Source organism: Scardinius erythrophthalmus (genome assembly GCF_964197995.2).
Source record: "Scardinius erythrophthalmus genome assembly, chromosome: 3".
In the NCBI taxonomy this organism is placed as follows: Eukaryota; Metazoa; Chordata; class Actinopteri; order Cypriniformes; family Leuciscidae; genus Scardinius; species Scardinius erythrophthalmus.
In genome coordinates this window covers 52,682,386-52,826,564 of record NC_138223.1, presented here as the reverse complement: position 1 = coordinate 52,826,564, position 144,179 = coordinate 52,682,386, and the positions used below count along the sequence as shown (strand labels likewise).

The 144,179-nt window shown below is 39.1% G+C and overlaps 3 protein-coding genes and 1 long non-coding RNA gene across 8 annotated transcripts; all 4 read right to left on the bottom strand.

Annotated features, from left to right (window-relative positions):
• Window positions 1-42,689: 42,689 nt before the first annotated feature.
• Window positions 42,690-49,902, bottom strand: LOC308688687 (CMRF35-like molecule 5). Of its 3 annotated transcripts, XM_081361927.1 has the most exons (6): window positions 48,770-49,902; window positions 48,331-48,651; window positions 47,696-48,022; window positions 47,112-47,312; window positions 44,139-44,662; window positions 42,696-43,870 (listed from the first exon to the last, which is right to left on the bottom strand). In XM_081361927.1, exons 1-4 carry the CDS (start codon window positions 48,807-48,809, stop codon window positions 47,200-47,202), a joined length of 801 nt encoding a protein of 266 aa, XP_081218053.1. In that variant the 5' UTR covers window positions 48,810-49,902; the 3' UTR covers window positions 42,696-43,870; window positions 44,139-44,662; window positions 47,112-47,199. The 3 variants fall into 3 exon arrangements, with proteins under 3 accessions (XP_081218055.1, XP_081218053.1, XP_081218054.1); XM_081361929.1 differs by lacking the exon at window positions 47,112-47,312 and having other exon boundaries at window positions 42,690-43,870; XM_081361928.1 differs by lacking the exons at window positions 42,696-43,870; window positions 44,139-44,662 and having other exon boundaries at window positions 46,417-47,312.
• Window positions 49,903-51,644: 1,742 nt separating this feature from the next.
• LOC308688682 (polymeric immunoglobulin receptor-like) lies at window positions 51,645-56,040 on the bottom strand. 2 transcript variants are annotated; one of them, XM_081361918.1, is made up of 8 exons: window positions 55,914-56,040; window positions 55,413-55,748; window positions 54,751-55,059; window positions 54,328-54,654; window positions 53,625-53,819; window positions 52,738-52,833; window positions 52,461-52,504; window positions 51,645-52,362 (listed from the first exon to the last, which is right to left on the bottom strand). In XM_081361918.1, exons 1-8 carry the CDS (start codon window positions 55,951-55,953, stop codon window positions 52,000-52,002), a joined length of 1,710 nt encoding a protein of 569 aa, XP_081218044.1. In that variant the 5' UTR covers window positions 55,954-56,040; the 3' UTR covers window positions 51,645-51,999. The 2 variants fall into 2 exon arrangements, with proteins under 2 accessions (XP_081218044.1, XP_081218045.1); XM_081361919.1 differs by lacking the exon at window positions 54,751-55,059.
• Window positions 56,041-60,304: 4,264 nt separating this feature from the next.
• On the bottom strand, window positions 60,305-143,519 carry LOC308688686 (polymeric immunoglobulin receptor-like). Of its 2 annotated transcripts, none has more exons than XM_081361926.1 (5): window positions 143,248-143,519; window positions 92,938-93,258; window positions 92,394-92,708; window positions 91,971-92,297; window positions 60,305-60,700 (listed from the first exon to the last, which is right to left on the bottom strand). In XM_081361926.1, the coding sequence occupies exons 1-5, from the start codon at window positions 143,285-143,287 to the stop codon at window positions 60,666-60,668; spliced, it is 1,038 nt and encodes a 345-aa protein (XP_081218052.1). In that variant the 5' UTR covers window positions 143,288-143,519; the 3' UTR covers window positions 60,305-60,665. The 2 variants fall into 2 exon arrangements, with proteins under 2 accessions (XP_081218052.1, XP_081218051.1); XM_081361925.1 differs by lacking the exon at window positions 143,248-143,519 and adding an exon at window positions 93,405-93,531.
• Window positions 76,955-78,523, bottom strand: LOC308687708. The gene is made up of 3 exons (XR_014029784.1): window positions 78,430-78,523; window positions 77,275-77,318; window positions 76,955-76,967 (listed from the first exon to the last, which is right to left on the bottom strand). It is a non-coding gene; the product is annotated as an uncharacterized lncRNA (long non-coding RNA).
• Window positions 143,520-144,179: the final 660 nt, after the last annotated feature.

The following is a 144,179-nucleotide window of genomic DNA, read 5'->3' as shown; positions in this document are numbered from 1 at the left end:
ACCATAGGGTTCTTTACTCAACTCCAAAGAACCTTTTATGCTAAAAAGGTTCTATAATGACAAGAAAGAACCCTTTTGGCACAAATCCCACATAGCAACATTGTTTCAGGCCAGAACCGGCCCACATCTGGCACTTGTGGAATGCGGATCTGGCCCACATGCAGCAGAGAATGATGGCCCTTGGGTGGGCCGCTCCTGTTTGCCAGATCTGGGCCACAAGCAGGCCATAGCAATGCCACATGTCAGCCAAGAGCAAAGAAATATACCAGAACTGGACCTTATCTGAGCCACAACATCTGTGTATATTAAATATGGGGCCCTATCTTGCACCCAGCGCAATTGACTTTGTACACCGACGCATGTATCATTCCTATTTTGTATCCGCGCAAAGCGCGTTTTTCCCTCCACAGAAGCACGTCGCTAAACTAGGGAATGAACTTGCGCTCCCTGGGCGGTTCAGCGCAAAAAAGGAGGCGTGTTCCAGCGCAAACGTTCCTTCATGCTATTTTGCAGGTTTAGAAAACAATTGCGCCACTGACCAGAAAAAAATGGTTTAAAGTCAGTGGCGCGTTGCGCATGTTATTCATTTACTATTTTAAGGGCGCATGCTTGGCCATAATCAATGTAGCGTGTGCACAACACGCATACACTTTGATTCTCTCATCTACACAGAAGCAGCAGTTTTCATTTTTGCAAATTATAGGCTACATTATTACGATAGATAGATAGATAGATAGATAGATAGATAGATAGATAGATATACAATTTATTATAAAAGCATACATCTAGCTTACACATTTACCCAAATTATCATACGCCTTTTTAACCGAAGTTAATTTGGGTGGGTTTCTCCATCCCCAACGTCCCTGACGAGATCGTTGCTCTCCTCGGCTGTGAACCGCTCCTCGCGTGCGTCTGGCAAATCCGCCGTTATAATAGGAATCCGCTTTAGAACAAGCGCGCCTGCTCTTAAAGGGAATGTGAGATGTCGCTCTGATTGGTTTATTTCACGTTACGCCCAAACCACACCTATGAATAATGAAGCTACTTCAGACCAACCCATTTTAGATTTGCGCCTGGCGCAAGAGTCATTTATCCCGCCGGAAAAATAGCAACAGCGCCAAGACCCGCCCACAAAGTTACTTGCGCTTTGCGCTTTGACACTTGCGTTTCAGATCGTTAAAATAGGGCCCATGGAGTCATCTCATCCTTAACAAGCCTGTAAACAAGCAGAATCACTGAAAGAAAGAAGAGAACAGAAAAAGAGACGAGCAGAAACACAAGAACTACAACTGACTTCAGACATAGTCTTAGATGAAATCAACTGAAGAGAAAAGAAGACATTAAATCTGTGAAGATCTCAGCAGAGGAGGATTAAACAACTCCACAAACAGCATTACCAGCTTCACTTATTACTAACCAGACTGACTTTATTTCTGTCAGACGTCTACAGAAGTTTTATTGAGAATTAACAGAGGTTTAACTCTAATGTGTTTCATTTAAAGTCACCATAACAGTGATTAGTGTTTCCATTAGCTGGGCTCGTGACTCTTATTATGTTTTTTGTTTTTTTTTAGCCGCTGTGATAGTGTGTTTGTCAAACATATTTACAGCAGCAAAGAAAGCTAAAGTGAAATGAGATCAGGTGATTACATTCCAGAAAAAAGGAATCGCCAGTGCAGCACAGATGTCTTCTTATTAATTAATTTATTTAAGGTGCATAACAATGACTAACGTTTCGATATAAAGTTACATCTTCATCAGAGTCCTTGGAGAGAATGGGCAGTGAAGTCCTTAATAAGGATCATCAACAGGTGTGATTGTGCAGTGGGCGTTGTGCCACCCAGAAAATACACCCATCTAAACCAAGGTGCCACACTCACAAATCACTCATTAAAGGGCAATTGCCCACACACAGGTCAAAAAAGATTAAAAACAATGTAAGTAACAAGCATAAAATGTCCACAATACAATGGGAATAAAAGTATATTCATCTTACATACTGTATTTTAATATGCTTAAGTGTTTAGAGAAAGCATGTTAAGCTAAATTCTTCATGTAGACCTAGAGGTTCTAGAGTGTTAAGTGTATGTAGGGTTAGGGCTAGGGTTAATTTTTTTTTTTGCTTTGATTTGTCCTGCCCTGGTTGCACCGGATTGTTGTGGATTGCAGAAGCGCAGAGAATCTTCTCTTTCATTTAAATGTCAATGTATTGTTTTATTATTGTTGCATTGTTACAGTACCGTTTGTCTCTGAAACAACCTAGTAATGCCTCGTAGTGTTTTTGCGTAGCGCGTCTGTGTTGCACATCATCACGCATCACACACATGACCTGCTTCGGCCAATTGTGAGCCTACGTGGTGACGTGCAACACAGACGCGCTACGCAAAAACACTACGAGGCCCAGAGAGAAGGAATTGAATAGTGGAATAAAGTCGGTATTTTTGTTTGTTTTTGCGCACAAAAAGTATTCTCATCGCTTGATATACTTAAGATTGAGCCACTGGAGTCACTTGGACTATTTTAACGATGTTTTTAATAACTATTCTGGGTCGGCGAGTTTCGGTCACACTGGAAGCCTATGGAAGAGTCAGAATTCTGTCAGATTTCATCAAAAATATCTTAATTTGTGTTCCGAAGATGAACGAAAGACTTACATGGTTGGAATAACATGAGGGTGAGTAATTACTGACAGAATTTTCATTTTTGGGTGAACTAACCCTTTAAGTCATTTCATACAATAAGATGTCCCTACATGTATTGAATAGTGTTTTATTTGATATACAGTTTCATTTATTTCCTGTAAAAATAAATTACAATATAAAACTTGTATGAAGTTGTTTTGTAAGGGACAGTTTTTGGTAATAATTTCAGGGGAGGACAGAGATGAGCCACCACCAGTAGTAGAGGAAGAAATTGAGATTGAGGCAGAGGAAAGTCAGAATCAAGAAGACAGAGAAGATTATGAGCATGAGGCAGATGTAGAACCAGTACTTGGTGATGATCCTTTTACAAATATCACAAAAAAGTGTGATATTCAGTGGCGTCGTCACACCCGCTTTAACCCAGTAGAAACGATGTGGGAAAGTCCCACCACTGACCCCCCTGAGCCACTAACACCATACGGCTACTTCAAGCAGTACGTTCCAAGTCAGATGTTTGTGGGAGTTCTTGGTCTTCCAAGGGTGAGAATGTAGTGGTCTTCCAGTATCAATATTTGAATTTTTAAGGAAACCATGTCTCAAGATCGTTTTTTTTTTCAACTCTGCTCCAACCTGCATGTTGTGAACAACCATGAGAGGCCTCCTGGAGACACTGATGTTTTCTTCAAGGTCAGACCAATCTATGAGTCCATAAGGAAACGCTGTCTGCAGCTAAAACTGGAGGAAGATCTCTGTATTGATGAGCAGATTGTGCCTTTCAGAGGAAAACTCTCTGTGCTCCAGTATATCAAAGGGAAACCTACACCATGGGGAGTGAAGATGTATTTCCTCTGTGGCAAAAGTGGGCTTGCTTATGATTTCCTCATCTATCAAGGTGCCATGACAGAGCTTTCTGAGAAAAGCAAAAATGTTCTTGCGCATGGAGCTTCTGTTGTCTTCCACCTGTGCCAGAGAATCTAGGCTCCCAACCACAAGCTCTTTTTTTGACTACTACTTCACTACCTACAATGTCCTTGAAGTTCTTGCACAAAAGAAAATCCATGCTGCTGGAACAGCAAGGCTTTGCCGCTTTGCAAATCCGCCACTGAAGACAGACAAGGAAATGTCTAAGAAAACATGGGGAAACCACGATGAAGTTATAAGTAGGGATGGAAAAGTTGTTCTAGTGAAGTGGTTTGATAACCGTTCTGTTATGCTGGCCTCCATCTTTGTTGGTGTTGGAGATGAAGACGAAGTTGAGAGGTGGGATAAGAAAGAGAGGCAGTCTGTGAAGGTCAAGCATCCAGAGGTTGTGAAGAAATACAACAAGGGCATGGGAGGGGTGGGCCTTTACAAGATTGATATCAAGAAAATCATGGATCTCCTTGAATTCAAAATGAATGTGGCCGAAGTGCTTGTGCGTTCTGGGAAGCCACAGGGTTAAAAAAAACGAGGGAGGCCAAGCAATTCTAACGCAGCCAGTACCTCTCAGACTCCATATAATGAAGCTGGACAAAAGAGAGGGGCAAGGGAATGGCGGCCAGTTCTTGAAGTCCAAAAAGATATGGTGGACCACCTGGCAAATTATGATGCAAAAAAAAGAAGTAAAAAGATGCAAATTGGAAGGCTGTTCTGGGAAAACACACGTCTTCTGTGATAAGTGCAAGGTGCACTATACTGCTTTGTGTCACAGATAAATTGTTTCAAAGATGCACACAGGAAATGACTCTAACGTGACTTGATTGATTCCTAGGTTAATTTTGTTATGAATAAACAAATGTGCAATCTGTAAAACAAAAACCTCAAAATTAAGGTTGAAATGTTATATTGTTCAAGTTTTTGACCTTGAGAAGAAGCTTAAAGTATAGACCAACAATTTGTATGTTTATTATTGTATTTCATAATGGTACATTTTTGTGAAGTACCCCTGTTTTGACCTGACGTCCATTGAAATGGACAAAAAATAAATAAAATACAATTAGAGAGTATTGAAATTTGTAATATTTGTATTTGGTCTCATTTATAGAAGCCTCATGAGCTGGGAAAATGTACTTTTATATTTTTCAGAAACTTGAAACATAATTCAGGTCTGAAGGGGATATTCTTGGTTTCCATGGTAACACAGACATCCTGGCTGAGTCCCAATTCGCATACTATCCGTCCTAAATAGTATGCGAAACTAGAATTAGTACGTCCCAAATCGTAGCATGTTGAAAAGAGTATTCCAAAGATACCCGGATGGTCTACTATTTCCGGTTAGAATTCGAAGTGCAGATCAATGCACACTCTAACGGCTAATATTGCCCACAACCCATTGCGTGCGGGAGGGAGGAGCTTTGCGGTGATGATGGTGATGTAAACCTGGCAGTCGGATGCAGCAACGGAGATGCGCCCTCAGTTTTTAAGTGTAAGAATTCAAATGTTTAACCCTAATTAAAGTTATATTTTATTGTCTCGTAATATTAATGGGTTTATGTTGTGCCAAAAAAGTACCGTGTTTATCTTGTAGGGTCCGATGAAGATACCGAGCGCCTCATTGCAGGCTACAAAACAATAAATAAAAAGGCTCTAGTACAGTGTCATGCAAGTGTCTTTTTTTATGTATTTCTTTTTATGTTTGTGTCTGACTTATTTGTAGTAATACTGTGGCTGTACATATGTTAACTTTATCAGTCCAACCAAAGAAACATGGTTACTACACTTTTACTATAGTAAAAGCATGGTTCATTTTCATCGGGGTATTTTTAAGTATTATACATAAGTATAAGATTAAGTATAAAATACGTTAAACAATAGTTACACTATAAACTTTAAATATTTTAACTCAGAAAATAAGTAGCGCTAGCTTTCCTTACACACATTTGCACATGAACGTCAGAACCAGCCGCCTCACAAACGACCTGCGTTTGGTTGATCTACAACGACGCCCTGCTTCACTCCTCAATTTGGTAAACACATTGTAAATGTATTGTGGAAAAAAAGATGGGAATAGTAAATAAAATTATATTGCATATATAAGAATGAATGAAATGTTAAATGTTTTGTTAACAGTCGCGGTGTGCGTAACTAGGCAACCACGTTCAAGTTCACGTTGCATGACGTCATCGAAGTATCCCAGAACGTGCATACTTTTTTGCTACACACTCAAAATTATGTACTTTTTCATCACAAAAAAAGTACATACTTTTAGGTTGTAGTATAAGTAGGCGAATTGGGACTCAGCACCTGTGCTGAAACAATAAGAGGATATTTCACTTCCTGTTATCCCAGCAGGACTCACACACACTCTCCCGCACACACTCACATAAACTCTCACACGCACACACACTCTCACACACACTCTCACTCTCACACGCACACACACACACACTCACTCACTCACTCTCAAATGCACACACACGCACACATACGCACACGCACATACACACACACACACACACACACACACACACACACACACACTCTCACTCACACACACACACTCTCACTCACACACACACACACACACACACACTGTATATATAGTCTCTATTAGCAAAGGATGCTATAGAACAGGTGTACTCATCCGAAAGAGAATCTGGGTTTACAGCTGTTACTTCATTGTTACGAAAAAGGATGGGGGGTTGCGTCCTATATTAGACCTTCGTCAGTTTAATCGTACAGTCAAGAGGCTCAAGTTCAAAATACTGACATTGAAGCAGATTGTGCCTCAAATCAGATCTGAGGACTGGTTTGTCACAATAGATCTACACAGCAAAATCCCCAGTGTTAAATTAACACTCCTCAGTGTACATATGTGTCCACACTAGGGCTGGGCGATTTAAATTGCGATATTGTTATGCGCATCTCATCAGTAAAGCCGGTTCCTTGATTAGTAGTAAATCACCATCACCTGCTTTCAGATGGAGCGGCATTTACTACGAAGAGCCGTAGTTAACTGACAAGCTGAGAGAACCGGCTTTACTGACGAGATGCACATAACAATATCGTGATTTAAATCGCCCAGCCCTACTACAAAGAGCCATAGTTAACTGACAAGCTGAGCCATATCGCATTAATTACCGCTGGCGATACGTCCGCGATATTAATGCGATATGGCTCAGCTTGTCAGTTAACAACGGCTCTTTGTAGTAAATGCCGCTCCATCTGAAAGCAGGTGATGGTGATTTACTACTAATCAAGGAACCGGCTTTACTGATGAGATGCGTATAACAATCTCACGATATATATCGCCCAGCCCTACATTATACCTTTAAATGAGCTGTAAATGAGACCCTTGCAGTGGTGGCTCAGGACCAAAAGTTTTCTCCGATGGGGAACCCACTTCGTACGATCAAGTTCACGTAGCGGTATCTCGGAAATCAGTAAAAATCTAAAAACCTCCAGACCTGATATTTTATTGATGCACCATCTGAACATTTGCATTTTTTAAACATGCAGTATAAATACATGCATATAACAAGAATAGTTCTTATTTTACTTTTAAAATGTAACTTGTAAATGTAAAATGTTGTGAAATTTTTAAGGTCTTACTGAAAAGTTTTGTATTCAGCTTCAAAATGGTCAATTCATCTTGTCTTTTATTATTACACGGGTCCCTGGAATACTTGATGTGATTGGTCAAATGTGACATTCAGTGGTAAAAAAATTCTGAATAACAACCGTTGTCTGATAACAACAGGGAATTTTTTTTTTGTCCGCCGTTCATATGTCCTACATACTTTAGCTGTGCTCCTCTTCCTCCTCCCACAAATGCCATGCACAAATGAGCTAATAATCAACTCATATCTGTAGGAAGCGTGTTTTTGAAAGTGATTTCCCCGTGTTTTCTCTGGTGGGCTGCAGTATCGCTCCGAACAGGAAATTGAAAACCCTCAGTGGATCTCGAGTGGTGGATTACATGACGCTTTGAGCGGGGAGGGGAATATCTGTCGCTCCTCTCCACCCATTTATACTATTCCAGTCTGGCCTCCAGTCTGTGTTTCGGTTAGTCACTCATGAGCTGCTTCTGTTGGAACTGTTTTCTTTCCAGGAAATCTTGGTTCCTGACCCAGGGTCCTGTGTTATGAGTTCAATGTCATCGAGTCACTCTCACAACAGATGCTTCACTTACAGGCTGAGATGCGATAATGGAAGTCCGCTCAGCTCTGGGTCTGTGGAGGAATCATCATCTTTCATGGCACATAAATTGCCTGGAGATGATGGCAGTCTTCATGGCACTGTAGCACTTCCTCTCAGACCTCTTACTTAAAAACTATGCACTTACTTTACATCCACTATGCAGACTGGCATACCAGATCCTCCTGTGGTCCCCAGGGAAGATACTCTCCCTGAGGCCAGTGCACATCCCAGGGTACCAAAACATAGGAGCAGACATATTGTCGAGGCTGCGTCTGTATGCATTTCCCCCAGTTGATCTGCTCCCTGCACTGTAAAACCTGATGAGTTAGTTCAACTCAAACCATTTGAGGAAACCGATTGCCTTAAATCATTTAAGTTTATTAACTCAAACCATTTAAGCATAAAAAATATTTGATTTGTGTCCAAGTTACTCAATAACTTATTGTTAAGATAACTTGGGTAAATAAAGTTAATAGTACTAAGTCCATTCAATTAATATAACTCAAATCTATGAAGTACACTGTAAACCCTAATAAGTTGACAGAACTCAAAACATTTAAGGAAATCAATTGCAATCAAAGTTTAAGTAAGCAGAACTAGCAGATTTTTATTTTGTACTTAAACAGTTCAAGTTAAGAACAATTAAAATGTATGAGTACATTAATTTATACAATTAACTTAAAACTTTCATGTAATCTCAATGTGAATACTTTTATTAGTATAAACTTAGTTAGCTTTTAAAAGCTAATCTGCTAACATATTAATTTGCTAACATATTAATTTGCTAACATATTAGCAATAATATGTTATACAGAATCACTTGCTGTATGAGCGCAACAATTTAAAGGGATTATTTGCTCTCAAATCAAATTCCTACCATAACAAATATGCATCAGAGACACACAGTTAAAGCAACCAGAGAAAAACTCAAGTTAAAAACTAAAAGGTCAAGAGCCCAACTAAAGCAAACACTGATCTCCATCATGGTGACATCAAACTTTATTCTTTTCAATAAAACTTCAACTTCTAAACCGCTGTTAATTCTCAATAAGAATGTTAGTATGAAAGAAATAAAGTCTGGATTGTAATAAGTGAAGATGCTGAGATCCTGAGAGATCTGGTAGTGTTTAATGTTCTGTTGGGGTTTAAAGTGTTTCTGTATGGTGTGTTTCATGTGTCACCGTCGTATTGAAGAGTAGAGCCTGAACTTCAGTCCACACTGAAAAAAATGTGGAGTGACATTTACTTAAAAAAAGCTAGGCAACTTTTTCCACACAGAAAGTGCTTGTAATCTTTACTCGGGCTATTTCAATTAGTAATTAATTGTAAAAGTAATTAAATTGAACAAATTATAATTGAGTAATAATTAATCAAATTAATTCCTTAAAAGTTAACCGTTTAAAATGAGTAAAATTTACTAAATATCTTTTATTGCCAACATTGAAGACACCTGGTGTTAACAAGCAGAATCACCACATGAGGATCACCACCAATCCACTGCAGTCAAAGTTCATGTCACAGCTGGACCATTTCTCAAACAAGCTGATGCAGATCTTAAAGAGCAAAGGAGGAGTGAAGGGGCAGAGGATTAAGGAAGTCCTGTCTATCACAGATTCGGTTAGTCGAAATGCATCTAACATCCCTTTGCGTGTATTGAGGTGGTTATTGTAAGGTTTTATTGTCCATAGTTGCTTATTTAAACACTTTATAAATGGCCTACTAGTATAGTGCTTTTATCCAAATATTATGTTTTTTTTATTTGGTTCATCCACTCACACAACAATGTAAAACATGCAAGAAAACTACCAACTTGCTTGTTGGGGGCATTTAGGGGTTAGACATCCTGTTTAGACTGAAATTACCCTCTGATCTTAATTAAACAACCTGCTCCTTCCCTGTGTCACCATAACAACCACATTTGGCTAAATTGTGTCTCATTTTTTTCACCCCTGCTTCAGCGTGACAACATCAACACCAGGAGGGAGTGTATCCTGAGATGCCTCATCATCTACCTCAATGAAGATCCAGACACCTTCTTCAAAGAATATCTGGTAAACTTCTCCCATGACACACTATTTATATTGATAGAGCCCTACAGAGTTGTTCTTATGTACTGGTGTAGACAAGTGATCGTACATGTTTTTGAGTTTAGGGGGGAGTGTGAGTGTGTGAGCTTGGAGTGAGGAGGTTGTTTAGAGTTCTGTTGGCCTGGGGGATGAAGTTGTGCTGTTAATAATGGACATGCTTTTCTAGATGTATTTTTGTGTCTGTCGCCATCACCTGTGGAGCCCTGCATCACTTTATGTCCCCTTATTTCTCTGTCCATCTTTATTAAACACTTGCTGTGTTTTCTGTGTTTGTGGTGTTCAGGCACCGGCGACCGAGGATGCAGAAAGGGACCTAGCAACCACAGTCATGGGGATTTATGTGATCCGAAGTGATGGGGATCAGGAGCCTGAGGATGTTGGAGTTGTGATTGAAGGCATCAAAGTCCTGAGCAACTTGGGCAGTGTCATCATGGGTTTTGTAATGCTTTTTGGGCTCATTTATGCCCTTGATCTGAGTTTTCCAGACAACCTCAAATACACCTTCGAGTTTTTCCAGAAGGTCATAATGAATTTGGATGGGCACAAGCTGAATGCAAAGATACAACAGTTGAAAATCAAGCTGTTTGCATAAGAGGACAAAACCATTGATGAGGGGGTTTAAGACTGAGATTACTTGGGCTTGGACAAGTGTTTAAACCCAGAATATTTGCCCATTTTAACTCTCCATCATAATTTCTTGACTCTACCTCCTCCGTACCATTCCTCTCTACTTATTTGACTTCATGACTGTCGAGAGGTATTAAAATTGATCTAAAAACAGCTCAATGCGCTGTATTTTTTCCTTGGATTGTTAGTGGTCAAATTACAACAGCTGAAAATCAAGCTGTTTGCATAAGAGGACAAAACCATGTGACAATCTCCTTTGATGGAGGGTTTAAGACTGAGATTACTTGGGATTGGACAAGTATTTACACCCAGAAAGTTTGCCCATTTCACCTCTCCATCATAATTTCTTGACTCTACCTCAGTGCCACTTATACGTATTTGACTTCATGACTCGAGATGGATTGAAATTGATCTAAAAACAGCTCAACGTGCTGTATTTATATATATATATTTTTTATGTTGCAAGTGACATTTACGTTAAGTTATATTAAAATGTCTTCCTTGCTGTTTATAATCGCTCAGGGGTGCGTTTCCCGAAAGCATCGTTGGCCAACTATGGTCGCAAGTTCCGTCGTAACCAATAGAGTTCAATGGACATTGCGATGAACTTGCGACCATAGTTGGCCAACGATGCTTTCGGGAAACGCACCCCAGAATGTTTTGCGATTATTTTCTATTTATTTTGCTAGTCTTAACTGTGGTCCACAATACTTGTTTTTGTTACCACTTACAACAACACACCAACGACCAAGGCTATTTTTACTGTAAATGTACAGTAGTGTGGAATTTGCCATAGCATATTGTTTTTTTCTTTCCCTTTATGTAAATGATAGTTCAAGGCAAGCAACTACATATAGAGTTTTTGCAGTGCATTCTATCCAGCTATAGTATCTTTATTGTTGATGTTTGGGATAGCTCGGCATTCATTGTTTACCAGTATACTGTTCATTCAATATACTTGTGTTTTATCTAGTAAAAAAAGTTAATGTCTTGATATTTTTATTGAAATATGCTCTCCAGACATGTATTAGGATGCATGCAAATCTGCTTGGAACAATATTTTCTCACTTTTTTTTTTTTTTTGCAGAAAAAGTGTACTTTTCACATGTAAATCCTTAAAAGGGGAATGTATTCCTACCTCATTAGAATTTCCAGAATTTATGAATATGAACACTTCTAAAGTTTTCTGCTGGACACAAGATGTCTCCTACTGCACCCCCGTGTTCAGTGTATGTGCACTTTACAGCTTCAAGTTTCTACATCACATTAATATTAATTGAATGTTGGATCAGACTTGAATTCCAAATTAGTTGTGATATCACAAATCATGCAAGTAGGCATGCCCGTTAAAACTGGATTTTCACTGAGTTTGGAGAAAATTCCCACTTTCAGCTGATGTGTGAAAACAGCATTTCATGTCTCCAACTCTGCACATACATGTTTGATTTTCACTGTGTAGAATAATGTAGAATATATGGCACTTCAGTGATCCCCATGGGGGAAGTTCACACATTATCGCAGCTCTGTTTCATTCTATTTTACATCATTCAGCACGAAACTTAAACATCCAACAGGAAGAAAAACATTTTTGAGTGGAGGGGCTCTAAGTAAATGAAGTTTAAATGTAAATGTATTTCAATAAAATAAAAATAACATGCACCAGGTTTGATAGATGATAATAATTCCCTTTCCAATAATTATGTAAGTTTGAGTTGCACAAATGTAAATCAATTTCATTTAGTTAATGTAGTTATTTTATTTCAGCTGTATTTTGTAAAAGTTAGTTAGGCTAACTCAATTACATACTGTTGTAAGTATTTCATAAAAATAAGTTAGCCTCCCTCGTTTATATTCTTTTGCATCTATTTAATACAAATGAGTTAGGTTAACCCAGAGGGTTAACTGATTTACATTCTGTTGAATGGATGTACTCAGTTTGAGTTGGGACTACATATATTTATTGGATGGAAATCCTGCCCACAACTTAATTGAGTTCATCCAATGAATCATTTTTTTGAGTCTACTGCTTGTAGCACCACGCTGACCTAGTGTCTCTCCTCGAAGGCTCTCGCTTGGAGATTCCGGTCAGGAGGGATCCGTCCAGAATGTGGAACCTGTGGGTTTGGCCTCTGAGGGGGCTCAACTCATAGATGCTGGTCTCTCAACTGAGGTTGTAGAGACCATAACTGACTCCAAAAGCTCCTTCCACTAGGAAACTATATGCCCTGAAGTGGAAGGTCTTCACTTCTTGGTGTAGTGGGCGACATTGGGATCCAGTTAACTGCCCAGTTGGTCCAGTACTTGAGTTTCTGCAAGATCGCTTTTCAGCAGGGCTATCACCCCTCACCCTACAGTATACATGGCGGTCATATCGGCTTACCACACCCCTGGGGACCCTCAGATAACTGGTTACCTTCATGGTACACTGAGGCTGAGGCCTGCAACTCGAACCAGGGTTCCTGCCTGAGACCTGGCTATAGTCTTAGAGGGCTTGTCTGTGGCTCCCTTTTAGCCCCTTGATACGGTTTCATCAAAGTTTCTGACTTACAAGACTATCTTCCTTCTGGCTATTTCTTCTCTAAAAAGAGTTGGAGACCTTCAGGCCCTTTTGGTTTCTCCCATCTGCCTTGAGTTTGAACCTGGGATGGTCAAGGCGCATTTATCTATCCTAAACCGGGCTATGTCCCTAAAGTGACGAATAACGTGCCACGGCCTATCGTGTTGCAAGCCTTCTGTCCTCCTCCCTTCATAAATCAGGACCAGGAAAAGCTGAACCTCCTCTGTCCAGTGCCTATGTCCACAGAGCTGCCCTGTGGAGAAAATCGGATCAGCTGTTTGTCTGTTATGGATCACCTAAGAAAGGCCTTCCTGCTTCTAAACAGACAGTCAGCAAGTGGATAGTCGAGGCTATCTCTCTTGTCTATGAGGTATTTAGCCAGCCTTCACCTTTGGCTGTCAGAGCTCGTTCTACTAGGAGTATGGCGGCCTCTAAAGCCTTAATTTCGAGTGTTTCTCTTCAAGAGGTTTGTGACGCGGCGGGCTGGTCGTCCCCGCTCACATTTGTGAGGTTTTACAGCCTGGACCTGGATGCTGCCCCAGGCTCTCAGGTGCTTATGTCTTAGTTGCCACAGTTTCACATGACAGGCACTAGAAGATACGGAGTTTGGGTATTGTCGTTCCGAAAAGGGAATGTTACAGGTTACAACTGTAACCCTAGTTCCCTGAGAAGGGGATGAGACGCTGTGTCGCCCTGCCATACTTCCTTCATCCCTGTGATCGACATGCTTCGGCTACTTCTAAGCTAATGCCGGTCAGACCGGATGTGTTTTTATCCTTTCCTGGTCGTGACGTCACCCGCCCGTGACGTTCACTCTCGCCATTGGACTAGTTGACATACACACTTCAGACGCAATCACGCAGGGGCGTTCCCAAAGCATCATCGACGCAGCATCTCGTTCTCTTCTCAGGGGACTAGGGTTACAGTCATAACCTGAGATGTTTTTGCCGTCGTAGAAGGAATACGAACTAACCTCATGTTGAAACATAAGTTGCTATATATTAAGAATTTTTTTATATTGTTTTTCGGAACAGCATCAAGATTGCGAGTGTCATTTTCTGCAGTAATCCTTAAATTAATAATCTTATCTAGTTTGATCTTCTTTTCTTTTTTCTCTCTCTAGCAATCTCTAAGTGTAATGGTCTTTCATATCTGTTATGCTGTTATTCTGATTTATTGAATGTCAGAAAAGTGTGGAATTTTACAACTAGAGACTTTTTTTTCTGTCTTTTATTGGAAACATCAATAATATGGATACTAATGGTTAAAAACATTAATATCTAAGATTCATACATAATAAAAAAGCAAAAAGTAAAAACACTTTATTTATTTTAATATAATACACTTTTACATAAATTCATTAACCATTTACTTTCATTATCGCACATCCATCTATAAAATGATCGCCTGATTACGTCAGTCACACGTCATCATGACACTCCTGTCAATCATTCAGGGCTCCTCCCACAAAGAGATGCATAAAGGCTGTAATATTTACTGTGTCCAAAACACTACATCCTCTTCTTGTTAGTCTGAATAAGAAAGAAAGTGAAAACATTAATAATGAAATATTTAAATATTTAAATAAAAGCATCAACAACATTTGTCATAAGGAAAGGCTAGATTGGGTTTTGTCTCTATCTAGTGGGTATTTTTACTTACTGGAAGATTTTCATACAGAGGCGAGTCCAGTTCGGGTTTACAATCATCAAGTTGAGCAGCCTTTATGAATGAAGACAAAGTAAAAACAGGAGTGTGTTATTAAAATTCCCATATTCTTAGTCAATATAGATATGTTCACACTGACATTGAGCATTTCATTCCTTTTGGCTAAAGGTGAAGAGAGTTTAGTCTTCTGTAGGAAACGCTTACCGTTACATTCCCATACACAGGATCACTCAATTCAACATCATAAGCGTTGCGTCTGTCATGATCAGGTCTGGAATGATTCATCTTTGCCAATAAAGAAAAAAAAAAAAACAGAATAAAGAGAAAATAAATAATGTCTATAAACAACTCACTAGAAAAAGTCACTGCTACATTCAGACTTTCAATCATTTAGATACCAAATCATTTCCCTGATCAGTAAACTTCTGATAATTATTCTCACCTGAGATTCCTGTGTGTCATTTCTCTTTTTCATCCTCCTGGTTCCCCTTTAAAGACAGTAATTTGACACAATTACAACCAATCAGATTCAGAAGTTATTTGATGTTTAATACACAGATATGATTTGAACTAAAGGTTCAAACTATGTTTCTATAGGATGTGGCACTGCCACTTTGAATGTGATGAAATCTGGTCTATCTTCAGGATTTACTGCAGTAATGAGCTTCAGATTTCATTATTCAATAACTAACTGTCAGTGTGGAAAGTAAGAATGGGAAATTCTGCCTTGGCTCACGTTCATCGCGACCAGAGACAAACCTACATTAAGTGTGTGGGTCCCAGGGAAAATTAGTTAATAAAGATTTTTTAAACATAAACATAAAGTGCTTATTTTTTTAATTAACAAAATGTCAATATTCATCCTTATAGTAGAAGATTCAATACAATCTTCATATGTATAACGGACTGTCACCATAAAAACTGCGCTTTGTGTGGTGGTGACAGGAACTGTAACGGTCATTAGCTGGAATGCCCTTGAGAGCCACCAGAGGGCACTCCACATCAGACTATCATGATTCACTCACAACCAGTGGTTAAGGTGGGATTTTGCAGGGGAACCCTCAAATTTTGTGTAGGTGCAACAGGGGAAAATGACTCACCGTGGGACTACATATTGAGTATCGTGGTATAGCAATACTTTTTGGGACAAGAGTGTCACCAAGTATCACACCACAATATGTAACACAACCTTGTTTTACACAATGTAAATTTAAACATAAAAATGGGAAGTCCAAAACAGACTCAAATGTGAGGTAGTTAGGGGGGTTCGGGGGCATGCTCCCCCTCGAAAATTTGGCTTTCTCTGACCTACATATGTGCACTTTAGGGCTTTTGAAGGCCAAAAAAATGATAAGAAATGTATCAATTTAAAACCTTGTCAATACCTGCTCATTTTCATCTTTCTTTTTCTCTCAGACTCCTTATCCTGCCCTATTTCTTCCCCTCCTAAAGCTGAACTTTGACTGATAGTCTTTTCATTTCCGTCTGTGTCAGTGAAGAAAGTAAACAAAGGCTCAACTGATATTTATATGTTTTATGAATCATTTTCTGAGGCAAGTTAATTTACTCAAGGCTACCAAAGCTGTAGCCTAAGTCAGTATTGCCAATAGGAACCTTCTACAAGCTTTGGAAGTTGAAAACGTCTGTTTTTAAATGTTAAAAGTAATTTTAAATAAGACAAATTATAGTCGACATTTAACGCAGTTGGTGGAATTGGCAGACGTTCCCTTAGGCATCGTGCGCTGTGGAAACGCGTCAAAGCATTCTCAGGTATAAATATAATATAATAATAAATAATAAAATATATTACAAAACAAATGTCCGGCGAATATCGAACCTCAACCACTGTGAGTGCATTTCACGCATTAGTAATCGCTGGCGTTCAGCGGGGAGGAGAGGCGTGAACCGGTGTAGATGCAGTAAATCAGACAGGAGAACCGTGACTGAGAACATAACTTCGGGAAGCGTGTTTGTGAATGCAGGGCCAGGGGGTGATATTCATTCAGGGGGGTTTGATTTGATGAATGATGATTATTATTGAATTTGATGAGAATGATTTGATTTGAATCTATTTATTTATTCATTTATCTGACGTGCCGGAACGCAGTTCCGGACCGTTCCGGCCCACTTGATGAGTCACTGCCTGGACTCATCATCCCTGATTGCATCCACCTGTGTCTCATTATTTGGTTTAGCTCACCCCATATAAGCCTGATTCCTCCTATCACTCACTGCAAAGTTTTATATGTTGTTGTGCTGCATTTCTGAGCATTCTCCCTGATTTCATTGTCTCTTGGTTCTTGGAGTTTTGCCTGTTTCTCGGATTCCCTTTTTGCTGCTGACCCTTGTTTGTTTGTTTGGACTGCCTTCCTGTGCTTGACCATTTGCTTGTGTTTGATTACGATTCTGGATAACCCGTTAAATAAACTGCATTTGGATCCTCAACCTTGTCTCGGAGCAGTTCGTAATAGTGGTGGGCAGATTGAGGCTTTGTGAAACAATGAAACAGTTGAAGCAAATGTGCCATATTGTGTCGAGGCTTCGAAACAATCCGACACCCGTCTCAACAGTGACACCTAGTGGTCACTTGCAGGTGTTGATCTGAAACAACCTTGACAACGAGCAAGGTTTTTTTATTATTATTGTATTTTTCTATTATGTGAAGCTTGTAGATTGTAGGCTCCTCACTGTGCATAATGTTATTTTGGTCATGGAAAATGAATATTAATAAAATAAATCAAGCCACAATGTCTCACTTTTGTATAGATTTTTTATTCAAAAATATTAATTTCTCTGCTGTGGAAGAACTTAGCCTAGCCAGTTGGCTACATCAGTGCTGAAAATCTGCTGCTACGTTACGTTTTGTTCACGGATTTTCGTCATAGCCGGCTGCCTTTCCACAGGGGACCAAGGATTATTGGACCTGTGGTTAGCTCAAGTTAACAGGCGGATGGCTGGCGTGTTACACTGTTGCCGGTTTAACACTGTTTGATCCTTCTTCCTGTCATTGTTGTGAATCAGTGTTTGAGTGTGGAGTGTGTTTGATGGACTGGCACCACTTTAATTGTTTTTAGTTTATAGTCTTTCATAGGTTACGTGTTTTTGTCTTTATTTCTTTCTTTGAACTCTTGTATGGAGGCCTTTTCCTGCTGCTGATATCCAAGAGGATTGGTCTAATTTTGATTTTCTTTTGTTTGACCTTTTTTGTGATTTGTCCACAAAAAATTTGGGAATCGTTGAGGTATTTTTTCACTTCCACTGTGGCATCAGCTGTAGCATTGTGTATCATCTGGGTTTCACAGATACGATCATCAAAAAGTTCCCATAAACTGTCCTGTGTTTCTACTGATGTTGATGATGATGGTGGGAATGATGTTGACATTTGTGGCTCTGAATGAAAATGAAAACAGCAATTAGTAACAAATCCTAAACTGACGGCATATATGAAGCATGCAGCATATATGGCCTTCTGGCGTATTTCACTGAGGACTGGGATTTGATCTAGGGCCTTTTTCACAATCAAATTTAAATTATAAGCAAAACATGGGACATGGCGAAGGTGGAGTAGCTGGGCACTTAGGATCATGTTGGATGCATTGTCAGTCACCATGCACTGAACTTTGGAGGTTATTCCCCACTCAGCCATTAGCAAAGCTTTAGCCTCCATGAGATGCTGGGCTGTGTGGGTTTGGTAAAACCTCCTTACAACCAGTACAACAGTTGCCATTTTTGCCTCTGGAGTTTGTAATACAAGTTACGCCAAGATATCCGTTCATATTAATGGAGGACCACATGTCAGCCGTAAGGCTAACAAATTCGGCCTTTTGTAGGTCCTCCATTGTCTTCTCCTTGGTTTTGTTGTTCCTTTCGCTGACCATTGTTTTCAAGCACCTTCCGGGATGGGAGGACATAGCTTGGATCAAGCTTGTTCACAAAGGCCCTGAAACCCTCATCCTCCACGATGGTGAAGGGCTGCAGATCCTTCACCACCATGTTTAGAAGAGCCATCCAATTCCCTCTGTCTGCCTTTTAAAAGAGAAGATAAAACATACTTTCAGAAAAAAATACAGCTTCAAATAGTGCACAGCTATTAAAAGTAGCCTACTGGTTCATTATTTCGAAACCTTCCTAAACAAAGTTATGTTATGAACGTTTATGCTCAGTGTGCAGAGAAAGACAAAATGGAATGTAGAACTACAACAATTAGGAAAACCAAAATGATGTCTTTACTGGCTGTAGATTGGGTACTCATATGTAGACCTATAAAATGTAAATTCACAAAATATTATATTATATTGACAACATATTATATTATATTCACATTGAAGCTGTTTTTAACATGATTGGCAGTTGAGGTTGGGACGTTAGGTTGTAGGGCTTAGGTTGACACAGGCCTATGGACTTTCTAAACAGTGTTATCTATCTATCTATCTGTCTATCTATCTATCTATCTATCTATCTATTAATCTATCTGTCTATATATATTTCTATCTTTGCTTCTATTAATGTGTCACTATATGTATACTCTGTCTCTAGCCTATCAGTCAATGTGTACATTTAAATGTATGCCTAAATATAACTAAACAAATCGCATTATAAATGTCACTATATCACAAAAACCCACGAGGTCAAAATGCGTTGACTTCACTTTTATACAGATGTGCGATTGTGTGGTCTGTTCCCGACCCTGTCAATCAAACGCTGATTCGGCAGACCATGCCACCTGTCGAAACACTTGTGAAACACTCCGAAGCTTCAATTAGCCGTAGTCACGTGACATGGTGTGTTTTGAATCACGCTTTGGATCAGTGTTTCGAAAAATCTGCGCTTCGGGATCTCGACATAGCTTCGGAACGTCAGTTTTGCGTCAGCACTCCCTAAAAAGTATGCCTTGATAATGATGATGATGATGTTTGTTGCAAGAAGTTTGATACAGTTTATTTGTATGTATTTAAGAAGGACTCTTTATCGGTGACTTTAACACTGCATATGCAAACTAAATATGGATTTAAAGTCCAGAGGGATGTAAGCTTGGGACTTTTGGCTTACTTATGACTGTTCCTGATTTGGGGAAAAGTATGATGCTTGAGAACTGTTATCGTTTGAAGTAAATTAATCTTAAATGGTTGGATTATTCATCTACTAAAGGACTGCTTCAACTTTGGACATTGTTTGATGAACTATACCATCAGATAAGACTTACACAGATTAATTTTCACTTTATTGAATTGTGCAACCTAATAACCAATTCCTGTGAAGTACCTATACGGTAGATTGTTTTGTTTATTGTAGGTGCTTTTTCTTTTTCTTGTAATTGCTTTTTGGGTGTTGACAATTATTTTTGTTTGCATAAGGATATAAAAAAGAATATAGTGTTTATTCATTTGGGGAGTATTTTTCCTTCTTGAACAGCTATTAGACAAACTGAATCCCCCATTATTGCGTTGTATAACTTTATTTATAACTTTAACAAATAATCCCCCATTATTTGTTTGTACCTTTGAGAATATTTTATATTCTTAACACAGCAACGACACTGGTCACCAGTTTTTTTTTTTTTTTTTCAAATAGTTCCAAGTCTCCTTTTTTAGGAATTAAAGATTGAACTGCTCTATATCTTTATGTCCCTTATCTTTGATCGAGCAAATTCTTGATCTTATAAGCGCTAATTTTACGTTTTCTTGTAAAAAAACACCCAAGTTCTTCTTATTTCTTATTTAATCTTTCATTATTCACAGTTCCCTTATTGTTTAACGTGTATTTTTCCAGAAATGCAATGTCTCTTTGTAAACTGTTAACTGTTTTCATCAATGCAGTATTATGTGAAGTATAGTTTTGACAAAATTTTTATTATTAGCTTTACCTACATCCCACCATTGACCAAGACTTTCAAAAGTGTCTCCACTAAGTTTCCACTAATCCCCAAAAAAACAAACCATCTTGTAAAAAATATCTTGTAATAATTTGACATTGAAATGCCAAACATACACAGTATCATCAATTTTCTGAATGACTGATCTCAATTCCATAAAAAAAAAAACACATGCTCATGTCCATTATTAGGAGCATATACATTAATTAAAACAAATGTTATTCCTTCAGACTTTAGTTAACAGTGCTCTTCCTTTTACAGTTTCATCTACTGATAGAATATTTACATTAAAATCTTTGGGAAAAAGAATAGCTACCCCAGCACTTGTATTTGTTCCATGGCTCAGAACATATTTCCCTTCCCACCACATACCATAATCATTATTTGTATGTGTTTCTTGCAAAAATACTATATCAACTTATTTAACAAACTCTGAAATCATGGCTAATTTATTCCTATCTCTGCCCCCATTTATATTTAAGGAACCCAGTTTTAAAAGTGCAATAGAAAGATGGAAATAGAGAAAAAACAATTTAAACAAATAAAGATACAGGGAATAAAGTATGAAATTCACATTGTGCATTTGAGCATTCTAGTTTTGCAAAGCTCTTGTTTCTTTCCTCATGCTCTTGAGCCACATTCACCATTTTACCTCCGTTATTTAGATTTTTGTCTACACTTTCACGTGACTCATGTTTCGGAGTGATGGTCTCTTCTTCAGCCTGAGGCTGGAGTATTGGTAGAGAATGGTAGTATTATTAACCAGTTACACCACTAGGCCCAGCGGCTCCTCATTAGCCTGGGCTCTATGTGGGCATGTCAACTTTTTGTGCCCAAGATCTCCACACTCAAAACACTTCATACTACCTTTACTGGCATAAAGCATGTATGATTTTCCTTCACAACTCTGAAAGACACATCTAACTTCGGCACATTCAGAAACATAAACACTTGTCTCCTAAAAGACATCACATGTTTCAGTGCTTCATTTTTACATCCTAATTGGATTATTTTAAAATGCAGAAGCACATTTACCATCCTGAGCTAATACACACTCAATATCCTCATTTCCAATAAATGGGGGGACATCCGACTTTTGTCATTGGTGTAACAAACGGTAAAACAGTAACAAACACTTAGCACAATCCCGTTGCGTATTGGGCGGTTTACTAGCTTCTCCTCTTTAACAAAAACGCCTCGGTTACGACTGTAACCTCGGTTCCCTGAAGAGGGAACGAGCGTTGCGTCGAGAATGACGCTATGGGGAACGCTTTGCGTGATGACGTCTTGAAGCACATGTAAAATCAGTCCAATGGTGTGGCGGAACGTCAGAGGCGGGTGACGTCACGTACCAGGAAGCTATAAAAGCCGGCCCGAAACAGAAAACGAAAGCTTCGTAAAAGTCTGAAGTCGAGCTGACAGGCATGAAGGAGATATGGCAAGGCGACGCAACGCTCGTTCCCTCTTCAGGGAACCGAGGTTACAGTCGTAACCGAGGCGTTCCCTTTCAAGGGAACTCCCGTTGCGTCGAGAATGACGCTATGGGGAACGTCTATACCAACGCCTCCATAGCTACGAATGTCTGTCCTGTGTGTAATCTAATAGAGCAGCACTAGGATGACAAAACATGAGACCCTGGAGCAGAGTCTAGATCCAGAGAGTAAAACCTGACGAAAGTGTGCGGTGAGGACCAGCCACAGACGTCCTGTAAAGAAACTCCTGAAATAAGGGCCTTAGAGGCCGCCATACTCCTCGTCGAGTGCGACCGGACAGCCAAAGGAGAAGGCTGCCCAGCCGCCTCATAAGCAAGTGAGATAGCCTCGACCACCCACTTGCTCATCCTTTGCTTAGACACTGGACCTCCTTTGTTAGGGGACCCAAAGCACACAAATAATTGATCACTTTTACGCCACAGGGCAGCTCTGTGGACATATGCGTCTAACGCCCGCACAGGGCAAAGCAAATTATTAGCCTCCTGGTCAGCATTTTGAAAGGGAGGAGGACAGAAGGCCTGCAGAACAACAGGTCTGACCACATTAGTGGGGACCTTGGGGATATAACCCGGTCTTGGATGAAGAAACGCTTTAACCATACCCGGAGCAAACTCTAAGCATGACGGAGCAACTGACAATGCTTGAAGATCCCCTATTCTCTTGAGAGAAGAAATAGCAAGGAGAAAAAGAGCTTTCAGAGTTAAAAACTTCTCAGGAACCTCCTCAATGGGCTCAAAGGGGGCCAGGGACAAGCCTTGTAATGCAATGGACAGGTCCCATGGCGGAACCCTAGAGCGAACTGCAGGCCTCAGCCTCCAAGTGCCACGAAGGAAACGAGATATCAAAGGGTCTTTCCCCACAGACATTCCACCCAAAGGAATGTGGTAAGCACCTATGGCCGCCACATAAACCTTTAAAGTGGACGGGGTCAGACCTGCCGTGAACCGGTCTTGCAGGAACTCCAGCACTGTACCAATTGGGCAGTTAACTGGGTCCAACCGACGGTCACTACACCAAGAAGTGAAGACTCTCCACTTCAGGGCATAAAGTTTCCTCGTGGAGGGAGCTCTGGACTGTAGAATGGTCTCAACAACCTCAGTTGAGAGACCTGACTCTATGAGCTGGGCCCCCTCAGAGGCCAAGCCCACAGGTTCCACAGTTCTGGGCGGGGGTGATATACATCCCACCATTGACCAAGACTTTCAAAAGTGTCTCCACTAAGTTTCCACTAATCCCCAAAAAAACAAACCATCTTGTAAAAAATATCTTGTAATAATTTGACATTGAAATGCCAAACATACACAGTATCATCAATTTTCTGAATGACTGATCTCAATTCCATAAAAAAAAAAACACATGCTCATGTCCATTATTAGGAGCATATACATTAATTAAAACAAATGTTATTCCTTCAGACTTTAGTTAACAGTGCTCTTCCTTTTACAGTTTCATCTACTGATAGAATATTTACATTAAAATCTTTGGGAAAAAGAATAGCTACCCCAGCACTTGTATTTGTTCCATGGCTCAGAACATATTTCCCTTCCCACCACATACCATAATCATTATTTGTATGTGTTTCTTGCAAAAATACTATATCAACTTATTTAACAAACTCTGAAATCATGGCTAATTTATTCCTATCTCTGCCCCCATTTATATTTAAGGAACCCAGTTTTAAAAGTGCAATAGAAAGATGGAAATAGAGAAAAAACAATTTAAACAAATAAAGATACAGGGAATAAAGTATGAAATTCACATTGTGCATTTGAGCATTCTAGTTTTGCAAAGCTCTTGTTTCTTTCCTCATGCTCTTGAGCCACATTCACCATTTTACCTCCGTTATTTAGATTTTTGTCTACACTTTCACGTGACTCATGTTTCGGAGTGATGGTCTCTTCTTCAGCCTGAGGCTGGAGTATTGGTAGAGAATGGTAGTATTATTAACCAGTTACACCACTAGGCCCAGCGGCTCCTCATTAGCCTGGGCTCTATGTGGGCATGTCAACTTTTTGTGCCCAAGATCTCCACACTCAAAACACTTCATACTACCTTTACTGGCATAAAGCATGTATGATTTTCCTTCACAACTCTGAAAGACACATCTAACTTCGGCACATTCAGAAACATAAACACTTGTCTCCTAAAAGACATCACATGTTTCAGTGCTTCATTTTTACATCCTAATTGGATTATTTTAAAATGCAGAAGCACATTTACCATCCTGAGCTAATACACACTCAATATCCTCATTTCCAATAAATGGGGGGACATCCGACTTTTGTCATTGGTGTAACAAACGGTAAAACAGTAACAAACACTTAGCACAATCCCGTTGCGTATTGGGCGGTTTACTAGCTTCTCCTCTTTAACAAAAACGCCTCGGTTACGACTGTAACCTCGGTTCCCTGAAGAGGGAACGAGCGTTGCGTCGAGAATGACGCTATGGGGAACGCTTTGCGTGATGACGTCTTGAAGCACATGTAAAATCAGTCCAATGGTGTGGCGGAACGTCAGAGGCGGGTGACGTCACGTACCAGGAAGCTATAAAAGCCGGCCCGAAACAGAAAACGAAAGCTTCGTAAAAGTCTGAAGTCGAGCTGACAGGCATGAAGGAGATATGGCAAGGCGACGCAACGCTCGTTCCCTCTTCAGGGAACCGAGGTTACAGTCGTAACCGAGGCGTTCCCTTTCAAGGGAACTCCCGTTGCGTCGAGAATGACGCTATGGGGAACGTCTATACCAACGCCTCCATAGCTACGAATGTCTGTCCTGTGTGTAATCTAATAGAGCAGCACTAGGATGACAAAACATGAGACCCTGGAGCAGAGTCTAGATCCAGAGAGTAAAACCTGACGAAAGTGTGCGGTGAGGACCAGCCTGCCGCATCACAGACGTCCTGTAAAGAAACTCCTGAAATAAGGGCCTTAGAGGCCGCCATACTCCTCGTCGAGTGCGACCGGACAGCCAAAGGAGAAGGCTGCCCAGCCGCCTCATAAGCAAGTGAGATAGCCTCGACCACCCACTTGCTCATCCTTTGCTTAGACACTGGACCTCCTTTGTTAGGGGACCCAAAGCACACAAATAATTGATCACTTTTACGCCACAGGGCAGCTCTGTGGACATATGCGTCTAACGCCCGCACAGGGCAAAGCAAATTATTAGCCTCCTGGTCAGCATTTTGAAAGGGAGGAGGACAGAAGGCCTGCAGAACAACAGGTCTGACCACATTAGTGGGGACCTTGGGGATATAACCCGGTCTTGGATGAAGAAACGCTTTAACCATACCCGGAGCAAACTCTAAGCATGACGGAGCAACTGACAATGCTTGAAGATCCCCTATTCTCTTGAGAGAAGAAATAGCAAGGAGAAAAAGAGCTTTCAGAGTTAAAAACTTCTCAGGAACCTCCTCAATGGGCTCAAAGGGGGCCAGGGACAAGCCTTGTAATGCAATGGACAGGTCCCATGGCGGAACCCTAGAGCGAACTGCAGGCCTCAGCCTCCAAGTGCCACGAAGGAAACGAGATATCAAAGGGTCTTTCCCCACAGACATTCCACCCAAAGGAATGTGGTAAGCACCTATGGCCGCCACATAAACCTTTAAAGTGGACGGGGTCAGACCTGCCGTGAACCGGTCTTGCAGGAACTCCAGCACTGTACCAATTGGGCAGTTAACTGGGTCCAACCGACGGTCACTACACCAAGAAGTGAAGACTCTCCACTTCAGGGCATAAAGTTTCCTCGTGGAGGGAGCTCTGGACTGTAGAATGGTCTCAACAACCTCAGTTGAGAGACCTGACTCTATGAGCTGGGCCCCCTCAGAGGCCAAGCCCACAGGTTCCACAGTTCTGGGCGGGGGTGATATATTGAGCCCCCTGCCTGGGACAGAAGGTCTCTCCTGACGGGTAACTCCAGAGGATGCCCGTCGAGGAGGGAGACCAGATCGGGAAACCATACTCTGCCCGGCCAGCGCGGGGCTATCAGAAGTAGGCGAACCCGGTCCCTGCGAACTCTCTCCAGAACTCCCGGGAGCAGAGCCACTGGGGGAAAGGCGTACAGACGTAGCCTCGGCCACGTCTGAACCATAGCATCCAGTCCCAGAGGAGCTGGATGCGTGAGGGAGAACCAAAGTGGACAGTGAGAAGTCTCTCGAGACGCAAACAGATCCACTTGTGCTTGGCCGAACTCCCTCCATATCAGCTCCACCACCTCGGGGTGGAGCCTCCATTCCCCGGGCCTCGGCCCCTGCCTCGACAGAGTGTCTGCCCCTAAATTCTGGACCCCGGGGATGTAAGCTGCCCTGAGTGACAGTAACTTCCCCTGGGACCACAAGAGGATATGGCGTGCCAAGTTGGATAACGGGCGCGAGCTCAAACCCCCTTGGTGGTTGATATAGGCGACTACCGACGTGTTGTCCGTATGTACTAGCACATGGTGTCCCCTGAGATCTGTGATAAAGCTCCTCAGAGCCCGGAAGACAGCTAACATCTCTAGGCGATTGATATGCCAGGAACGATGATGGTCTTCCCACAGACCTTGAGCTGAGCGACCCTCCAGGATCGCTCCCCAACCCGTGAGGGAAGCATCCGTCGTTAGCAGTTTGCGACGACAAGAAGCTCCCAACACTGGGCCCTGGGACAGGAACCAAGGTTTCTTCCACATAACCAGGGCACGTAAGCATCGCCGCGTGACCCTGATTGTGCGAAATGGGTTGCCCCTCGGGGAAAACCCCCTGGTCCTGAGCCACCACTGCAGGGGCCTCATGTGTAGCAGTCCAAAAGGTATCACGTTGGACGCTGCTGCCATGAGACCCAACAGTCTCTGGAACTGTTTGACAGTGAGTAGCTGGCCTAGCTTTACACTTTTCACAGCTGCAAGGATGGACTCTATACGTGGCGGTGACAGGCGCGCCTGCATCGACACTGAATCCCAAACTACGCCTAAAAAAGTGGTCCTCTGGAGTGGAGAAAGCACACTCTTCTTGGCGTTCAGCCGTAACCCCAACTCTTTCATGTGGGCGAGAACAACATCTCGATGTTGAACCGCCAACTGATGCGACTGAGCTAAAATCAACCAATCGTCGATGTAGTTCATGATGCGAATACCTTGGAGGCGCAGCGGTGCCAGAGCTGCATCCATGCATTTGGTGAAAGTGCGGGGTGATAAAGCTAGGCCGAATGGAAGAACACGATATTGGTATGCTTTGCCCCCGAAAGCAAACCTCAGGAACTTCCAATGACACGGACGGATGGAAATATGGAAATATGCGTCCTTGAGGTCTATCGTGACAAACCAGTCCTCGGACCTGATCTGTGGCACGATCTGTCTCAATGTTAACATTTTGAACTTGAGCTGCATGACTGACTCGTTCAGAACTCGAAGATCTAAAATGGGACGCAATCCCCCGTCCTTTTTCGGAACTATGAAATACCGGCTGTAAAATCCGGTTTCCCTGTTGGAGGGAGGTACATATTCTATGGCCCCTTTCTCTAACAGAGTGTTTACTTCCTGTTCCATAACCAGAACCTGCTCGGGGCCCACCACTGTGGGCAGGACCCCCATAAACCGAGGTGGGCGTTTTTTGAATTGTATCTGATACCCTCTTTCCACGGTCTGCAGGACCCAACGAGAAACATTCGACAGTAGCTTCCACGCTGTCAAAGATTCTACTAGAGGTACCAGCCTCTCGAGACTGGTTTCTGGATTTCGTTGTTGTTGAGTAGTCAATTCGTCGCCCTGTAACGGCGCACCGGCAGGGAACGACCGAACAGACTGCTCTAACACCCTCCTCGGAGGGGGCGGGCATCCCGAGGCCACTACGTTTCCGGGTGGTCCTTGAGATATGTGCTCGCCGGAGACCGCTGCGCCCTGTAACACCGGAGGCGGCAGGGTTGGCAGAACGGTCCCCTGAGGGTACCGAAGAGAGACGGGCACCGTAAAAAGAGGTGTTAACCGCTCTGCTTCGGGGGGGACTACCCTCATATGTCCTGAGCCCTCGGACATCAGGATTTCTTCCCAGCAGCCTTCTTGGCGGTAATAACGGTCCGCAGATCCGCTCTACCCCTCGAAGACTGCTGGGTTTGAGCGCGCCCTCCGTGTCCCCGAGATTTTTGTGGGGGAGCACGGGAGGACACACTCTGCTTTTGAGTGGCACGATGATCAGCGCTCTTTTTAGAGGAGTGAGGCTGCTCCCGCTCAGCAGCCTCAATGAAAGAACGGCGGGGGAGAAGTTTCTGGAGTGCAGCAGCCTGTTTTGAAGCTTCTTGCGATTTAGCTACCGCACTGTTCACTGCATCTCCAAATAGCCCAACAGTAGAAACCGGCGCATCTAAAAGAACATGTTTTTCTCTATCTTTGATGTCACTCAGATTGAGCCACAGATGCCTCTCAGTGGCCACCAGGGCTGCCATAGACCGCCCGACTGATTTAGCGGTCTCCTTGGTGGCCCTGAGAGACAAATCTGTGGCTCTACGCAGTTCGGCTACTGTGTCAGGACCAATACCCCCGCCCTCCTCTAAATCACCCAGTAATTCTGCCTGATAAGCCTGCATAAGGGACATCGTATGCAGACACGCTGCAGCTTGACCAGCGGCTGCATACGATTTATGAATCAGGGAAGATGTAAACTTTACTGGTTTAGTGGGGAGTGTAGGAGTCTTCAAGGAAGATGCCGTTGCTGGAGAGAGATAGTTCGCCAACGTCTCCTCCACCTTCGGCATCTCCCCATAACCATGCTCTTTATATTTATAGATGGAAGAGTAATGGGATGTTTGTGGTGTGTAAACTCTGTATGACATTGGTTTTCCCCACGATCTCGACACCTCGGTGTGGAGATCGGGGAAAAACGGAAGACTCCTGCGCTGAGGCTGTGCACGAGATGGCAGGAAGCGTTCGTCGAGTTTGCTTTTCGAACGAACGTCCTGCCTATCCTCTGGCCACTCAATAGACAGTCTGTCAACTGCTCTAGTAACTACATCAAGCAGCTCTTCAAATGCATGAGACTGAGGTGGCGAATCCTCAGACTCAGCTTCAATACTGACAACATCCAACTCCTCAGAGCTGGATAGTTGTAGTACTGGTGCCTCTATCGGGGGGGAAGAAACCGCAGCGCGTGCTTCCACACCCTGATGAGAGGCACTGGATCTGTCAGTAAGAGGCTGAGATAAGGCAGAGCCCGTCTCAACATCCACTGACAGATCCATTTGCGAACCCCAGGTCTGAGATCGCCGCCGAGCCTCAGCCGCGGCGGGACCCGAGCCCTGGGGAACGTGGTCGGGATTGAACCGAGCCAAACGGGATCGGAGCGTCCGCAATGGAAGCGCACAGCAATGCACACAGTCACCACCCTCGAGTGCTGACTGGGCATGCTCCTCTCCCAAACAAACAACACAAAGAGTGTGTGTGTCACCTCCCGTTAAATAACGCGGGCAGGGATGGACACACACTCTAAACTGCTGCTTGCTCGCCATACTGAATAATATATATATATATATAGACAGACAACACCAAATAAACGGACAGATTCAACACAGAGCGCAACTGAAGACTCAGAAAGCTTTCGTTTTCTGTTTCGGGCCGGCTTTTATAGCTTCCTGGTACGTGACGTCACCCGCCTCTGACGTTCCGCCACACCATTGGACTGATTTTACATGTGCTTCAAGACGTCATCACGCAAAGCGTTCCCCATAGCGTCATTCTCGACGCAACGGGAGTTCCCTTGAAAGGGAACCCCTACCGCTTTATTTATCCTGGAGGCCGAAGAAACATTGTCATGTCCAACCACCGACAACTGACACACCTGAGCAGGAACACATCGCGTGACGCTGCCAAACAGGTGCTCTCCACCCGTCAGAAGCGACTCTGAGACATGCGACATGCCGACTCTTCGGCGAACACCTCCAATACGTGGTTTTAAATGTCCAAATTAAATAACGAAAGAGAATATAAAGACTTTCAAACACCTCTCTGTGAACACACTCACACACACCAAAAATGCTCCCAGCATGCACAGAGAGAGAGAGAGAGAGAGAGAGAGAGAGAGAGAGAGAGAGACTTCATGTACTCCTTAAACAATAACAAAAACATTCGTTAAACAAAAACTACACCATAGTGGCGGATATCCATCATCAACTCGATTGTGGTGGAATGGGCGGAGTGGGATGCATTGATGGAGCCGGAGGAATAAAGACCCCCAGCGGAGCAATAGGCGGTGCAGTCCAGGACAGAGCCGGAGAGATGCAAGACCAAGGCGGAGTCAGAGGGCTGGAAGACCAGGGGGAGCCACTGGACCGGAGGGACAAGGGACAAGGACAAGGCAGAGTTTTAAAGATGAGGGACCCCGTGTGAAGCTGGAGGGATGAAGGTGCCAAGAAACTGGACAAAACCAATAAAGGTGGTGGAGCTAAGGAACTGGGGGAACCAGTGAAGGAAGAGAGCATGGGAACCGGATGGGTCCAGCAAAGCAGGAAACTTAATGCCAAAGCCAAGGTTCAAACACTCAAGATGAGCTGATTTATATCCTCTGCTGTGTCTCGTCAAGCACTGAGATGATTGACAGCAGCGTATTCACTGTAATCCTGATTATTCCTGAAACTGACACTGTCAGGACAGTCAGATTTCTTGTGGAAATTCACCACTGCATAATTCAGATCCTCAGCAGATGTGATGCAGCGCTGAGAGTCACCAGTGCCTTTCTCAACTGTAGCGGAGGAATCAGAGGGGCTTGTGGGTAATTGGACAGTGGCATAAACAGTATTGTAAGAATCAGAGGGGCTTGTGGGTAATTGGGCAGTGGCATAAACAGTACTGTAATAATCACAGGGGCTTGTGGGTAATTGTTTGTGAGTGTCTTTAATCTCCTCATAATCGCAACCAGTGTGAGAAACCTGAGGAGAGACAGAAATTATATACAGAAATAAATATTATCAGGATTGAAGGCATTTGAATTCATTGAGATTATGAATAAAAAATTAACATCTTATTTTATACAGTAACTGGACTCACCACTTCATGTTTTCCTGGTCCAGTCTGAGACGACGAAGCACCACCTGCCAAAAACAATTATTCCTAAATTCAATATTTTGCATTTCAACACTGATATCTTGTGTACATTTTTTTTCCATACATCATCAAATATCTGTATTTTGCTCACATCTTGTTGTAGCCAATAGGTGGCGACATAATCAAAGTGGGAAAAAGATCAACAAATCTGTGTTTTAAACACAGAGTTTCTGAATCTGAATGAGTTTTACCTTGAGACTGATACTTCTTACAGAGAAACAGGAATAAGAGTCCAGCGATGATCAGAACCAGAACCAGAGGAACGATCAGAGAAGAGCCTGAAAACACAGGAGAAATAATCTGAGAATCTGATCATCTGAGCTAAATATCAGATCATGGGCGAAGCTCGACGTTTGGAGTAGGATTAGCCAGACCGTGATACTGGATTCACAGGTTTAACATTGTACATTCACACGACCCATTAGTTAGTTGAATGTACCAGCTAGTTTGCCCTAAATACATTTTTTTTGGACCCTATAGGCTGTAACACAACATTTAAAAACACACCTGTGAACGGTGAAGTTTCGACTGATGAGGAAGAAGAAGAAGCAGATGATGATGATGGTGGTGGTGATGGAGGTGGTGATGATGATGATGAAGATGTTGTAGTTGATGATAACGGTGATGATGTTTCAGGAACTTATATACAGTATATAAAACAATAAAACAATTAATTTCTAAAGGATGTTTTTCTCACACACAGAACTTGACATCTCTTTTCTCATGATACGTGTTACTGATGTCATTCACACACTCATTACCCAGAATTCATGCAAAGCTGCACTTTTACCTTCATAAACTACAAACATAAACACATGTATACAAACACATGTACTTTGTTTGTATACTTCCTCTTTTTAACTGTTTGTGGTTTTGCTTTGTTGAACAGAACAAACATCCAAATTAAAAATAATCCTGTGGTTAAACCTGCTTAAACAGAATCAGCTGCAAACATGACACATGACACACAGTGATCTGCATCCGTACCTGTAAAACACAAACCAAGATATTATTGTGTAAAGAATGAAGTCAGTAATGATACTTTTTCTTCATTTAATCACAAACACATTTTTAATGAGTTTCACATGTGAACGTCAGTAATTACAGTCAGTGTTGAGTATCGTGATGTTGTGGAGATCATCATGAGTTTGAGGGTCTCAGTTACTCACCTGTTAAAACCTCCAGATTCACTTCAGTGGAGGGATCTATTTCTCTAGTTATATCAACTCCACAGTAGTATGTCCCAGAATCCCGTTCTCTCAGATCTCTGATGGTCACAGTGAAGACTGATGAACTTGTGTCGTCATACAGAGAGAATCTATCCTTCTGAACCCATTTATCTTTCTCATTAGTCCTGATTCGATCTCTGCACATTGACCCCTGTCTTTTACAAAAATACTTTTTATTGTCTATATATCCTTTATCATATTTGCATTTGATCGTGACTCCGCCTCCTGAATATCCTGTCAAACTCATGGAGCTCACGACACCTACAACAAACCAGCATTAAAACACTTTAATTTACACAGAAATGAACTTTCTTCAACAGTCAATAGAACAACATGAACTGAAGTTAAAGACTCTCCTCATCAATTCTGTGCTGTTTTTCATGATTTACTCTGAGTTCAGATTCTTACCAGGAATCATCAGCAGAGTGAAAGTCCAGATGATCTTCATTCTTCTCTCTTATTAAATGATCTTCTCTGTTGTTAGTAGATTCAGTTCTTCTGAAGCTCTCGATGTGTGTTCAGAAGAGTTTTGAGTGTTTCTTTCCTGGTTACATGTTTAACATGAAGAGCTGAATGTGACAGAGACGCCCACTTCCCCTGAGAGAGAGAGAGAGAGAGAGAGAGAGAGAGAGAGAGAGAGAGAGACTGACAGAGAGAGAGAGAGAGAGAGAGAGAGAGAGAGAGAGAGAGAGATTTTGATTTTTAAACACCTTTAATTACAATAAGCAAACCTTCAATAATCAACATTTAAAACAAATATCAAACAATAAAAAACTAATTTTGTTTTAAATAAGAAAAAATAATTCATCATTAACAATTTCGCACAATATCCCTTTATAACACCAAATTATTTCAAACTTTGTAAGATCATCCATTGCTTTATAATAATTAAAATCTATTAGTATTCTAGATTTGACAGAATTACCAAACACAGCTTCTAAACTATTACATACACCTTGATCAACTTTCTCCTTTCTTGTAATGTAAATCGACATCTTCGCCTGGCCCAAAATAAAATTAAACACCTGACATTGATACTTCCGGCTCTGGGAATATTTGAAACCACAAATAAATGTCTTCATTGAAAAACACTCATTAAAACATTTAAAAATGTTGCTTAAAACAAAAAATAATGGTTTCAACCTTAAACACTGCATAAATGCATGAAATACAGTTTCCCTTTGCAAACAGAAAGGACAATTCTGAACAACATCAGGATTAATTACCGAAACAAATGCGTTCACAGCAATAGCCCCATATAACAATCTCCATTGCAAGTCCCCAATTCTCTTGGGCAATGGTGACTTATACAATACTCTCCACTCCGGCTTTTCATCCTCTTCTAACTGAAGTACATTACGCCATGGCGTGTCAATTCTTTTATCCAAAGCCTTCTTATTAAACACTTTGACACAGATCTTATAACACTCCTTGCCAGATGAACAATCTATGCCCATTACAATCAAATCTTTGACTTTTAAAAAAATGCTCTCACAATCACCCATCACGGGAGTTAGATACACATTGGGAAATGGATCACTACAATCCGGGTTAATAATCCCCAAAGAATAGTCTGTTAACAATTTCAACTCGTTTTCATTAAGGGCTGACCTCCATTTGTCTAGTACTCTAGCAACCAAACGGGTAGACCTCACCCCCAGCTGTCCAGTCATTGACTTCACATCTTTAAAATCCGCTCCTGCTATCCGTTGTGCATGTCCAATAGTTAAAATTCCAGAGTTGATAAGATTCTCCTCTGTCACAGAGTAACCCAGTTCATTGGACAGATCCAAGCGTGAGCCAAAAATTAATGGCTCTTGCAGCAACCAGTACAAGGAATTTACCGTCCTTCTCTTTGGTACTTCAAACAAAGACCAAACTTTAAAAAGATTCCGATAAAAAACAGGAAACTTGGACAGTTTTAGCTTTTGAGGATCCATCCAAAATAAGGCTTTATCCAACCCCAGTCCTTCAAACTCTCTAAGTAAAGAGAAAGCTACAATCCTCCAGTTTGCATTTGAGTCCTTTAAAAGTCTTTGTATGAATTGAATTCGGAAAGCTGCTATTCGACTTTGTAAATGTACTAGTCCATGACCTCCTTCATCCTTAGGAAGGTACAGCACATGTTTCGGCACCCAATGTAGCTTATCCCAGAAAAAGTCTATTAGGATTGACTGGATCTTGCTTAAAAAGTCCGCTGGGGGGTCTACACAAATCAGACGATGCCAGAGAGCGGAGGCAACCAAATTGTTAATTATCAGTATTCGCCCCTTATAAGACATTTTTGGGAGTAAAAACCTCCACTTATTTAAGCGCCCTTTTACTTTTTCAATAACATCTTCAAAGTTTTTCTTAACAAAGTTCTCATTTCCCAAAAACACTCCCAAATATTTAAAACCATCCCTGGTCCATTTCAGACCAGCTGGAAGAATGGGCTCACCACGTAACCAACTCCCAACACTTATGGCTTCACTTTTTTGCCAATTCACTTTTGCAGAAGAAACACTTTTAAACTCTTCCAGTAATCGTAACATCATGTTCACATCATTTTGATCTTTAATTAAAACCACCACATCATCAGCGTAAGCTGATAATTTAACAGTATGGGTGGAATTTGGCATAACCATACCTGACATCTCTGCTCTTAACTTGTTCAAAAGAGGTTCTAAGGCTAATGTATAAAGCATTCCGGATAGTGCACAGCCTTGTCTAACCCCTCTTAAAACCTTAAAAGGAGAGCATAAGTCACCATTTAATTTCAACATACTCTCAACGTCACAATACAAAGTTTTAATCATCAATATAAAACTAGGACTAAAACCGAAAGCTTCAAAAACACTCCACAAGTAATTGTGCTCGACTCTATCAAAAGCTTTTTCCTGGTCGACTGAAATTAAACCAAAATCTGAAAAAGTCTTGCCATTATCCAAAATATCTCTTATAAAAGAAATGTTATCAAAAATTTTTCTACCAGGCACACAATATGTCTGATCAGAATGAATAATTTGATCTAAAACTTCTCCTAATCTATTCGCCAAGACTTTCGAAAGTATTTTATAGTCGTTGCACAACAAACTCACAGGCCTCCAATTCTTAATCTCACTTAAATCTCCCTTTTTCGGGAGCAACGTAATGATTGCTCTACGGCAGCTTTTTGGCAGCTCCATATCCATTAAACTCTGATTAAAAACTTCTAGTAGATCTGGACCTACCTCTGCCCAGAAGACTTTATAAAAATCTACTGAAATGCCATCAATCCCGGGCGTCTTTCCGTTTTCCATACTTTTAAGAGCTCTCTCCAATTCTTCCATTGACAGTGCTTTGTTAATTCCGGTATTAGCCTCTTCAGATACTTGTGGCATATTTTCAAAAAAAACATTATTCAGGCCTTGTATACCCAACAATTCACTCTTATATAAATCCTCATAAAATTGAACAGCTCTATTCCGAATCTCTAAAGGATTGCGCAAAAGGACCCCCGTTTCTGAGCGCAGAGCATGAATAAATCTATTCTGCCCATTTTTCCTCTCCATGTTAAAAAAGAATTTTGAAGGTGCATCCATAGATTCAATACTCTGAAAACGTGATCTAATTATTGCACCCTGTGTAGATAAATCTAACAATTCAGTCAAAGAAGCTTTCTTTTTTTTTAAAGACTCTAAATGGGTTCCATTTTTTGTCAACTCAAAGAGTTCTTGGAGTTTAACTAAATCTTCTTCTAACTTTTTTATGGACCCAAATCTATCTCGTGTGACGTTGAGAGTATATTGTTGACAGAGTTGTTTAATCTGAGCTTTTACAAACTCCCACCATTGTTGTAAGGTTTGAAAAGAAGACTTCATGGATTTTGCATTAACCCAAAAAAACTTAAAGGGGTCATATAATGGTACATGCACTTTTACAAGTTGATTGCACTGAAATGTCTGTTGGCAGTGCCTGTACACAACCATCCTATCATGATAAAAATCCATCCAGTGGTTTTGTTTTAATCTCCTTATATGTTTGACCATCTCTGAAATCAAGCCGTTCGATATTGTGACGTCATAAGATCGTACGCCCCTCCCGCTATTGTGATTGACAGCCGTGTTTCAACACAAGACCCGCCCTGAGCGAGCTGTGACAGCTGTCGTCTGTAGTCCGCCATTGTTGATATGCTGGAGTAAAATGGCGTCTAAGCGATTGTGGTGTTCTGTTCTTAGATGTAATAAGGAACACAGCAGTCATTTGAATGTTCCTAAATCTGAGCCATTGAAGATGCAGTGGCTGAGTTTTGTTTTTGAAGCGATATGCCCAAAGGATTGACGCGGGGATTCCCTCACGGGGATTCCCCACGATCGTCTGTGCTTTCATGTTTGCGCGAATCATTTCACACCAGACAGCTTCACAAACGAGAAAAAACGGATCGGTACCAACGTGTTCCTGCTGAACCTCCAGAAGATGTGAGTGTAATGTTTTATTAACCTTTATATTAGTATTTATATTAATCTTTGCGAAATTTGCAAACCTTGCTGCAGGCTTCAGGATGAATGCATCTAAGGTTTACACTCAGGGTACATTACGGCATGTTTTCTATGTAAGACGTTCTCAATATAATTCATAATCCCACGTTTATAACGAATAACACGTGGTTATTGTGTTAGATACGGTCAGAGAATGTCTAATACGGTGTACCCACAGAACAGAGGGGCGGGGTGAGCAAAGCTCATTATCATTTAAAGCTGTATGCACTGAAACGGCGTGCTGAAAACAGAGCTGTTTTTGACCAGGTAAAATTAGTGTTTTCTTACAATACTAATGAGAATTTTTAATTAAAGTATAATACAAACTTTTAATTTAGACCCTAAAGAATCATATTAGCTTGTACAAAAATGGCATTATATGACCCCTTTAAAAACATCAATAAAATGTTTATCACATAACAATGTATTATTAAAATGCCAATAGGCACTTTTCGGCTTTACACACAAACATCTCACAATTTACCAAGCTGTGATCAGAAAATCCAACTGGACATATTGAACAATCTTTAAAAAAATTCAATTGATGCTTGAAACCATAAAATCGATCTAATCTTGCCAATGATAACTTATTTTCATATGCATGTACCCAAGTATATTGTCTTTGTGTATAATGAAAATTTCTCCAGATATCAATGATATCATGAGACTTCATTAACTGAACTAACCTCCTACGAGACTGCATGTGTGGCTCAACATGATTCCTATCTAAAACATTTTCAGTACAATTAAAATCTCCCCCCAATAATAACAAACTCTCTGGATCACAATCACTTAAAGTTTTGCACAGAGTGTTTAAGAACAACATTCTTTCAATTGCAGCGTTTGGAACATAAACACAAATGAATACAAAAGAAAAATTGTTTTCATAAAAAACTTTGACTTTTAAAAGTCTACCTTTAATTATTTCATCAACTTTATAAGATTCAGGTATAAAACTTTTCGAAAACAAAATAGCAACCCCACCGCTCAACGAGGTAGAATGACTTAGGACTGATAGCCCATCAAACTCCATCACCCAATCTGAAACATTTGATAAATCACTATGTGTTTCTTGCGTGAATAAAACATCAATCTTCTTCTGTGTCATTAACTCAAACAACTGTGTTCTTTTCCTACTTTCTCTTGCTCCATTAACATTTAAGGAAGCAAAATTTACTACTCCCATAAATAGGAAAAGAAGCACCTCCCACCTTAACCAAGAAAATAAACACGAAGAACAACAACCCTTAACCATTTTGACTGTTTTCACTGAGTTCTGATTGAGCATTTAGTCTGGCAAGTATCTTTTTTAACCGATAACCTTCTTGGTCGGTGAAACAACTCTCACTCCTGAAAGTTTTCGCCTTCTCAATAAATTGCAATATATCTGGAAAAAACTCTTCAATTTTAACTTTCCTTGCATTTTTTGTCACTTTTAAAAACTGTTTGATGTCGTCTACAGTATATACTCGACTAGAAAATCCACTCTGAGGTAAACTATCTGCAATACTGCATTCAGAGACCTCACTGTCACTTTCTGTATCAGTATGGCTCACCTCCCGAACATCAAGTCCTTTAATCGGTTTATTCGCATAGCGTTCCTTTAATTTCCTTTTTTGCGGTGTTTTAAAAGAATAATCCTCTAATTCACACACAGAACCTTCAATATTATCTACATTCATCGCGTTCTGTTCATTAGATTCAACCGCACTATTGTCATCATCTTCCGACTCAGTCGTTTGACTTCGAGCTGTTGTTGCCTGACTACTCTCGAGATTTTCATTCTCTTTGTCTTTAGAGACCGCTAATTTTGCACTTTCAACTGGTTTGACTGTTGTCGTCTCCTTTGTATTTTTTCCCGCATCTATTAAAGCAACGGGTACACATGCTACACTTGTTCCCGGCCTTTCCGCATCTAATACAACGGGCACACAAACTGCACTTGTTCCCGGCCTTTCCGCATCTAATGCAACGGGTACACAAGCTGCACTTGTTCCCGGCCTTTCCGCATCTATAGTTACGTTCTGCAATTCTCTAGAAATTACACTCGTAGCTGTTGTACCATCAATTGTCTCAGCACTTTTATCATTTGTTTTATCCACTTTCCTAGGGCAATCACGAACAAGATGTCCATTTTCTCCACACCCAAAACATTTCATTGTGTTCGTTGTGGCGAAAATCACATAATTAAAATCTTCATGATGAAAATTTAGAGTTAAGTCCAATTCTTCAACATTATCTTTTAGAACCATATAGACATACCGTCTAAACGACACCACATGTTTTAATAGAGAAGACTTTCCCCCAATCGGAATCATCTTTATTGTTGACACCATTTTACCATATCTTGAAAGCATCTCTACCAAAACCTCATTCTTAATAAAGGGTGGCACGTTAGATAACGTTACCCTTTTCGAAGGTGTAGAAAGAGGAAGTACCTGCGCAAAAATGCCACGAATATCAACACCAGTCTCCACCAGTTGATTCGCCAATTCAATTGTCCTAACGAAAACAACAACAGCACCATTCATCCGCGATGCTGACAATATATTCTCATAACCAATTAAAGTACCTATAGCCAAACTACATTCTTCAACACCAAAAACTGAATCAATTTTAACCGCATGCCGTCTCGTTAGAAACCCGAGATTCTGCACACCTGGATTCGCCATGCTCCCAGTACAAACACTGGGAGCATAAAGCCCCGCGAATTACCCACTTCACCAACACTCACGAGGTCAACAAAGTCACCAACCAAGCAAAACAAACATACACACAAAAAAAAGAAAAGAAAAAAAGATAGAAAAGAAAGAAAAAAAGATCACTCGTACCTCACACGCTCAAACACCCCGCGCTCACCGCTCCTCACACTCACTCAATCCGCACATGCGCACAGACAACGAGAGAGAGAGAGAGAGAGAGAGAGAGAGAGAGAGAGATAATAATAAAGAGGGAAGATATCACTAAACAATTATTTAACCATACAAATATATATTTCATATTTATGTTACTTTTTCATCTCTATTTTTTGTGTTTATTTAAAATGAGACAAATCTGATATTATTTTAATCTTATATCTGTTATATAACAGTTGATATGTTTCTTTAATGCTTCGCTAACCAGCAGAAGACACTAGCCGGGTTTAAATCCTAGTTGTGCAGGCGGGGCATGTTGTCACACTCCGTTACTATGAGCCCCTATTAGAACTATTCTATTCTATTCTATTATCAATTCTATTGATAAACCACAAGAAAAAGGTGAATAATGACTGAGAGTCAATGTTCATAAATTATTAATTATTCTTACACAGCAAAAACTCCAGTGTTAAATTAACACTCCTGGGAGTGTATATGAGTCCACACTCAAGAGTGTAAAGTGTTAAAATATGAGTGTTAAATTAACACTTAAGAGTGTTAAAGTTAATGAGATAATTAAGTGATTAATTTAGTGATGCTTGAGCATTATTGAAGACACCTGATGTTAACAAGCAGAATCACTGAAGGAGAAAATCTCAAATTGTAAGTTACCATTATGGTGATGGGTGTTTGCTTTAGTTGGGCTCTTGACCCTTATATGTTTACTTTAGATTTGGCTTGTCTGCTGTTATTGATTTATAACAGTCAGATGAACAAAGAGACAATGTGATCTGATGGCGTTGGTTATGTTTTGACATAATCATGTTGTGATCTGAAAAATGAAACTTATTGAGATAGTTTGGTTTATCTTGTTATCAGCAGCTCTGTGATTCTACAGCATATGATTATCAGTATTTTTCATATAATCCAAAATATTTAATAAACATTGTTCTGATCAAAAGACTTTCAAATGAACTTATTTAGAAACACAGACATCAATAATCAGCCTGTGAATCTCAACAATGGTGACAATAATAAAGCATGTTGCAGTGGCTGCCACCAATCACAACTCATTAATGGCTCCCATCATGCATTGCGGTATGAATAAATTATGATCTGAATTGTCTATGTAATTTACTTTTCCTAATTGAATATTCTGCTCGTCACCATTGTTGAGATGCATAGACTGAATCTTGACGTCTGTGTGTGCCTAAAAGATAGATTTTTTTTGTTTGTTTTTTCAAAACAACTTTTAAGAAAGCCTTTGTATTATATCTAAAATTCTGGATATTTATGCAGAATCACAGTTATTCTGTGATCAACAACATAAATCTAAGTCAGAAATAAGGATCTTAAATGAGTTCAGTGATCAAGTTCAAATGATGATTGTCGTAATATAACCAACACCATCAGATCACATAGTCTCTTTGTTCATTTGACTGTTATAAATCAATAACAGCAGACAAGCAAAGTTTAAAGTAAACATCTAAGGATCAAGACCCCAACTAAAGCAAACACTGATCACCATAATGGTAACTTACAATTTGAGATTTTCTCCTTCAGTGATTCTGCTTGTTAACATCAGGTGTCTTCAATAATGATCAATCATCACTCAATTAATCACTTAATCATCTCATTACCTTTAACACTCTTGAGTGTTAATTTAACACTCATATTTTAACACTTTACACTCTTGAGTCTGGACTCATATACACTCCCAGGAGTGTTAATTTAACACTGGAGTTTTTGCTGTGTATGTTTTGAACTATGTTGTATAGATGTGTTTTCCAGTGTGATCGTTATTATAAAATAAAATAGTTTATTTTTAATTATTAAAAAAAAAACATTATTTTATATGAAAAAGTTAATAATTGTATTTTATGTAGAAAATATTTTTGTTTGTCTTGGATAATCTTTTGATTAGGTCAGATAACATTTTAAGCTGTCATATGGTGGTGTGACAACATGCCCCTCACATGTTACAATGTACCCCACCTATGGGGCATGTTGTCACATTTCACTTCCATTCACTGAGTGTAAATCAAGAAAAAAAGTATACACTGAATTAATGAAACAAAACCACATAATTGTACTAGACACGTGTGAAGAAGCACAGCACCCAGTCCATCCTAGAGGCGTCTGTAGAGATCTTAGTTGGCCTTTGTGATCAAACGAAACAAAATCAAGGACAGGTTCAGTGGTAAGGATCTCCTTTAACCTCTTCCATTCTTGATCATGGACAGAAGCCCACACAAACTCTTTGTAGTTTTATAACAACTTTCTCACATGTGTAGTACATTTCACCCAGCACCACAAATGAAGCACCAACACCAGGCTCTTCAGGCGACCACGTCTGCAGTTTATTAAAGACGAGAAGAGAGAAAAGTGAACCTCTGCCCCCATTAGCACTGTATCTGCAAACACTCCAAGTACACAGCTCAACTGCATGATATTTTTGACCATAATCCACCCTTTTAATTATATTTGAGAGCAATATAACCAAAGAAACATGCAGTTTAAAATGGCGAGCGGACACAAAAGTAAAATAGAAATAGATGTAATTTAATCCTAAATGGAAGTCGATGAAAACATTAGTATTAAATGTACAATCTTTGCTTCTCTCAGAATCTGCCAGAACCAATGAGACGCATCAAATTTACTCATTTGTGATAGTAATCTCTTCTCGGGTGGGTATCTGTTCTCTTCTGATGTTATTGTTAAAGTCTGTATAAAGCACAGAAAAATGTGTTATTAACTTAACCCCAGCCAAAAAACGGCAAGTAAATAAAATAAGTTATCAAAATCTTGCAAAAGTAAGCAGTATATTCTGTTCGTCAACATTTCCACAAACTTCAACGACCCAGGTGGTTTAATAGCATCCATGGCGTTCTTCTAACCCCACTCCTGGTACCATGTAATATTCAATATGGCGACCAATTAAACACTGCTGATTGATTGATACAGCATACATTAATGTATTGTCAATTATCCTTTAACTGTGCGCTTCATTACATATAATGTTTTATTTAATTTAACATGTTGTCATTTAGTAAGAGATTTAAAGAAAGGCTGAAAGTGTGATTAAGTTCTCAATAAAAAGAGCTCAGATGAGTTTTACTGAGAACATCACATTTCAGTGAACTTTAAAAATCATAGTACTTATTAGCTAGATTAATATTAGCAATCATGGTTAACATAAACTGATAATTTGAGTACAGTATAAATTCACAGTATTCACAAGTATTATACAAGATATTTTTCAGAACCAACATGTTTATGTTTTATTGCATCAGTGGGGAGTCAGTTTTGTGAAATAAACATTATTAGAGCATAAGCTAAAAGCTTTCCATAATCCATGAATATCACATTTTCAAACAATATCACAACCCTCATCTGGTTTTTTTTTTTATTTTATTTTTTTTAAAGTTATCAGGCCGTTAAAATGAGAACTGAGACAAAAACAGTAGTTTCTGTATTTGCTAAAGTTTCCCCCCTTCTTGTACTGGGATAGACAAAGCGGCTGATCGAATCTAGTGTTGTCCTGACCAGAAAAAGGTCACCAACCTCCTTTGAATGCTTTAAATTAGTCCTGTAGGTGGCAGCAGTTCACACAGTTCATGTCAAAGAGCAGAAGTAGTAGTAGTAGCCCTAAAAATACAATGCATTAAAGTGCAAGCACAGGTATTGCAATGCATATTTGTTGAAGTGTTGCAATTCAACAAGCGTTTATTGCTTCAAAGACATTTGTCATTAATTTTCTTCCATAATATAAAAGGTTAAAAATAAATATTAGATTCAAGCTCAAAAGGTGCCATCTAGTGGTCACAGTGAAGGCAATCTGTCGATGACATCATTTCTGAATGCGTGACTTTCATACGGCCAATAGAAACATCAGATTACCAATTAGGAGCAAAACCAAAACCTCAGGAATGAAGATAACAGAGGAGCCTGAAGATACAAGAGAAAGAGGATTTTTAATGTTCATTGTGAGATTCATACATGGAAATCTGAAGAGGTTGTAGTACAGTAATACTCATCTGTTATTGGTGTATCACGTGAAGTCAATGTGATTTCTGTGATCATTTGAGGTTTCTCTGATACTGATGATGATGATGATGATGATGATGATGATGGATATGGCGTGTTCAGCTCAGTTGTCTCTGTAATGACAGTAATGTTTTCACAGTATCAGAGATGCCAGTAAATGAACTTCTCATGCAGAACATTCACTTCTGTTTTTGCACATTAAAATAAACCCGTGATAGCGTGTGTAAACTTTCACACATTCATGTTTGCTGACTCAGTCACCCAGATACAGCAGCATAAACAGATAACTTCAGTTTTTTTTTTACTTTAAAACAATCATGATGTTTAAATAACATGATCTATATAAACCAATAACAGTATTTATAAATGATCAGTTCTGACCCGTAACATTGATCAGGACTCGTGTGATGAAGATCTTGTGTCCTTGATCAGACTGAACTCCACACCAGTATTCTGAATCTTCTTCAGTCACATGACTGATGCTTCCCGTCAGGAGCTGCTGTTCTCTGTCATCATACAGCCGGATCTTTCCCTCATCCCTCCATCTTCTGCTCTCCTTCACAGACGTCTCTTTAGCACAGAGATCAGCTCCAGATCTCCAGCACAGAAACTTCACATCACGAATGTGGGATTGTGGGTATTTGCAGCTGATGTTATACGACACTAAAATATTTTAAAGTGACTTTCTAATACTTGTATAATATTTCACGATGTTAGTTAAACTTCTGGTCATTATTTAATCCAAGTTTTAGTTCTACTGATGTGATTGTTGGATCAGGACTTGAAAGTCCAGATGATCTTTTTTTGTTGTTAGATTCAGTTCTTCTGAAGATCTCGATGACTTTTGAGTTTTCCTGGAAGCATCTTTAAATTAAACTGCTAAATGTGACACATGACCAGCTCCTCTGAAAGAGAGAGAGATGGAGATAGAGAGATATTAATAATGAGGGAAGTGAAACTAGTACTTTAAACATGGTTAATGAACTCACAGGACTCACAGACAACAGACTTGTGCAGATAAATGTCATTATAAAAAAAGTGTTATTTTACAGATTTTTTTCACAGAAAGAAAAAATATTATATATAGAAATAATAGAAACTATTATTTCTTATTTTCATTTTTATTAATTTTACATTTGTTTTCCAGAATCCTTATGTTTACTGTTTTTAACTGACTTAAGAGTTTTATGAAGTGTTTGTTCGTTGCATCACATTCATTTTAAAAATACTTATGAAAGCAGCAAAAAGCAGCCGTTCCCATGGTAACTGCATAAATACAGAGATGACTAATTCATTTTGCACATTTTTAAAATGTCACTCACCTTTAGCTGTGTGCTGATCCATCGACTCTATATTTATTGTGTTTATAGACGTATTGATTCATTTATTTTAATTCTCTTTTTTTTCCCCCAATGTGATCTTTAATAGCTTTCCCCGGTGTTACATAAAGTGCCTTTGACTAAGTTAATTTATTTTTTACACCGCATTACTTAGACTGAAAAGAGAAAACAAGCATGGCTTGCAGCACTTAAGTACAAAAACCTCCCATTACAGGTATACGTGCACCCTTATTTTGAGGACAAAACCCCCCAAACTTCATGCGATCGGGAGCTGTTTGTAGGATATTAGTGCCCATCTGTATTCAGTGTAACTTCATGGAATCTACGCACTCATGAACTTTGACAGGCGATGATCTGACAAAAGACGGCCATTGTGACACTGTAAAGTGATGGGACTATGGAGACATGTGCTTTTTAAAACCATTTTCATAGATTTAACGTTACATGCTGCTCAGAAAATACGTTCATTTGACTAGAAACACCGGAGACCGGAAATGTAAAGGATAATTCAACTACGAGTCGGGTGAGTCTTCCTCGTTCAGAAAAAAGATAGTGAATAAATTGATTATTTGGTCAGTCTGACCGAGCTCCACATAAGAACGAATGGTGTGATTTTGGAGCGGGACTATCTGTTTGTCAGATCAATGAAATTGTAAGGATGAAAATCCTTGCAAAATCTTGTTTCAACCCCCTCCAAGAGCCATTTGGAATTTGTAAAGGCACAGAAGTGCTGATAGTGATCAAGGCCTGTAGGCCTTAATGTTTATGAAGTGTCACACTTTTAGTGCGGTGGGGGACGTGGTTGTTTTCTGATTGGTCAGTTTGACTGTCTCACATTTGTGTTTCAGTAATATGGTCAAGGAAAGGATAAAAGAAGATTGCAACAGTTGCTCGATCTCTACTTTTCACTGGCTCTTCTTTGCTCTGCTGGGCTTTCTTTTCTTGGGGCCTGCTCTTCGGCTCTCTTCTCTTTCTCTCTTCTAAAGCCATTTTCTCTCTCTCTCTCTCTCTCTCTCTCTCTCTCTCAGGTTACATTCTACATATATGCTGAGTACAATTAATGGTATAATTTATCATCATCTAATACATCTATTTTGTAAATATTTTAAGTGTAACCATACAACATATATTGTCATTAAATCCTTTCAACTACAAATGATGTGCTTACTTGTTTTGATTTGGTATTAACATTAATGTATTACCTATTGCAATACAATATTGTCCAAGGACGGCAGCCAATGGTGCGGTTGAAGGGCATTCTGTCTCATCAGTGTGGCAAAGTAACTGTCATAATACAGAAGGAGACAACACAGGTGAGTAGCGTGACACAGATGTTTATTTGCAGGAACCAGAAGCACAAGCAGCGGAGAGTCACTGGTCATGGGACTTCGGGTCAACTGGGAAAAGAGCAAACTTTCCCCTGTGCAGAGGATCTTTTTTTTCTCTGTATGGAGCTGGACTCGGTCAACCAGAAAGCACGCCTCACAGAGGAACGTATTCAGTGTTGAACTGCTTGAATTCATTCAAGGCCAGGACATAGGCCGTGCTGATATTGTTTCAGAGGCTCCTGGAAATTACATATGTTGTACTGCCCTAACTGTGTGAGATGCAAACCTCGCATGCCAATGTTCATTGGCTCGTTTAGTTACATTCGAAGTTGACTGGTCTCTCGAAGCGATTCCCAATTCGTCGGTCTGTTCTGACGTAACGTCTCCGTTCCCTCCTTCAGGAAACGAGGGATACATACATAACTGAGACGTTTTTCCAGTCTTACAAAAGGATAGTCAGCAGTGTTTGAAACTTGTTTGAAAACAGTCTTTTGTGATTGTGTTTGATGACGTTATTAAGGGTTGTTAAAAGTCTGATTGTTTTATTTGTATAATGCTTTTCACATTAAATACTGTTTCAAAGTAGTTTTACTGAAAATCACATTACTGTCTTAAATCCACAAGTGAGCAACTTCGGCAAGCAAAAAAAAAAAAAAAAAAAAAAAACATAAAATGTTTTAAAGAACATCTGTTTACACAGTCTGTGTCTCACTTGTAGCTCAGTGTTCATCCTGGACCCTGTTTACTGCACATCTGTCTGTCCTTTTAAATGAGTCATTTTATACACATTCTCTGCTGTGGAGATTCAACTGATGAGACGGAGGAGGATGAGGATGATGAGAATGATGAGGATGATGGTGGCGATGATGGTGATGTTGCTTCTGGAACTTTTGTATATAAAAAATTAAACAATGAATTTCTAAATGATGCTTTTTCACACACAGAACTTGACATCATTTTCTAATGGTGAGGATACATGTTTACTGATATCACACATTCACTACCCAGAATTCATGTTTGCTGACACAGACAATTAGAAAAATTGCAAGCTGTTAGTTTGAGTTTCCAGAACTGAATCCTGTCGTTTCACACTGAATAATACAGTATATCAGAGTGACTGATGAGCACTGTTAAACTGTAGTTTAAAAAAATATAGTAATACATGTCCAATCTAACACACTAATGCTGCAATGCCAAACACTGTAGTAATACAAAATTAATTATTTCTTAATTGCATTATGATTAATATCACTGAGAAAATCATCCGTACCTGTAATGCTGATCTGGACTCGTGTGATGAAGATCTTGTGTCCTTGATCAGACTGAACTCCACACCAGTATTCTGAATCTTCTTCAGTCACATGACTGATGCTTCCCGTCAGGAGCTGCTGTTCTCTGTCATCATACAGCCGGATCTTTCCCTCATCCCTCCATCTTCTGCTCTCCTTCACAGACGTCTCTTTAGCACAGAGATCAGCTCCAGATCTCCAGCACAGAAACTTCACATCACGAATGTGGGATTGTGGGTATTTGCAGCTGATGTTCACAGATCCTCCTGCAGAAGCTGATAGACTGATGCTCTTCACACAACAATCCTCTGTTTAAGATCCAGATAAAGTGCAGCAATGTTTCAATCACCAGATATATTCATGGATTCTGTCAAATAATGCATAAATGACTGAAAGCATTAGTTGTGACACAGTAGTTGTCATATTTATTCAATGACAAACACAAACTTTAGTGAGACATAAACACACTAGGAGATAAAGAAAGTCAGTGTATTTGCCCTAGTTACTGATTATCTGGCATCCTTTAGGGGTCAAATCCAAACCACAGTATTTATATCAGTATCAGTATCGTGATATTGAGGAGATCATCATAGGTTTGAGGGTCTCAGTTACTCACCTGTTAAAACCTTCAAATTAACTTCAGTGTAGGAATCTATTTTTGCATATATATCAACTGCACAGTAGTACTTCCCAGAATCCCCTTCTCTCAGATCTCTGATGGTCACAGTGAAGACTGATGAACTTGTGTCGTCATACAGAGAGAATCTTCCAACATCAAACCATTTATCTTTAATATCAGTCTTGATTTGGTCTGTGCATTCTGACCATTCACCTTTACAAAAATACTTTTTATTGTCTGTATATCCTTTATCATATGTGCATGTGATCGTTACTCCTCCTCCTGAATATCCTGTCACACTCATGGAGCTCACGACACCTACAACAAACCAGCATTAAATACAAAACGAATACATTCATAAGACAGAACAGAAATGAACTTTCAAACATCTCAATAAATCTATTTTTCATGATTTACTCTGAGTTCTGATTCTTACCAGGAATCATCAGCAGAGTGAAAGTCCAGATGATCTTCATTCTTCTCTCTTATTAAATGATCTTCTCTGTTGTTAGTAAATTCAGTTCTTCTGAAGCTCTCAATGTGTGTTCAGAAGAGTTTTGAGTGTTTCTTTCCTGGTTACATGTTTAACATGAAGAGCTGAATGTGTCATGTGAATGTGTGTGTGTGTGTGTGTGTGTGTGTGGGGGGGGTGGGGGGGGGGGTGGGGGGCAGAGAGAGAGAGAGAGAAACCGGGAAGTGAAACTAATGCTTCACACATGGTTAATGAACACACAGAGGCAGAACACTGTCACTAGGTCGTGGCAGCACATCACCCCAATCCTCACTCAGCTTCACTGCATCATATTCAGTTTAAATATACTGATAGTGAAAGTAGATGAAAAATAGATAAAGGCCAGTAAAATTCCCCAAACAATCCCATGGCGTCCAAGTAAACACAGCTGATTGAGTGACACAGCATATATTAATTAATTGTCAATTATCCTTCATTTATCATTTTTATATTTAATTTAATTTGTTGTCATTTACTAAGAAATTTAAAGAAAGGCTGAAAGTGTGATTAAGTCCTCCATAAAAATAAAGCTCAGCTGAGTTTTACTGAGAACGTCTTGGTTACGAATATAACCCTCGTTCCCTGAGTAGGGAACGGAGACGTTACGTCGTGACGACGAATGGGGTTTCGCTTAGAAAGCCTCTCACCTTCGAGAATACAAAACGAGCCAATGGCAAGAAAATGCCATGGGTCTGCGGAATTTGCATGGCGTAACTCCGCCCCACCTCATGGGTATATAAGGAAGTACGCTGGCAACATGCAGATATGTTTTTGCTTCAGAGCCAAGTGTTTCACTTCACTGCACAAGCCATCCTGAGATCATCGACTTATCTCTACTCTTTGAGACGAGTTTTCCTCTCACAAAAGAGCTAGCGCGTGGCACGTTTTTCTAAAGATGTCTCGCCCGTGCACTCAACTGGTTTCGGATTCTGATGGGCACAATCGCTGTCTTGCATGTTTGGGCATTTCCATGTTTGGGCATTTTGGGCAAGGACGTTTCCTCCTCGGCCCACACCCCCCTCTCCAGCGTTGCACAGTTCTTTGGAGCTTGGCTTCCCACCCTGTCCCGCTGGACGAAACTAGTCACATTGTCACATTGTCACCTGTCACATTGCTAAACTAGTGTTAGGAGTTATCACATTTCAGTGAACTTAAAAAATCATAGTACTAATTAGCTAGATTAATATTAGTAGTCGTGGTTAACATATACTAATAGTATGAATATAGTATAACATACACAGAAAATATACACCTTTTAATAAATAAAATGAACATAAAAGAATAATTGATTGAATAAACCCATCAACTTCATGTGCTTTGATACAAACATAAATTAATTAATGTCATGATGTCAGAATTCAATAAAAAAAGTATACAGGAATACTTCACAAGTATATTCACAAGTATTATACAAGATCTTTTTCAGAACCAAAATGCTCATGTTTTATTACATCAGTGGGGAGTCAATTTTCTGAAATAAACATTATTAGAGCAAAAGCTAAAGTTATGCTTTTTTGTGCATTTCAGCTTTCGATAATCCATGAATATCACATTTGCAAACAATTTCACAACCAATTTATCAGGCCGTTAAAATGAGAGCCGACACTAAAACAGTAGTTGCTGTATTAATTACGATCAAGAAACACCGGCACTACAACCAAAACTAACGTCAACAGAGATGTAAGTGGAAAGAATATCAGATATTACCGTCTGCCACCACAGCCACAAAACAATTAAAAAGGAAAACAGCAAAGCAACATAATTCCCTGCATTCCCAGTTCAACTGCAAGCTTTATAAAGCAACATGTAGATGACAGCTTAATTTAATATCCGTTTTAATGAAATCAATAGTTGTATTTTAAAGTCACCACGATGGTGGTTAGCATTTGCTTTAGTTGGACTCTTGACCCTTGACTCTTTAATGTAAACTTTTCTTTGGTTGCTATACTTGTGTGTTTCTAAAGCACAATTGTTGTAGTTAAGAAAGCCATGAGATCAGATGATGTTGGTTGTTTATTGATGATGTCATTATGTAATTACGTCATTATGTAATTTCCTTAATCCCTGATATTATGCAGTATCTAATGCTTTGATTATATAGGACTTGTGTTTTTAATATTGTTTTATTCATAACAGAAGTCATTTGATTTTATAGTATATCTAGCAGTGTTGTTTATCAAATACCTATTATTTAAAATAGGTTTTAAAAAAAATACTTGGTGCACAAAAACTTGAATCTATGGCATTACTTAGACAAACACAGACATCAAGAAACAGCATATGAATCTCAACAATGGTGACAATCAAACAAAGTATCCAGAAAATCCAGCTGCATAATGCATACGTCACGTTGTACAGTATGTTTAGACGGAGGTGCCAGAACTGAATTGATAGAATGCACTGTAGAATTACAGCACATATATACATATATATATATATATATATATATATATATATATATATATATATATATATATATATATACATACATACATACATACATACATACATATATATATATATATATATATATATATATATATATATATATACCTTGAATTATCCAGCCAAAATAGGTATTTTTTCAGAATATGTTGGTCACGTTGCTCTTTTAACCTTTTTATTTTCCGTTTTTTGTACTCCACTATTGAACTTTCTTTCGGACATCAGTGATGTAAATTAAAATTATTGTGATGATTTGATCAGCAGCTGATTGAACAGATTGACCCAAATTTCACATCTATTTAATCTGAGAGTCACTGGTGGCTTTCTCAACTGTAGTGTAAACGCAGTTAGAAGAAACAGAGGGGCTTGTGGGTAATTGGGCAGTGTGTAATGCTTTAACCAGAGGGGCTGGATAGCTTGCCTGAATGGTAGTAGCCAAGTGTAAGACTAGACTCACGTATCTGATATTCCACAGTGTTTATTTATTATCAGCGTCGTCGATCCCACGCACACATGGGCAGTTTGCAAAACACTCCACTAACAACTGCGTTACTGAATACAAATAAAACCGGGTAAGAGCAACATACATATAAAACAGGCTTTACACGCACACATGTGATGTTCACAGCTCGCGCTCCTCATCCCGACTGTCCACTCATCAGTGAGGGAGTAACAGAGTGTGTTCCGCCTTAAAGGAACAGTACCTAATTCTACCTGTTACAAGTGGCATAAACAGTGTTAGATGAATCAGAGGGGTTTGTGGGTAATTGAGCAGTGGCATAAACAGTGTTAGATGAATCAGAGGGGTTTGTGGGTAATTGAGCAGTGGCATAAACAGTGTTAGAGGAATCAGAGGGGTTTGTGGGTAATTGGGCAGAGGCATAAAAAGTGTCAGAAGAATCAGAGGGGTTTGTGGGTAATTGAGCAGTGGCATAAACAGTGTTAGAAGAATCAGAGGGGTTTGTGGGTAATTGGGCAGTGGCATAAAAAGTGTCAGAAGAATCAGAGGGGTTTGTGGGTAATTGTTTGTGAGTGTCTTTAATCTCCTCATAATCACAACCAGTGTGAGAAACCTGAGGAGAGACAGAGAAAATGTTTACAGCTCTGAAGATTGCAAGGATGGAAGGCATTAGACATTTAGTTAAACATTTTATACAGTAACTGGACTCACAACTTCATGTTTCCCTGGTCCAGTCTGAGACGACGAATCACCACCTGCCAAAAATAAGTGTCCTAAATTAATGACATTAGTGTATATCACATTTCAACAACTGTGCCTTGAATAAATATTTTCACACATCATCAAATATCTCTTTTACTCATGTCTCGTTGCAGCCTGTAGGTGGCGACGGAAAGTGGGAAAACAGATCAATAAATCTATGAATCTGTTTTAATCTCAGTATAAATACAGAGTTTCTGCTTCTACATAAGTGAAGAATGAGTTTTACCTTGAGACTGATACTTCTTACAGAGAAACAGTAATAAGAGTCCAGCGATGATCAGAACCAGAAGAACCAGAACCAGAGGAACGATCAGAGAAGAGCCTGAAAACACAGGAGAAATCATCTGAGAATATGATCAATATCAGATCAGATAATTGACGTTTGGAGTAGGATTGACCAGATCATGATACTGGATTTCAGGGATGCCACGTCTGTGTTACAAAAAAAGCCCAATGACCAGTCAGAAATAGCCCAGAAAGTATCCCAATGACCATATCCCAAAAATCAAAACACAAAATATACAATTCCCATACCTAAAGCACATGTTTTACAGTCAGTCTTATTGAGCTGAAAACCATATCGTAGTGATTATAAACACATCTCAAAGGCTCCCTACCAGTGGCCCTCCTTCACAAAACTTAAAAAGGGACCTAGTATGCAAAATTTACTTTTATAAGGTGTTGAACACAGATGTGTGTCCACAGTGTGTGTAAACAACCATCGTGAAAATCCACTCACTCATTTTTTTAATAATCCCCATAAATCATAAACAGTCTCTCCAGACAAGCAATTCCAGATTTCCCCCTACTCTTACAAGAGTCTCTATAGACTCACATCTGAGCCTCTGAGGACACCGTGGTTTGCTGTTTCCTTGATAGGCTACAAAGCACCAAAATGCAGATTCAACTCAGTATGCTAACTAGAATAATTGGGTTATTATTATTATTATTATTATTATTATTTACATATTAACTATTTAAAATGTATTAAATGTAATATTATTGTTTATTTTAGAGTTGAAAAAAAACTTATTTGTATGTTTAATAATATATTTCAGCCTCCTCACAAGCTTCACCCACTGATCACATGTTTGTATTTCAGCACAAGATCACCTGCTGATGTGTTTAGAGACGCCAGTGATGTAGAAGTTCTGGAAACACCTGTGAACGGTGAAGCTTTGACTGATGAGGAGGAAGAAGCAGATGATGATGATGATGATGATGATGATAATGATGGACGTGGTGAAGTTGGTGATGATGTTGATGATGGTGATGAAGATGGTGTTGTTTTTTCTGGAAAATTTGTATCTAAAACAATAAAACAATGCATTTCTAAAGGATGTTTTTTTCACACACAGAACTTGACATCTCTTTTCTCATGATACGTGTTACTGATGTCATTCACACACTCATTACCCAGAATTCATGTTTGCTGACACAGACACAGAATCGTGAGCTGTTAGTTTGAGTTTCCAGAACTGAAGCCTGTGGTTTCACACTGAATAATACAGTATAGCAGAGTGACTGATGAGCACTGTTAAAATGGAGTTAACTATAGTAAAAGTGTGGTAAAAGGACGCAGTTTCTCATTGTTCAGAACAGAATCATTGTTTTACACAAAGCTGCACTTTTACCTTCATAAACTACACACATATAAACTGTAGTTTGTTTGTATACTTCCTCTTTTTAACTGTTTGTGGTTTTGCTTTGTTGAACAGAAAGAACACCCAAATTAAAAATAATCCTGTGGTTAAACCTGCTTAAACAGAATCAGCTGCAAACATGACACACAACACACAGTGATCTGCATCTGTACCTGTAACATTGATCAGGACTCGTGTGATGAAGATCTTGTGTCCTTGATCAGACTGAACTCCACACCAGTATTCTGAATCTTCTTCAGTCACATGACTGATGCTTCCCGTCAGGAGCTGCTGTTCTCTGTCATCATACAGCCGGATCTTTCCCTCATCCCTCCATCTTCTGCTCTCCTTCACAGACGTCTCTTTAGCACAGAGATCAGCTCCAGATCTCCAGCACAGAAACTTCACATCACGAATGTGGGATTGTGGGTATTTGCAGCTGATGTTCACAGATCCTCCTGCAGAAGCTGATAGACTGATGCTCTTCACACAACAATCCTCTGTTTAAGATCCAGATAAAGTGCAGCAATGTTACAATCACCAGATATATTCATGGATTCTGTCAAATAATGCATAAATGACTGAAAGCAGCTCACCCTTCTTAATGTCCAGATTAAACTCAGAGAAGAAACTGTAATCTTCAGAAACTTTGACTATAATCTTATATTCTCCAGAGTCGTTCTCATTCAGATCTCTGATAAACAGAAGTAAGAGTCCTGCAGATCTGTCATTATAAACGGAGAATCGTCTGTCATGTTTCCATTCTGCTCTACTGTTTATTACAGTAAAACACTGATCTGCAGTTTTACAGACATCTATCACAGGATTTGTGTGTTTCATCTCATATTTGAAATGTATAATGACGTTTCCTCCTGAATATCCTCTCACACTACTGATTTTTTTACCTGTTAAAGTCAAACCCAGATAGTTTTTCATTTTGTTCTCAATATAAACACATTTTTGCTCACTTTGCTGCAACATTTATCAATGCCGGTCAAGATTATGAGTGTAAATCTTACATTGGGAGACAAAGAGGTTGTTAATGGTGTTTGTACCCAGACAGAAACAGTGTCAGCCCAGATCCGGCCCACAACTGGGCTGTGTATAATCCACACATACCAAATGCTGGCCGGATCTGGGCCGACACTACAGTATGTTACTGTCTGGCTAATGAGTTTCACGTGTGAACAGCAGTCAATACAATCAGTATCGTGATGTTGTGGAGATCATCATGAGTTTGAGGGTCTCAGTTACTCACCTGTTAAAACCTCCAGATTCACTTCAGTGTAGGAATCTTTAAATGCATATCTATCAACTCCACAGTAGTACGTGTCTGAATCCTCTTCTCTCAGATCTCTGATGGTCACAGTGAAGACTGATGAACTTCTGTCGTCATACAGAGAGAATCTATCCTTCTGAACCCATTTATTTTTAATATCAGTCTTGATGAGGTCAGAACACCATCCATTCTGTAGTACATCTTGATTTTTTCTACAAAAATACTTTGCATTGTCTGTATATCCTTCATCATATCTGCATGTGATCGTGACTCCTCCTCCTGAATATCCTGTCACACTCATGGAGCTCACGACACCTACAACAAACCAGCATCTTCATTCAACACTTTAATACACACTGAAGTGAGATTCATTTTAAAGTGTTTTAAAGGAAATGTCACCATATTAGTTAAAGATTAAGACTTTTATTCATTATTGAATCTCTGTTCTTCTGTGATGTGAACTTGAGTTCAGATTCTTACCAGGAATCATCAGCAGAGTGAAAGTCCAGATGATCTTCATTCTTCTCTCTTATTAAATGATCTTCTCTGTTGTTAGTAGATTCAGTTCTTCTGAAGCTCTCGATGTGAGTTCAGAAGAGTTTTGAGTGTTTCTTTCCTGGTTACATGTTTAACATGAAGAGCTGAATGTGACAGAGACGCCCACTTCCCCTGAGAGAGAGAGAGAGAGAGAGAGAGAGAGAGAGAGACAGAGATTGAGAGAGATAGAGAGAGAGAGAGAGAGAGAGAGAGAGAGAGAGAGAGAGAGACACAGAGAGAGAGAGAGAGAGAGAGAGAGAGGGGGAGGGAGGGAGGGAGGGAGGGAGGAGGGGGGGGGGAGGGAGGGAGAGAGAGAGAAATTTTTTTTTTTGAATTTTGAAAGACGACTTTATTACAATTATTCACATGAACCATTTTTTCAACAAATCAACATTTGCAATTTTGCATTTACCTTTTATAGCACAAAGAACTACAAAAAAAAAAAAAAAAAACTTTCTACATTAGCAGAAGAGAAAAAAAATATTTTCCCATCAATAACAGAGCACAGAGCCTCATTCTTACACCATTTCATTTCAAATGTGATAACGTCATCCATGGAACTATAAAAACGAATATCAATGAGTATTCTGGATTTAACTGTGACTAAAAACAGAATATTAAAATCTTGATCTGCACCCATTTCTATCTTGTTTTTTCTACTTGTAGCAGGATGCAGCTGTCTGGCTCATACTTCCCTAATGCCGAGTTCAGACTGCACGATTTTAGCCCCGATTTTGGCTCGCCGACAGGTTTTGAGAAATCGCCGACAAAAGCCCGAAATCACAGGCTAATCGGTGCTCGTTCACGCGAGTGACAATCACGCAGTGTGAATGAGCAAAGACGCAATCTGAGAGAATCGCCAACGAGTCGCTGACGAGTCACCCATGAGACATTTGGCATGCTAAATATCTGGACCTGTTGGCGATTCAAAATCCTGCTGTGTGAAAAGTGTTCTGACTGAAAACTACATCGGCGATGACCGACAGCCAATGAGAGAGCAAGATACAGAGCAGCGGGGAGTTATAGGCCACAATATCAGTATTTTAATAGATATATTTACAATTATATCAAACAGAAACAAAGCACAAACATTTGCTTGACCAGCAGCAACAGCAGCACATTGCAACATTATTTATTTACCCCAAACTCTCTTTGCAGAACACACAGTCCTTGCTCCCCTCGTCTTCCCAGACATTTCCTCATGCATAATATTTTTTTCTTTTTCTCCTTTTCGCTGCAAATCAGTGCACAGACAATTTGGATTGCAATCTTCTTGCAGGCTATCATTTTTAATAACAATTTCAGTCTCGCGCGAGAACTGCGGTCTTACGCACGCTGGATTTTGCGCTATTTCCTTATCACTTCTCGCGTGTTTGGTTGCGAAACGTAGTTTGCGGACCAGACAGAAGTTGTCTGCGATTCTTTCTTTTGTAAAGTCATGCAGTGTGAAACCTCCTGTCGCCGATGCATCGTGGAGTGTGAACACACCAGCAACTGAATGTTACCCCAGATAGTCACGCAGTGTGAAAAGAACAGTGACCCGACTACTTTGAAAATCGTGCAGTCTGAACTCGGCTTTAGTGACACTTAATTTGCTGTGCTGTGAGTGGTTCTGGGCAGTTAACGCTGGGCCAATCGCGAGGGCTAAACCAACCAGGACTTTTCTTTTGACAAGTGATGTCACCGGTACGTGACTTGTTGTCTTGTTTCCCTGCCCAGTGTCCTGACGTCTGCCTTGGTTATCTGTTTTACTGTAGCGCCGCAGGTATGATTAGCTTCATTTCTCTTTCCACTCATTGACTTCATAACGTGGGCTTATAGGGAATGTTTCGTGCTATAGAATCCCCGGTGCGGCAGCAGCTCTTTCACCAGCTGAGTGTGCGCCCCGCTATCAGTGATCAGAGCTCAGGGCCTGTGACGCAACGCTGTTAATCAGAGGTATGTTGCTATACTGAGTAATAGTTGAATGGTTAACGTGGGATATATTTGTAAATGGACATCCTGTGCATTTTAGGGAGTGCTATTTAACCGGGGGTGCGGCCGCCAGTTGGCTACATCGACGCTGAACATCTGCTGCTTTGCTTATGCTTTTCACGTTACGTGTTTATGGATTTTCGTTGTGCATGGCTGCCTTTCCACACGCGACCAAGAATGATCCTTCTTCCTGTCTTTGTTGTGAATCAGTGTTTGAGGGTAGAGTGTGTTTGATGGACTGACAACACTTTAATTGTTTTGTTTTGTGTATTTATTTCTTTGAACTCTTGTATGGAGGCCTTTTCTTGCTGATGATACGCAAGAGGATTGGCCTAATTGTGATTTTTCTTTTGTTTGACCTTTTTATGTGATTTGTCCATGTTTAACTGTTTATTTTGATTTATTGTGTGATTGTGAGTCTCTGTTCATAGTGCTAACCCCAGTACCACCTTGGGCTTTAGAACGGGTGGCTTATTAAACATTGTTTATTGTAATTTTTGTGTGTATAACTTTGTTTAACTTCCACGTATCTGTCCTTTGTCCAGGTGCGGAGAACTGCCAGTGGGAGCAGTGCCCTCTGTGGTGGCGGGTCCCTTGGTGTGCTGTGGCTGCGTGTTCACCAAGTGTGGTCCTTTCTCTTGCGGTGTGTGTGTGAAATTTGACACGTGTGATTGGGGTGTTTTTCATGGATCCTCCTCTCTCGTGTGTGTGCATTGCGAATAGAGTATAGTGAGTGAAGTGAATAGTGTGTGTGTGTGTGTGTGTTCATTGAGTTTAAAAGTGAAATTTTTTTTTTTTTTTTTTGTACTGGACCACTGTCTCTGGCTATCCATCAACGAACTTGAGTGCCTTGGTTGAACAAAATAGTGAATTCTTTGGGTGAAAGTCCCATCGTGGCGTAGTCTGCAAACTGCCTGGGCCTAAGCCCTGTAATGTGTATTCTTTCTGCCACATACTCGTATAGATTGCCAGCTTTGCTTGACCTATAAGAAAATGTAAACACTGACAAATAAACCTATTTCTTCTAACATATTTAAAACCAATCATAAATATGTCTATAGAAAAAGATTCATTAAAACTATTAAATAATATAATAAACTAAACAACCTTTTCAGTCTAAAACAATCCATATAAGGAAGCCATAAGCCAGTGAAGAGACTCAAAATGTCCTTCTCTTTGCACTTTGAACATGTTCCTCACTTTAAAAACATTCCGATTAAAAAATAGGCAATCCATTGAGGTTCAGTTTTGACAAGTCCATAAAGGAAAGATTTCTGTCCATTTTCAAATTTCCAAGATTTTGTAGTATTTTACACGCAGCTACTTTCCATCTTGAAATTATTGAACCATTAAGAAGTCTTTGCAACAACTGTAAATGAAAAGCTGCTGCTTTACTTTCAAGATGTGCCAATCCTTGTCCTCCTTCTTCTTTGGGTAAAAATAATGCACTCTGAGGAACCCAATGTAACTTGTCCCAGAAAAAATCGACTAAAATCGCTCGAATCTCTGCTAAGAGACGCAAAGGAGGATCAATGCAGGTTCAATTATGCCATAAAGAGGAAGCTACTAAGTTATTTATAACTAAAGTTCGACCTCTATATGACATATTTGGGATTAACCACTTCCATTTTTCGAGTCGACCTTTAACTTTTTCAAGAGTTCCTTCCCAATGTTTTTGCACAGTTGCTTCATCTCCTAAATATATATACTGTATATATATTTAAAGCCTCCTTTCTTCCATACTTAACCAGGAGGAAGGGACAAAGAACCATTTTTCCAATCTACTATTAGCAGTGCTTCACTTTTTTCCAAATTAATTTTAGCAGAGAGCAGTTTTTTAAATCGTCAAGTACACTCATTAAAAGCTGTACATCACTCTGTTGACTAACAAACACTAAAATATCATCAGCATATGCAGAGAGACTTTTTCTGAAATTAGGCAAATTAAAACCTTGTACATTTTTTCTCAATTGTTGTAACAGAGGTTCTATTGCTAGCGAATACAGCATCCCAGAGAGCGGGCATTCCTGCCTCACTCCTCTAAAAACTTTAAAAGGAGTGGATAAGCCACTATTAATTTTGAGTATGCTCTCGACATCACTGTACAAAACATTTATTTTATCTATAAAACTTGTATTAAAACCAAAAGCTTTTAACGTTTCCCATGAGTATGTGTGTCCAACTCTGAAGAGCCGCTATCAACATGCGGGAGACTCCCGGAACTTCCGGGAGACTTGGGATGTCTGGAATGTTTTTATGGCCAACCATCTCTCATTCACCCAGAAGCCTCTGTACAAGCTTTCTAGGAAAGCAGGCAGCAGACAAATACTAAATCAAATAAACAAAGAAATATCTCATTTAAAAAATTACAAATTTAGGAATAAAATCTCCTCTTGATCGACTACACACAACACTTCCTTACTTTACTCAGTCTGGAAACAGAGAAAACAATATAAAAGTTGTTAAGGCGTAGGCGTTTTAATTTTTACATCGCTTTTCACAGTAAATATTGTTTCAAAGCAGTTTTACAGAAAATCATGTGCTAATGTGTTAAGAGTTCAATCCACAAGTGAGCAACTGCAGCAAGCAGGAAAAAAGAGGAAAAATATAATCTTCATAAAATGTTTAAAGAACATCTGTTCACACAGTCTGTGTCTTATTGAGTTCTCAGTGTTCATCCTGGACCCTGTTTACTGCACATCTGTCTGTCCTTTAAAATAATCATTTTATACACATTCTCTGCTGTGGAGATTCAACTGATGAGACGGAGGAGGAGGAGGAGGAGGAGGAGGATGAGGATGAGGATGGTGGTGATGTTGTTTCTAAAACATCTGTATATAAAACAATAAAACAATGAATTTCTAAAGGATGTTTTTTTTTTTTTTTTTTTTCACACACAGAACTCATCTCTTTTCTCATGATACGTGTTACTGATGTCATTCACACACTCATTACCCAGAATTCATGTTTGCTGACACACAGACACAGAATCGTGAGCTGTTAGTTTGAGTTTCCAGAACTGAAACCTGTGGTTTCACACTGAATAATACAGTATATCAGAGTGACTGATGAGCACTGTTAAACTGCATTAACTATAGTAAAAGTGTGGTAAAAGGACGCAGTTTCTCATTGTTCAGAACAGAATCATTGTTTTACACAAAGCTGCACTTTTACCTTCATAAACTACACACATATAAACTGTAGTTTGTTTGTATACTTCCTCTTTTTAACTGTTTGTGGTTTTTCTTTGTTGAACAGAAAGAACATCTAACATTAATAATAAACCTGTGGTTAAACCTGCTTAAACAGAATCAGCTGCAAACATGACACACAACACACAGTGATCTGCATCTGTACCTGTAACATTGATCAGGACTCGTGTGATGAAGATCTTGTGTCCTTGATCAGACTGAACTCCACACCAGTATTCTGAATCTTCTTCAGTCACATGACTGATGCTTCCCGTCAGGAGCTGCTGTTCTCTGTCATCATACAGCCGGATCTTTCCCTCATCCCTCCATCTTCTGCTCTCCTTCACAGACGTCTCATTAGCACAGAGATCAGCTCCAGATCTCCAGCACAGAAACTTCACATCATGAATGTGGGATTGTGGGTATTTGCAGCTGATGTTCACAGATCCTCCTGCAGAAGCTGATAGACTGATGCTCTTCACACAACAATCCTCTGTTTAAGATCCAGATAAAGTGCAGCAATGTTACAATCACCAGATATATTCATGGATTCTGTCAAATAATGCATAAATGACTGAAAGCAGCTCACCCTTCTTAATGTCCAGATTAAACTCAGAGAAGAAACTGTAATCTTCAGAAACTTTGACTATAATCTTATATTCTCCAGAGTCGTTCTCATTCAGATCTCTGATAAACAGAAGTAAGAGTCCTGCAGATCTGTCATCATGAACGGAGAATCGTCTGTCATGTTTCCATTCTGCTGTTCTGTTAGTGTTTATTACAGTAAAACACTGATCTGCAGTTTTACAGACGCTTTTTAAATGATTTGTGTGTTTCATCCCATATTTGTAGTTTATAATGACGTTTCCTCCTGAATATCCTCTCACTGTCCTGATTTGATGACCTGTTGAACACAGTAGTGTTCATTTTTATTCAAAGATAAACACAAACATTAGCGAGACATACACACACACACTAGGGGACAAAAAAGGCAGTGTATTTAACCTAGTTACTGATTATCTGCCATATTTTAGGGATTAAATCAGTATTAGTATTAAATCACAGTATTTATATCAGTATTAGTATCGTGATGTTGTGGAGATCATCATGAGTTTGAGGGTCTCAGTTACTCACCTGTTAAAACCTCCAGATTCACTTCAGTGTATAAATCTTTTCCAACCCTTTCAGTTCCACAGTAGTTCTTCCCAGAATCCTCTTCTCTCAGATCTCTGATGGTCACAGTGAAGACTGCTGAACTTGTGTCGTCATACAGAGAGAATCTTCCAGATTGAACCCATTTATCTTTAATATCAGTCTTGATTCTGTCTGTGCACTCTGACCATTCACCTTTACAAAAATACTTTATATAATCTGAATATCCTTCATCATATGTGCATTTGATCGTGACTCCGCCTCCTGAATATAGTCTGTGGAGAGAAACTGCGTTTTTTTGACATAGGTCAGCATGATATCAGAGCGAGTCGGACCACACTCGGACACATTTCTAACCGGCATGCATCTCGCGGTGATCAAGAATAGAGTTTAAATTAGCCTATACTATCAATGAAGTGGAGTCTACGTTTTTTATTATGATAAACATGACACAATATCACATCGCTACTACATGAAACAAGCGTTTACTGTTATAAAAAAAACAGATTTGAGAGCATTAGTGGAACTGAAGATGTGAGAATAAACACGAAACACACTTGATCGTTGTCATGCGGTGAATCCGGCCAATCATGGATCAGTTGTGTCGTCATCAGTGTCGCTCTGGAGAAACTGCCCTGGCCGAGTCCTCCGGCTGCTCTCGAATCGCTCTCGCGTGCTTTGATGGCATACGTCACTGACACAGTAACGTGGATTTGGCGCTGTCTCAAGTCAGACACACTTCTAACCGGCATGCACTGCTTCAAGTCAGCCGGCGATCGGTCTGTGCTGCGCTGTATGTAGTCAAACAAGGTGAATGGTGAAACTTTTAATTGTGTTGATATAATCTCTCTATATTTGAGAAAATATTTTGCAATCGAGTCACACACAGACCTCAAAATTCAGCATGCAAAACACAACAATGGTAACAATTATTATTAGTATTTTTAGTAACAGTAATCTTGTGTAAGTGCACTATATTATCTAAGCATTTGTTAGTAAAACATACTATTCCTATTTCACTTCACTTGTTTTTTAAAGGCAATCGGTTTGCATGCTTTTTTTTTTTATTATTAAGACTAGATCTTACAGTGTATGAATCACCTGACAGAACTCTTTAAACAGGGACTAAAACTGACTTTTTGCCACACCTGTCTATGGCCGGTGACTTAAGAAAATGTAACGGCCATAAATATATATTTGTTCTGGCCATGAAACTGTTTTTGCAAAAACAGGAATAAATGACATTAAAAATGTAGATACCAGTGAAATTTAACAATTCTCTATTCCAATGTCAATACCACAGCTAAAACTACAAGCCTAATATACATTTCAAACATTATGAAAGACAAGTAAACAGTCAGTAATAAAATAGAAGAACAAATAATCAAATTACAAGCAAAAGCACAAATAAATACAATAACAGATACAAATGAATTAAACAGTGCTTTACAGGTTATTCAGGTAGATCTATCAGTAGTTTTCAGGTACAGAAATTTAATTAAGGAAGCAAATGTAAAATAACACTGCATAGTCTTCACTATATAAATTAAACATCCTTATAATCCTTACTAAAGTTACAGAAGTTATTCAGTCAAGAGCAGGGCGTGATTTCCTCGTTGTCCTGTTGTTTGATTATCATTAAAAACACAGACAGCAGCAGCAATATTAGGCCGCTGTCACTTTAAGAGTGAATGATCTAATATACTGATACTGACACAAGTGAATGTAAACAGTTGAAAAAAGTATAAGACATAATTGTGTGTGAATTTGTCCACTCAAGTGCAAGAAAGAGGAAACACGTGAAGAGCTCAGTTTAGTATTCGCGCGCTGTCTGAGGCGTGCTGCGGGTGTGTGCGCATTCACACATCGTGCGAGTAACAAAATGAGCTCACTTTCGCTTCATCTTGAATATTATGAAGGCTTTAACTTTCGTAATGATGCAACTGTCCCGAGCATCGTTCACGTTTGTTCACGTTCATGCATGGGTTTAACTCCTAAAACTGTTATCGGCCAACTAGCAACTTGCATTTGGCACTTGGCGAGTGTTAATTTTAGGCCCTGTCTTTAGATTCTATTTAAAGGTGCAGTGTGTGATTTAGCGGCATCTAGTGGTGAGGTTGGTATTACAACCAACAGAAGTTACTGTGGCCGCCAGGAAAATATGTTGTTGTCTGAGACAGCAGAGAGTGGCCAGTTAAATAATGAGTTTTCTTTACAAAGATAAATTAAGAAATTATGTTTACTTTATTATTCATTAAAACAATATATTATTGGGAATATTATTGTTACTTGTTCATCATTGTGTCAGTGTTTTATTCGCTGACTTTAGCTATAGCTTCTTTACACAAAACATGTTTGTCCGTTTAGGGCCACTGTAGAAACATGTCGATGTAAGCGGACCCGCGGTGTGTGTAGATAGACAAGGCTCATTCTAAGGTAATAAAAACATAACGGTTCATTATGTAAGGTCTATACACCACTGAAAACAAAGTTATGTATATGATATTGCATTTCTGTCAACAGATCCTTCGAAATATTACACAATGCACCTTTAAAACTGAAAACTGTTAAACTGTAGCGTGAACCATTTTAGAAGAATCAGAGGGGTTTGTGGGTAATTGTGGAGTAGCATAAACAGTGTCACAAGAATCAGAGGGGTTTGTGGGTAATTGTGGAGTAGCATAAACAGTGTTACAAGAATCAGAGGGGTTTGTGGGTAATTGTGGAGTAGCATAAACAGTGTTACAAGAATCAGAGGGGTTTGTGGGTAATTGTGGAGTTGCATAAACCGTTTTAGAAGAATCAGAGGGGTTTGTGGGTAATTGTGGTGTAGCATAAACATGGTTACAAGAATCAGAGGGGTTTGTGGGTAACTTATTATTGCACTCTTTATGCCACTCCACAGAGGGGTTTATGGGTAATTTAGCAGTGGCATAAACAGATTTAGAAGAATCAGAGGGTATCATGGGTAACTGGGTGGTTGTGCAGTCAATGTGAAGTCTGGTGTCTTTAATCTCCTCATACAGCGGTTGAGGAACCTGAGAACAGAAAGACAAATTATTTACAGCTTTTGATGAAGGTCATTCATTCAAACACACTCTTATGACTTTACACACCGCTTCACTGTTTTCTGTTCCAGGTTCAGATATTTTAGAGACTGAATCAGGGGCTGTAAAACAATGACAATAATAATATTGATATAAATATATTGATTCTAAATATATCAGACTTGCATTGACTAGTTGTGACCAGCAGGGGGAAGCAACATCTTTCTATTCACTCATTCCACAGACAACAATGTTACTGACTGGCAAACAACTATAAACATTATTCTGACAAATAAATGACTATGATAAACTTCTAAACTTCTGAAAACATTGTTGGCTGGTTTACCTCGAGTCTGATGCTTCTTGTAGAGAGTCACTATACATAACATGAATCCAATGATCAGCAGAAGCAGAATCACAGTCACGCCGATGATCACGCCCCATAAATTTTCCTTTTTATAAATGGAAAATCTTGATAAACTTTTTATAAACCTCAAGCTTATTGAGAACTACATGAGGCAAACATCCCGCCTATATCATACTACACCTTCAGCTATAAATATCATACAACACAACCAGGGATTATATAAATACTTACAGTATGTCTCTAGAACAGACACTCAACACACGCTTTTCCATTTCTTTAAGACACTTTAGCTCATTGTTCTTGTTTAGGGGAAAAGTTTAGCCGTGCAGGGGTGCCCAATCCTGCTCCTGTCGATCGACTGTCCTGCACAGTTCATCTCCAACCCTAATCAAACACACCTGAAGCAACCAACTAATGTCTTTAGGGTCACTTGAAAATTAAAGGCAGGTGTGTTTGGTTAGGGTTGGAGATGAACTGTGCAGGACAGTCGATTGGCCAGATATAATGCTCGTCTCTTCTGTTTTTGCTGTAAATTGCCTAATTATGATAATAATAGTCATTTAAATTAAAAAAAAATATCTAAATAATATGTTTTTATATATATATATATATATATATATATATATGATCCGAATAACTAGTAACTAGCTACTTGAGTAGTTTTTTCACTGGATACTTTTTTACTCTTACTCAAGTAACCTTTAAAATTATTACTTTTAATTAGAGTAAATATTTCTATAAGTAGGGGAGAGCCAGGACGATTGAAACACTGAGATTTCCTTGAAAACCACTCACGTCATGTATGTCAAATTTCGTTGGCACGTAGAGCACGCAATGCCTACCATACCCGCGAAAACATTTCTTCTTTACGTTTAGCTGTTTTGGAGTTAAAGCCGCAAAGCTGGTTTTGAGTGCGGTAAGTATACTATTAATTATTTTTTTGTTTTAACATAATGTCTGTATTATAGTAAACTTGTACACTGTATTTATCAAGAGAGTTATTTGAAGAGTTATATCTGTTTTACTGCTTTTTATATTTGTACTGTTCACTATAATCTTCTTCTTGTGTTTTTTTAGGTAGACAATTTTAAGATCTGTCCAGGGACAACGGATGAAAAATAGCCTTTTGGCTAATTCTCTTGCATTTGCAGCAATGCTAATTAATGTACACTGTCCTATGCTGTTCCTAGACTTGTGTTTCTTTTTAAGCAAATTCATTTTCAATTACGCAACACACGTTATCTCTTTAATAATCATCAATTGTCCAATCTTCAATCTTCAACAAATTTCATTTCGTCTTCTGGTTGACCAGGCTATTCAACTAGCAAACACTCAATATGACTCAAGGAAGAAATGTAAGAAAATAATTGTAAATGGTTGTCTATCTTCGTTTTGAAAGATTACAATTAGAAAGATTACAAAATGAGCATCGGCTTATCACCTATTGTTTATTGGGCGACATAACAAATGTCGATGATTGACAGGTTAAATTAAATTTAACCTTTAAATTGTTGGAAAGGCGGAGCTTAGCGCACCTGTCAATCATCGTCCTGAGGCAAAATGAAGCTAGAGAGAGACTCGCACGGGACCGGGAGAAATAACCTTATTTTGTGTGCTAAAGTGTGCGTCTATTACTGATTCTGAGTATCCTTTTTGATCAGCAGACAATCCTTATTAATCATAGTATTTAATTTCGAGGCAATTTGGTATTTGTCCGCGGTTATGGAGGTAGTCTGAGTGAACAGTGTGATAACTACAAAAAGAAATGAATAATTGAAAATTAGCTCATTATGAATAATAGGTGCTAGTAGACATATTGTAATGTTGACCTGATTGACACTCCTGGATGCAGGCTTATCATGCAGGTGTTGGAGAACAGCAAGAGAGCAGATGAGGACAAACAAGCTCTCATTATGATCCATGCAAGAGCACCAAATGGCCTTGACTGAATCTGGAACCCTTCCAAAGAAGGGGGCGGAAATAGCATAAGAAGTCCTATACAGTTTGTATATGCCTCTTATTCAGTCACAAAATAAGACTGTAAAACAAGATAGACTGTAATAGCAAGAAACGTCCGCTCTGCATCCACCAGCACTGAGACCTTAGCTGGGGTCAGTTAAACCTTTTGGGAAATCCTGGTAAATATTATTACTTTATTATTTGAATGATTTATAAAAAATGAATAAAATAAAAAACGTAGAACTAAAAGGACTATTATGAAGTGGGTGTTTGAGATTGTAAACACGAATGTACTTATGATAAAATCTGATAATTTTGTGTCATCTATAATGCCAAGTATATATGTTTTTTACTGACTGATAAATACATGTTGATTTAAGAAAACGAAATGTAGTATTGTAAATGAATAAATAATATTCTAATTGAATTATGTGAAAATGTATTATACTATAGTGACAAACAAATCTGGGGTTAGAAAAGATTATACCTTTTAGATTTAACTATAAGGAGATGTTTAGGGTGAGAACTCCTGATAAGACGATTTAATTATTGGGTTAATTTTTGAGGATTTAAAATGTGTGTGATGCCACCAAATACTGATGTAACAAAGTGTGAACCTTATAATAAAGATGTTAAGATCATTTATAGTAAGAAATGACTGAAAATAATGTTGTTGTTTTTGCTTTTGAAATATTTTTAAATCTTTAAGAATGAAAGAATTCATTGGCTTCAGTGGACTTTGAATGTATATAATATATTAAGTAAAATAAAATATATGCTATGCTAATTGAAGAAGAAAGTCTTGTGACCGTAGGGCATGTTAAAAGATGTAGAAAACTTGTAAATTTAATTTAAAATATAAAAGGTTTAAAGATGGACATTGTTAACTTGAGAGATTGTTTACAAACTTTACAATGGGAACCTTATGTATAACAAGGAATAATTTGATTTATATAATTTATGTTTGAACATATATAGTGTTCTCAGAAATTAAGGGAAACATTAGAAGGATTACTCTGGATACAAAGGTTTAATTACTGGATTGTTCTGATTATAGTAAATGTATGAAATGTAACCATAATTAACCAGATAAATAATTGTAGGATGTGATATGTTTATGCAACAATTACTAAAAGGGTTTTGTTATATTTGATGGTACAATTATGATATCTGAGAATCTGTTAATGCTTAAGAAATGATTACTGGATTTAGTGTAAGATATTTGAATGAGAAAATGAGTTGCATGACAATATTTGACCCAGAGGTTTGGAACGGGACGTTTACAAGCAATAATAAAAAAGAAACCTTGTGCACTGTTTGAATATTGAAAAAATTTCAAGACTGGTACAAACCAAGGGGGATGTTTAAACTAGTAGTTTGGGCAAGAAAACCCATCATACCCCAGAGATACTAACTTTGTGCCCTAAAGACCCTAGGAGATGTCAGCGGCTCACATTTCCATGTTTCACCTGGAAGCGCATCCCCTGGCTGGGCTTCTGCATACCTTGTCTGATGCTGAGCCGGGGGAGGAGCCGCGCCTCTAAGGGGAGACCGGGTGCTTGAAGTACTGGATTCTTTTTGAGATCCAAATTGGCCTAATACATGATAAACAAGCAGAGCACAAAGTTTTGCCCCTTGAAAAATAAATAATTTTAATACAATTACAAAAGAAATATAATTGATTATTTCTGTTATGGGAACCAGAAAACAAAACTGGGTGAAATATTGCATGAACTGTAACAAACCAATCTATTTAAGAATTATGAACAAATGTCCATGTTATTGGTAAAGTTTGATGAAGTGAACAAAGTTCATGCTACAGTTATGAGAAGGGAGGATAAAGAGTCAGGATAATTGCATGAAGGGGGTGTTGTATAATATCAAGAAAATGCAATTACCTGCCTCCTTGTTTATTATAAATGCCTTTATTGTTACACATATTTAGCCAATGTATTGGATATAATGCATTGCATTCAATGTTGTTATTTATTCTGTTTGTAAAAGATGGCTTATATTGTTTTGGCATAGATGTACAGTAATTGGTTATGTATGTATATGAGACTGTGCCAACCCATGTTAAGAGGAGCAGAAAAGTGCGATTATGTGTGTGCGCTAGAGGACTCCTAGAACTGTAAATGAACTCAGCCATCTTAGTTGAGTTTACTGGAGTTCAAGGACATGAAGAGGTGGACCGCTTGCACCTGCCTGGAGAAGGATCTGGGAAACTTTGGAGGAGTGTCAACCAATGATGCTGGAAGACTTTTAATGAGAACATACCACAGAGGAGTCTTCTGACCAAATTGTAAGTACCTTTTGAATGCTTACGGTTTAGGTCAGATTTGACTTTCTTTACCTTACCTGAGAATAATAAATAAATAGGTAAAAGGTGTTAAGAGTAAAGTACACACCGTAAAACAGACTCAAGAAGAGTATGTGCCAGTTTTGAGTCAGGACGTTCAGATTTCAATCCTGCCACTTCTTTCAAACCGCAGAAACGCTTACTGAAGTGTCCTGTCATCACTACTAGTGTCCTGTCTACTGAAGGAGACTGAAGTGTCCTGTCATCACTACTAGTGTCCTGTCTACTGAAGGAGACTGAAGTGTCCTGTCATCACTATTAGTGTCCTGTCTACTGAAGGAGACTGAAGTGTCCTGTCATCACTACTCCAAAAAACTGTTTTCTACTGAAACATTGACTTATAGAACGGACTCACCTTTCCCAAGTCCATTATGAACAAATGTTTATCCAACCCGAGCCCACCTGCGTTCTTCAAGATGAATCTTGCAGTATGAGCCCAAGTCAAGTCTTTGTGATATAAAAGTCTTTGTGCTGCTTGTATCCTGTAAGAAATCAACCGACTTCTCACATCCACCAGCCCTTGACCTCCTTCATGGACAGGTAAAGAGCTGCAGCATGGATCCAGTGTGCCCCACTCCAGTTCACGAATAAAGGCTCCATAACAGTCTTCTTATACCACAATGTTGAGGCCGCCAAATTGTGGTAATAGCCAGGTCTATTTAGACAATCGGGCTATCACTTTATCCAGCAATCCCTCCCAGTTTCTCATCTGAAAATGTTCATTTCCTAAAAAAAAACCCTAATGTTTTTATCCTCTTTCTACCCCAAAGTAAACCACATGGTAGTTTTGGAGGTCCTACCTCTTCCCACTTACCAATAATATATCCCTCACTTTTCCCCCAGTTCACTTAGTCTGAGGAGGAAGCTTTTTCATATTTTCCAATAATTTCCGTTAAAACTTTCAGATCATCTGGACCTTTTATAAACACAGTGACATCATCAGCATACACTTACAAGGATGCTTTAAAAGTACTTTGTAAATCTGGAATTGAAATACCAGTTAATTATTTCCATAATCTGCACAAAAATGGTTATATTACTAAACAACTGTCCAGAAAGTGGACAGCCTTGTCTGATCATCATAGGTGCACTCAGTTCTCCTCCAGCTTTAACAAATACATTAGAATACAACAATTGTATATAAGATACTGTATACAATTACAACAAACCCAAATTATTTTAATACATTAAAAAGATATTTATGAACAACTTGATTAAAAGCTTTTTCTTGGTCAAGAGAAAGAACCCCTACATTAAGACTATTACTTTGATTAAAATCAATCACATTACACAATACAAATAAATTATCCATAATTGATCTATCAGGTATACACTGGCCTCTATGAACTAATACTGTAACAGACAAGTCTGTTGCGAAGTCTTTTATCTGCAGTCTTTCTTCCACACCACTAGGGGTGCTATGGTGCCTAAATGCTCTCTTAAGTAAAGGCTGGTTTGTAGAGGAAGTGAGTAGAACAGCAGCAGTAGAAAGCATGGCTTAACTGCATTTTTTACCACGTCTTGGTTGGAAAATGTTCCATTTCAATCTTAACTTAAAGTAAGGATTTGTTTTCTTTCCTGTTATTTAAAAGTATGCCTTGATAATGATGATGTTTGTTGCTAATAAGTTTGATACAGTTTATTTGTATGTATTTTAGAAGTACTCTTTATCGGTGACTTTAACACTGCATATGCAAACTAAATATGGATTTAAAGTCCAGAGGGATGAAAGCTTGGCTTACTTATGACTGTTCCTGATTTGGAAGAGTCTGATGCATGAGAACTGTTTTCGTTTGGAGTGAATTCATTGCAAATGGTTGGATTATTCATCTACTAAAGGACTGCTTCACCTTTGGACATTGTTTGATGAACTATACCATCAGATAAGAATTACACACATTAATTTTCACTTTATTGAATTGTGCAACCTAATGACCAATTCCTGTAAAGCACCTATAAATTAGATTGTTTTGTTTATTGTAGTTGCTTTTTCTTTTTCTTGTTTTTGGGTGTTGACCATTTTTTTTGTTTGCATAAGGATATAAAAAAGAATATAGTGTTTATTAATTTGGGGAGTATTTTTCCTTCTTGAACAGCTATTAGACAAACTGAATCCCCCATTATTGCGTTGTATAACTTTGTTTTGCATTAAAAATACGAGAGAGTCATAATACATGTAAATATTTTTTAAGTCTGTTTGCTTGTGCCTTTGAGAATATTTTATATTCTTAACACAGCAACGACACTGGTCTCCAGTTTTTTAATAGTCCCAAGTCTCCTTTTTTAGGAATTAAAGATTGAACTGCTCTATATCTTTATGTCCCTTATCTTTGATCAAGCAAATTCTTGATCTTATAAGTGCTCCTTTACGTTTTCTTGTAAAAAACACCCAAGTTCTTCTTATTTCTTATTTAACCTTTCATTATTCACAGTTCCCTTATTGTTTAACATGTATTTTTCCAGAATTGCAATGTCTCTTTGTAAACTGTTAACTGTTGTTTTCATCAATGCAGTCGTATGTGAAGTATAGTTTTGACAAAAAATTATATTATTAGCTTTACCTACAACACATCATTGACCAATATTTTCAAAAGTGTCTTTCTTAAGTTTCCACTAATCCCCCCAAAAAACTTAAACTTTTCATAGAAACTAATATATTTTAATAATTTGACATTAAAATGCCAAACATACACAGTATCATCAAATTTCTGAATGACTGATTCCATAAAAAACCCACACGCTTATGCCCATTATTAGGAGCATATACATTATTTAAAACAAATGTTATTCCTTCAGACTTTAGTTAACAGTGCTCTTCCTTTTACAGTTTCATCTACTGATAGAATATTAACATTAAAATCTTTGGAAAAAAGAATAGCTACCCCAGCACTTGTATTTGTTCCCTGGCTCAGAGCATATTTCTCTTTTGTATTTAAGGAACCCAGTTTTAAAAGTTCTATAGAAAGATGGAAATAGTAAAAACTTTTTATGCCCAAGATCTCCACACTCAAAACCTATACTGGCATAAAGCATGTATGATTTTCCTTCACAACTCTGAAAGATGCATCTAACTTCTGCACATTCAGAAACATAAACATTTGTCTCCTAAAAGACATCACATGTTTCAGTGCTTCATTTTTACATCCTAATTGGATTATTTTAAATTGCACAAGCACATTTACCATACTGAGCTAATGCACGCTCAATATCCTCATTTCCAATAAATGGGGACACATTCGACTTTTGTGGTTGGTGTAACAAACGGTGAAACAGTAACAAACACATATCACAATCCCGTTGCGTATCGGGCGGTTTACCTCTTTAACAAAAACCCCAACCACTTTATTCATCCTGGAGGCCGAAGTAATGTCATGTCCAACCTCTTCTCCGACTGCCGACAACTGACACACCCTGAGCAGGAACACATCGCGTGACGCAGAGAGAGAGAGAGAGAGAGAGAGAGAGAGAGAGAGAGAGAGAGAGAGAGAGATCAAAACTAGATGTGAATGTACTCCTTAAACAATAACAAAAACACTCGTTAAACAAAAACTACACCATAGTGGCGGATATCCATCATCAACTCGATGGAGGTGGAATGGGCGGAGTGGGATGCATTGATTGAGCCGGAGGAATAAAGACCCCCAGCGGAGCAATAGGCGATGCAGTCCAGGACAGAGCCGGAGAGATGCAAGACCAAGGCCGAGTCGGTCACCGTGATTTTGCCAAGTAAGATGTGTTCCTGGATCAACAAATTTTGTTGGTCCTGGATCAACATTTAATCAACCAATCACAAGCCTCTGATGTCATCAGTGTGTGCCGACCAAATCCAGTCGGTCCATTTTGAACCTTCCCTCCTCTCTTGCCTCGGGCTGACTGACAAAAGGTAAGTTATTTTGTCTGTCTTCTTTCTTTGACCCTCTCTGCAACTAAAAATCTGACTTTGTAAATGTATTTATTCACAAAAAAATCCTGAAATAGAACACTTAACCCTCTGAGGTCGGCAAACGCGCCGGCGCGTTTTGCTGGATTTTCTCCACATTGTAGCACTATAAACTTAAATTACTCCGTCATTTATGGTCATACAGAAAAAAGAAATATAAAAAAAGAATCTGTGATATTTCTACTTTTGTATGTGTCCACTTACAATCAAATCAAAACATTGTGCTTTTGTAAAATAAAGAATATAAACAGGGTGTGCGTTCTGCCTCTCCGTCGCGGTGAACTTTTTTTTCTTGAGCACGTCTATAAACTGAAACAAAACTCAGCGAATACTTGTCACACATTTATGAGCCATACACCTTTATAAACATTTAAGTGTGTACTTTTAAATGATCGGGTTCAAAACGAAAACAAATATTTTCTGTTTAAGTAATTTTTATAAAACCAACAAGATGTCCAGCTTCTCAAACGCTTGCTCATTACAGTTAATTTGGCCACGCCCACTCGCGCAAAAGATATTCACATGCAAATCTCCACATGGAACGCGAACGCGCTCGTTACCTCAACAACAAAACACCAAAACACTTCACTTCACTTTTCGTCGAGTTTGAAAGACGCGCCTGAGCTTACATTGGATTTAGGCTACCTCAGAAGAAGAACGCAATTTGAAGACAAGAAAGATTTAAGGTAAGAAATTCTTACATGTTTGTTATTGTTGCATAAATGTCACGTTGCAGTTGAACTGTTGCTAGATATATGGGGAATATTATAATATTTAGACCCGTGTTTACTGTTAGGCCTACTGTGTTTGTGGATATCTGGTCAAACGTAGATATGTATATGGTAACCATAATGTTTTATATTTGGGCGCGATCGCGTTTGAATGTATCAGATTTTGCAGCGCGATCGCGTTTGAATGTATCATTTGAAAATTTGAAAAGCAAAACACACCAAACGGCTTCATGTTTTTACTATTATCTCATTTCATATCATCATAACGAATGGAAACATTTGAAGTAACATGATAATCAATATATTTTTCTCTAGCTTGGTTGTTACTGAAATATTTTTATTATTATTTTACCCAGCACTGCGCATAGCCTATGCCTACAAAGCACAACAAACCTGGTGTTCATTTACTATATATTGTTGGAAACATTTGTGTGTGTGTGTGTGTGTGTGTGTGTGTGTGTGTGTGTGTGTGTATTTTGTGAACTTTAAAAAGCAATTTTAACCAGAAAAATCTAATATTTATTTCCAAAATCGTGCAGACCTTTCTCTTGATATCAGTATGTTCACTTGTATGTTTTTTCAGGGCCCAGATGAGTCCTGCCGACTTCAACATTCACATGAGTCTCTGGAACATGAACATGGTAAAGTGAAAATCAAACACCTTGGAAATTGAAGGTATGTACAATGTTTTTAGGAATGGCACAAAGGTCTCTGTCTTTCAATAAGTGCTTTTTTGCCATTTGTTGTGTCTATTTGGATTATGTTGTGTAAATAAATCCAAACAATTTAAAAGCCATTCTTTTTTAAATCTCCTCATTTACAGTATTGTGCAAGGTTGCTCAGAATGATGGGCCCTGATAAGCTCCTAATAGGGCCATTAGGGAGGTTCTTTGTCTTTCTCAGGTGAGAAAAGCCTTACATATTAATGAGGTGATCCGCCCCTTCGCATAAGGCTTATTCACACAAAACACGTCGTAAAAATTTTAAATCAATATATTGTCTTCTCTGAATGAGCAGTCAGGGTGATTTTCACATAGTTTTGCAGCAAATATTCTAGGCTACGTCATACAATTTTCAAAAGTCTTGTGAAGAAATAATCAGTAGGGGTTTCATGGCCTTATTTCAGTGAGATTTTTTTTTTGTATTTTCACAAACCACGCATAAATGTCATTATCTCAAAACTACAAACTTTTACATACATGCTGTTGATATATTATTGTAGCAGAGTTTGTGCTGAATACAGTGTAATTAGACTTTAGCCATGAAAATGTCACAAGTAACAGAAATAACCAGAAATGTCAGAGCATGTCAGAACACCTCCAGGGCCCAGAAAACAGCTCAGACCTCAGAGGGTTAAATGGCATATTATTACATATCATGTAATGCAACCCTGAACATACATGCAACAGCCATGAGCCGTTTAGCTAATAGCTAAGCTTACTTCACTCCACAACCCCTAAAAGTCTTCTTTCTCTCATACCTTTACACACAAATACACATTTAATATTTAATAAAATGTTATAATAATGTTTAAAATTTTCAATACATTCCAGGTCTTTAAAACAGATTACTATGATTTTAGTCTGAATAAAGTGTGCAAAAAGTATATGACATTTAAAAAAACAGTAGAATAATTGCTTTTTGAATCTGATTGTAATCAATATTTTGATAATTGCTATCGTCATCATTTCAATACGGGGTAGATTCGCTAATGTTGATCCAGGACCATCATGATCATTTCAATATGGGGTAGATTAAATTTGTTGATCCAGGAACACATCTTACTTGGCAAAATCACGGTGACCAGGCGGGGTCAGAGGGCTGGAAGACCAGGGGGACGCCACTGGACCGGAGGGACAAGGTACAAGGACAAGGCGGAGTTTTAAAGATGAGGGATCCCATGTGAAGCTGGAGGAATGTAGGTGATGGTGCCAAGAAACTGGACAAAACCAATAAAAGTGGTGGAGCTAAGGAACTGGGGGAACCAGTGAAGGAAGAGAGCCTGGGAACCGGATGGGTCCAGCAAAGCAGGAACAGCTACATGGAAACTTAATGCCAAAGCCAAGGTTCAAACATTCAAGATGAGCTGATTCATATCCTCTGCTGTGTCTCGTCAAGCAGTGAGATGATTGACAGCAGCGTATTAACTGTAATCCTAATTATTCCTGAAACTGACAGTGTCAGGACAGTCAGATTCCTTGTGGAAATTCACCACTGCGTAATTCAGATCCTCAGCAGATGTGATGAAGCACTGAGAGTCACCAGTGCCTTTCTCAACTGTAGCGGAGGAATCAGAGGGGGTTGTGCGTAATTGAGCAGTGGCATAAACAGTATTGTAAGAATCAGAGGGGCTTGTGGGTAACTGGGCAGTGGCATAAACAGTATTGTAAGAATCAGAGGGGTTTGTGGGTAATTGTTTGTGAGTGTCTTTAATCTCCTCATAATCGCAACCAGTGTGAGAAACCTGAGGAGAGACAGAGAAATTATTTACAGAAATAAATATGATCAGGTTTGAAGGCATTAGAATTCATTGAGATTATGAATAAAAAATAAACATCTTATTTTATACAGTAACTGGACTCACCACTTCATGTTTTCCTGGTCCAGTCTGAGACGACGAATCACCACCTGCCAAAAACAATTATTCCTAAATTCAATATTCTGCATTTCAACACTGATATCTTGTGTACATTTTTTCATACATCATCAAATATCTGTTTTGCTCACATCTTGTTGTAGCCAATAGGTGGCGACAGAATCAAAGTGGGAAATGATCACTCTGTGTTTTAAACTCAGAGTTAGACTAGTTAAACTAGACTATGGGCCCTATTTTAACGATCTGAAACGCAAGTATCAAATGCAAAACGCAAGTAACTTTGTGGGCGGATCTCAGGCGCTGTTGCTATTATATCGGCGGGATAAATGACTCTTGCGCCCGACGCAAATCTAAAAGGGGTTGGTCTGAAGTAGCTTCATTATTCATAGGTGTGGTTTGGGCGTAACGTGAAATAAACCAATCAGAGCATCATCTCACATTCCCTTTAAGAGCAGACGCGCTTTTTCGATGGCGGATTGCTATTATAACAGCGGATTTGCCAGGCGCGCGCCAGGAGCGGTTCACAGCCGAGGAGACCAACGTTCTCGTCAGGGCCGTAAAACACGGAGAAGTTACATTGGGGATGGAGAAATCCACACAAATTAGCTTCGGGTAAACAGGCGTATAATAATTTGGGTAAATGTGAAAAAATAGGCATAAATCTAGTTTACACATGGACACAACAATGATTGATTTCCCTCGTGTGGTAATATTTTTTCCTTGTAACAATGTATGATTTGTAAAAATGAAAACTGCTGCGTCTGTGTAGATGAGAGAAGCAAAGTGCATGCGCGTTGTGCACACGCTACATTATGGCCAAGCATGCGCCCTTAAAATAGCATCTGAATAACATGCGCAACGCGCCACTGACTTTAGACTAGGTTTTTCCTGGTCAGTGGCGGAATTGTTTTCTGAAACTGCAAAATAGCACCAAGGAACGTTTGCGCTGGAACACGCCTCCTCTTTTCTCTGAACCGCCTCCGGGAGCGCAAGTTCATTCCCTAATTTACCGACGTGCGTCTGTGGAGGGAAAAGTCTGCTGTGCGTCAGCCGGGTGCAGAATAGGAATGCTACATGCGCCGGTGTACAAAGTCAATTGCACTGGGTGCAAGATAGGGCCCTCTGAATCTGAATGAGTTTTACCTTGAGACTGATACTTCTTACAGAGAAACAGGAATAAGAGTCCAGCGAAGATCAGAACCAGAAGAACCAGAACCAGAGGAACGATCAGAGAAGAGCCTGAAAACACAGGAGAAATCATCAGAGAATATGATCCTCTGAGCTAAATATCAGATCATGGGCGTAGCTCGACGTTTGGAATAGGATTAGCCAGACCGTGATACTGGATTCACAGGTTTAACATTGTACATTCACACAACCCATTTAAATAAAGGTCTTGTCTGGCACTTGCTCAGTTGCGCGTGTAGCTGAATGTACCAGCTAGATTGTCCTAAATACATTTTTTGGACCCTATAGGCTGTGACACAACATTTAAAAATGCAACATTCTTCACTCAGTTAAACACGTTTTCCACCAAAGTTTGATCTGGCACCACAAAGAGGAATTGACCCAGCAAAAGTGATGCTAAACCTGCACTGGTGATGGTTTAAAGAGACAGTAACACAGTGTAAAATAGTGTGAAATCCCAAAAAACATTCCACAATATTTCGCTATTGAGGATGGAAGTGCGGTATCCTACCAAGTCAAGAGTTATAAGTTATAATGTCTTTCAACCAGAGAATTCACTGGAAGTCCAATATGTAAACAAGAATGATTGGGTTGTTGTTGTTAATAATTAACGATTTAAAATTTCAACATGACATCATGACTTTGCGTAAACATACACGCCACTTTCTTTTTTTTTAACATTTGTTTATTGATTTTTCAGTGACATAAAATCAAGAGGTAAATTCGGGAGTCAAAACAATGTCAAGTACAACAAGTACAACTACAAGAAAAAGAAAAAAAAGGGAGAAGAAAATAAATCAATAAAATGAAATCAGATAAGGAATAATAGTTATAGTTTAAATAATAATAATAAAAAAAATAAAAAATAAAATAAAAAAATAAGCAGAACAAAACAAAAACACAAAATGGTCCCCCACTGCAAAAGCCCAATATGTACACTTTACAGAGATAAATAAAAAACATCCTAGCATGCTACCAATTCACACAAGAAAAAAACAACAACTAACAATTAGTAGACAATCAGGGTGGCTACTCTGGAATAGCCGTAAAAGTCAATCCCTCAACATGTGCAAAAAATGGACCCCAAGTTTTATTGAACTTTGCAAGAGAACCATGTATCGAGCACCTAACTTTCTCCAACTTCACAAACTGTAGGATGTCCCTGATCCAAGACGAGTGAGAAGGCGGCACAGGAGACTTCCACCTCAATAAAATCAAACGTCTAGCCAATAAGGAGACAAAGGCTACAAAGTCAGCTTTATATTTAGGAAGCTGCAAAGTAGGAGGTAAAACCCCAAACAAAGCGGTACATGCTGTTGGATCAAATTGAACCCCCGTACAAACAGAAATAGAATTAAATATCTGTGTCCAAAAATTAAATAGTGAAGGGCAAGACCAAAACATATGGACATGGGTAGCTGGAGCCTGATGACATCTAATGCACATGGGATCGACATCATTATAGATTTTGGAAAGCCTAACCCGAGTGAAATGGGTACGATGTAGAATTTTGCACTGGGTCAGACCATGTCTAGCACAAATAGATGAGGAGTGAACCCGACGCAAAATGGCATCCCACAGCTCCTCCGAGATCCCCTCCCCTAGATCCTCCTCCCATTGGGTTTTAATTTATGCTGCGGGGTAAGCTGCAAAGAATAGATAAGATTGTATAAACATGAAATAGCACCCTTAATGGTAGGCAATGGGGTTAAAAAGGAGTCAATTAGAGAGACTGCTGGGAGATTTGGGAAATTGGGGCTAAGATGACGGATAAAACTACGAACTTGAAGATCTAAAAAAATGCTGTCTAGGCAAATGGAATTTCTCTGAGAGTTGCTGGAAAGATGCAAATGTACCAGCAATATACAAGTCCCTAAATGCCTTGATGCCATAGTTAGACCACAAAGAAAAAGCCCCATCAATTAAGGAAGGATGAAAAACAGGGTTAGCTGATAAAGGTGCTAGGAAAGAGAAGGTCTGTAGACCAAAATAGCGTCGAAATTGCTTCCAAATTTTAAAAGTGGATTTAACTAAAATATTATTGCAAAAAGGGGAGGGAGAAAAGCTAAGAGGAGCGTGGATGAGAGCAGTCAGCGAAGCAGGTTTAACAGAAAACATCTCCATACTCAACCATGTAGGAGGAACTGGTGCCCCCTCCAGAGAAATCCAAAGCTGAATTACTCTAAGGATGGAAGCAAATCTTCAAATCGGTCTCTAATCTGAATACCAAGGTATTTAAAGCCAAATGGAACAATTTTGAATGGGAAACCCTGAGCAGCATTTCGGGCACCTTGATTTAAAGGAAACAGCTCACTTTTGTCCAAGTTTAGTTTATAGCCTGAAATCTGACCAAATGAACTAAGGATGTCAAGAGCAGCTGGAACTGAGACAGAGAGATTGGACACATATAGTAATAAGTCATCGGCATAGAGGGAGACCTTCTGTTCAAGACCATATCTTGTTATTCCAGTAATGCGTGGCTCTGAACGAAGTGCAATAGCCAGAGGTTCAATAGCAACAGCAAATAAAAGAGGACTCAGAGGACAGCCCTGACGAGTGGAGCGGTGCAAAGGGAAATAATCTGAATGGGTGTCATTAGTTCTGACTGAAGCCACAGGAGATGAATAGAGCAACTTAATCCAAGAAATGAACTCCTGACCAAAACCAAATTTCTCCAAAGCGTAAAAAAGGTAGTTCCACTCCACTCTGTCAAAATCCTTCTCCGCGTCTAATGAAATTATGGCTTCCGGCCCCATTGACGTAGAAGGATTATAAACAACATTGAGAAGTCGTCTGAGATTAAATAACCCATGTCTGTTCTGGACAAAACCTGTCTGATCAGGAGAGATTATCAAAGGCAAAACTGATTCCAGCCACAGAGCTAATAATTTGGACAGAAGTTTTACATCAACAGATAAAAGACTAATTGGACTGTAACTTGAGCAGGACAGAGAGTCCTTATTCCTTTTTAAGAGTAATGATATGGAGGCCTGATTTAGAGTCTGAGGTAATTTAGAAAGAGTAAGAGATTCATTGAACATTTCTATCAAAACTGGTGCTAATTTGTCAAAAAAGGTTTTGTAAAACTCGGTCGGAAAACCGTCCGGGCCTGGACATTTTCCAGATGTTGCCCGTTTAAGGTCAAAAAAATGTTGCCCGTTTAAGGTCATCTATGGTGATTGGGCCCTCTAACTGCACAGCAGTATCAGCATCAACCCTAACCAACTCCAGTGAGTCAAAAAAACTATCCAGGGCTGGCAGATCAGACCCAAACTCAGAAGTATATAAAGAGGAGTAAAACTGTTTAAACTGATCATTATTTTTTTTTGGATCAGTTGTGACGCCAGAAGGAGTATGAATTTGTGAAATCTGCTGAGATGAGGAAGCCTGTCGAAGCTGATGGGCCAAAAGTTTGGTCGCCTTATCCCCAGATTCATAATAACAATATTTAGCCTTAAATAAGAGCTCCTCAACCTCTTTAGTAGAAAGAACATCAAACTCAGCCTGAAGAGAGAGACGATCCTTATATATGTTAGGGGATGGGGAGGAAGCATAAATATTATCAAGCTGGGAGATTCGTAACCTCAATTCCTTTAATTTTTTTTTCCTCTGTTTGTTCTCATAGCTGCTGTATGAAATAATTTCACCTCTAATGTATGCTTTCAAAGTCTCCCAAAGAAGGGAGGCTGAGATTCCTGGAGTTCTGTTGGTAGTAAGAACAAAGTCAATTTGATTACAAACGAACTTAACAAAATCCTCATTAGATAACAAGCGCGTATTGAGACGCCAAGGGGGGCACGTACGTTCGCGCTCCTGTATGAATAACTCCAGTGTGGTCGGAGCATGATCTGATATTAGAATAGAGTCGTACGAGCAAGACTGAACAGAATGGAGAAAACGGTTGTCCAGGAGAAAATAATCAATACGAGAAAAGGAGTGATGTACATGAGAGAAAAAAGAATACATTTTACCAGACGGATTAAGAAAGCGCCATGGATCAGAGACCGAGAACTCATCCATAAAAGATAAAATGGTCTTAGCGGACTTTGAGGGCACTCCTGGTCTAGTAGAAGAACGATCTAATACAGAATTAAGCCAACAGTTGAAGTCACCCCCCATAATAAGTAGATGTGTGGACATGTCAGGTAATTTGGCGAACAATTGATGGAAAAAAATTGTCGTCATCCCAGTTTGGACCATACACATTAGCCAGAATCACAGAATTACTATAAAGCTGTCCCGTTACAAACACAAACCTTCCATTGGGGTCAGCTATTACATTAGAGCACACAAAAGGAACCGATTTGTGAATCAAAATTGCAACCCCCCTAGATTTACCAATATGAAATACTTGACTGACCCACCTCCCCTTTAATCTGATATAGCTGGAAGATTTTAGGTGATTCTCTTGAAGGAAGACAATATGAGCACCTAATTGTTGAAGATGGTGAAGAACTTTGCTACGTTTAATAGGCTGATTTAGACCATTACAGTTCCAGCTAACAAATTTGAGTCCTGTCCCTGATTGTCGTGGCATCCTAGACTGCTGCATGCTAGTCAAGTATTAGTGTACACTGCAGAATGGAATGTATAACAGTCACAAAGATAAATTAAAACATGGGCGACCTGACTAAACAAAACACAAAACACACAGCGAGAGAAAAAGAGAGAACTCCTCACACACCCACCCACCACCCCACGAGCTGAAGCGTCTTCCCAAACAAGACGCGAGCAAATCCCACAAACTACCAAAAACATCCTAACTCGCTCCATTAACAGCACAAACCAGTAGTGCTCATGCGAGTTTGTAATGAAGCATTAAATAAATATGTAAACAAACACAGTAGCAAAATATGAAAAGTGACTCAAGTCCAAGTGACACAAACTTAAAGCAGGGCAGCTTAACGTTACCAACAGAGAACAGGTTAAATTAACCCCCAGTTTACCGAACATACTGCCAGCCGCTTTCAAACTGTAGCTCCAGAGGAGACACCAGACTTTAAGTTCACCTTGACAAAGTCCATTGCAGTGGCTGGGTCCTCAAAGGTGTGTGTAGCTCCACCGGGAAGAGTGATCTTCAAAGTGGCGGGAAACCTCAATCCGAACTTCACTCCAGGACACGAATGTAACAGACGTTTAACGTCCGTGAATGCAACACGTTTCTTCGCAACTGACGAAGTATAGTCAGGAAAGAGAAACAGTTGTTTGCCTTGGTGGAGAAGAGGAGCCTCGCTGGCCCGGTGTAAAATGTCATTCCTCACGTGAAAAAAGTGCACACGAATCACAAAGGGTCGGGGTGGTTTACCATCACTGGGCTTGGATCGGAGAGTGCGATGCGCACGATCGAGCAGGGGCAACTCATCCAGGCCGAGGGAGTCCATCAATAGCTGAGCAATAAATTCGGTTGGGCGCGCACCTTCGGCCCCCTCCGGCACACCTACCAGCCGTATGTTGTTCCTCCTCGCTCTACCCTCCAGATCCTCACATTTATCGGTCAGCAGTTTAACCTCGGCTTTCAGCGTGGAAACTGTTGAATCCAGTGAAGTTAGCAGGTCACTGTGGTCAGTGCACGCGCGCTGCAACTCCGTGATAGCTTGATCATGGGAGCTAAGTTTTTGTTGCATCGGTTCAATTGCGTGCCTAAGCTCCTCTCTTACTGAAGAAACGTCCGCACGAAGCTCGCAAGACAGCAAGTCTATTTTGCAGCAAATGTCCCCTTTCAACTGGTCTAACATAGCCCGGAGGTGATTCAAATTGGGCGCACACTCGGGGTCCGTGACCACCTTCGGCGGAGATGCGGGCTCAGTCGAGGGTGAAGCTTTAGCACGGCCTGTGCGAGCCGAGTTTCCACGTGCAGCTGCCATTGTCGGTTGAAATTCCCTTAAAGCACACCGAAACTGACCAAGTACTTGTCACAATTGCGCACCGGCCAAATTAGTGAAGAGAAACTGCGTTAAAAAGTTAAAATAAACACAAACTCGCGGAGCAAAAGGGAGACACGTCCTACATGCTCGGTGTCCGACAGCGCCCCCCCATACACACCACTTTCAAGTCAAGTTGCGTGTTATCTATACGCATTTTGAGCTATTCGTGTATGTCCACGCCGAAACAAACCGCCATCTTCCGCGTGTATGTCTACGCCGTTAAATGTCAGAGTGATTACGTGTGTATGTGTACGCCGTTAAATGTCCGAGTGAAACGGAGCAAAATGTATATCTACATCTGGGGAGCAATATTTTTTTTTCCTAAGATGGTAGGGGAAGACTCATAAATGGTATTAACCCCAGTGACGGGTAGGTTTAGGGACGCGGTTGGGGTATATATGGGGTACATATATATTTATATATACAGTATTGTAACGTTAAGTCAACGGCGTTGATAAACACGCTGAAAAGCAATTATGCGTGTTGATAGCAGTCTGTAAAATTTTATTTAAATGAATCAAATATTACAATTAAATGTATTTAATTTAGAGGTGAAATATCATGAATTTTTATATTTAGTAATATATTTCAGCCACTAGGGGGCGTCAGGCCTCCTCACAAGTTACACCCATTGATCACATGTTTGTATTTCAGCACAAGATCACTGGCTGATGTGGACACACCTGTGAACGGTGAAGTTTCAACTGATGAGGAAGAAGAAACAGATGATGAGGATGATGGTGATGATGGAGGTGGTGATGATGAGGATGATGATGGAGAGGATGTTGTTGATGAGCATGATGAAGATGGTGATGAAGATGTTCTTGATGATGATAATGGTGAAGTTTCAGGTACTTCAGTATATAAAACAATAAAACAATGAATGTCTAAAAGGATGTTTTTTCACACACATAACTTGACATCTCTTTTTTCATGATTTCTTACTGATGTCATTCACACATTTATTACCCAGAATTCATGTTTGTGTGACCGGATGCTCTCCTCTCCATGTTGCTCACTTATATAAATAGGCTTGTTTGAGATGCGCCTTGCCTCGCCTGAAATGTATGCGAGAGTAGGCGGCTGCAGTGAGAGGAGGAGTGAAAAAAGCGCAGGCAAGCCGGACAGTTCTCTCTTCTCGTAGTGGATCTGACACCTGCGAGATCAAAGATGGATATCGCGGGATTCACCGGATTCATGCTCGTGCACAGTGTTGCTAATAAATTGGATGGAATTTAAGTTCTGTTGCTTTTATATGAAAATAAATATAATGAACAAGACACCCAAAGTAGCCTACTTATTTAATTCCATTCCAAATACATGTTTATCAGTCTTTTTTCTTTAATACAGACATGTGTTTTTTTATTTTATTATTATTATTATTATTTTTTTTTATAAAAATTTCATTGCATAAACCATAGTGATTGCACTGTTAGATAGTTTGGGAATATTCACACATAACGTATACACAAAACATGATATCAGTTTTAAATTCAAACATTTTAAAAGAGAACAATACATCACGGTTGTTTAAACCAATGAACATTAAGCTGTGTCGTCAGCAAGTCGTTTCCCATCATGCTTTTGATCAGCGCAGTCGGTGGAGAGCAACTGCACTCGACTGCAGAATCCGACAGGTGCGCCTTGCGCTCGCGAGAGATTTTTGACATACGTCAGCATGACATCAGAGCAAGGCGGACCGCACTCGGACACATTTCTAACCGGCATGCATCTCGCGCTGATCACTGGTGATCGGTTCTGCGCAGATTTTGCTCATCTCAAACAAGCCTAATGATTAAGTTAGAGTTTCCTGCCGTAAATTTCCCTTTAAGTGTTGGGACACTCATTTCCGATCGGCCATAAATAGCCTCTTTCAGCCTGCTAGGACACGCTGCTTCCTGTTGACTCGGGGGTTCCCTTTCGCTTCCCACGTGCGGGTGATTTGAGTGGGGCGTTACGCCAGTGATTGCGTGTTTCTCCGCTGGTTGCAGGCATGTGTGAACCCATTTAAATGCGGCGCTGCGAGATCAAATAATTTAGAGGTGGGCGGTTCGGTGCTTGACTGATTTCATCGTCGGGTTGTTTCAGAGATATACAGACCAGTTTGCGCGACGGGATCAAAGTGAAACCAGAACATCTAAAAGTGGTTCGTTCCGAGCGATTGACTGACTTCATCGTCGGGTGTTTGAGATCTTGTGTGCAAATCTTTTGCTCTCTATTCAGAAGGCCTATTTAATGCGAGGAATCGCCGTTGTCCTACAGTTTATTTCTCTCTTGCCTGTTCATCCAGATTAATAACTATAGCAATAGTTTGTGTCTTACGAGTGGAATGATGTTATAATTTGTCTTTTTTTTTTGTTTCTTTGTTTTAAAATTATTTGTTAGTGGGAGCTATAGTTCCCAGGCGAGTGTTTTGGTTTATTATTAATATTTTCTTGTGTTTATATTAATTAGATCTATTTTGGAATTATTTTTTTTATTGTGCAAGCGTGTGTTTGTGTGTGTGGGTGTGCTTGAGTGAGTGATTTTCTTTTGCTAGACGCTGAGGGCTCCAGCCAGGAATCCTCCCTTTCGTTTTCTGCGTAGCCTATCGGTGATGGTTTGAGCACAGGGTGTGGTGTGCAGTGAGACGCACGGGTTTTGTGTGCAGTGGTGTGAGTTACTCCATAGTGTGTGCGTGGAGGTACTACCTGTTCTTGAGTCCTCAGCCAAAGCTCTTGAATGTAGTGTTATTAAGTGTGCTTGCTGAAAGCAGCACACTTATTGTTCTTCTTAAGTTTTCTTATTATTATTATTATTATTTTGAAATTTTGGCCAGCTCCTGCGCCTAGGCCCTTTGAGACAGAGACACCATTCCAACTTTAAAACGTACGGTCAGTACCGGTGTAAGTTGCTCGCGAAGATGACATCACAAGTCCATGTCGTTTGTCCGCCATATTGGATTGAACAGAAAGCCAAACTAAAGTTTCACAGGTCACAAATTTGGTCCGAACTTCACAAAACTGGACGTACATGATCCTTGACGTATCCTGGACGTACATGAATTTTTTTTATTTATTTATTTTTTATTTCAGGCTAATTGACAGACCCATTTACTTATGTCTATGCAAAAATTTCACCTCACACTTTTAATGTTAATGAATTTAGACAGTAGGTGGCACTGTTGTATTACATTTCACAGAGCTGCCAAGTCAGTGTATAGACTGCATTCGTTTTTACTAGGTTTGTCTTAAAGGGGTCATGAACTGGATTGTTTTATTATTTTATAATGTTCCCTGGGGTGCCCTTATAATGTTAGTATGATTTTTACATAAAAAATTGTCATAATTTATAAATAAAAGCCATTTTTCCAAGCCTGATTTCAGCCTCAGGTTTGAACGCTCCGTTTTAAGGGGTGTGTCTGCTGTGAGACTGCAGTGTAAACGCCCACTGCTGTGATTGGCTGACATGCTTGCAATGAAATAGCTAGTATTACAGGAACTCTCTCGAAAACTTTTACTACGTTTTTACTATTACAGCTATCGAGATTAACAAATCGTGAAAAGTATCGTTTAAAGCATTATATTTAAATCTATTCCATCACATGAAAGGTTGCAGCATGATGAGCACTGAGCAGATGACAGACAGTCTGTTGATCGCGTGAATAAAGATCTTATCGTTGCAACGCAATTTTTGCACTCTCACAAATGCTTACACCAAATCACAATGCAAACACGATGTGAGTACACAGTAAGAGCTTCGTTGTGTAGTGTAACAGTGTCATTATGTCATCACGAGTTTGGTAAGTGTCCAGATAAGCTCTCGCGGCTCGCGCTGTGCTGTTTGATTGACAGCTTGGGCGAAAGGGATCGTTCTTTGATTGCTTTCTGTAGGCTAGGCTATATAATTTAATAACAGTTTAAAAAAAGATTATTTTCATAATACTACGAGAAATTATGTGAAGTTGATCGTTTAGTCACTGATGCATAAACAGTATTGAACGATTTTAAGAGAAATATCTGAACTTGAATAATTACACCGAAATCACTGATCGCAGATCAGGCATTAGAATACACATGGTTACTTACATGTTGCTGGCAGATCCGTGTCGGGAAATTGTGATTGACTGATTTAATAAAGTTTAACCATGCTGGAATCCGAAGGAAGCTTATGCAGACTGCCTTCTTCCACAAACAGGCGCTGCACAATATTTAGTAAACAGCATGTTTATTGCTTGTAAGTAGCTCGATCCGGTTTAGCAATCATCATGTCGTCCTATGTTATTTAGCATGTTTGGGCGAATCGGTGGGCGGGGCTAAACAGGCCGTGTTGAAGTAGGCGTTGATCTTCTTTCGTGGAGGCGGTGTTTTATCCTCTTTGACGTCATAGATCCCCACTTTGAAAAACGAGTCGTTTGCTGAGCCTGATGTCTATAAAAGCTTTTATTGGACTAACAAGGTAGTTTTCAGTTCTGAAACTTACAGGATATTATTATAGTATGATGATCTCTTATATGTCAAAAGCTCAAGGAAACTTTGATTTCTCAGTTCATCACCCCTTTAATAAATGCAGGCATGAATTTCGTTTTTTGTATCGGTCTAATTTAATCATCTTCATTTATTAATATATACAGATTTGTATGCATGAATTGTGCATTTCCAGTTCTCAAAACAGTTAATAACAAAACAAAAAAAAACTTTATACAAAATACATCATGCTCTTCTTCGCTAACCGAACAAACAATTCATTGTCTGTGGCTGTGTTTGGGAAATATGCTGCGCATAACAATAGAAAACAAGGAGAAACGCGCAGTCACATGCTCAAACAATCAACAACGTCGCTCTAGAGGTGCGTTGTGGACTGCGAAGTGGACTTCACGGGGTTTTCCGCCATCTTAAGTTAGATTCCAATCTGAAGGGAGCAAACATGTTCAGTTCGAAGGGCACTGTGCATGGCATAGGGAATAAGGGAACATCGATACATCACTTCACAGGAAGTGGAGAGCCATGATCACCCAACTGTCATTTCGCGCACCACGTCATCACCAGTCAGAACGGTCATAATTAACGATGGAGGAGTTTACGTATGTGTGTAAGTATTCATACATTTCGCCATTGTTATACAAATGACAGTATTTGAACGGTTATTGTTGTGAATATTATATACTACTTTTGATGATTATAATTTACCTCAGTGAATGCAGCCAGTTTAGCTAGTTTGTGAAGTAAAGTGATTTTATTTTAGGTAGATGTAAAATAGTGCAATATAATTGTAAATATATAATATAATAATAAAAATTAAAATATGAATGTAGTCCTATATATAGTTATGTTATATCATAAGCTGTGCGACCCTGTCGTTGACTTTCTTTGATGATGTTTGTAGGGCGTTTCAAATAGCGGTTATTGTCAGTGAAGTCCACTTCAACTGATATACTGTGCTCAGGGAGTAGGGGAGCAGTGAACACTACGTAAGGACCCTGTCGAATGGATCGCACCTTATAGATGTGTAAAAACAAGTGGAAAGCGCGAATGCGCCGCTCTCTCCTTTCCACAAGCGTTTGCTGTCCCGTGGCGTCTGTCGTTGCTATGCAACCATGAACTGCGCTCTCCATGATGACAAGGAAGTATCAGCAAAAGATTAATTGATTTCTAGCCCTTGCATTAGCTTTACTACTAGATATATTTATGGAGATGAAAAATAATAAGGCGCCTTGTACAGCTATGATCAGCTGTTCGGCCGAACATTCAATGTTGTTACGCTGCGAACTGATCAGTTGGTTCGTTGTCGCGCTCTATCACTCGCACACCATAAAGAGCAAATTGTTTTTTAATGTTTCAATTTCGTGATTAAAATGAATTAGGAAGCGGATAATTTCTTCACAAACAGCTCATTATGACTCAATGTTAGAATGCTGCACCTACACTCGATAGTGTGAATAAGATCAGCGCAACGCAGACCACTGCATTGACAGGGTTAAACACATGATCTGTCTACGGCCAGGGCTCAGCGGAAGACAGAAAATGCCGGTCCAGCACTGATTGAGGAATTAAATTCGAAAATAAAAGACAGTTTGACATCTTTTTTCTCACATATGTGAATTTATTTTTTAATCATTTGTTCTGAGATGAAGCGAATATATTTGTGCGGGAATTTCTCGCACTATAAAAGCTAACCTTGCGGGAATGGTTTAAATTATGCGCAATCCCCCCCCGAAATGGCAGCGGGATGTGTAACTCTAGCATATGACGCATATGTCATATAAAGTTAGGCAAGGCCAAACAGCGTTATCCATGTTGTTGCGATTGCATCGCTAGAATAAGCTAATAGTGAAACTGAGAGCGTTTTTCATTTAATTACAATATGAGGACTGACGGTAGGCTATAAAAATCAGCGTTTCTGTGTAGGTGATGACAACCATCTTGACAGCAGCAATCAAAGCATCGCTAATTACGGTAGACCTTAATTTGAGATTGTAAATTTGTTCCTAATCAAAGGGAACACTCAACCACAGAACAGCTGGATGAGTTTTGTATTGGCTTATTGGATACAGTAAATTAAGACTGTCAACTTCTTTTCAATACTATTTCATCACCCAAAACACTCCCACTCTCTGCTGTATATTCATAACCAATTATTTCAAAACCAACAACCAAGCCACATAAACAATGCCATTGGCACTACTCCACATTGTAGACATGTCCCTTAATGCACATGCATTTTCACCTTTTTGCACAATCTTGAAAAAAGTACTATTGTTGAAATTCTCAGATCAAGCAAACTTCAACGCACCCTTATCCACTACCTGCTAACGTTAGTGCACTGCACCCGAGCAAGCACACTTTGCAGTTCCTCCGGAAATGCATTTTTCTAGTTGTATGTTAATGTCATTGTGAGTGTTTATTAAATGACCATGTTCCCTTCCCAGATCACATAAACGATCAGTTGGTGTGGTATGTCCTGTCTGGCACGCCCAGTTCATTTTAAATGAGATTTTATTGTTAATAAAGAATTATTGTGTATGATATTCACGTCTCTGTTCTTCATTAGTGTAAACAACTTGCTTGCTTTATAAAGCATAATTATTCTCTGTGTGATATGAGAGTGGCGTAGTCGGTTATTAAAAAAAGCTCTATTTCAGTTTGGTATTTGGGCCCTTAGTGCCCACCATTACTAACCGCTTCTATTTCTCCACCTCGCCACATTTGCTGACACACAGACACAGAATCGTGAGCTGTTAGTTTGAGTTTCCAGAACTGAAGCCTGTGGTTTCACACTGAATAATGCAGTATAGCAGAGTTACTGATGAGCACTGTTAAACTGTTTTAACTGTAGTAAAAGTGTGGTAAAAGGACTCAGTGCAGTTTCTCATTGTTCAGAACAGAATCATTGTTTTACACAAAGCTGCACTTTTACCTTCATAAACTACAAACATATAAACTGTAGTTTGTTTTTATACTTCCTCTTTTTAACTGTTTGTGATTTTGCTTTGTTGAACAGAAATAACATCCAAATTAAAACCTGTGGTTAAACCTGCTTAAACAGAATCAGCTGCAAACATGACACACAACACACAGTGATCTGCATCCGTACCTGTAACATTGATCAGGACTCGTGTGATGAAGATCTTGTGTCCTTGATCAGACTGAACTCCACACCAGTATTCTGAATCTTCTTCAGTCACATGACTGATGCTTCCCGTCAGGAGCTGCTGTTCTCTGTCATCATACAGCCGGATCTTTCCCTCATCCCTCCATCTTCTGCTCTCCTTCACAGACGTCTCTTTAGCACAGAGATCAGCTCCAGATCTCCAGCACAGAAACTTCACATCACGAATGTGGGATTGTGGGTATTTGCAGCTGATGCTCACAGATCCTCCTGCAGAAGCTGATAGACTGATGCTCTTCACACAACAATCCTCTGTTTAAGATCCAGATAAAGTGCAGCAATGTTACAATCACCAGATATATTCATGGATTCTGTCAAATAATGCATAAATGACTGAAAGCAGCTCACCCTTCTTAATGTCCAGATTAAACTCAGAGAAGAAACTGTAATCTTCAGAAACTTTGACTATAATCTTATATTCTCCAGAGTCGTTCTCATTCAGATCTCTGATAAACAGAAGTAAGAGTCCTGCAGATCTGTCATCATGAACGGAGAATCGTCTGTCATGTTTCCATTCTGCTGTTCTGTTAGTGTTTATTACAGTAAAACACTGATCTGCAGTTTTACAGACGTCTATCACAGGATTCTCTTCTTGAATCTCATATTTGAAGTTTATAATGACGTTTCCTCCTGAATATCCACTTACAGTCATGTTTTGTTGACCTGTTGAACACAAACCCAGATCATTTGTCATTTTGTTCTCAATATAAACACATTGTTGCTCACTTTGCTGCAACATTTATCAATGCAATTAAATTAAATCTTACATCGGGAGACAACAAGGTTGTTGATGAGTTTAACGTGTGTTATTACGGCTGTAATTACAGTCAGTGTTGAGTATCGTGATGTTGTGGAGATCATCATGAGTTTGAGGGTCTCATCAGTTACTCACCTGTTAAAATCTCCAGATTCACTTCAGTGTATAAATCTATTTTTGCATATATATCAACTCCACAGTAGTACTTCCCAGAATCCTCTTCTCTCAGATCTCTGATGGTCACAGTGAAGACTGATGATCTTGTGTCGTCATACAGAGAGAATCTTCCAGACTGAACCCATTTATCTTTAATATCAGTCTTGATTTGGTCTGTGCACTCTGACCACTGTCCTTTACAAAAATACTTTTTATTATCTGTATATCCTTTATCATATTTGCATTTGATGGTGACTCCTCCTCCTGAATATCCTGTCACACTCATGGAGCTCACGGCACCTACAACAAACCAGCATTAAAACACTTTAGTTTACACAGAAATTAACTTTATTCAACAGTCGTTTTTGTAGATTAACTGAAATAAAAGACTGAAAAGATTGAATCTGTGCTGTTTTTCATGATCTACTCTGAGTTCAGATTCTTACCAGGAATCATCAGCAGAGTGAAAGTCCAGATGATCTTCATTCTTCTCTCTTATTAAATGATCTTCTCTGTTGTCAGTAGATTCAGTTCTTCTGAAGCTCTCGATGTGTGTTCAGAAGAGTTTTGAGTGTTTCTTTCCTGGTTACATGTTTAACATGAAGAGCTGAATGTGACAGACGCCCACTTCCCCTGAGAGAGAGAGAGAGAGAGAAAACCACAAAAAGAAAACCAAAAAGACCAGATGACACTGAGAAATGGTTTGACAACGACTGTAAAAAACTTAGGAAAGAATTAAGAACCGGACTTCCGGTATGACGATGTAGGAGAACGCAGCAAAACGGACGGTCTCCCGATTTTTTCCTTTTCATACAGACCTTTTGCAGTGAATTTCACTTTAAAGGCCGTTTAAAGCCGATTGAACAACTAAGGAAGAGTTTACAAGCTAACCGTTGCACAATGAGTAATGTTAATCCTAAACAGAGAAGTGCAGCGTCGCAGTCGAAAAAGGCTAGCGTAGCTAGCAAACTAGCGAGCATGGTAACTGCGTCATCTCAAGATGAAAACCAAGATTCGGAAAAAAACATGGACGACTCTCTGTCCATGACACAACTTATTGCTGAACTAGCTAAACAACGGGAAGTTCTCAAAGAATACATGGCTGCCCTGATACTAAACTCTGTAAAACCACTCCAAACCTCGGTGGATGCGTTACGCGAGACCGTAAACTCCTTTCAAAGTCGACTGACATCAACCGAAACCATCGCAGGAGAAAACTTTGAGCGTCTCGTGGCAGCGGAATCTACAATCAGCTCCCTTAAGGCTCAAAACACTCTGCTACTAGATCGTCTGGACGACCTGGAGAATAGATTCGCGCCAATCTAATCTGCGCATCCTTAATGTACCTGAGGGGAGCGAGGATGGCAAAGATCCTACCGTATTCGTTTCAGAACTGCTGGCGGAAGCAATGGCTGAGGTATTCACGAGCCCACCACCGTTGGACAGAGCGCACCGTTCTCTCGGACTCAAGCCTATAGCGGGTAAACCCGCGCGTGCCTTTGTGTTGTGTTTTCACCGCTATAGTGACCGGGAGCTTGCCTTCAGATGGGCCAGACAACACGAGGTAAAGTTCAGAGGGAATACGCTGAGGGTCTATCCTGATTTGAGCGCGGCCCTTGCTAAAAAGCGTGCCACGTTTAACCCGGTGAAACAAGATCTGTATCAGCAGGGCATCCGATTTCGGCTGCTATACCCCGCACGCCTCAAAGTCATGTTCGAGGGAGATAACCTCATTTTCGAGACTCTGGACGAAGCAAATGACTTTTATGAGAAACACGTGCTTGCTCAGAAGGGAAAGTGAGATTGCGTTCGTTTAAAATGACGGGTCTTGTCCATTCGAGAGACTTCTTCATAAAGTAACGTTAGGCACGTAACATTTACCGTCACCAGGGGAGTGTTCATGACAAAAACTATTCAGGAGTTTTTGGAGTTCGTTGTTTTCCCCCCTATTTGCATGGATTGTTTGCGATGTGCAGGTAATTTGGACAGAACTTATCCCAGAGGTACTACTTTATTTATTTTCTCTTCATCTCGTATACATTTATCACCAGATGGATAATGGGTTGTTGTAGTACCAACAGTTCAAATGCTCTGAGATTCTAAGTTCACTGTTATGTTTGATAATCGGGAGACTTCCACAGGAAAATAGTCTATCCTGAGATCAACGTAATGAGGGAGTCAACATATCGGAAGCATAATGGTACAGGGATACAGCCTTCTTGTATAGGGAAGGGTTTGGTTGGGGAAGGGTGTTTTTTTATTTTTTGTTTCTTTTTTTTAACTTTTTGGCTTGATACTTTGTTTGTCCTATCTTGTCTTACTTACTGGGTGCATATTGCAGGTATTGGTTTAGACTTTACAACTGTATACAATATACATAACTATGTTAACGGAGACAACACACTGTTTAAGATTAATATATACTCTTATGTGACTAATAATCTATAAGCAAGAGACATATTATGGGATTCACAAAAATTATTTCATGGAACATATCGGGATGTAACCATGTAATAAAGCGTAAGAAAATCCTCACCTATCTCAAGCAAAACAAATCAGACATAGCTATGCTGCAAGAAACTCATCTAAGTGCTGAGGAATCTGAGAAATTTAAAAGGGGGTGGATTGATCAGGTATACTCAAGTACATTCAACACTAGGAGTAGGGGTGTTCTATTTTGATTAGAAAAGGCTGGACTTTAAAGTCCACAAAGCATATAATGACCAGGGAGGCAGGTGGATAGCCTTAGATTCTAGCTTAGAAGGACAGAAAGTTACAGTTATGAATATTTATGCCCCCAATGTGTTATCTCCTGATTTCTTTAATGAAATTTGCAATATTATTAGAAATATTGGTAATCATAATATAATACTTGGTGGTGATTTCAACCAAGTTAGGAATGCACAGCTAGATAAGTCAAGCCACAAACAGGCCATACCTTTAATGTACACAGCCATTGATACTGTGGTAGATGAATGCGGCCTAATAGATATATGGCGTACACTTCATCCTCTAGAGAAAGATTTTACATTCTTCTCCCATCCTCATGGGTCATACTCAAGGATTGACTATATTCTAATCTCAAAACAGTTGGTGAGTCAGGTTCAATCTGCTTCAATAGGGAATATTGTTCTCTCTGATCATGCCCCAGTAGATGTGGTCTTTACCACATCGAACTATAAAAAAAACACAAGATGGCGCTTTAACAATTCACTATTGCAAAGTGAGACCTCATGTTCCTTTATACAAGCGGCAATAGACGAATACTGGCTTCTCAATGACGGCTCTGTCCCTGATCCTGGTATAACATGGGATGCTTTTAAGGCTTTCCTGAGGGGACGACTTATTCAACACTGCTCGCTACGTAAACGACTGGAACGTGAAAAATTAGTTAAATTAGAAGAAAAGATCAGTACCCTGAAAAAAACAACATATTAATCATCCAGACCCAGTAACCCTTAATAATTTAAACAGTTTGAAATTGGAACTAAATGACATAATACAGAAAAAAGTGGAATTTGCTCTATTTTGCACAAAACTAAATTATTATGAAAAAGGTGAGAGAGCAGGTAAATACTTAGCCCATGAGTGAAACAGCTTAGTACTCAAAACTTAATTCCTTCTATTTTTTTATGACAAAAATAAACTGACTACAGAAGCCGGGGAAATTAATAAGGCTTTTAAATCTGTTTACCAATATTTATATACATCGCAAGGGGAAGTAACTACAGAACAATATGACCGATTCTTCTCTTCCCTACAGATTCCATGTCTATCCACACAAGATAGCGACTCGTTAGAAAATGACATCACATTAGAGGAGATTAAGGGTGCCATACAGGACCTCAAACCAGGTCGTGCCCCTGGGGAAGATGGCTTTCCCTCTGATTTCTATGAAAAGTTTTCAGAGGTGTTAGCTCCTAAATTGCTTTATGTCTTTCAGAATGCTCTGGTAAAGGGTAAGCTTCCAGAGAGTATGAGAACAAGCATAATCACTCTCATTCATAAAAAAGGGAAAGACCCTCAACAATGTGCAAGCTGCAGACCCATTTCACTTGGTAATGTTGATGCTGCCCCTATACTGCCCCTGTCAAGGACGCTTGTCAAAAAGTACGGGGAAACTTGACCGCTCTGAATATAGTGAGTGAGTGCGCGCGTGCGCGCGCGGCCGGGGCTCGCTCTCTCTCTCTGCTAGTTCTTAGAGGCAGAAGAGCGCGTGCGCGCTTAAAATGTCATATTTTGGTATGATCGTTCACCCGCCAGTGTGGCGGATAGCCTTTTGAGATTTTATTTGTGCTTCAGAGCGCGGTTTTTTCCCTGCAGCGGGTGGTGGTAGGGGTCTCTTGCCAAGGGCTTCAGCCATCCTTCCGCTCTCTTCCCTGAACTGAAATGTAGTAGTGGGCTGTACTTTCCACATCAGGTTCAAGTACGCCCACAAGCCGTGCGAGTTATTCGTGTATTGCATGTTTGGCTGGTGGTTATGTTGCCCGTATACCGCCTCCCATGGCCGAAACTGGTATTACGACACCTGTCGGGCTGTGGCTAGTAATGCTAATGCTAATTAAGGTTGATATCTCTGCAGCACTATAACTTGACATTTTTTTAATGACATCATCGCCCTTATTTCTTCTCATTCTTTTGATGTGTGTAGCTCATTTTTGGGATATTTTTACCTCAATTGTTACATATGGCACCTTTAAAGTAAAAATGATTGATACACGTATTTCTAATGGAAATAAATAACAGTACTTTGGATGTCTTGTTCATCATATTTATTTTCAAATAAAAGCAACAGAACTTAAATTACATCCAGTTTATCAACAACACCGTAGATGAGTGTGAATCCCGCAATCTCCACCATTGATCTCGTAGACGTCTGATCCACTACGAGGAGAGAAAACTGTCCGGCTTGCCTGCGCTTTTTTCACTCCGTCCCTCACTGACGTTTCTAGTTAACTCATTAATTAATTTTAGCATTAACATTCTTTTTTAAGCAGACAAACGAAATATGTTCACAGTAACAATATACTCACATTACTAACACAGTATAAATGTTACATTGACTAATTTAAGACAATCAGTTTCCTCAAATGAAGTTAAATCAGGTTTTAATTCAGTGCAGGGTATTATCACAGTAACATACTGTAATGTAGATTACGGTAAAGAACTGTACATTTTGTACTTGTTTGGATGTTTTTAAAGGTGTGTGGTGTTTTAACAGCATAATTGTAGTTGATGATTATACTCTTGTAAATTTACAGGTTTACTGGCAACCAATATTGCCAGTAAGTTAGGTTACTGTATTTTACAGTAATATTGTTTACCGTGTGCGCCAGGTGTCCCGTAGCTCTTGGGCCATCACGAAGGGCCGGCCGCTCTCACTGCGCTACACGGATTGGAGCCGCTGGCGATGATGCTCAGGGGTGTGGTCGACCCGCTGCAGGATGGCCCGTTTCAGGTCGCCCTAAACCAGGAGGTTCGGGACAGCAGTTGCATTGATATCTGTTCCTCTCCGAAGAGCAGAGTGATGAGGTGCACCAGTGGGCGAGTGGCCACTCACACGCCTCAGCACTCTTCTCAAAGAGGTCCATGAAGGCCTCTGGAATATCTTGTGGCCCTATTTTGGTCAGAAGCACGTGAGCGGGGGTGGATGGAGACTCTGTGGCCCGAATCTCCCGGATCATCCGGCTCCGGGACAGTTAGCAGTCCTCTTGCTCCGCATGGATGAGGGCCTCAAGCAACTTAATCAAATCCGCTAATGGCGAACTTGGCGGGGATTGCGTTCTTCTCCTCCCCAGGTTTCGGCACCAGTGCGACTGTTGAACTTATTCAATAATTTTCTCAACAAAACAAACACTCGCACTTCTCACACTCCAATATAACACCAGTTGTAGTTCCAGACACACACAGACAGAAGTTCGCCGGCTTTATCGTGTCTCTCCACGACAGTTACTGAAATGAGAGACAGCACTTGACCTACTTACACTTGACCTCTCCTATTGTCGACTGCACTGAAACAAACCGCTCATCACAAACACTTTATTAAACGCTCAAGTCAGTTAAAACATTAAACATTATGGTTCTGAAAAACTGGAAAACTGAGCCTATGAAATAATATAATTGTATGTGAAAAATACCTGTAAAATAACACTTAATAATGAGTTGTATATGCATGTGTCTGTTCTGCATCTGTGCGTTCATGTGAAGCATTAGCTTAACTTCCCTCTTTATTAATCTCTCTCTCTCTCTCTCTCTCTCTCTCTCTCTCTCTCTCTCTCTCTCTCTCTCTCTCTCTCTCTCTCTCTCTCTCTTTCTCTCTCTCTCTGTCACTCTCTCTTCTCTCTCTCTCTCTCTCTCTCTCTCTCCTCTCTCTCTCTCCTCTCTCAAGATTCAAGATTTCAAGATTCAAATAGCTTTATTGGCATGGTGAAAGAAATCTTTACATTGCCAAAGCATTCATAACACTTATACAATAAAAAAAAAAAAATAATAATAAAAAGAAGATAAAAATTACATGAAATTAAACATAGCAGTAAAAATGTCTAATTTTCTAATATTTCTACAGTAGCTCTGTCCTGCTGGAGGCTTTTTGGTCGTGACAGGACCTCACGTACCGGGCAGCCAGGGCTGAGCTCGCTGGGCTTTCTCCAAGCAGGAGTGGGAGTTTGTCCATATTTGATTTCTGATGGAAGTCTTTCTGGTGGGTTGTGAAGAGGGGATAGAAAGTGTCCCTAATGTTTGTATAATTGGGGCAGGAAGTCAAAAAGTGTAGCTCTGTTTCCACTTGATTCTCTGAGCAGTGAGGGCACAGTCGCTCTTCCCTCGGCAGCCAGCTCTGCCTGTGTCTGCCTGTCTCTATGCTCAGACTGTGTTCACTGAGTCTGTACATGCTCAGGACTGTCCTCAGTTTAGGGTCGCTCACTTTACTCAGGTATCCTGCCAATTCATATCTTCTGTTTAGGGCCAAATAGCATTCCAGTTTACTCTGTTTGTCTGTTGCGTCTGTCCAATGTTTGAGGTATTTTTCTTTTTGTGTTTTAATGATTTGGTTTGGTCTGGCTATGTTTTTATTGTCAGTTTGTGACGTCAGCTCTAAGACCAGTCGGCCGAGGGCGTTCCTCTCTGGCTTCAGCTCTTGGTGGGTCAGGGCTTTGTGATGGAGGGTCTGTTCATCGCTATTTTTTAAGTGGGCATGGAATTTAATGGCTCTTTTTTGAATGGTTATCACAAGGGGGTATAATCCTAATTCTGCTCTACAGGCATTATTTGGTGTTTTGCGCTGAACTCGTAGCAAGATTTTGCACAGCTCGGTCTGCAGAGTCTCTATTGGGTGTTTGTCCCATTTAGTGAACTCTTGGTCTGTGAGTGGACCCCAGACTTCACACCCGTACAGCGCGATGGGCTCGATTACTGTTTTGATTATTTTTAGCCAGATTCTGATTGGGATGTCAATTTGGATATTTCTCTTAAAGGAGTCATGACCTGCAATTTTCACTTTTCCACGAGAATCAATGTATGTTATGATTGCCTAACGATTATACACTGGCCGGGAAGCCGATATTTAAAAGTGAAGCGTTTGTTTACCTCAGGGTAAATAAACCAGTGCGCGTGCATGTCAACACTGAACATTCAGTTCAGTCGAGAAAGATGGAGAAACGAGTACACACCTGAGTTGCTCTGTGGTTGACTGCCACAAACAACATGTAAATGTGTTTTCTCTACCAAAAACGGACCAAACTATCAGGGACCAGTGGATGAAATTCATTTTTAATGACGCTGTCCCAACAACCCTTTCAACTGGCTTATCGTTAGGAGTCTGCGCTAAACAGTTCACACAGGAATCATACACAAATTTGGGGCAATATCAGGCGAAGTTGGCCTCGAAGCTCTGTTTGGAAAAAGGTGCAATTCCAACCATCAGAGACTTGCCTGAAATTGAAACGGTAAGACTGAGTTTTTATTGCTCTACTGTGTGTAACAAACAGCAGCTAACTGCTAATGCGGCTATTGTATGCTAGCGGGAGTATTAGCTTCGAGGTAAACATGGGGAATGGCTGCTAACGTTACTTTGCAAACAACAAATGACTGAGATCATCATGAATTTGGCTATTGTTTATTGATTGCCTAACGCTTATAGCCTATATGAGGCGCCGTCTAGTTTGTGTGTGTGTGTGCTCGCGTCTTATATGAGTATGTGCGCGAGTTTGTGTGTGTGTGCTCGCGTCTCATATGAGTATGTGCGTGGAGAGTTCATATACATGTATGTGTGACTACTTAGTATGTATGCAAGCGTGTTTCATATATGTGTGCGTGAATGAAGTTTGATTTAAGCCCTAAACGGCGCCTCATACTTATACACTGGCCGGGAAGCCGGTCGCGGCCAGGTTGGGTTCATTCATAACTTGCATCATGATGTCATTTTGGAATGATATGCTAAAGCGTTACCTGCGATGTCAACCCCCCTCCTTCCTGCCACCAATCAACGCGCCCCTCATTTGCATTATTAAAATGACCGTCCACGACAGCCAAAATATCGCATCAGATCTCGCGAGACAATAATGCCTTCAGAAATAAGGGTCTGGGGAGCTCTGTGTTTATTTTTTTTCCACTTTTCTTTTTTAGAAGGGCCTGAAAGACTATAATACAGCAGTAGGTATCCAAGGTAATACTAGGTTATGACTCCTTTAAAGGTCCCGTTGCATGCGATTCCATGTTTCAAAGTTTAGTTTGTGTGTAATGTTGTTGTTAGAGTATAAATAATATCTGTAAAATTATAACGCTCAAAGTTCAATGCCAAGCGAGATATTTTATTTAACAGAAGTTGACTACAAAAAATGCCTGGATTGGACTACACCCCTCTACATCCTGCTTTAGTGACATCACCAGAACCGTGTTTAGACTAACCTCCGCCCACAGGAACACAGGCGTATTGATGGCGAAATGTCAACAGACATGGTTGATGTTTATCTATAATCGGATACCGCAAAAGTTTAATTCGAAGTTGTTAGTTAGCTCTGTCCATTTCACCACGGACTGTTTTTCTAACCTGGGATAATATCAAGCAGGCTTCTCTCAGTGTTTCATACTGACGAAGGGCGCAATTTCAACTATATTCCAGCAAGCGGTAAGTACAAGTAGTGATTTAATATGGAAGTAGCGATCAACTTCACATCGTTTCTCTTAGTAGGATGAAAATAATCTTACTTAAACTGTGATTAATATACAGAAAGCGATCACAGAACAATCCCTTTCCAATCGGCCAAGCTGTCAATCACACAGCGCGAGTTTATCTGGACTCTTGCCAAAACTCGTTATGAAATCAATGACGCTGTTACACTGCACAACGAAGCTCTTACTGTATTTATATGCCTCATGTTTGCATTGGTGAAATCATTAGTGAGAGTGCAGGAACTGCGTTGCAATGATAAGATCTTTCACGCGATCAACGGGCTGTCATCTGCTCAATGCTCATCATCACTGCAATTTTCTATGTGATTGAAATAAATCTAAATACTTAAAAAACTTCTCACGATTCGTTAATCCCGATAGCTGTAATAGTAAAAACGTATAATAGCTGTAATAGTAAAAGTTTTACAGATAGTTCCACATAATGCCAGATATTTCATATGCAAGCATGTCAGCCAATCACAGCAGTGGGCGTTTACACTGAAGTCTCACAGCAGACACGCCCCTTCAAACAGAGTGTTCAAACCAGGCAATGAAATCAGGCTAGGAAATATGCCTTTTACTTCTAAATTATAACAATTTTTGATCTAAAAACATACTAACATTATAAGGGCACCCCTGGAAACATGATAAAATAATAAAAATAATCCATGGAATGGGACCTTTAATACAGACACGTTTTTTAATATATTTTTTAGAAATATGACAACAATCACAGATTGTGCTGTAAGAGAGTTTGGGAATAATCACACATAATATACACATAAAATCACAATATCAGAGTTTTAAAATCAAACATTTGAAAAGAGATCAATACATCACGGCTGTTTAAACCAATGAGCATTAAGCTGTGTCGTCAGCAAGTCGTTTCCCATCGAGCTTTTGATCAGCGTAGTCGGTAGAGAGAAACTGCGTTTTTTTGACATAGGTCAGCATGATATCAGAGCGAGTCGAACCACACTCGGACACATTTCTAACCGGCATGCATCTGGCAGTGATCAAGAATAGAGTTTAAATTAGCCTATACTATCATTGAAGTGGGGCCTACATTTTTTATTTTGATAAACATGACACAATATCACATCGCTACTACATGAAACAAGCGTTTACTGTTATAAAAAAAAAAAACAGATTTGAGAGCATTAGTGGAACTGAAGATGTGAGAATAAACACGAAACACACTTGATCGTTGTCATGCGGTGAATCCGGCCAATCATGTATCTATGGCAAGCCATTTTAACTTTTATTCATTTCCAGGATATGAATCCTTGATATCAACAATTCAATTTTCACTAGTTAAAATTATAATTCTTGATATCAGGAATAATGTTTCTACTAGTAACAATGGCAATTTTTGATATCAGGAATTACATTTCCACTAGTAAAAATGTTCATTCTTGATATCAACAATTGAATTTTAACTAGTAAAAACTATAATTCTTGATATTAACAATTGAATTTCAACTAGTAAAAACTATAATTCTTGATATTAACAATTTATATCCTGGGAATGGCAATAGGCAAGCCGTTTTGACTTTTAATCTTTCGCAGGATACGAATTTTTGATATCAACAACTACATTATCACTAGTTAAAATGATAGTTATTGATATCAGGAATTAGATTTCTACTAGTAACAATGGCAATTTTTGATATCAGGAATTACATTTCCACTAGTAACAATGATAATTCTTGATATCAGCATTTACATTTTCACTAGTTAAAATGATAATTCTTGATATCAACAATTGAATTTCAACTAGTAAAAACTATAATTCTTGATATCTGTAATTGTATTTTCACTAGTGAAATGTCACCATAGGCTGCCATTCAAAATCAATTGTTGATATCAAGAATTGATTTCTTACTAGTTAAAATTCCAGTTTCACATATCAGAAATACAATTCTTACTAGTAAAAACATTTATTTTTGATATCAAGAATTAAATTGTCACTAGTTGAAATGTCTATTCTTGATATCAACAATTGAATTGCTACTAGTAACAATGTTCATTTTTGATATCAAGAATTCCATTTTTACTAGTGACAATATTAATTTCTGATATCATGAATGTGATTGTTACTAGTAAGAAAGCCATTCTAGATATCTGAAATTATATTGATATCAGAAATACATTTTCAGATATCAAAAATTAACATTTTTACTAGTAGCAATTTAATTGTTGATATCAAGATTAGACATTTTTACTAGTAACCACGTAATTCTTGATATCAGGAATTTGCATTTTTACTAGTAACAATGTAATTATTGATATCAAAAAAACAAGTTGATATCTGAAATTGCCCTTGCAACTAGTAAAAATAGAATTACAGATATCTTAAATACTATTTTAACTAGTAAAAATAGTATTACAGATATCTAGAAATGTCATTTTTACAGGTAAGAATAGCTATGGTAATGAATTTATGAATATTAATGAGTAGGGGTGTGACGAGATGTCATGCCACAAGGCAAGCCGTTTTAACTTTTATTCATTTCCAGGATATGAATTCTTGATATCAACAATTCAATTGTTGATATCTGTAATTGTATTTTCACTAGTGAAATGTCACCATAGGCTGCCATTCAAAATCAATTGTTGATATCAAGAATTGAATTGTTGATATCAAGAATTACATTTTTGATATCAGAATTGAATTTTTGATATCAAGAATTGAATTGTTGATATCAAGAATTACATTTTTGATATCAAGAATTGAATTGTTGATATCAAGAATTAAATTTTTGATATCAACAATGTAATTCTTGATATCAAAAATGTAATTCTTGATATCAACAATTCAATTCTTGATATCAAAAATGTAATTCTTGATATCAACAATAACCGTCAGCGGTTTCCCCTTGCTCCCACGTTTTCACGCCTGCAAAGCAGTCATTGTAAGATGGAGGAAGAAGCTGCTTCATCGGAGCAGGTAACGCTAGATGCGGCAGTTTCTGCCTTTGATAGAATTTTTAATGTCGCAAATAGAGCAAGAATGGAACTTATGCAGAGTTCATCGAACGAGAATTTGCTTGCTGCTACAAGGAGGCTTTTTCGACGGTCTCGAAATCGACATTCAGGTAAGTCTAGGCCTACGTTATATCTTTTGCGAAACATATGTTTCTGAGTTTCGAAATGCTTTCTTTTTTCAGTTACTACCATCAGGGATGCAAACAGAAGTGAGGGACAGAAGAGAAGTCTATTTACATCATTAAATTTAAGTTTATGGAAACTAGTTTTCCCTCCTCTGTGTCTGTCATTCTCCATTCAGTAACTTAACGTTATTCAGACAGCGCGCGCGCCTCGTCAGGTGTTACAGCAGCATACATGCACGGTAAAACTCTCTACAATATGATATATTCACATTATAATACTTGATCTGTAGATAAAAGACTGTGGATTTGCATAAAATGACTTTATTTTGTTGTAGTTTGTTGCTGTTTTTAAACGACTCGCTACCGTGTGCCTGTTAACGTTAGATCACACATCACAAGGGCTATGAATCGGCATCAAACGCACAATAACTGGAATTTAAAACTGTGAAGAAACAAATTATCAATAAACTGTTGGACAGATATACTCTAGGATTTGTCATAGGGATTTGTGCGCTCGACATGTCTTCGCTTTGTGCCGTGAACTTTTAAATGCGCACTTGCAGCGCAGCGCTGCACACGTGACTCCATGTTGCTTTGAGCACATCATTCTGCACCCGCGATGCGCACGTGCATACGCGCTTTGTGCGCTCTGTTTTGCAGCGTTTCATATTATCATTGTTTTGCGCACTGAAAGATTATTTAAAGCCTATATTTTTTATACCTTGCCAGCACAATACGTTTAAAATAAGCATAATTTAATTGTATATTATTTCTGTGTAGTGTAGTGTAGTGTAGGCTATATTAATATATACACTTCTGAATTCTTAACATATAAATATAAAATTGTGAAATGTATGATTGCCTGATTGAATTTTAAGAGTACTAATAGTAATTTGTTTTTATTAACATATTTATTTAGATTTTATAAAATTACTGTGCAGATTTTTTCAAGAATTACTTTTTGCATACACTCACTCATACGCACAAGTTTAATAAAAATACATAATACAATTATGTAATATTTAAAGGTGTTAACTGTAATCTTACACTGGAAAATGATAACTTACAAAGGATTAAATTCATCACAATTATGTAAGTATCTGGATATTTGCCGCGGGGCGAGGGCTTCGATAACCTCTCTTTTTTGACCATACATGTTTGCATCCCTTTACCATTCATACTCATTTTGATGCATAGCCTAGGGTTTTTTTCCTTTCAATCTCATTACAATTTGATGTTGTTGTTTTTTTGTTGTTGCTGGAGACACTTGAAATAGACCTAAATACTATAATATTAAATGTAGCCTATTATGTCAAGAATTTGGTAATTGATGTGCAAATAAAAAATAGTCCCACAATTGTTTGAAAATGATTTAAAAAAATCGGCAAGTTGTGAATTCCCAGTGATAGGCTTGACCAGGGGTGCGTTTCCAAAGCATTGCATCCGATGCAATTTGGTTTTAGGGCAAATCACTCAACAGAAACTGCAATATGTTACTTTACAGAAAAGGTAAAAGCATTAATGGATAAAGGTGGAGTGGTAGGGGCTGTATTTCTTGATTTACAGAAAGCATTTGATACTCTAAACCATAATAACCTTTTGCATAAACTGTATGATTTTAATTTTTCTATACATTTTGTAAATTTAATCAAATCTTAGCTTTCTTCCCGTTCTCAATTAGTAAAAATTGATAATTTTAAATCGAATTTAATAGACCTATCAACTGGTGTTCCACAAGGGTCCATACTGGGCCCAATTCTTTTTAGCTTGTATATTAATGATTTACCTTAGGAGTGTGGACAATGTAATATTCTAATGTATGCTGACGATACAGTCATTTTTACACATGGTAAAAATGCAGAAGAGGTTGCAAAAAAGTTGACAGACGTTATGGTAAAAGTTACATCCTGGCTAAATCAGAGTTTTTTTAGGTTAAATGTGTCAAAAACAGTCTGTATGTTCTTTTCTAAAGGACATAGGCCTGATACAAAGCAGGGCATTTTTATTTCAGGAGAAAGATTACAGGTTGTTTCAGAATGTAAATATCTAGGGGTACATCTGGACTCCTGTCTTGGTTTTAAAACTCACATAAAAAAAGTTTGCAAAAAGATTAAATTTAACTTGGTTAACTTTAGGTTTATTAGAAATTGTTTATCAAATGAGGCAGCAAAGATATATTTCCACTCTATGATTCTTTCTCATGTCACATATTGTTTGACAAGTTGGTCAAATACACATTCTACAGTCCTAAAACCATTAGAATCAATATACAAACAAGCACTTAAAATTTTAGATAAAAAACAATTCAGCTTTCATCATTGTCACATTTTAAATAAGTATAACTTGTTTAACTGGGAAATTCTAATCAACTTTAAAAATGTTTGTTTAGTTTATAAGCTCATGCATGGTTTGGCTCCTCCTCCTTTGGCTGATTTTATTAAATTTAAATCTATTGAAAACAGAATTACAAGAGGAGCAATTAGAGCGGATTGTATAATTCCACGTAGGAAAACATCGTTTGGCCAAGCTGTTTTCTCATACAGAGCTTCACATCAGTGGAATACTGTACCTCACTCAATTAGAGAGTGCTCAACATTTAACTCTTTTAAGTTTAATCTTAAGAAATGGCTTCTTCATAACCAACAATGTGAACATTAATGCTGCTCTATTATTATTATTAAACTTATTATTAATTTTATTATAAACCTGATTAGTCATATTAACTCATAACTATTTTTTCTATTGTGTGTATATTGTCTTTTTGTATAATGCTCTTAATTGTATTTTATAGAGGTGTTTACAAGTTCTAGATTTATGATTGTTGTAGTGTATTGTTGTAATGTTTAACCTTTTTACTTTTTTCTTGTTTAGAGCCTAATAACATCTGGCAAAGGGACTACCAATGAAAACTAGCCTTCGGGCTAATTTGGGTACATTTACATTTATGAATGTTAATTAATGTACATTGTCCCTTTTCTAAATAAATAAAAAAATAAAAAAATAAAAAAAAATTGCAAAGTTGTACGGGAACACGTCTCATTTCGAAAGCTGTTGCTACGTAGGACGCAGCCTCTACAGGCTACAGTAAAAGTACAAGTGCCCTGATGAGTCTTCATTGGAGATGATTAGGGCTTTCAAAGCTTCGAACACACTTCGTGAAGCTTTAATACCTTTATGAAGATTTTTTTTCGAACAAGTGATTCAGAGCCTGTATCAAACTACCAAAGTCACGTGATTTAAAGGTTGTATCAGTGATTTCAGGCCCAAACATAAATAGTGTTCCAACCAATCACCGACAGGGGGTGGGTGTTGTGAGGTTTTGTGCTCGTGCACACGAAAACCTCACAACACCCTCCCCCTGTCGGTGATTGGTTGGAACACTATTTATTTTGGTTTTGAGTGGTTGGTGAAACCAATTGTTTTTGTGTGCAGATCTCAGAGCCTAGGCTGCCTACAGAGACACGTTTTTTTGACGGCTTGCTTATGGGGCGGGCAGCTAGCGGATGGTTTGGAAAGATTAGATGAATGTGATCATTTATGTTTGGGCCTGAAATCGCTGATACAAACTTTAAGTATAAACGATCTCTGAAACCATGAGCCAGTGTCTATTCTATATGATTTTTTTTATACCTGATCTCGGATTATAAATGTGTAGACATTCGAAGTCAAGACGAAATCTCATTGACCAGTGTTAAACTAAAGAAATAATAATAATTAAAAAAATGAACTGTCTTTCAATTTCTCGTTATTCCTTTTCGAATAAGATATCAAACTGGTAAAATGTACACATTGATCAGAGGGTTCTCTTATTTAATTTATTCAGTCTTTAATGTTCTGTTTTAAAGGTACAGCCGGAAGACGAGAAAACCTTTGTTGGAATGTTTGCCTGTTTTTGCTTCCTGGCCCAACCTTTACAAAGCTACCTACAGTGACAGAACGAAGAAAAATTACACAAACTGGATTTGGTAATGGCACAGTGAATTATGAGATTTTTTTCATTATTATTATTATTTATAACAATTCAGTAATTTTATATCTTTTTCTTTCAAAACATCTTTAGGTAGCCCTGTGGATGACACAGGTAAAGAAAAAGTCTCCCAAATCCAAATGAATTGGAGTTTGGCAGATTTCAAACAATGTATCTGTCAAAGTTTCCCAGATGTCAGCCTGAATTTGATTGGATATGAATTAGCCAAGGCTGACAGAGGAAAGAAATTACAGAAGCTTCTGGTTACTTCTGTCAAAGAATTAAAGCAAGCTCTTGGCCGGAGTAGGCTGTACATTCTGCCATTAGCAGAATTATACCAGGTTTGTAATAATTTTCTTTGATAATGCTTTATGTAAAAGTGTGTTGTGGTGTAAATGACAACAGTTACCCACACAGGAATCACCACCTCCTTTGTGCCAGTCACAAAGTGCACCTGAAGCAGGAGCCAACTCTGAAAGTGTGGTGATTGACTCTGAGGAGCCAACTCCATCTGTGGTGATTGACCTTACTGACTTTAGTGGCAACACAGATGACACTGCAGACAGCACAGTGGTAACTAAGAATAGACCTATAACGTTTTAAACCAATATGTACCAGAGTCTGTGTTGATCATTTGTTTCTCATAATATTTAAGTCAGATATTTTTTGATGTGTTTATAGGTCTTGCAGCAGTGGCGATTTTTGCGGCAAGAACAAGACAAAGAATTTGAACAATCTTTAATGGCAGATAGAGAAAAAGTAAGTAACTGTATTATTTTTTTCACTGCAACCCAGCAACCACCTAACATTTTACCTTCTAAATTTGCAAGTTTACATCAAAAAAACATGATAGTAGCATACTGTTAGTCTTGTAATACTTCAGCTTCAGTTTATATATATATAAACTTTTGAATGTTGAGGTCCTCTTTACTAATCTTGGGAAAATCGTGTTTTTGACCAGTTGAGTCCGGTTTGAAAGACATTTTTATTAAGGAAATTTTGATGTATTGTTACATGAACCCATTTAACCTTTAGTACATTTTCTGAATTGACATTAAGGTCTGGATGGTATAAGATGGTAATAGGTGTAATATACATTTCTATTTAAATAGAATCCACAAATTCTTTATATTATAAATAGGAAATGAGACGCCAATGTTTAGAGGCACAGGAGAAGAGTCGACTACAGGTAAATGTTATTTTAAAAAATATAACTCATGATTTGTTTGTTTGAAGTAAAAAAAAAAGTACTGCATTTATGTAACCTTGGTTGCATAATAGGCAATTGAAGACAGACGGAAGAGGATTGCGAATTACGAGGAACCCATTGATGCTGTGCCCATCAAATTCAAGTTTCCTAATGGAGTGGAAAAAATTCGAAAATTCATCTTGTCAGACACAATTCAAGTAAATGACTGCTGATTTTTAATAAAAGGATAAACAATAAGCATAGAAAACAGTCATGATTTAAAATGTGTTTGGGAAATAATATAGTAATTAGCCTTGATGAAGAAGGATAATTGTATAATAATGTAATCTAATAGTGTAATCTACCTATGTTTCATGTACTTCTTTTCAGATCTTATTTGACTTTGTTGGTCAGGATGACCTGTCCAGTGAAGTGTTCTATGTTCAAGATGCGATCTCATCTACACCTCTTGAAAATAACCTTTCAGGAACACTTAATGATTACAACATCCAGGGTCATTCAACTCTTTATGTTGTTTGGGGTTCACCAATGGATGCACACGTGAGTAACCCTTCTATTTATAGTCTCTAAAACTATTTTAGGTGTATATAGTTTTTTTTTCTTCTTTTTTTTTAAATATATTTTTTATTTAAAATATTGGTCTGTATGTACAGGAAAGTCAAGATAAACAGAACGAAGCAAGCATTCAAGTGAATTCTGGTGAAGTTCATTTTACCTCGTCCTTTTCCAACCAGTCGCTTGCATCATCATCACATGAACCAATTACTTCTTTGCCACTGAATGATTGTCATTCCCCAACACCCCCAAACTGGTCACCTGCTCCTTCACCTGCTCCTGCACACTGGTCACCTGCTCCTTCACCTGCTCCTTCACCTGCACACTGGTCATCTGCTCCTTCACCTGCACACTGGTCATCTGCTCCTTCACCTTCACACACATATCATCAGTGGTCACCTGAACGCTCTCTTCCCACTCAACCATCCTCTGTAACAAATGACAACTGTGAAATTATTTCAGATCAGTATGTTATGTTATACTTTAAAGGAATTTAAAGAACTAAACTTTTTCAGACACATGAAAGCAAACTTATTTTACCCCTTTGTGTTTTAGAGTTGATCTACAGATAATTTTGAAGAAGCTTCATAGCAGAGTTGATCTCTCATGTTGTCCCACAAGCAATCAAATCAATGTAAGTCGAGACAACATATTACAAGGTAGCCTGCACGCTTTCAAACGAAGGCGCTTCAATCCAGAAGCAAGACTGGATGTGATTTTTGTGGACTCTGATGGGGTTGGAGAAGGAGCTATAGATGATGGTGGACCAACCAGGGAATACCTACGCTTGTTGATGAGGGAAATCCAGATATCAAAAATATTTGAAGGGCCGGAAGACAACAGACTACTGGCTCTTGATACCCATGGTGAGGATTATCTAATTTGCTTTTCTTTTTTTCATATGAAATTGAAATATATGTATATACTAAATATATCACTAAATATATGTATATATATATATATATATATATATATATATATATATATATATATATATATATATATATATATATATATGTGTGTGTGTGTGTGTGTTTTTCAGCACTTGAGAATGGCTTGTACATGACCATTGCAAAAATGATTGCTGTGTGCATAGTTCATGGTGGAGTGGGCCCTCGTTTTTTTTCTGATCGTCTCTTTATGCAACTCTGTGGTACATGTACACTTCCGGTCTCCCTTGAGGAAATAGCAGACAGCTGCTTCAGAGAAAAACTCACAAAGGTGATTATAAACTTTAGACTTGTACATTAAACAGTCTCATCTATGCAGGGGTTTTTTATTTTGTCATTTGCAATGGATGCTTTGTGATTTCATGGCATAACTTTCTAATGATTTACTTGCAGATTAAAGAAGCAGACTCTGTTCTAAAAGCAAATTCTGCTATATCAGATGCTGGGGACAGTCTGAACATGATGGGAGCACTTAGGTACATCTCATCACTTGAAGAGAGAGATTCCCTGATCCAATCTGCAGCAGAATACTTTGTGAATGGGCTCTCAGACAGTAAGTATCCATCATGAGAACCATATAAATGCTGTACAAAGGAAAAATGTAGTAAATGGAAAGTTTGGTTGTGGCCAAAATCTCATTATGACTTGATTAAAATCTCTAAATGTCCTGTGACAGATTTGAAGAGGGTTTCAAAACTTTTGGTCTGATGGACGAGCTAAAAAATCATGCTGAAATCTTTGAGGACCTGTTTGTCAATGCGATCAGACCACTGGAGGCAAAAGATCTGGCAACTCTTTTCGAAGTGGACTTCTCACCCCTTGGCAGCAACAAAAGGCAACTGGAAAATAAGACCATCTGTTTCTGGAGAGACTGGTTAATAGATGTAGAAGGTAGGGGTTTTAGTGCTTTATCATTTAAACATTACAACCACTTTGTTGTAAAAAATGTATTTGCATTTAATGTGATTTTGAGTGACACATTTTTGTGAAGTTAAATTTCTTTCCAATAAAAAAAATTAGTTGGCTTGAGAAAGCCAACATACTGAATATGATATTCAATTTAAACCTTATTCTGCTTTGTGTGTCTGTCTGAATCTGTGTGGTTACAGAAGGTGACTGCAATCCGTTGACACTAGAAATGGTGCTGCAGTTTGCTTCTGGAGCCTCATCTGTGCCTCCTCTTGGATTCCCCCATCAGCCAAAAATTGAATTTTTACTTGCATTTGGTCAAAACACCAGAATATTTCCAGAGGCCAACACATGCCTTATTGTTCTCAGACTTCCAATTCACAGTACCTACGAATCTTTTAGAACCTACATGACCGAAGGTATTCTGCAGTCGCCAACCTTTGGCACCATGTAGTACCTTGTTCATGTAAGGGTGATAAAAAAAATACTTGAAATAATTCTCTTAACACTCAAACATGCATTTTACTGTTATTGCATTTACTGTTATTGTTGTACTGTTCTTACCTTTAATGTTTGATATATAATTAGCACAACTTGCTGATGTACAACTTGAAATGTACTTTTTCAATTCAGTGGAATTAAAACTGATGATGATAAATCGAGTAAATGAAGCAAAATGTGCTAATTCATGTTTCACTGCATAAATGGAACAATAAAACCTGAATCAATTTTGATTGCATTTGTCTGAATCCTTTTTTCACATTGGAGTCTAGTAATCCTGCTAAAAACATTTTGTCAGAACATGAAACAGACAGTGTGGTATTTACCTGAAGGCATTTAATAGTTTTTTAATACATAATAAGAATACATAAACATTATCATTCTGATGGTGCGTTTCAAGAAAAAACAGAGTATCATAAATTGTATCTCAGCCATCTTGTAATGTGTTTGCAATTTCTCTGCAGCATGTCTGATACTTAGCAGTAGTATCTGAGATGGTCTCAATTGCCTGCATAATGTTTTGCTGCTGCTGATGGCTCAGATTGATTCTGGGTTGCTCCACAACTACAGCAGGAAAATGATCTTCACCATCATCAGTCACAGGGAAGTTTTCTACGCCATGTTGCGCCAAAAGCTCTTGTAGAGTTTGTGTGCTGCAAGGATCTTCACCAAAAACATTGCTGATGGCTCTGCAGTTTGTCTCCATGTTGGCAAGCATTCCTGCAGTCCATATTTGGAAAGGTGTTTTATTGTTCTCAGTTCTGATTTTGTGGTGATTCCATCCTTCCCTAAATAGACCCAGTCTCTTTTGTATCTCTGGCAGGAAGACAATTTGCAGGGACATCTTTTGGACATCATCATCTGGATCAAGGATCTCAGAATCCTCAAGAGTGTAGAACAAGTTGTAAAAGTACTGGAGCACATGCAGGAAAACATCTCTCCAAAGTCGCTCTATGCGTTGATTATGAACAGATTCTCCTTTTATGTGACTCCTCCGTTCCACCCCTTGAACAAGATTCATGAAGAGGGCGATTTGTGAATTTTCCCCTCCATGGTCAGATCGCACTCGCGAAGGAAGGCCATAAAGACATGTGGCCTTCACAAACTCGGTCAGCACAGTGGAGGCACGGTTATTTGTGTTGCAGCTCAGGTAGGTTATAAGGCGAGATTTCCCATCAATGGCTCCATGTACAACAAAACCCCACCTTTTATAAAAAAAAAAGGCATAGAAACAACACAAGGTTAATTAAGCAATAAAAAAATAAGTGCATTCATAGTATCTTAAATGTCACTAGTAGAGCTCCAAACCATAAAATAAGATGGGGCAGATCTAATCCTGGATCGTAGCAATAGATGATTAAGTGCTTGTGTTATAGATTAGCGGAGTGCGATATTGACAAATTATTTCTTGATATTTTTGTGGATTTTGTAAATAATGATAACACAATATTTGTAGTATATTTGTACTCTTATCATGAAAAATAACTTATAAAAACTGCATTATATTAATTTGTGTTGTTCATTTTAACCTTTAGTAATGATACCAGCTGATACAGCATTAGTTAAGAGATTTATTTTTCCTTGAGAAAAATTAGCATGTAGCTACTGTACCTGATATTTATCTAAATTAATCGATATTGAACAAAATTTCATGATTTTCATGATAAACTTGCAATTTGATTCCAATCTTAAAGGAATACTTCACTTTAAAATGAAAATTCTGTCATTATACTCACCCTCAAGTTGTTTCAAACCTGTATGAATTTCTTTCTTCTGCTGAACAGAAAGGAAGATATTTTGAAGAATGTCAGTAACCAAACAGTTAACTGGAACCATTGACTTCCATAGTATTTTTTTTCCCGACTATGGAAGTCAATGGGACCAGTTGACTGTTTGTTACTGACATTCTTCAAAATATCTTCCTTTCTGTTCAGCAGAAAAAAGAAATTCATACAGGTTTGAAACAACTTGAGGGTGAGTATATGATGACAGAATTTTCATTTTAAAGTGAAGTATCCCTTTAAGATCGGAATCAAATCACAAGTTTATCATGAAAATCATGAAATTTGTGTCAAGCACTTAAAATAACAGTAGTCTATCCGTCATGTAAACATAACATGTTGTCACTTAACTTAATGAAGTTCTATTTAGTTACCAATTGTTTTGACAACCACAATATTGTGATGCAAGGTTTTTTTCCTCAAAATGGATTTGTAAAAAAAAAAAAAAATTATTACAAGTGATTTTTTTTCCTGCTATTCACATTTGCTAAATATGATTCCAATTAGATATGCACAAAAATTGGGTTTGGCCTGACAGTCTGAATAAGGCTTTTTCGACACAGGATTTATGCCCAGAAGCCCTTCCTGATGTAACCCAACACTGGAAGTGCACTAACTTGTGCAACCCCAGTACTACTAGGGCCCTGTTTACACCTGGTATTAGGATGTGTTTTGGTCGATCGGATCACAAGTGGATTAGGGAGACAAATTCCCATTTACACCTGGTGTTTAAATCCGTCTCTTTTGTCCACTTTCGACCACTTCTGTCCTGATTTCTTTCAGAGGAGGGTCTATGGGCGGATAAATGTATGGGCTTTTTAAGATCTTTCAGTCTAATGGACGAAATAAGCTCATGCAAGGTACACTGAAAAAAATTATAGTTGAATTTACTAAATTTGTTTATGGTAAGTGGTTGCACACAATTGATTTTAGCTACATTTAAACAAATGCATTAAGTTGAACTAAAATGTATTAAGTTCAACTTAATGCATTTGTTTAAATGTAGCTAAAATCAATTGTGTGCAACCACTTACAATAAAAATTAATAAATTCAACGAATCATTTTTTTCAGTGTACATAATGACGGAATGAAGGAGAAGATTAAAAAACACAGAACAGCAGCTTTCGTTTCTACTCTGACAGCCACAAGACCAGCCGAACACAGGGAGTGTGTATTAGAAATCAGGAATGGTGAGAGAACATTGTGTTTGGTACGTTTTTCGTCTTCAAAACCAAACTTGGGTCTTCCGCCAACAACGTTTAAATCCCATCTGGTTAGAGCTCTTCCCATAATGTTTACGCATTAGGTCAGTAGGAGGAGAGTAGACAATGTTTTGTGGTTGTTCGAACACAGTCTACCACATTTTTTGCGTTTACACTATGAAAGCATCCGGTCAAATGCTTTTTCAACTACCTCTGGAAGTGTTCAAAAGCTCAAAGTTTTAGACCATGTTTAAGCCTGTATTTAGCATCGTCCACTTGTAATCCAATCGACGAAAACACATCTTAATACCAGGTGTAAACAGGGCCAAGGACACTCTCACGTGCACTCACTCCTATGGGCAATTTAGTGTTTCCAGTCCACCGAACCTGTGTCTTTGTATTGGGGGGAGGGATGAATAGTGTTTTACCTAATCAACCGCATATTCCCATCTATGTGCCATAAACTGTTTGGATGAGGAACATGGTAGACTCTTCTGGCAATGGCATTACTCCACCTGCGTGCAGTCGCGGTGGGATCGATTAGGGTAAGGGCTTCTCGGACTCTGCACCGCTGGACAAACAGCCCTTCTCCACGTAGCAGCCCCCTCATGATCTAAGAAGAAATGATAAAAGCAAATGTATTTAATCTGACGGACAGTATGGATGCAGAATACTGAATTTGACTTTCCTTTGCCTAACACACCTCACTTCCTGTGTTGGGATAGAGACTGTGAAGTCTTCTGACATGCTGAATGAGCTCTTCCTCAGTCACTTGTCTTTGCAGCTTTCGTATAGGAATTCCGAGCTGTTTAGTTTTCCTATAAAGAAATGAAGATGAGCAGCCCAGAATATTGGCCATCTGCTTAATGGTGTGTCCCTGTTTCATTAGAAACTCAATTTGCTGCTTTGAAACATTAATGGAAGGTCTTCCACGTACACCTATGACAAAAAGAAACAAAGAACAATTGAACAACAATTAACAGACACCGCTGAGGCCACATGAGCATTCATAACAGTGTGTCTCCACTGGTCACTCTGCTCCGCACTGCTATGAATGTCCGTGCGGCCGTGTGCATTTTACTTAATCTAGTACGTTTTCAATCTATTAAGTAGGCCTAGTCTAAGTCTAATCTATTAAATGTAAAAATCATAATTAAAATGATTAAATACAATTAAATATGAAGTGTCTGTGTTCCTGTAACAATAGATAATACATGGGAATTAACGGATTACCGGTAATTTACAAAATTGCATGTAGTCCTTACAGGTGAAAATAATCTTGTTTAAAACAACCAGATTTAATGTCAATTCAGCAAAAAATTCTACCCTGCACATTCCTCACTCACTTCAGGGCTATTGAGGCCAAACCTCCTGCATGCACTGTGCATCCTGCAGATAATTTGTTTCATTTTACATTTTAAATGGGACTTCTTTTACAAAACATTCATGCTTTTCTGTTGTTCTAAGAAGTAATCAAAAATGTCTTAATTTTTTTTTACAATAATTGTAAACTGTTACTTTGCATGCATGTCTGCTTATGACCAAACAAAATGTTTATATAAATGTTTGTGTATGATACCATTTGTATAAATTACCCCAAAATTCCAATTAATTCCCATTTAGTTTCTAAAAAGGAATATTTCCCAAAACTCCAGTCCATGAAAAGTTTCTAGAAATGTTCTACCCCTTATTTGCAACCCTAGTAAAAAAAAAACAAAAAACAAAAAAAAAAAAAAAAAAAAACTGTCTACTATGTAAAATTGCTCTGAGGTCAGGTTAAAAAATACTGAAAAACACATTAATGAATTAACAAAGATCGCCCCAAGCCGAAGAACCATTGAAATCCCCCAAAGTTATGACGTAGTTAAAATTAATTTGAACATTTGCGATTGTTGCCAGTGGGTCTAAATTGGTTTTAATTGCATCAAAGAGGCCAGTCTGGGGTATTTTTTGCAGTAAATAGCTAATTCTGAACCAGAGACGGAGAGTCGCCACGTGTTCAAGAAAGACGTCGTAGCGACCCAAATATAGCTTAGTTTTAATAATTTAAACGTTCTCAATTAACAGGTCTAACATTTTAATAACTTGGAGAGAACAACAATTTTACTCACCTAAATGTACACGTCCGGCAGAGTATGACCGGTCTTGCTCTACATTTTGCACCAGCAAAATCCTTCTTAAGTCGATGAGCGAGTCTTTAAGTTCGTCCGCTGTCTCTGTTCTTAACAGACCGGCAACTCTTGATAAATTTCTGAGACATGCCTCTATGGCACGTAGATGTCGTTGACCACAAATGCCATAGTGGTACGTCCTTTCAATGGCATAACATTGCCTTCCAATTTGCCTCAAAACCTCCTCTGCCATTGCCAGTTTGTTCACAGTTCATCGCAGTTCTTGAGCACGTAAAATATCACGCAAAAACGTCACGCTCTTATTTGAATATTTATAAGCAGTCGTCATTACTATGCACATATCCAAAAAGGAATTCATTACTATGCACATATCCAAAAACGAATTCTTGATATCTGCAATGACAATTTTTACTAGTGAAAATTTAATTTTAACATGTAACAATTAAATTACAGATATCAAGAAGTATGTTTCTTACTAGTTGTAATTTCATTTGTGATATCAAAAATGTATTTCTGCGAGTGATGACGTCATTTTTGATATCAACAATTGAATTCCTGATATCAACAATCAGAATTTCTGATATCAAGAATTTAATTGTTGATATCAAGAATTGAATTGTTGATATCAACAATTCATATCCTACATGTGTTTTAAATGTTAAAAGGGCGACAAAACTATTACAGATATCAAAAATGTATTTCTTACTAGTTAAAATTCTGAATACACATATCAGAAATACAATTCTTACTAGTAAAAACCTTTATTTTTGATATCAAGAATTCAATTGTCACTAGTTGAAATGTCTATTCTTGATATCAACAATTGAATTGCTACTAGTAACAATGTTCATTTTTGATATCAATAATTCCATTTTCACTAGTGACAATGTTAATTTCTGATATCATGAATGTGATTGTTACTAGTAAGAAAGCCATTTTAGATATCTGAAATAATATTGATATCAGAAATACATTTTCAGATATCAAAAATGAAAATTTTTACTAGTAGCAATTCAATTGTTGATATCAATAATATATATTTCAACTAGTGACAATTGAATTATTGATATCAGTAATTGCCATTTTTACTAGTAACAATGTAATTATTGATATCAAAAATTATATTTCTACTAGTAAGAAATCAATTCTTGATATCAACAATTGATTTTGAATGGTAGCCTATGGTGACATTTCACTAGTGAAAATATAATTACAGATATCAAGAATTCAATTGTTGATATCAACAATTACATTTTTGATATCAAGAATTAAATTGTTGATATCAAGAATTCAATTGTTGATATCAAAAATTAAATTGTTGATATCAAAAATGTAATTGTTGATATCAAAAAATTGAATTGTTGATATCAAAAATGTAATTCTTGATATCAACAATTCATATCCTGAAAATGAATAAAAGTTAAAACGGCTTGCCATATGTATCAGCTGTGTCGTCATCAGAGCTCAGAGTCATCAGAGCCGCTCTGGTGAAACTGCCCTGCTCTCGAATCGCTCTCGCGTGCTTTGATGGCATACGTCACAGACACAGTAACGTGGATTTGGCGCTGTTTCAAGTCAGACACAATTTCTAAACGGCATGCACTGCTTCAAGTCAGCCGCTGATCGGTCTGTGCTGCGCTGTATGTAGTCAAACAAGGTGAATGGTGAAACTTTTAATTGGGTTGATATAATCTCTCTATATTTGTGAAAATATTTTGCAATTGATCATGCTTAAGTCACACACAGACCTCAACATTCAGCATGCAAAACACAACAATGGTAACAATTATTATACATTTTTTTTTTGTAACAGTACTCTTGTGTAAGTGCACTATACTAGCTAAGCATTTGTTAGTAAAACATACTATTCCTATTTCACTTCACTTGTTTTTTTAAAGGCAATCGGTTTGCATGCTTTTTTTTAATTAAGACTAGATCTCACAGTGTATGAATCAGCTGACAGAACTCTTTAAACAGGGACTAAAACTGACTTTTTGCCACACCTGTCTATGGCCGATGACTTAAGAAAATGTAACGGCCATAAATATATATTTGTTCTGGCCATGAAACTGTTTTTGCAAAAACAGGAAATAATGACATCAAAATTGTAGATGCCAGTGAAATTTAACAATTCTCTATTCCAATGTCAATACCACAGCTAAAACTACAAGCCTAATATACATTTCAAACATTATGAAAGACAAGTAAACAGTCAGTAATAAAATAGAAGAACAAATAATCAAATTACAAGCAAAAGCACAAATAAATACAATAACAGATACAAATGAATTAAACAGTGCTTTACAGGTTATTCAGGTAGATCTAACAGTAGTTTTCAGGTACAGAAATTTAATTAAGGAATGTAAAATAACACTGCAAAGTCTTCACTACATAAATTAAACATCCTTATAATCCTTACTAAAGTTACAGAAGTTATTCAGTCAAGAGCAGGGAGTGATTTTCTCGTTGTCCTGTTGTTTGATTATCATTAAAAACACAGACAGCAGTAGCAATATTAGGCCGCTGTCACTTTAAGAGTGAATGATCTAATATACTGTTCCCTTTCGTGGTCACTCCGAGTTACGTCGGATGACGACGATTGGGGTTTCGCTTAGAAGCCTATCACCTTCGAGTATATAAAACGAGCCAATGGCAATGAAATGCCATGGGTCTGCGGAATTTGCATAGCGTATCTCCGCCCACCGCAGGGGGTATATAAGGAAGTACGCTGCAATATGCAGATATGTTTTCGCTTCGGAGCCAAGTTCAGTACTTCACTCCACAAGCCTTTTGAGTGTCATCTCAAATCTCTTCGAGACGAGCGGCTCTTCAGTGTGTTTGTGTGACGGCGCTTTCCAGCGAGATCGCATTTCCTGCTGCTGATTTGTGCAGTAATCTGCCGACAGTGAGTGTGTTTCTCCCTGGGCGCTTCAGCACTCTGCTGAGCTTTTCCACTCTCTAAAAGAGCTGCACGCGGCACGTCTTTTTCAAGACGGTTCGCCCGTGTATTTTCTGGATGTGTGTGCGCACTGTGCGGTCATCTGCCTAACGGTCGCGAGCGCTGTTTTGCGTGTTGGGCTTAATCACGCTTGGCAGCGCTCGTTGATGAGTCATGTTTTCATTGCAAAAAAAATAAACTAAAAAAAAAAAAAAAAAAGAAAAAGAAGGGAACATGACCATCGCGATGTTTATAGATCAAGACTCAATGATCTCCATGTGAGTAGAGTCCCCTCTGCCACACCCCAATTTATCTCTTCCTCGAGAAGAGATACTTTGGCTGGTGGCCAGGGTGATCTGAGGGTTTGGTGTGGCACAACAACCGACGAGTCAATTCCTCGGGCCACACCCCCCTCCACATCGCAGACCATGCACTCACAGCATCACAAGGTGGGCTTGATTCCTCTGGAAATGAAGTTTCGACTGTGTTGCCTCCCACGGGAGTGCCATCGTTGCCGGGACCGATCCAGAGCTGTCAGCCATGCTTTCCCGGGCAGCTGAAAGCATCGGCTGGAGTGGCCCCGCCCTCCCCCCGAGCGCTGTAAGCTTCTCCCGGACGTGCATCAGGACGCCTGCGCTGCGCGAGACTCCACGTGACTTTCGCGGCTCGCGGGTGTCCTCCGCCTTCGCTGCTTTCGATCGCATGGTGATCATGGTCTGTATGTTCCCCGTCACTATCGTGGCACGGTCATGCAGTACTGTGTGTCGCCTAAGCCTTCGATGCAGTGCTGTCCCGGGAGTTCTGTCGAACCGGCCGCAGTGGAACGCTAGTCCTTCCCTGGCCAACCCTGGCAGAACGCGGAAAATTTTAACCACGCCCCTATGCTGGGACGCTATGCCTCCCATGCCCGGCCTGGTTGTTCCGCCACGCACACTACTGACCTCGCTCTCGGGCGACATCGGTACCTGCGTGATCCTGGGTCAGGTGATGTCCACTATGTGGTCCAGACATGGGCTTAGTCAGGTTGATGTGGTAGGGTCTGAGAATTAATTTTCTCAGCTCCCCCATGTCCCAGGCTGAGCTCTTTGGCGGGTGGCTTCGGCCACCTGAAGCAGACTCAGGTTCTGTACCGATGGTCATCCATCCGTGCGGTCTCCTTAGTCTTCTTCCCGCCAAGGCCCCCTCCATGCGGCTGCTCCCCTCGGGCCTTCACCAGCTCTGAGTAGGAGGAAGTCGCAGGAGGGTGGCGCTGCCCGTCTCCGCCCCTTAGACTGCCACGTCAGTCTAAGCAGCACCCTTGAGGCGGGCAGCCTGGTCGGCGGTGTGGTTGAGGACTGCGCCCAACAGTCTTCGATCACTCCAGAAGCGGACTGAGGCTATGCACTGACGGTCATCCGTTGGTGTGGTCTGCTTAGTCCGCTCCCCGCCGACGCCACCTCCATGCGGCTCCTTCCCTCGAGCCTTCACCGGTCCGAGCACGAGGAGGTCACTGGAGGCTGGCACTGCCTGTCTCTGCCCCTTAGCCGGCTAACACCTGGCTAAGCAGCACTCCTGAGATGGGCAGCTTGGAGTTAGGGCTCAGTTCTTCGGGGAGTTGGGAGCAGGACCACTCCTTCCCCCAGTGGAGGGCTGGGGGAGAATCTTGTTCTAAAGAACTGATGCTCTTTCTCTGAGCTTTAAGAGGCAGTGGATGACAGCACGCGCCGCCCACGGGCCACGCTCCTCTCATCCCCCCTCTGTCGCCAGACCCCTGCCAGAGCACGCCCCCGTGGGACGCGCGCCCTCCCCTGGCCTCCTCTGGCAGGATGCGGTTTATGACCGTGCCCCCGCACAGGGCCGCTATGCCACCCTCGCCGGTGCCGGTCATTCCGCCTCGCTGCCCCACCGACGGTACGTCTGTGGTTCGTATGACCCCGCTGGTGCACTTTCTGGAGGCCTGGCTAGAGCTTCCCAGACTGTCCCGCTGGGTCGCGAGAACCATTAGATTCGGCTACGCGATTCAGTTCGCGATATCTCCTCCCCGCTTCAGGGGAGTCCGCTTCACTATGGTCGGGGGCAATGCCCCTGTCATGAGAGCGGAGGTCGCCACCCTACTGGCGAAGGGTGCGATCGAGATTGTCCCTCCAGCCGAGATGAAGTCCGGCTTCTACAGCCCCTACTTCATTGTACCCAAGAAGTCCGGTGGGTTACGGCCAATCCTCGACCTGCGCGTCTTGAACCGCTCCCTTCACAGGCTGCCGTTCAAGATGTTAACGGCCAAACACATCCTCCAGTGTGTACGGCCGCAGGATTGGTTTGCAGCGATCGACCTGAAGGACGCCTACTTCCATGTCTCCATTTTACCGCGACACAGACCGTTTCTACGGTTTGCTTTCGAGGGGCAGGCATACCAGTACGCGGTTCTCCCTTTCGGGCTAGCCCTGTCTCCTCGCGTCTTTACGAAGGTCGTCGAGGCAGCCCTTGTTCCCCTCCGGGAACACGGGGTTCGCATCCTGAACTATCTCGACGACTGGCTAATCCTAGCTCACTCTCGAGACCAGGTTTGCGAACACAGGGACTTAGTGCTCCGGCACCTAGCTCGTCTGGGCCTTCGGGTCAACTGGGAGAAGAGCAAACTCTGCCCCGTGCAGAGGATCTCTTTTCTCGGTATGGAGATCGACTCGGTCGCCATGTGCGCGCAGCTTACGAGCGAGCGCGCGCAGTCACTGCTGACTTGTCTTCGTCAGTTTGAGGGCAAGAGTGCGGTTCCACTGAAACTTTTTCAGAGGCTCCTGGGGCATATGGCATCCGCAGCCGCAGTAACGACGCTGGGATTGCTTCATATGAGACCGCTTCAGCTTTGGCTTCGCGATCGAGTCCCGAGGTGGGCATGGCAACACGGCACGCTCCAAGTCCCAGTGACTCCAGCCTGCCGTCAGACCTTCACCCCGTGGGCGAACCTCAATTTTCTACGGGCCGGAGTGCCCTTAGAACGAGTTTCCCGGCATGTTGTTGTATCAACAGATGCCTCCAACACGGGCTGGGGCGCCATGTGCAATGGTCATGCTGCCGCGGGCTCCTGGACAGGACCCCAGCGCCTTTGGCATGTCTATTGCCTCGAGTTGCTGGCTGTACGTCTCGCCCTGCACCGCTTCCGGGCGTTGCTCAGGGGTCAGCACGTACTAGTCTGATCAGACAATACCGCAACAGTAGCGTACATCAACCATCAAGGTGGTCTACGCTCCCGCCGTATGTCGCAACTCGCTCGCCACCTCCTCATATGGAGTCAGAAGCATCTGAGGTCGCTTCGAGCCATTTATATCCCGGGACACCTGAACCAGGCGGCCGACGAGCTGTCTCGAGTTCGGCCTCTCGCTGGAGAATGGCGACTCCATCCCCGGACGGTTCAGCTGATTTGGGATCAGTTCGGCGACGCACAGGTAGACCTGTTTGCCTCCCACGACTCGTCCCACTGCGACCTGTTTTATTCCCTGACCGAGGGCACGCTCGGCACGGATGCACTGGCGCACAGCTGGCCGCGGGGCCTACGCAAATATGCGTTTCCCCCAGTGAGCCTCCTTGCGCAGACCTTGCGCAAGATCAGGGAGGACGAGGAGCAGGTCACTTTGGTTGCCCCGTATTGGCCCAACCGGACCTGGTTCTCCGAACTAGTACTCCTCGCGACAGCACCTCCCTGGCCAATTCCTCTGAGGAAGGACCTCCTTTCTCAGGGACGGGGCACCTTATGGCACCCTCGTCCCGATCTTTGGAACCTCCACGTGTGGCTCCTGGACGGGACGAGGCAGGTTTGAGTACCCTACCACCTGCGGTGGTGGCTACCTTCACTTCCGCTAGAGCATCGTCCACGAGACATGCCTATGCGTTGAAGTGGAACCTCTTCGTCAACTGGTGTTCTTCTAAACATCAAGAACCCACGAGATGCCCCATCAGTGTCGTGCTTTCCTTCCTGCAAGAAGGGTTGGAGCGAAGGCTGTCTCCCTCCACCCTGAAAGTGTATGTGGCCGCCATTGCCGCCCATCACGAAGCAGTCGATGGTAAGTCTCTGGGAAAGCACGACCTGATCGTCAGGTTCCTGAGGGGAGCCAGGAGACTAAATCCTCCTCGTCCGCCCCTCGTACCCTCTTGGGACCTCTCAGTTCTAACTCGGTTCTAACTGCCCTGCAGAGTGCTCCATTTGAGCCTTTGCAATCAGTGGAGCTTAAGTTCCTGTCTATGTAGACAGCGCTCCTGGTTGCATTGGCCTCCAGCAAGAGGGTAGGGGACCTGCAGGCATTTTCGGTTGACGAAGCGTGCCTGGAATTCGGGCCGGCTGACTCTCACGTGATCCTGAGACCCCGGCTTGGATATGTGCCCAAGGTTCCTACCACACCCTTTCGAGACCAGGTAGTGAACCTGCAAGCGCTGCCCTTGGAGGAGGCAGACCCAGCCTTGGCACTGCTCTGTCCAGTACGCGCCCTCCGTGCTTATGTAGACAGAACGCGGTGTTTCAGGACCTCAGACCAGCTCTTTGTCTGTCATGGTGGGAAGCTGAAGGGAAAGGCTCTCTCAAAGCAAAGGTTATCACACTGGATAGTGGATACCATTGCGTTGGCATACCAGCAGCAAGGTCGTCCGTGCCCCCTTGGTGTGAAAGCCCACTCCACACGTAGTGTGGCTTCCTCTTGGGCTCTAGCGCATGGCGCCTCAGTAACAGACATTTGTAGAGCTGCAGGCTGGGCGACACCCAACACATTCGCGAGATTTTATAATCTCCGAGTAGAGCCAGTTTCTTCTCATGTACTCGCTTCAACCAGCCGGTGCTAGATTCTGCTCAGGTGTCTTCGCTTGCTCGCCATTCCCCTCCACGGACGGGATACGTGCGATATTTTCCTCAGGTGAGTCTGATAAGCTCTGAGTTCCTCCAGCACTGCTTATGTCAACGCCTGAGTTATGCCAAAATTCCATACTCAGCTTTTGCGCTTGACTAGGTGCCACCATGTGCATGGTCCCCCCTCTGGGCGACCCCCACATGTGTATCCGCTGTAAGTCTCCTTGTGAGCGTGTGTCTTTCCCTTGGCAAGCCACCTTGCCACCCCTGGGGTTTAAAATTCCACCTGCGGCTGGACACCTCAGTGATCTTCCATATGCAGCCTCTGGCCATATGTGTATTCTAAGTCCCCCCCATCAATGGCTGGGCATGATTGCATATTTCTCTCTGGAGATATGCTTCCCAGTGTACCTTGGTATCCCTGTGTTAAGTAGGACTCCTTCGTTCGTGCTAGTCTCACAACAGGGAGCTCAGACTTACGCAGGGCACTGGAAGACAGCCGAGGTGGCGTGATTAGACTGGAACCCCAATCGTCGTCATCCGACGTAACTCGGAGTGACCACGAAAGGGAACGTCTCGGTTACGGATGTAACCCTCGTTCCCTGAGTGGGAACGGAGACGTTACGTCTTCCTGCCACTTCCGCTGTACCGCTGAAAAACGCCTGAGTTCAGTCTCGGCTCCTCAGCGAAGACATATCTGCATATTGCAGCGTACTTCCTTATATACCCCCTGCGGTGGGCGGAGATACGCTATGCAAATTCCGCAGACCCATGGCATTTCATTGCCATTGGCTCGTTTTATATACTCGAAGGTGATAGGCTTCTAAGCGAAACCCCAATCGTCGTCATCCGACGTAACGTCTCCGTTCCCACTCAGGGAACGAGGGTTACATCCGTAACCGAGACGATACTGGCACAAGTAAATGTAAACAGTTGAGAAAGTATAAGATAGTTGTGTGTGAATTTGTCCACTCAAGTGCAAGAAAAAGGAAACACGTGAAGAAAGCTCAGTTTAGTATTCACGCGCTGTCTTAGGCATGCTGCGGGTGTGTGCTGTGGATGTGTGCGCATTCACACAGCGTGCGAGTAACAAAATGAGCTCACTTTCGCTTCATCTTGAATTTTATGAAGGCTTTAACTTTCGTAATGATGCAACTGTCCCGAGCATCGTTCATGTTTGTTCACGTTCATGCATGGGTTGAACTCATAAAAATGTTTTCGGCCAACTGGCAACTTGCACTTGGCACTTGGCGAGTGTTAATTTTAGGCCCTGTCTTTAAAGTTCTATTTAAAGGTGCAGTGTGTGATTTTTAGCGGCATCTAGTGGTGAGATTGGTATTACAACCAACAGAAGTTACGGTGGCGCCAGGAAAATATGACGTCTGAGACAGCAGAGAGTAGCCAGTTAAACAATAAGTTTTCTTTACAAAGATAAATTAAGAAATTATGTTTACTTTATTATTCATTAAAACGATATATTATTGGGAATATTATTGTTACTTGTTCATCATTGTGTCAGTGTTTTATTCGCTGACTTTAGCTATAGCTTCTTTACAAAAAACGTGTTTGTTCGTTTAGGGCCACTGTAGAAACATGTGGATGTAAGCGGACCCGCGGTGTGTGTAGATAGACAAGGCTCATTCTAAGCTAATAAAAACATAACGCTTCATTATGTAAGGTCTATACACCACTGAAAACATAGTTATGTATATTATATTGCATTTCTGTCTACGGATCCTTCTAAATATTACACAATGCACATTTAAAAAGGCAAACTGTTAAACTGTAGCGTAAACCGTACTAAAATAATCAGAGGGGTTTGTGGGTAATTGTGGTGTAGCAAACAGTGTTACAAGAATCAGAGGGGTTTGTGGGTAATTGTGGAGTTGCATAAACAGGGTTACAAGAATCAGAGGGGTTTGTGGGTAATTGTGAAGTTGCATAAACAGTTTTAGAAGAATCAGAGGGGTTTGTGGGTAATTGTGCTGTAGCATAAACAGGGTTACAAGAATCAGAGGGGTTTATGGGTAATTGTGAAGTTGCATAAACAGTTTTAGAAGAATCAGAGGGGTTTGTGGGTAATTGTGAAGTTGCATAAACAGTTTTAGAAGAATCAGAGGGGTTTGTGGGTAATTGTGCTGTAGCATAAACCATTTTAGAAGAATCAGAGGGGTTTGTGGGTAATTGTGCTGTAGCATAAACCATTTTAGGAGAATCAGAGGTGTCTGTGGGTAATTGTGAAGTTGCATAAACAGGGTTACAAGAATCAGAGGGGTTTGTGGGTAATTGGGGTGTAGCATAAACATGGTTATAAGAATCAGAGGGGTTTGTAGGTAACTTATTGCACTGTTTATGCCACTCCACAGAGGGGTTTGTGGGTAATTGTGCTGTAGCATAAACAGTTTTAGAAGAATCAGAGGGTATTATGGGTAACTGGGTGGTTGTGCGGTCAGTGTGAAGTCTGGTGTCTTTAATCTCCTCATACAGCGGTTGAGGAACCTGAGAACAGAAAGACAAATTATTTACAGCTTTTGATGAAGGTCATTCATTCAAACACACTCTTATGACTTTACACACCGCTTCACTGTTTTCTGTTCCAGGTTTGGATATTTTAGAGGCTGAATCAGGATCTGTAAAACAAATATAGTACATTAGACCAGCAGGGGGAAGCAACATCTATTCACTCATTCCACAGACAACAATGTAATTGACTGGCAAACATCTATAAACATTATTCTGACAAATAAATGACTATGATAAACTTCTAAACTTCTGAAAACATTGTTGGCTGGTTTACCTCGAGTCTGATGCTTCTTGTAGAGAGTCACTATACATGACATGAATCCAATGATGAGCAGAAGCAGAATCACAGTCACGCTGATGATCAGAGACGAAGAAGATGATGATAATGATGATGGTTTAGATGATGATGATGATGGTGAAGATGATGATGTTGAATATGATGATGGTGAAGATGATGATGATGATGATGATGATGATGATGGTGAAGATGATGATGATGATGATGATGATGATGATGATGGTGAAGAAGATGATGATGATGATGGTGAAGATGATGATGATGATGATGAAGATGATGATGATGATGATGATGATGGTGAAGATGATGATGATGATGATGATGATGATGATGGTGAAGAAGATGATGATGATGATGGTGAAGATGATGATGATGATGATGAAGATGATGATGATGATGATGATGATGATGATGATGGTGAAGATGATGGTGATGATGGTGAAGATGATGATGATGATGGTGAAGATGATGATGATGGTGAAGATGATGATGATGATGATGGTGAAAATGATGGTGATGATGATGGTGAAAATGATGGTGATGATGGTGAAGATGGTGGTGATGATGATGATGATGATGATGATGATGATGATGATGATGATGACGACGACAAAGGTGGTGGTGTTGGTTTTTGCGCTAAAAATAGAGAAAAGCATTCTTTGTGAAAAACAGCATGTACAATCTCAAGCTTTAAAAACTCCAGAAACCCCATACATTTTCCTTTTTGTAAATGGAAATCTTGATAAACTTTGATTCTTAACAACATGACGCAAACATCCCGCCTATGATCATACTACACCTTCAGCTATAAATATCATACACTAGCCTACTACAGGGATTATATAAATACAGTATGTCTCTAGAACAGACGCTCAACACACGCTTTTCCATTTCTTTAAGACACTTTAGCTCATTGTTCTTGTTTAGGGGAAAGTTTAGCTGTGCAGGGGTGCCCAACCCTGCTCCTGCCGATCGACTGTCCTGCACAGTTCATCTCCAACCCTAATCAAACACACCTGAAGCAACCAATTAATGTATTTAGGATTACTTGCAAATTAAAGGCAGGTGTGTTTGATTAGGATTGGAGATGAACTGTGCAGGACAGTCGATTGGCAGGAGCAGGATTGGGCACCCCTGTGTTAGGGGAATGTTTTGTTCCAGGTGTTTTGGTTCTGCTCTGCCTGTGCATATCATTTGATCCAGTTTTCCAGTGTATCTGATTAATGATTACATCCACCTGTCCTGTTAATTATCTCATTAGTTCTTGTGTATTTATTCTCCCTGTTTGGTTCTGTTCTTTGTCTGGTGTTGTACCCAGAAATCAACCAACCATCAACAAATTGTTAAATCAATGTTTATGTGTCAACATTAACCACATTGAATCAACATCACTTCTGCACCTGCAATTAATGTTGAAAAAATGTAATAATTGAATCAATGTTATGATGTTGGTTCAACATCATGCTGGCACTCTCACAAAAAGAAACACAACTACAACTGACTTAAAACACACAGCCTGAAATCAACTGAAGAGAAAAGAAGACATTAAATATGTGAAGATCTCAGCAGAGGAGGATTAAACAACTCCACAAACAGCATTACCAGAGGGTTGTTCCATAAAAGACGCTTAGAAAAGCGGGGATTAAACTCCAAAACCGGACTTGAATGAGCCTAACAAATGAGTTGGGGCTAAAGTGGTTCCATAAAAGGTAATTGAAGCTCACGCAATCTCACTAATTTGATCCAGGTTTATCAAGTCTAGATAATTGCGTGTGCACGCGTTTCTGAAGCAGCCCTAGAGGTCGATCGTGGATCAAATCGATCCACCATCAAACAGCGTATATTTTGTGCTGTTTTATGTGTTTGTGATATGTTTTTTTTCCCCCTCAGTGCAAAACTTACATTTTACAGTTATATTCTCCATCTGCAATAGGGCTGGGCGATATATCGCGCGATATTGTTATGCGCATCTCATCAGTAAAGCCGGTTCCCTTGATTAGTAGTAAATCGCCATCACCTGCTTTCAGATGGAGCGGTGTTAAATTAACACTCCTGGGGCTGGGAGTGTATATGAGTCCACACTCAAGAGTGTAAAGTGTTAAAATAAGAGTGTTAAATTAACACTCAAGAGTGTTAAAGGTAATGAGATAATTAAGTGATTAATTTAGTGATGATTGAGCATTATTGAAGACACCTGATGTTAACAAGCAGAATCACTGAAGGAGAAAATCACAAATTGTAAGTTACCATTAAGGTGATGGGTGTTTGCTTTAGTTGGGCTCTAGACCATTACATGTTTACTTTAATTTTTACTGTTGTTTGTCTGCTGTTATTGATTTATATCAGTTAAATGAACAAAGTAAAGTGTGATCTGATAGTGTTGGTTATGTTTTGACATAATCATGCTGTGATCTGAAAAAGAAAACTTATTGACATAGTATGGTTTGATTTGTTAGCTGCAGTTTTGTGATTCCTCAGCTTACGATTATCAGTATTTTACTTGTAATTCAAAAATATTTAATAAACATTGTCCTGATCAAAAGACTTTCAAATGATTTTATTTAGAAACACAGACATCAATAATCAGCCTGTGAATCTCAACAATGGTGACAATAATAAAGCGTGTTGCAGTGGCTGCCACCAATCACAACTCATTAATGGCTCCCATCATGCATTGCGGTATGAATAAATTATGATCTGAATTGTCTATGTAATTTACTTTTCCTAATTGAATATTCTGCTCGTCACCATTGTTGAGATACATTGACTGAATCTTGACGTCTGTGTGTGCCTAAAAAAATAAATTTTTTAAAACAACTTTTAAGAAATATTTTATATTATATTAAAAATTCTGGGCATTTATGCAGATTCACAGTAATGCTGCAACCAACAACATACATCGAAGTCAGAAAGAAGGATCTTAATGAGTTTAATGATCAAGTTCAAATGATGAATGTCATAACATAACCAACACTATCAAAACACTGTTTTTCTTTGCTCATCTGGCTGTTATAACTCAGATACAACAGCCAAAATAAGTGTAAAGTAAACATATAAGGCTCAAGAGACCAACTAAAGCAAACACCCATCACCACAATGGTAACTTACAATTTGTGATTTTCTCCTTCAGTGATTCTACTTGTTAACATCAGGTGTCTTCAATAATGCTCAATCATCACTAAATTAATCACTTAATTATCTCATTAACTTCAACACTCTTGAGTGTGGACTCATACACTCCCAGGAGTGTTAATTTAACACTGGATGTTTCGCTGTGTACAAAGAGCCGTAGTTAACTGACAAGCTGAGCCATATCGCATTAATTATTGCTGGCGATACGTCCGCGATATTGATGCGATATGGCTCAGCTTGTCAGTTAATTACGGCTCTTTGTAGTAAATGCCGCTCCATCTGAAAGCAGGTGATGGTGATTTACTACTAATCAAGGAACCGGCTTTACTGATGAGATGCGCATAACAATATCGTGCGATATATCGCCCAGCCCCCAAATGTATCCATTTTGCTGCTAATCTTCATATTGAACGAGCGCTGCTGCGCGCCAAATAGGAGATCAATAATTCTGACTAAAATATACATTTTGCTTGGAAAATTAATACGCAATTTTATAACACTAGAAATATCTTATAATTATAATAATTTATCTTTAGGATGTTGGATAAGTTGCAGTGAACTTCTAGCGAATAGAAGTACTTCAGTGAACAGAAGTAGCCTAATTCAGGGAAGTTTATTTTAAGAAACTAAATATATAAAGATACAAAATATAGTTGCGGGTATAGGACCTATGCTACTTAATAAAGATGATGTATACTTATTTAGAATACTGAGAATTAAAGCTTTTAATGCAATACTTTTTTGGAGAAAGCAAGAATTCCTAGTTTTAAATGTGTAGATTTAGTTTCTAAAGTACACTATGGGGAGGATAACATGAAATTAAGAGCAAATGTATACATTTTGAAAAGATATGGGCAACTCTAAAATTTAAAGAATATTCCATAAAATACAGGAATATATATTAGCCTTCATTAACTACATTTTATATACCCCCCCCCCCCCCCCCCTTTTATTTCTAGTTATTTGCACTGTAAAAACAAACCTATAGAATCTACCCAATAAAATTGAGGTAACAATTTGCACTCACTTTGTTTGGGTAGATTTCAACCCAAATTTTTGAATAAAGAGTACCTACATTTAATGGCTATGACATACTAAACAAAATTAGGTAAAGTCTACCTAATAATTCTCAATACATTACACAACTAATTACTGAGTAATAATTACTCTATTGTTAGCAGGCAAAAGTCCATCTACTAAATTTGTATTAATAATAATAATAAGTCAATAGAAATAATTAAACATTACTTATTCAGAGATGGTTAAATTTACCTAAAAATGGCCAGACACAGGATATTTCATCTATTACTTTTTTATTGACCAAAAAACTAACATTTCAAACTAACAAAGGAACTACAAAAGAGCCCTCTTACATTCATATAACATACAACTTCTTCAACACTTTCCATTTAAAAATAATGGGAAGTCAGAATATACATTAAAAGCAACAGTCTTAAATCTCTCTCACATTTTGTTATTTCAAACAGATCTCATTTACCTTAATGGACTGACATGTAATATGGATAACAAACATTAAATTTGTTATAAACTTAACACAAATTAATGTAGGTAAAAAAATAACCATTATTCATCACCAATTTTAAGCAACATACAACTTAATTTCACTCACGTGATAACACTTTACAATAAGGTTTCATTAGTTAAATGGTTATTCACCCAAAACTTTTAAATTCTGTCATCATTTAGGCTACCTTCATGTCGTTCCAAACCATAAGACTTACGTTCACAAATAAAGATCTTTTTGATGAAATCTGAGAGATTTCTGACCCTCCATTTGCAGTCTACACAACTACTGTACCACTTTGAAGCTTCAAAAAGTTCATAAAGAGATCGTAAAACGAATCCTTATGAATTAAGTGGTTTAGCGCAAATGTTCTGAAGAAAGACAATCACTTTATATGATGAACAGATTAAATGTAGTCTTTTATTCACATATAAACATTCATCAACTCAACATCAGTTGTGGTAAACGGAAGCTCAAACATGTTCCCTTGATGTGCGAGAATCAATGAGGTTCATTCTCGTACACGTTTGAGCTTAAGCAAGAACCAATGAGCTTCTATTTGTTCGCTGAACAATGTTTATGTGAATAAAAGCCTAAATTTAATATGTTTATCATAAAAAGGATCGTCTCTCTTCAGAAAATTTGAACTAAACCACTTCATTCATATGGATTCGTTTAACAATATCTTCATGAACTTTTTGAAGAGTCAATGGAGTGGTTGTAGACTCAATGGAGGGAGAGAAATCTCTCAGATTTCATTAAAAATATCTTTATTTGTGTTCTGAAGATAAAAGAAGGTCTTACAGGTTTGAAACGACATGAAGGCGAGTAATTAATGACAACTTTAATTTTTGGGTGAACTATCACTTTAACTACTTTAGTTAACATGAACGAAGAATGAACAACACTTCTACAGCATTTATTAATCTTAGTTCATGTTAATTTCAGCATTTATTAATTAATTATTATTATAAAAAGTTGTTAACATTATAATGCACTGTGAACTCATATGAACAATGAACGACTGTAGATTAGTAAAGATTAATACTGTATTGCTCATTAATAGTCCATCTTAATTAATGCATTAACTAATGTTAACAAATGAAACCTTATTGTAAAGTTTTACCACTTACGTTATAAAACTTCTTCAACACTTCCCATTCAAAATAAACGCCTTCATGGGATGGATGAAACAGTCTGTGGCTGAACTTTCTTCTTGCACGGTCTTCAAATGTTTTCATAAAGATCTTTCTGTGGAAGAAAAAGAAAGTAAGAAATGTTTTAATTATAAATTTTTGATTATAGATTTAATCCAGACATAAATTAACTGCATTTAGGCTTAAATCACTGTAAGCTGCATCTTGCTTAAAAAAACAACAACAACACTGCTATTGCATGATGCATAATTACATCTGCATGATGCAAAATCAAAAGAGGAGAGCAGCAGTTAAAGCTAGGTGATATGCTAGCATAATATGTGAACAATTTTGTGTACGTTAAATGAGGATATGGATAACGAATTAAGCACATTGCGAACCCAAGCGAAAACATGCACAAATTGCCCAAATATATTAAAATAACTATATTAAGTAATTTGTAAAATAATGCCTATTGTTAACACAAAACCGTTTTTGACATAAGTGAAAGAACCCAACATAAATGCACACAATTATCATATCTCCGTAAAAAATAACAATAATAAAAGTACATTATGATTTGATCCCTTCTAACACAGAGATCATCATATAAATGCAAGGAAACCTTAAAATTAATTATCCAGCAAACCACAAACAGTTTTACTCTGCCTTGATCGCCTAACGTTACCCTGTCATCAGGACGTCGACTCGTCAACGTCTCTCTCTGTCAAACACACAGATGCAATGCACGCTGCTCTTTGTTCACTAATTTTAGCCATGTACATAACACTAATAATCTACTCATGAATGTAGATTTTTACTCGCATTTGCAGGTGTATATGACCCTGGAACTACGCGAAATCGACCATCCTCAGCTATATGGTTGTGGCGCCGCGCCGACGAGAGAACAGAAGCGAGCACATTACAAATCTTTTGGTAGGCTACAGTAAATCTTACCATTAAATAAGTTAACATATGCGTTATGTTATATCAACACGATAAACAACAACAATAACAAACAAAACTTACCTTGAGCTCAAAGCTTCGTGGTCCCGCTAGAAGACGTTGAATTTGAATTCCGTGATTCCCGCCTGGACGTTGAAGTTGGCGCATGTGCAATTTGCGACCACTGAACCAATAATTTGGGGTGTGTTTTACTCATTATTTTAAGGTTGCCGATATTACTGTTAAAAAATAGGTAGTGTAGTTAGAATGTACCCATTTTAATATATTTTTCTTGCTAACTAATATACTTAAGTAAAATATATATGATTTGCACAGGTTGAATTTAACACCCTCCTGCATAATTTTTTACAGTGTGTATATTGTACAGTTATTTGTATTATAGACTTATTTAATATTGAATATTTGATATTCAAATAATATTACTTGAATAACTATTAGGAATTATGTGTCATTATAAGAGTTTGATATAAATATGTGAATGTTAATTTTTTATTAATATTTATTTATTGTTTTTTGTTTTTTCCCCTTAAATCATATCTAAAAGTGTCTACTTTTTGGTTATTGTTCTAATCATGTGTTTTTTAGGCTATGTGTTGGTGGGTATTATCACAAAAGAAAAAAAAGTAGAAGGAAAAATAAATAATAAATTAATATTTATTGGGGGAAAATATGATGTCTTTAAAGGAACTGTCCATTTGTATAATTGTGTTAAATGTGTTTGAATTGAAAACCACAATAAAGTACATAATATATATATATATATATGCTAAAATAAAAATTGTTATTTGGACATTAGATTTGCCTTATTTAGAATTTTAAACCTACAAGTGTATTTTTATGATAACAATAACTGTAAAGGGACTATTGTAATGGGGTAAATCAAATGTAGGCTAATATATACTGTCAATTACTAAGCTCAGATTCATCTTTCCAGTTAAAATTTATACTGTGCTTTTGTAATTATTTATTTTTAATTTTGTAATTTTAACTTCTGCTTTAAAAAGCTTCTTTTTTTTAGATTGTGTTCTAATGTTCTTCTAATCATAAACATGTACTACAGCTGCCAAACAAAACCAGAGAGAAATGTATTCATAAATCTTTATAACAATCTAATTAAATCTTGGGCACAAAACATTCAGCCAGTAAAAAAAGAAAACCTGTAGTACATATATTGTATTTATATCTATCTATCTATCTATCTATCTATCTATCTATCTCTCTCTCTCTGTATATATATATATATATATATATATATATATATATATATATATATATATATATATATATATATTTGTCTAATTTATCATTGTAGCCTTATTTAAGTTTATTTTCTCTACTGTGTATTTATTTTTGGACTATAGTGGTTAATAAAGTCCAATAATGGTATGAGAGAGTGTCAGTGGTAATATCATTATGTTCTTGTCGGTCAGTGTTAGGGGATCTGTGTAACAGCTGAGGCTTAGCCTGACAGTTAGCCTGCCCTGGACCAGGCTAGTTTCCCAGCATAAGTTGCCAGGGTAACTGAGTTTGAACTATTTTAAGTTTGCTTTATGAAACAGAATCCACCGACAATAAGTCTGACTAACCAAAATAAGCCTGGCTTGTATTCTAATCTTGTTTTATGGGACAACCCTCAGCTTCACTTATTACTAACCAGACTTTATTTCTGTCAGACGTCTACAGAAGTTCTTATTGAGAATTAAAAGATGTTGATGTTTTATTGAAAATATCTGGTCACCATTATGGTGATTGGTGTTTCCTTTAGTTGGGCAGTTTGACTCTTGGCTTTTTATGTGAGTTTGTGGTCTTTGTAACAGTGAAAACCAAAACACATAGTTTGTTGAAAGCCAAAAATAAAGATGATCTGGTGATATAGTTTTTATCATCATAAAGTACAATTATTCACCAATCTTATCCCTGCAAGCATGATATTAAACCAAAATCACAATGGCTACATTTACATGCAACCAAATACAAGTGCATGTCAAAAAATCTATTCTGATTTGAAGCTAGTGACATATAAACACACACATCAACCCGATCACATGATTAGTGTTCATGTAAACACTACGTTCAGATTCATCAATCTGAATGAATTGCACAGAATCTGAAGTGGTTTCACACTCGGACTCGTAACAGGGAGATTTAAGAACATCAAGAGCATTGGATGAAGAACATCAAGAGCATTGGATGAATTGGATTGATGTCTGTGTTTCTAAATAAATTCTTTTGAAAGTCTTTTGAACAGAACAATGTTTACTAAATATTTTGGATTATATGAAAATACTGAAAAGCATATGCTATAGAAACACAGAGCTGCTGTAATTATCAAGTTAAACCAAACTATCTCAATAAGTTTAATTTTTTGAATCACAACATGATTATGTTATAACATAACCAACACCATCAGATCACATTAGCTTTTTGTTCATCTGACTGTTAGAAATCAATAACAGCAGACAAACAAAATCTAAAGTAAACATGTAAGGGTCAAGAGCCCAACTAAAGCAAACACCCATCACCACAACGGTAACTTACAATTTGTGATTTTCTCCTTCAGTGATTCTGCTTGTTAACATCAGGTGTCTTCAATTTAACACTTTACACTCTTGAGTGTGGACTCATACTCTCCCAGGAGTGTTAATTTAACACTGGAGTTTTTGCTGTGTGGTACACTGCAGTGATTACAGTCAGTGTTGAGTATCGTGATGTTGTGGAGATCATCATGAGTTTGAGGGTCTCAGTTACTCACCTGTTAAAACCTCCAGATTCACTTCAGTGTGGGTATCATTCATGTTACGTCTATCAACTCCACAGTAGTACGTCCCAGAATCCCCTTCACTCAGATTTCTGATGGTCACAGTGAAGACTGCTGATTTTGTGTCGTCATACAGAGAGAATCTATCATTCTGAACCCATTTATCTTTCTCATCAGTCCTGATTTGGTCTGTGCACTCTGACCACTGTACTTTACAAAAATACTTCATATTTCCTTTATCATATGTGCATGTGATGTTGACTCCTCCTCCTGAATATCCTGTCACATTCATGGAGCTCACGACACCTACAACAAACCAGCATTAAAACACTTTAGTATGTTGATTATGAGGCTTCAAATTGCTTTCAAAAGTTTCCTTAGTTTCTTACCAGGAATCATCAGCAGAGTGAAAGTCCAGATGATCTTCATTCTTCTCTCTAAAGCCTTTCCTTTGTATCAGTTGACTCAGTTCTTCTGAAGCTCTCCGTGTGTTTCAGCGGTATATAGTGTTTTCATCATGAAGGCGATGAGATGCTGACTTCCTCTTCCTTTGACTTCTGCATGTGTCACAGGTACAACTGAAACAGATAAAGACAACGACAGAGAGAGAGAGAGAGAGAGAGAGAGAGAGAGAGAGAGAGAGAGACTTTTTCACTCATATAGTTTACAATTTACCTGAATTTCAGCAAGCGAGCCAAAAAGCAATTCTGTGCTATTTCACACAGTTATGCCAATAAAAAGCTCATTTGAACTGAATTGAGAGAGATTGCAAAATAAATAAATAAATGCCTCAACAAAATCTAGACTGCATAACACAGACCTGTTGACATATAAAGTTTTGTGGATGAAGTTGAGCATGTTTTTCACACTGTAATCAATTGTCACAAGTTCCTCTTTAGTATTCTCCTGGCTTTCGTATGAAAAAAGAAATATTATAATAACATGAAGTAGTTAGTGAACACACTTCTCATAATTTCACATTACTTCCCGTCTCGATTTCCCTCAATTTCCACATTCTCGCTCTCTATTCAATTATTCATGAATACTTTTAGTTTGCATAAACTACAGAAAACACTCACACTTTACTTGATCATTAAGCTCATGTTTTTAGTCAACGATTAGAGTTGAATTAAATATATTACATTTCTGACAACTCTTGGAGAGTCTGCATGGTAATGGACATGACACTGTTTTCCAGCCAATTGGGGGATTTGGAGAATGGAGCACAGTTGTGCAACAGCTGAAAGATACTATTGCTATACATTTGTAAAGCACTTTTCACCCTGTAGATGACCTTTCAGATGCACAGGATAAAGGGAAATTGGACAATACAACCATATGTACACATGCTGCTGTATGAGAACACAAGCTGCTGAAAAGGCAGATATGCATATATTTGTACTTGTGAACATACAGTAGACAGAACGAGATCCGGATCCGGATCCTGTCAGTGGTGAAGCTCTGATTAGTTTGTTTGCCTTTACTTTTTATTTTCTCTCAGTTTCCTGCTTCTCGTTTATTTAGTAAAATATACTGAGCGTTATCCCTTCAATTACAAGTGATAAGATGACACTGTTTCACATAAATAAATAACACCTGTAATGAGTAACATGAAACTGCAAAATGCTGCTGTATGTAATGTAATAATGTACATTACATACAACGTAATCATTTCAGACATTGTGATATTTGCCCGAGAACTTTCAGAAACGCTACCAATTCTTATGTAATGGTTGAGACACACTTAGACATCAACACTCCTCTTACAAACCTCAATAATGGTGACAATTCAAAACTATTCATATGTAAATAGTAAAATGATTCATCTGCATTATTTTCTTGTGCCGCAATGCATGCTGGGAGCCGTAAATGAGTTTTGTATGCTGGCATGAAGCATGACTCTATTGTTGAGTTTCATTTGCTTACTGTTGATGTCTGTGAGTGTCTCAATAACACCGTAGTAAATAACTTTCTGATCACAACATGTTTTCTTTTTTCAGAAAATCTGATTTTCACAATAGTATCACATGGTCAGTAGCACAATGTTTAAATGATTTAATAACGAAACACACTTCTGATCAGTGGTTAGACTTCAGATGGATGCACATGAACACTGAGGATTGTAAAACACAGATGATTTTGATGAGTAACATCCAACCTTAAGACATTTTTGAGCCAAAAAGTTATAGTGACCCTTAATATTTAAAGGACGTTCGAAGAATGATGTTCAAAGAATGTTTTCTACTAACATTATGAGAACATTCATCATATACTAATGACAACACTTGACGATTTCATGAACATTGATTTGAAAGCTTTTAATTTTAAAGCTTGCATAAACTTTACATACATTTAAGAGAAAAGTTAGGAAAAATAACGATGGGACAGGCTATAAAACTTCCCCCGCAAACACAACCTTATTCATCTGGAGTTTGTTGTCATTCTGATGTTTAAAGGATGTTTCAAGAAGTTGTTCAAAGAACGTTTTCTCCAACATTTATAAAACCTTCTTCCAACAATATATTCATAATGTTTTTGTATGAACCATTTGAGAACATTATTGAAGACAAGATAACATAAGTTTGACAAGTTTGTTCATCATTTTGAGAAAACCTTGCCAGAACGCTATCCAACGTAATGAGAACGTTCCCTGTTATCAGGGTTGGTGTCTGTTATGAGATACACATGTGAACGCCAGTAATTACAGTCAGTGTTGAGTATTGTGATGTTGTGGAGATCATCATGGGTTTGAGGGTCTCAGTTACTCACCTGTTAAAACCTTCAGATTGACTTCAGTGTAGGAATCTTTAATTGCATATATATCAACTCCACAGTAGTACTTCCCAGAATCCTCTTCTCTCAGATTTCTGATGGTCACAGTGAAGACTGATGAACTTGTGTCGTCATACAGAGAGAATCTTCCAGCATCAAACCATTTATCTTGAATATCATTCCTGATGAGGTCAGAGCACCGTCCAATCTGTGGCATATCTAGACTTTGTTTTTCTACAAAAATAATTTTTATTGTTTGTATATCATATCTGCATGTGAGCATTGTCATGTTTATGTATTGTGTGTACATTGGTAGCAGTCACGTGCAACGAGTGGGAAGGATATAATAAAAAACTGACTGTAATCTGAGCAAGTGTTCTGAGTCCTCTCGTCAATATAAAACATAATCGTTCCTCCTGAATATCCTGTCACACTGATGGAGCTCACGACATCTACAACAAACCAGCATCTTCATACAACACTAATATACACCAAATTTGGATTCATTTTCACAGTGTTTTTAAAGGAAATGTCACCATATTAGTTGAAGATAAAGACTTTTATTCATTATTTATACCATGGTCTGGGTGAATACTCGATTCTGATTGGCTGCAGGGTGTCCATTAAAAAGTGATAGAGGACACTTGGTAAATAAACCGTCAGGCCTAATCAGGGAAACCAAGTTATTGTTTGTAAAACAAATATTGATTTATATCGATTGTAAAACTAATTAAAATATAAACTAATGTTTTAAAAATGTGTTATTTGGCAAGTGACCATGGTATAAGTGGGTTAATGCCCTTCGAGCTGTCCATTGTCAGGTATTAAAGGTCCTGTTCTTCGTGATCCCATGTTTCAAACTTTAGTTAGTGTGCAATGTTGTTGTTAGAGGATAAATAATACCTGTAAAATTATAAAGCTCAAAGTTCAATGCCAAGCGAGATATTTTATTTAACAGAAGTCGCCTACAGTGAACGGCCGGTTTGGACTACATCCCTCTACTTCCTTCTGTAATGACGTCACTAGAACAGTTTTTTGACTAACCTACGCCCACAGGAACACACAAAAAAGGGGGCGTGGTCTTGTTGCGCTCCCACGGAGAAGAGGAAGAGTTGCGTTTGCAGAGTGTGTTTGTCGCCATTTTGTCACAGTTACCACATGTACACCTATAAAACATATATTACTAATCAAAACTCGTGCTCACGTGTAACTAAGGTAGGAATAAACAATGCACTTATTTTAAAAATTCAACAGATGGATAAAACCATATACCACAAGCTTTTATAACAGTTTGTAACATTTAACATTACAATTTAACCAAGGTAACAGCCAAACGTAAAAGTATGACAACTACTAAATAAACAGCTTACCATTGTGAAACATCCTGCAAAAGTCGTGCTTGAACAGGTTCTAATCGATCCTCATATATGTTCTCCGGCTCTGATTCCGGCTCCAATTGATAAGGTAATATTAAAGACATGTTTACTGAGCGCATGCATCTCCACGTTATGGTAAGAGGCGTGACCTTTCCGGGCAACGTGCGCTAAGCTGCTGTCCAATCACAGCACAGGACCCGCTGGCACAATCAGAACTCGTTATGTATTTCGAAGGAGGGACTTCATAGAACAAGGAAGTCATCAGCCCGTTTTTAGGACAGTGAAAACAGCGGTATACAGATAAGTAAATTCTGTGAAAAATACTGTGTTTTTTTACACACAAAACATGAACACATGTTATATTTTAAACACAATCAAATCTTCAAAAACACACGAAAAACGGGACCTTTAATGGACTTCGGTGGAGGCAACCGTCCTCCACTGCGCGTCGGACTGTTCACGCCTCGCCGTCGTCCATTAATACCTGACAATGGACACCTCGTCGGGCATTAACCCTTATTTAATCTGTGTTCTTCTGTGATGTGATTATTGGTGGATGTGATTCTTACCAGGAATCATCAGCAGAGTGAAAGTCCAGATGATCTTCATTCTTCTCTCTTATTAAATGATCTTCTCTTTTGTTAGTAGATTCAGTTCTTCTGAAGCTCTCGATGTGTGTTCAGAAGAGTTTTGAGTGTTTCTTTCCTGGTTACATGTTTAACATGAAGAGCTGAATGTGACAGAGACTCCCACTTCCCCTGAGAGAGAGAGAGAGAGAGAGAGAGAGAGAGAGAGAGAGAGAGAGAGAGAGAGAGAGAGAGAGAGAGAGAGAGTGAGAGAGTAAGAGTGTGTGTTATAAATCGAGAAGTGTAAGTAATACTTCACACTTGCTTCATCTGACAGTGACATTTGATGGAAACATACGCAAACGTCTCAGAGAGATTGGCATGGTAATGGATATGGTAACGTTAATGTATTTGGTCTTGGCTGAATAGATCTGCTACGGTGCTGCTGCAAATGTAACATACATGAAATATCCCCGTGGCAGATCTATACAGGTGGAGCTGGGGAAGAAGGAGAGTTCTGAAAGCAGACTGTTAATAGCAAACAATGCCAAGTATTTGAATGTTGAGCAGCAAGCTCATTGGTTGCTGATGCCACAGCAACCAGTCAGCTGCACTATATATATGACAATGCTCGCTAACAAATTGAGTTAAGGGCCTTTTACTCTGTGCCATCTAGAGTTTCATGACAGAACTTTGTATTTATGTCATGACAACTCTCAGAGAAATTGGCATGGTAATGGATGTGGCAATGTTTATGTATTTGGTCTTATCTTCTGTTGATTTCTGCTACGGCCAATACATTCACAGACATGCTTCTGCAGAAAATATAACATACATGAAATAACCCCCCAACAAAGCAGGAGACACAATAAATGGACAATACAAGCCAAGACAACCTCTCCTGGTCAGACAATACCACATCTACTGTCAAAAAG

Excerpts from the sequence above, each read along its gene's own strand:
- LOC308688686 (XM_081361926.1), bottom strand. The coding sequence starts at position 143,287 with ATGAAGATCATCTGGACTTTCACTCTGCTGATGATTCCTG. Across the intron at positions 93,259-143,247 it reads CACTCTGCTGATGATTCCTG|GTGCCGTGAGCTCCATGAGT; the intron begins GTAAGAATCACA and ends GGTTTGTTGTAG. Across the intron at positions 92,298-92,393 it reads TAATCTGGACATTAAGAAGG|AGGATTGTTGTGTGAAGAGC; the intron begins GTGAGCTGCTTT and ends GATCTTAAACAG.
- LOC308688682 (XM_081361918.1), bottom strand. The coding sequence starts at position 55,953 with ATGAAGATCATCTGGACTTTCACTCTGCTGATGATTCCTG. Across the intron at positions 52,834-53,624 it reads GTCTCTAAACACATCAGCAG|GCTCTTCTCTGATCGTTCCT; the intron begins GTGATCTTGTGC and ends CTGTGTTTTCAG. Across the intron at positions 52,505-52,737 it reads TAAGAAGTATCAGTCTCAAG|GTGGTGATTCGTCGTCTCAG; the intron begins GTAAAACTCATT and ends TATTTTTGGCAG.
- LOC308688687 (XM_081361927.1), bottom strand. The coding sequence starts at position 48,809 with ATGAAGATCATCTGGACTTTCACTCTGCTGATGATTCCTG. Across the intron at positions 48,652-48,769 it reads CACTCTGCTGATGATTCCTG|GTGTCGTGAGCTCCATGAGT; the intron begins GTAAGAATCAGA and ends GGTTTGTTGTAG. Across the intron at positions 48,023-48,330 it reads TAATTTGAAGGTTTTAACAG|AGGATTGTTGTGTGAAGAGC; the intron begins GTGAGTAACTGA and ends GATCTTAAACAG.